This window comes from Vitis riparia, chromosome 6, assembly GCF_004353265.1.
Source record: "Vitis riparia cultivar Riparia Gloire de Montpellier isolate 1030 chromosome 6, EGFV_Vit.rip_1.0, whole genome shotgun sequence".
NCBI lineage: Eukaryota > Viridiplantae > Streptophyta > Magnoliopsida > Vitales > Vitaceae > Vitis > Vitis riparia.
In genome coordinates, this window is record NC_048436.1 from 4,847,967 (window position 1) to 4,959,711 (window position 111,745).

A 111,745-nucleotide genomic window follows, 5' to 3' on the forward strand; every position below is an offset into this window, starting at 1 on the left:
GATTTGGACCCCAGCCTCTAAGGGTTTGGTTAGAGGTTACTAGTACTAGTAGTGTTTGGTTCCTTCCACCAGGAACAATTTGAGGCTAGCCACCCATTTGAAAAGTCTCACCTAATTGGGCATTTGATATTTGATAACCAGAGTAATTAAAATTGAATGGATTTGATTGAATCTTATGTGAAAGTGTTTGAATTTGATATGAAAATGGTTGGTTGAATTTTGAATATATTAGTATTTTTGAAACTCTGATATTTGATGAGAAAAAAAAATGATATCTCCTATTTGAAATGAAAATATTTGATCCATGAATTGCATTAATATTCCTTATTGGGCTGTGAGCTCATTCCCAATTGTTGAAAATTTTTCAGGTACTCTTAGTTCGGGTGAGGAGTGATGGCTAGGCTGATGAATGGTCATCATTAGGATTTGACTTAGGATTTTATGTTGGATTTTGTTTAACTTTAGTTATGTTCATTTGGATCTTTTGGTATTTGGAAGCTATTTGGATATTGATCCTTTAAATTTTATGTTAGTTCAAAGTTGAGTTTTGGAGATTTTGAAGTTTGTTTTAATACTTGAATTGTTTAAGTTTGCAATTTTTTTTTTTTGACAATGGATTTTGGATAGTGGATGTTTTAGTGTTGAAATCGAATTTTCAAGATTTTAGATTTTGTTCCGCTACTCTGAACAAGTACTTGGTAATTGGTAACTTCCAATTACAAGATAATTATTTGGGTCAGGTTACACTATAAGCCTTCGGGTTTGGAGTGTGAAATGACCGTCACGCCCTTAGAGTGGGTCTTGGGGCGTGACAGAGTGGTATTAGAGCACTAGGTTTTGATCTTGATGAGAATTTGAATTGATTTAGATTGGGGATAGATGAGTGACGCATTTGTTTAAGTTTTAGTTTCATTTAGTATAAATTCCAATTCTTTCTTTATTTGGAAATTTTCTAATTGGTTCTTTAGTGACTAATTTAGTTATGCCTTATTATTTTAGGACATCATGCCACCAAGAAGAGCAGCTTCTTCACAAAACAGTCAGGCTAATGATGATGTACCTCCAGTTGAGGGTTTGCCTCCTGTGAGTGCAGAAGGGATCTATAGGTATCTTGGGACACTAGCTGGTTTAGTTGAACGCCAAGCTCGAGCTACTGGGACTAATGTTCAGGGACAGTCTTCATCTTCTAGGGGTAGCTCTTTTGATGACTTCAAGAAATTGGGTCCTCATTACTTTTCTGGTGCTACAAATCCCACAAAGGCAGAGGCTTAGATCCTTAAGATGGAGAAATTCTTTGGTGTAATAGATTGCTCTGAGGAGCAAAAAGCCTCTTATGCAACTTTTATGTTAGATAAAGAGTCAGATCATTGGTGGTGTATGACTAGGAGACTTTTGGAGGATCAAGGACCCATAACATGGAGACAATTTAGGGAGGTTTTCTACAAGAAGTATTTCCTTGACAGTGTTAGACGGCAGAAGGTAAGAGAGTTTATTCGTTTGGAACAAGAGGATATGACTGTGGCTCAGTATGAGGCCAAATTTACAGAGTTATCACGTTTTTCCCCACAGTTGATTGCTACAGAGGAGGAAAAGACATTAAAGTTTCAGGATGGATTGAAGCCTTATTTGAAGAACAAGATATCTATTCTAAAGCTTGGTGTCTATTCAGAGGTTGTTGATAGAGCCCTTATAGCAGAGAAAGATAATGAGGAGCTTCATCAGTATAGGGAACAGCAAAGGAAGCGAAATAGGAGTGATGGTGCTCATGGTAATCAAGCACAGCGAAGGTCTACATCAGGAAGAAATCAGAATAAAGGGAAGGCAGCGCAGAATTTAGATGGGGCTTGTCCTACTTATGGTAAGAAGCATGGGGGTAGGCCATGCTATAGAGAGATTGGAGCTTGCTTTGGTTGTGGGAAGCAAGGACATTTGATGAGAGATTGTCCAGAGAATAGGAAGTTCATCACTGGGAAGCCTAAAGAGGAAAATAAGGAGGATAAACAGAAACCCGAAGCCCAAGGACGGGTGTTTGCTATGACTCATTGAGATGCTCAAGCCACTTTTGATGTGGTGACAGGTACTCTCCGAATCCACACCTTATTTGCTAGAGTCTTGATTGATCCTGGATCAACACACTCTTTTGTTTCAGTATCTTTTGCTGGTTTGTTGGGTTTGCCTGTTGCTAGCATGAACTTTGATTTGATTATTGCTACTCCTGTGGGAGATTCTGTTGTGGCCAATAGAATGCTTAGAAATTGTATTGTGATGATTGGTTATAGGGAAATGACAGTTGACTTAGTACTCCTTGACTTTCAGGATTTTGATGTGATTTTAGGGATGGATTGGTTAGCTTCCTACCATGCCTCTGTTGACTATTTTGAGAAAAGGGTGACGTTTAGTATTCCTGGTCAGCCTAAGTTTAGCTTTGAAGGGAAGCATGTGGACAGACCACTACGTATGATCTCAGCCTTGCGAGCTAGTAGCTTGCTCAAGAAGGGTTGCCAAGGATTTTTGGCTAGTGTGATGAGTAATGAAAGTGATTTGAAGTTGGAAGACATACCCATAGTAAGGGAGTATTCTAATGTCTTTCCAGAGGATTTTCTTGGCTTGCCACCAGAGAGAGAGGTGGAGTTCACCATCGATCTGGTACCAGGAACAGGTCCTATGTCTAAGGCCCCATACAGGATGGCACCTGTGGAGCTTAAGGAGTTGAAAGTTCAGCTTCAGGAGTTATTAGACAAGGGTTTTATCAGGCCCAGTGTTTCACCTTGGGGAGCTCCTGTTCTATTTGTGAAAAAGAAGGATGGCTCAATGAGACTTTGCATTGACTATAGGGAGTTGAATAAGATGACAGTGAGGAACAAGTATCCCCTTCCTCGGATTGATGATTTGTTTGATCAGCTACAAGGTGTTTGTGTGTTCTCTAAGATTGATCTTCGGTCTGGTTATCATCAATTAAGGGTTAGAAGTGAAAATGTACCCAAGACTACTTTTCGAACTAGATACGGGCATTATGAGTTTTTGGTTATGCCTTTTGGTTTGACTAATGCACCTGCTGCTTTTATGGACTTAATGAATAAGGTATTCAAGCCCTATCTAGATCAGTTTGTGGTGGTTTTTATAGATGATATCTTGGTATACTCAAGAAGTAGAGAGGAACATGAGGGTCATTTGAGTATTGTATTACAGACCCTTAGAGATAAGCAGTTGTATGCTAAATTGAAGAAATGTGAGTTTTGGTTAGACCGAATTTCTTTCCTTGGGCATGTGGTAAGCAATAATGGCATCTCAGTTGACCTTGGAAAGGTAGATGTTGTAGCTAATTGGAGAAGACCTAGTACTGTGACTGAGATTCGAAGTTTCTTGGGACTTGCTGGTTACTATAGGCGGTTTATAGAAGGGTTCTCTAAGATTGCCCTACCTTTAACTAAGTTGACACAGAAGGGAGTTAAGTTTGAGTGGTCTGATGATTGTGAATGTAGCTTCCAAGAGTTGAAGAATAGATTAGTGTCAGCTCCTATTTTGACTATCCTTTCAGGTTCAGGAGGATTTGTGGTGTATAGTGATGCCTCTCATCAGGGTTTGGGTTGTGTTCTTATGCAGCATGGGAGAGTTGTAGCTTATGCTTCTAGACAGTTGAAGCCTTATGAAAGGAATTACCCTACTCATGATTTAGAGTTAGCTGCTGTGGTTTTTGCACTTAAGATTTGAAGACATTTTCTTTTTGGTGAAACTTGTGAGATATTCATAGATCATAAGAGTTTGAAGTATCTATTTTCCCAAAAGGAGTTGAACATGAGACAGAAAAGATGGATAGAACTACTTAAGGACTATGATTGTATTATTCAGTATCATCCTGGGAAGGCGAATGTTGTAGTTGATGCCTTGAGTAGGAAGTCAGTTGGTTCTCTAGCAGCTATTAGAGGCTATCAAAGGCAGTTACTTGAATAGTTGAGGAGTTTACAAGTCCACTTTCGAGTTATGGGCTTAGGAACACTTGTAGCAAATTTCAGAGTACAACCAAACTTAGTTGGGAGAATTAAGACCCTACAAAAGAATGATTCCCAATTAGTGCAAGTTATAGAGGAAGTTAAGAGGGGCAGTAAGCCTGATTTTGTTTTGTCAAATGATGAGATCTTGAGATTTGGGACTAGACTTTGTGTCCCAAATGATGAAGACTTAAGGAGGGAGCTTTTAGAGGAAGCTCATTGTTCCAAGTTTGCAATCCACCCAGGAGGGACAAAGATGTACAAGGATTTGAGGCAAAACTATTGGTGGTCAGGTATGAAGCGTGATATTGCACAATTTGTGGCTCGGTGTTTAGTGTGTCAACAGGTGAAGGCTGAGCATCAGCAACCAGCAGGGTCTTTACAGCCACTTGCTATTCCTGAGTGGAAGTGGGAGCATATTACCATGGATTTTGTGATAGGATTGCCAAGAACCTTAGGGAGTAATAATGTTATTTGGGTGATTGTTGATCGGTTGACAAAGTCTGCTCACTTTTTGCCTATGAAAGTCAATTTTTCTTTAGATCGTTTAACTTCTCTTTATGTGAAGGAGATTGTGAGAATGCATGGAGTACCAGTTTCTATAGTGCCTGACAGAGATCCTCGTTTCACTTCTAGATTCTGGCATAGTCTACTAAAAGCTTTGGGCACTAAATTGAGTTTTAGTATTGCTTTCCATCCTTAAACTGATGGCCAATCAGAAAGGGTAATTCAGGTTTTGGAAGACTTGTTGAGAACTTGTATTTTTTACCTGCAAGGTAATTGGGATGATCATTTACCTTTAGTAGAGTTTGCCTATAACAATAGTTTTCAAGCTAGCATTGGGATGACACCTTTTGAGGCATTGTATGGTAGAAAATGTCGATCTCCTATCTGCTGGAATGATGTTGGAGAAAGGAAACTTTTAGGGCCTGAACTTGTGCAGTTGACTGTTGAAAAAGTTGTTTTGATTAAAGAAAGATTAAAAGCAGCTCAAAGTAGACATAAGAGTTATGCTGATAATCGTAGGCGAGATTTGGAGTTTGAGGTGGGTGATCATGTGTTCTTGAAAGTTTCACCTATGAAGTCTGTGATGAGATTTGGGAGAAAAGGAAAACTTAGTCCTCGTTTTGTGGGTCCGTTTGAAATATTAGAAAGAGTAGGCACTTTGGCATATAAAGTAGCCTTGCCCCCAAGTCTATCTAAGATTCATAATGTTTTCCATGTTTCAACCTTGAGGAAGTATATTTATGATCCCTCTCATGTTGTGGAATTGGAGCCTATTCAAATTTCTGAGGACTTGACCTATAAAGAGGTACCCGTTCAAATTGTGGATGTGAGGATAAGATACTGCAACATGCTGTTGTCAAGTTGGTAAAGGTCCAGTGGAGAAATCATAGTATCTGAGAGGCCACTTGGGAGTTAGAAGAAGAGATGAGAGAAAAACATCCTCAGTTATTTCAAGACTCAGGTATGTCAAGTTTAGAGGACTAAACTTTTGTTAAGGAGGGGAGGATGTAACACCCAAGTATTTTTTTTAAGGGTAATTTAGGAAATTACTAATAATAATTAAATTAGTTAATTAATTAATTTAATAAAGTGGAAGAGAGGTAAAAGTGTAATTTTACGAATAAATACCCTAGGTATAAATTAGAAATTCTATTTCTTCCTGTTCTTTTCTTAATAGAGTTCTTATTCGCAGAATTTCAGAGAACGTAGGTTGGAGTCAAATTTCAGGGTTGAAGAACAGATCTCTATAGGTAAGATTTTAACCCCTAGTTTAATATTTTAGATTCATTGATTAATTTCGAACACATTAGATATATTTTTTTTGGAAAACCCCAAATCTAGATTAGGGTTAGATTTTTTTTTTTTTAATTCGTTTTAATATCAAATAGTGAAAATTTAAGATTTTGATTTATTATTGGAATTGGAGAGATCTTAAGTTTTTTTATTAGAAAAAAAAAAAAGATTCCTGTGAAGATTTCGATTTAGATTAGGGTTAGTTTATTATTATTATTATTATTTTATTTCATTTTAATATCAAAATAGTGGAAATTTAAGATTTTGATTTATTGTTGGAAATTGGAAATTCTTAAGCTTTTAGGGAAAAAAAAAAAAAAATTGGAAGACGTGTGTGCACACTGGAATTGGAGAATGAAAATATATATATATATATATATATATATGGGGTGTGGGTGTGTGTACGGATGGAGGGATGGATGGTGTGTAGTTGGAGAATGGCTTAAAAATTAAAAAAAAAAAAAAAAGAGGACGCGTGTGCACACTGGAATTGGAGAATGAAAAAAAAAAAAATATATATATATATATATATATATATATATGGGGTGTGGGTGTGTGTAAGGATGGAGGGATGGATGGTGTGTAGTTAATGTATATATATATATATATATATATATATATATATATATATATATATATATATATATATATATATATATATGTATGTATATATATTATTATATTGACAATAATGGATAAAGTTTATGTTTGAAAAAAAAAAACTAGAGAATAGAAGTTTTAAATAAAAGAAAGTAAAGTTTTTGGTATTATAATTATACTAATGATGAGTATAAGCTAATAAATAGAATAAAATTTAATTAGTAAAATAAATAGTAAATAGTTAAGTTATGAGGCGTTCTTTGACTTAAATTAGAAAAAAAAAATTATAATTAAATAAGGAATAGGGTAATTAAATTATTACTTTGTTAATCAGAAATATTAATCTTAATATTTAGAAATTTTAGGATTATCAGATTTGTATTTTGAGGTAAATAGTAATAGTTGTCTTTTTATTGTGTTAGGTGAGGAGTAGACTTTTCAGGGTTATTTTTCCTTCAAGGTCTTTGCATATTTTGAGGTAAGGGAAGTTAATGCAATATTTATAAAATTAAATTATTTTATATGTTATTTTGAATTGTGAAAAAAAAAATGATATTTTGTTACCATGCATAGATCAAACTGTTTTGCACTAAATATTATGTTGGAATATTTTGTTTATTTATGACACAAAATATGGCGATATTATGTTGTGTAAATTTGAATACTTGAACAAAAACATCACTTTGCTTTATTTGGCCCTTGTCAACGGGATATAATAGTTGACTATTCGGCCCTGTCAACGGGATATAATAGTTGACCTTTACATTTCATGGTAGGAATGTAATTGATTTGGACCCCAGCCTCTAGGGGTTTGGTTAGAGGTTACTAGTACTAATAGTGTTTGGTTCCTTCCACCATGAACAATTTGAGGCTAGCCACCCATTTGAAAAGTCCCACCTAATTGGGCATTTAATATTTGATAACCAAAGTAATTAAAATTGAATGGATTTGATTGAATCTTATGTGAAAGTGTTTGAATTTGATATGAAAATGGTTGGTTGAATTTTGAATATATTAGTATTTTTGAAACTCTGATATTTGATGAGAAAAAAAAATGATATCTCCTATTTGAAATGAAAATATTTGATCCATGAATTGCATTAATATTCCTTATTGGGCTGTGAGCTCATTCCCAATTGTTGAAAATTTTTCAGGTACTCTTAGTTCGGGTGAGGAGTGATGGCTAGGCTGATGAATGGTCATCATTAGGATTTGACTTAGGATTTTATGTTGAATTTTGTTTAACTTTAGTTATGTTCATTTGGATCTTTTGGTATTTGGAAGCTATTTGGATATTGATCCTTTAAATTTTATGTTAGTTCAAAGTTGAGTTTTGGAGATTTTGAAGTTTGTTTTAGTACTTGAATTGTTTAAGTTTGCAATTTTTTTTGGACTGGATTTTGGATAGTGGATGTTTTAGTGTTGAAATCGAATTTTCAGGATTTTAGATTTTGTTCCGCTACTCTGAACAGGTACTTGGTAATTGGTAACTTCCGATTACAAGATAATTGTTTGGATCAAGTCACACTATAAGCCTTCGGGTTTGGAGTGTGAAATGACCGTCACGCCCTTAGAGTGGGTCTTGGGACGTGACAAATAGTCCTCCAAAATCGCCTGTGACCTTGGACTTGAATGAAGATTCAGTATACCAATTTGCTGGAGAAGTTCTAAAGCATTTCAGTGAAATAAACTGTCTGCATATCCAACTTCCTTGTCATGGTGGTGGGCTCAGATCATCAAACAGCGCTGATTCTTTGCTGAAATGGAAAGCTGAGTTTGGGAGGGAGCTTGAGAGCTGTGTGTTACTTGGTGCAACATCTTTCCAAAGAAATGACACAATTTCAAGCATTCATGAGGAGTACTACAAATCATTGACTGCTGATGAGCTGAAACTGAGAGTTATGTGGATGATATCGAGTTTGTTTGCTGCTTCTGCAAGGCATTGCTTGTTGAAACAGTTTGTTGACAACAATGATCATAAGATGCTTTGTAGTGTGGTGATTGTTGATGCAAGTAAACAAGGAAGGCTATGGATAAGACAGGAACTACTTGAGGAGTTGAGAACTTGTGTAAACTCATCAATGGAGAAGACTAGGGTTCCAGCTCTGATGGTGAAGCTGTGGTACGTGTCTATGCTGGAATTACCAGAATCAGGCCGTGTAATGCAAGGAGCGACGCTTGTCATCATCGGATGGCCGGTACCGGTTGATCCATAGATGAAAATGGAGAGTGATAGTGATTTTCTGGCAGGGACGCCGGCTTTTCATGGGGAGGAATAGGAGGAGGCTTTTAATGAAGCAATGAGAGAGATGGTGAAGGACAAGAAGCTATACATTATGGAGATTAATTCATTTTAAGTTTTAGTACTTAGAAATTTTACTTTCTCTTGTACATAAACTTACAATTAATAAATAATTCACTAAATATGCTAAGAAGGCATAAAGATTGACCTAACCGGAAACTCTTTCTTCTTAGGGTGTATCGTGACTTTGTTGAGGGCATGATAATCAATGCATAACCAGAGCAAACCGTCTTACTTCCATTAACTAAAAATGTTATTGGTGGTAGTCACTTTGTTGAACCAAATTGATTGGACCAGTTGCTAGGTTGTTTTTCTTTTCTCCTTGTCCTTGGGGCATGTTAGAGTTTCATTTGTCTTCAATTTTGTGTTACAAAACAAAATTTGAATAATTTTCAATTCACCTCAAATAATAAGTGAATAAACACTCACTCCGTCATGCTTGCTTATTAGTGGATCACCTCAAAAATTGTATTGGGGCTTTAATGACTCAAATCTTCAACCTTAGATCACCAAAAAATAAAAAATAAAATTCTTTAAATAATGCTTTTCAAAGATTGAGAGATGGAGTTCTTCTTAGGCTATAAAGATGGTCGATCCCATGTCCTAACTATTCAATTTTAAAACTTATTATATATATATAACAATTATTATCTTAACTTTACAAAAGAATCTCCAAAAACATGATATACATAATGAACAAGATGAAAATTAGCCAACAAGGTTCAAACGTTCTACATGGAATGTTTGAATATTAAGGAGAATGCTTGAACATTCCTTGATGATGAGTATTTGAAAGTCTTGAAAGATGTTTGGATGCTCTCTTCGATTGTTCGAGTTCTCATCTTCCCAAAATGCTTTTTGACATGCATTTGTCAAACCTAAGTTATATAGTTTTTTTATAGTTATTAATAATGTTTAAACCTTAATAACTCAAATATATACTTAGAAATTAATTTATTAACCTTGAAACCGTTGAAATCAATTTCCCTTGGAAATATGATGCATCGATCCTTCATAGTAGGAAATGGAACAAAATTATCAACCTAAAACTTATACATTAATAAATAGCGTAATAGACAAAGAAAGAAAACTCAATAATAATCTATTTAAAGAAAGAAGAAAAGGTTCTATTTGTTGTGATGACCATAAGAGGAGTTGTAAATGAATATAAAATAGTTCATTTAACTACAGCTCACATTCCTTTCAATTTGTTATTTCGATGAATGCAGGTGTGATAAGCTAGACTCATAATTAGAGCCAAATCTACAAATTGACTTCTTCAACCACTACAATTTTCCTCAATATTATCATTCAATACATGTGAGATTATGAGTGTTTTTCATCCTAACTTCTTAATGGGATAGAGCCCTTAAAGCATGACATGAGTAACAATAAATGGATTTCATTAATATTTATATTATAATTTTGATTTTATTTTCACTATCTCATTTATGCATTGTGATGATGAGCATTCAGGTCTGCATTACTTGCAGTTTAAATGGCTTACGTGTGTTAAGAGTTTCATAGAAGATCCAAGGAATAGGTTTTTTGCGAATTGATGATTCATTCATAGTTAATTCATGGACTTAGGCAAACTATTTAAGGTTGTAATACATTACTTCCTAATTGAAAGGTAACTTGTCATGATTATCAAAATGAGTTTTCCATGATGAGTGCATTAGTGTGTGTGGTTACACATTGGACATGACCTATAGTAAAACATGATATTGGCTATTAGATAGTGATGACTTTACCAAATTACTATATTATATGAACTCTCAATTTCGACAGAAGATTGAACTAGTACTATAGTTTTTAGAGGCTTTGACGTCCTACAAATGAAGCCCTAAATATGTCATATATTTCCAATGAAATGGGTTATTATTGATTAAAGCAGGTGATAATAGATATTCTTAAGATAGATATCATGATTTCTTATGGGTTTGAGATAGTGTCTCTTTGAGTGGAATTTTAAACAAAAAAAATGGGCTCATGACCAATTTTGAGGCCTATAGTGAGTTGTAAGAATAAATTTATATGCATCAACCTAAAGGATTCATTATTACTAAAAATTGAAACAATTTTTTAGATAGTGGTATAAAAGGTTTAATACTTTTATGATTAGTAATGGTTACTATAAGAGTGAGTAAACAATTGTGTTTATCACAAGGAACTGTTTGATAATTCTTTCATTTATATTATTGTTATATATTCATGATATGTTAATTGCCTTCAAGAATATGTTTGAGATCAACAAGTTAAAAACTCAACTTAGGGGAGAGTTTGAAATAAAATACTTTGAAGCTATGAAGAAAATATTAGGTATACATGGAGATTCATAAATATTGAGAAGCATTGAAATTGTACTTACCACAAAAGAAGTACATTGAGAAAGTATTAGAACACTTTAAAATGCAAGGGTCAAAAGCAATACATACTCTTGTAGTAGCTCACTTCAAACTTTCAAGTACTATAAGACCACAAATCGAGGAAAAAGGGAAGTGCATGTCAAATGTTCCTTATGCTAGTATATATAGTTGGGAGCATCATGTATACTATAGTTTGTAATAGGCCAAATATTTCACATGCAGTAGTGTGGTGAGTAGACATATAGCTCACCCTAGAAATATCCATTGGCAAGTAATAAAATGGATGCTTCGATAATTGAAAAGAACATCGCATGTTGTCTTAGTATATGATAAAAGTAGTGATGCGCATCTTGGAAGCAAGTGTTGGTTATGTTGATTCTGACTATGGTGAAGATTTGGATGAAAGAAGATTTCTAACAAAGTATGACTTCATGTGGTAGTGTTATTAGTTGGAAAGTAACCTTACATAGCAACCACAAAAGCAATGAAAAAATTTAATTAGCCTAGGGGTTTGGTTAGCGATTTAGGCTTATAATAAGAGTTGATTGTTGTATATTATGATAGCTAATCAAAGTGTCATACATTTGATTAAAAATTAAATGTCTCATGAGATGACCAAAATTTTTTATGTTAGAATACATTTCATTACTAGTGATGTTATTGCACAAAGTGCTATTGAATATAGTGAAAAAGATCCTTATAGTGGATAATCCAACACATATGATGATTGTTCCTACAATTAAGTTCAAGCCTTGCCTAGGCCTAATCAGTGTTGGTAGTATTTGAAAGCCCCTTAGAGGTGTGGGAGCAAAGCAACAAGGGAGGCTTTTTTAGGTTTGTTTGATATTTGGAATTTAGGTCAAAGTGGAAATTATTATAAAATGTTTCAAATTTTTATTTTGAGTTAATTGGAAAGTCATTGATAATTTCTTACCATGATATATTCATGTAAAGAAGTTTCCTATTATCATAAAGGAAATCTTCTGTGATAAGATATTGTTTTAGGAATAAACATCTTTGACAATTCACTATAAAAGAAAATAGAAAAGTCAATCATGATGCTTTATACAGTTAATTTTCAATATAAAAGCTTCCTATGTGATCAAGAAAATATATTGGAAGAGATAGTATCTTTCTGAGAGTAATTGAGATCCTGGGATCTGAGATTTTTAAGGTTGTAATCTCCTTCAATAATAATGAAAGTTCTTCTTTATCTTCACCCAGAAATATAGACTTTAAATGAAACCACATAAATCATCAAATCATCATGTATGCTTTGTGTGTTTTCTATTTTTCTTCTCTCTTTTTTTCTCCCTATTATTATTCTTCGTCAATTGTTAACGACAAAACAAACTTTTGGTTAATAAAGCACTTAAACCCTTGCTAAACCTTGGTAAAATTGACTTAGGAGAAGGTTTGGGCTGTTTTCAGCTGCTAGAGAAGAGGGAAATGCCCTGGTCCCAACCGCATTAATCATCTGATCAATGACTGGGGTCATGACTCACACCAAGTACATAACCACCATTCTCGCCTACTTTAAATAGAACTGGTAGGTATATATTAACAAATAATAATGGGTAATCCAATGTACATACTTTTCATATGCAGTCGCTCTCATTCATCTCCTGGCCAGTTGGATGAGGCTGCCATGTCAGCAATCCTCTGCAATTTCTTTCTGTTTTTCTTTTTTTTTTTCCATCCGCGGTGTCACCAAACCTGAGAAAGCAAATTCAAAGAAGGACACATAAACCAAAAAAAAAAAAAAGAACACGTGTTGGTTCAAAGTCATTTGCCTGTTAATTTCGGGCCGCGTATCCGCCCGGCAGCTTTCGAGGAACCGCCACAGACAGACGTACAAATATTATATATGGGAAGCACGGGTGAATCCTAGTCCAGAACAAGAGGATCGAAGACCAACTCCCTTTTCATCATCTTTGATAGAAAATAAGGAATGGATGAGGATCAAGGCCCAGATGATCATTTTGATCGCCTCTCAGATGAGCTTGTCACCCTCATCTTCAACAAGGTCCTGGACGCCAAGTCCCTCTGCAGGTGCTCTGCGGTCTCCAAGCGATTCGCTTCCCTTATTCCCCAAACCGACAATGTTTCACTCATAGTTCCTTCCTCAAACAGCTCCAAACCCAACCGTGGTACTTTTTTCATCGTCTTTCTAAAGTATCTGGTCGGCAAATTCATCACCAAACCGCTTCAGTTCCTGTACCAAACAGTCGTCCCAAAACTGTCGGTGAAGTCAGAGGAAGATGAAACATACCAGTTTACCACGGAAGTTCTAAGGAATTTCGTTAACATTAAGAGGCTGAGTATTCAACTTCCTTGCCATGGCGACGAGCTGGGGTCCAAGGGTACTGATTATTTCCTTAGGTGGAAAGCTGAGTTTGGGAGAGAACTCGAGAGCTGTGTGGTACTAGGGGCAACATCTTTCCATAGAAGCAGCTCAACTCCAAGTTCTCACAAAAAGCACAAGCAACTTCGTGAGCCCATGTCGGCAACCGACGAGCTGAAGACGAGAGTTGTGTGGATGATATCATGTTTGATTGCAGCATCCACAAGGCACTGGTTGTTGAAACAGATCATTGCAGACAGCCCCATGAATCCCCAGAGTGTAATGATTTCAGATTCGAGTAAACAAGGAAGGCTGATCATGGGAGAAGAACAGTTCAAGAAGCTGAGAAGAAGCATGAACCCCACAGCGCCAGTGGAGAGAACGATGGTTCCAGCAGTGCGTGTGAAACTGTGGCATGTGCCCGTCCTAGAGTTGCCAGCTTCTGGGCGTGTGATGAATGGGGCAACGCTTATTGTCATCAGACCAGCGGAGAGGACGACGAAAATGGAGAGTGAGGATGAAGGTTTGGGAGATTGTTTTGAGGGGGAAGAGGAAGAAGAGGATTTGAGGGAAGCTGTGAGAGAGATGCTGAAGGAGAAGAAGCCTTACAAGATTGAGATGGATTCATTATAAGTCTTTGCATTACAAAATTTACTTGTAATTAAGATAATGAAGATAGTAATCCATTTTTTAATTCATTTTATTGTTTGATTATTTTTTTAATAAAAATAAATTGGTAATATTTATTATTTTATTATCCAACTTATCTAATTTTCTCTTCATTTTTGTTATGTTCGAAAAGCTTGCATGTGTCCTTTGGATGATACTGATTTTCTTTAAATAAATGTTTTTCCACAAATTTCCATGAATCAATCCATATGTATCCAGGAGGATTCGAGAGAAAAGAAAAGGATAGGGTGGAGGAGAAAGATATACAACAAAATTGAAAATGGCTGATAAACAACAAGCGGTCAATCAAAATTACATTGCAAATATCTAGAGCTGACTAACCAGTTGAAGAATTCTATACACAGACTATGTGACCATAACCCAATTTTTAAGGCCAAACCAGCTCCACAGAGACCCTCATCTCCTCCTTGGGTTCTTGATCAACCATGGTGGAGTACTCTGCTGTCACCCTTTTGGCATTTGAGGAAGAAGAAGAACATGAAGAAGGCAGTGATGTTGCAGCATATGGGTCAGTGGTTTGGGGTTTGAGAAGTTCAGACAAGAGAAGAACAAGAGAAGCCATGAAACTTGATAATGGGGGGGATGGTTTGAGGGTTTTGTGAGTAACCATGTTTGATATATAGAGGGAGAGAAGGGATTGGAAGAAGTTAAAGAGCCAGCTGTTTTGGGTGTGGGTTTTTAATTTTCTCACTGTTTTCATGCCAAAACCATGGACTTGAGTGTCGGCTGGCTGGTGGTTTCAACTTTCCATGTCAAGCCTTTCAGCCTCCCAATGCCCCTTGTATTTCTCAATGTCCTTTCAAGAAAACATCTGCGCCCCTTTTCCTTAAATCATGTGTCCAATTTTCAGCTGGCTGATGTCACTGAATGTGGCCCCACTTTTTTATTTTATTTTTATTTTTTAAATTTAGATGACTCTGCCAGAAGGTACTCTAATAACCTAGTGAATGCGCCCACGCATTTGAATAGAATTAAAAATAATAATTTATCAATATTTTTAATATTATATTATATAATAAATTATTATTTTCAAAGTAGCATTTACGGAGTGTTACTATAGGAATCATTTAAATTAATTCTCTAGGGCTATGTTTGCTTGGGGAAAAGTACCCAGGAAAGAAAAATATTTTCTCATACTTAATTTCATCATGAAAAATATTTAAAAAAAAAAATTCTAGGTGTTCTGAAAAACATTTTGTTTTGAGAATTTGATCTGAAAACAGATGACTTTTTTTTAGAACAAATTCTAGGTGTTCCATTTCATTCTCTGGAGAAACATCAAGCTTTTCTGTAGACTTTCTTTCCTTTGGAATTCTATGAAACATCTCACTGAAATCCATGCCATACATATTTCATGACAAAAGAAGTTCCACCCAACAATCAAGCTTACTATTTAATAGCAAAGGGAGCTTCAACCCTAGGCATACTTTAATATTTATGTGCAAAACACATACCATGAACAGATAGAAATGCTAGTAACTTCATATAGTTTCAGGCTTCTTTTAAAACCAAAAGTAAGGACTATCAGTTACAGTATGTTCTGTACATAAGCATAGAGAAAACAGTGCAGCAAAGATGCATTCTGGTAATATTTGTTTCAAGCTCTATGAATACTTTGATTGTTCTCCAAAGGGAAGTTCTAAAATGAGCACAAGATAAGCAATTGAATTCAAGGATCCAATATGTATAACATGGATGAGAGGTGTTGGGTCAGTTCTTACGAGCAAATGCTGCTGCAATCCCGCCCACCACGACTCCTACAACTGTTGCAGCAATACCTATACCGATTACACCATCTGCATTTTTTAGGGGAAAAAAAATACAATGTCAGTGGTTCCAGAAACTCAGGTCAAAGGACAAATGAAGGGCAAGGATGATACATATCAATTGCTACCTTTCTTAATTCGGTCTTCAATTGTTTTCTTAAGGGTTTGGGCCTGCCTCCAATCAGGTGCAATCTGCAAAAAACACACTCATGTAATATAATGCAATATTGCAAACACAATTATGAGAAGAGTCGACTGCGCTGCCCAAGCCACGTTGTTATGTATGTACTCAATAAGAACATATGCATTATGGAGATCCGATAGTTTGAAAGGATGAAATTAGAGCACAGGCATGATTAGAAAACTCAAAGACAATGTAGAAGAAACATCATTAAGCAATTGTTAATGGAATGAACAAACAGGTTGAAAGCTGTAACATTTGAAGATCAGACCTCCAAACAGCGTTCCACAAGCTGCCTACTCCTTGAATAGTCCCCACTTCTGTAATACCCAACAGCAAGAAGGTACATCTTTTCTCTCTTCTGCAGGGGACTGTTAGTGTCAGCCAATGAAGCTGCCATTGACAAGTTTTTGAGTCATCAGACACTCAAAACATCATTCAGAGAAATTCAACCCCACAGAAAAGAAGCCAAGTGGAACAAGAATTGGGTGGGGAGAGAGAGAGAGAGAGAGATTTTGAATTTGCATATATTTGTTCACACCTTCAAGCATTGCTATACCACGTTGCACATCTTCTGGCCGTCTTGAGTGAACAAGAGCCCATGATAAACGCATGATGCAGTCGCTCTTCAATTCATCAGAAGAACCTTTTCCAGCCTCGGCAACTTCTCTCTCGCAACCCTATGAATGCATAAGAAGTCAAAAACACGATAAGAAACAGAATGAACAAATCATCAAATGAGCATGATGTAGCATGATTCATTAAAATGCAGCAGTGCTTTTATCAACAGTCACAGAGCTCAGCCACCACCAAAGCACTTAACCCACAAATTGCAGGGGAACACAAACCTCCTCCCAACTGACTGAACAAAATTTCCTTCCCTCCTGAGGAATTCTCTAAAGAAAATTCCTCTACAACTTTTTCAATGTCTTTGCCACTAAGAAAGTAAAATGGAAATAAAATACATGGTAAGCTAGAAAGCATGCTTTTGATGAGGTTCATGTCAGCCCTTTTAACAAACATTGTTTTTCCCATCATGCAAGTTCTCTCAAAATCTTTCAATTGCAACCCAAAACTCATCTAGCTTTCAAGGGTAAACCCAACAGAACCACTTCAGAAGAAGATGGAAGCCACTCTATGCTACAACCCCAAAAGTGCCGATATCCAGCCTCCATTCTCTCAGCGTTCACTATCAACTGAGTCTTCTCCAAGTGCATTTTCAAGCTTGAGATCACCTTGAAACACAATGAAACATTAAAACATATAGCTGTTACACTTCCACTTCTACTGAAGCTATAGTATCATCTGTGTGTAACAAGCAATCAGCCTCACCTCGTTCTCCCTACCCTCTACAACTAAAAACTAGAATCATACCCCATCTGTGGCTTGCCCTGGCGTCCTACTCTAAGCCTCAAATCACCAAAATGAACAATAAAGCAGACAACAGATCGCACTGAGAAAGCCCTCCCACTGTTGAAAATCTAGTCAAACTCCTTTTCACCAAAATTGGGAAATACGATTCTATATCTAGCTCCTCAACCTCTCCGTAAAATCCATACTCTCCAGCAGATACATCATGTACCTCGTCTATCTCCCAGCTTGTAGGTCAGTCTCAAGCCCAAGCATTCATTACCACCCAAACTGCCTTCAAAAACCATCTGCCATGTACCAAGGCCCTATGAGTTACTGAAACTACCTTCCCAACAGAACCACCACCAACCGAGCTTGAATCTTTGCCAAAAGTTGATAAACAAACCCAAAACCCACAAACTAAAACCCTAAAAATGTAATAAAAGTCAAATTGATGCCTTCACAGCCTCATACAGAATATTTCTCTTTCAGCTGCCAATTAACATTCCAATATTTCACTTCTTTTCGAGTATTTTTCCCATAAACCAAACGTCCCTTAGCTCGAAAATGTACCCAACTTCGACAAATGTGATTGTCATACAGCAGGGTTCATATTTGAAAACTGAAAATTCCAAATCAACCAAGAACAAAAGCAAAAGAATAAATATAAAAATAAAACGATGTTTCTGGTTGCAAGGAATTGAAATAGGTAACTCGAATTCGGCCAAGAACACAACATCCAGAAAAAAACCAAAAAAAAGAAAAAAAAATCCACAGAAGAAACCAAAATCCAAACGAAACTCAATTCCCAGAAAGAAGAACAAAGAAAGAACAAAATCTGAGACCCAGATGGAATTTAGTGTAGGGAAAGCACTTACAGCGACGATATCACCGTCGCACCATGGGATCTGATCGGCGCCGGTGAAAAAGTTGCCGACGGAATCCAACAATTTTCCTATCTTTGCTTCCATTTTTGGCTCAAGGATCATAAGCAGTCTTGAACCCCACCCCACACGCAGTCTTGAACCCCACCCCACTTGTAGTCCCTGGGGCAAGACCAAGTGACTAACCACCGTCCATTCCAAAATCATTAATTTTAACAATATAATTATAATTATAATTAATTGTATTTTTATATATTTTAAAATTTATTAAATCTTTTTATAAAAAATAAATAAATAAATAAATAAATTTAAAATCATATATAAAAATAATTTATTAACTTTAACTATAAAATATAAGAATTATCAAATTAGGACCTCTCGATTCTTTTTCTCATTATTTTATTTTATAATAATTTCTTTTTCAAAATTACTATATTAAAAAATCATTAACATTTTTTGTTTTACCATAAAATAAATAAATAAATATAATTAAATTAATTATAAATTTATGTATTTTTAAATTTATTAAGTCTTTATATAAAAAAAAATAAAAATAAATTAAAAAATATTTTATTGATTTCAAATCTATTTTTTATTTTTCTTTTCTTTTATATATATATATATATATATATATATATATATTTTCAATAACAAAGATAGATTAGAAGACAAATGGCAGATGAACATCATGATGTTTATTGAGCTACCACCAAATATTCTGCATCATGTGTTTGTTGCAAGGAAATACACCCAGAAAGAATTGAACACAAGAAATTACAACACCAAATTTTAATGGTACAGACACTGCTCGGCTTTCCTCGCTGAAATCTAGGTCTCTAGGTCACTGAGGAACCGATTCTACTTCCCAGTCACCAACTTCTCTATGGCCATAAACACTGTACATATGCACCCTGCAATGTAAGCATCAATTGCCAACCAAGACACTGCACATGGGAATTGTAAATGATGAAATCCCGCCAACTTGCAGGAGCCACAAAATAACCAACCGAACGAGTCTTGATAGCTTCCCATGATTCTGGCATTAACAACATTGAGATTGTTATCATCTCATGTCAGAGTTCTTAGAACTTTCACTTGGATTTCGCCCTGCTCTGGGTTTAAAGGAAGTGGGTGGGCTTTTTTCTGGAGTTTTTGCCCTCTACTAGTAAAGTTCTTGTCTTCTTAAGCAAATTTCATCAGGAGATACTAAATTTTCCTCATCATGCTTTAGCAATTCCCCGTTTCCACTGCAGAGTCGTGCTGACAATGAAGAAGATAGAGGTGGATGATAGATACCTGATTCCAAACAAATATTCATGCAAATAATTCAAGATTGAATATGGGTAAAAGTGAACATCAGAAAGGATGGGAATGCAAAAATTTACCACGCACCTCTAAAGGATGAATCCTCATAGTCTTTGGTCACATTCAATAAGATGGTTCCAGAGAGCACAACAATAAAGCCGCATATTTCTGATATGATGCTTCCTCCACTTTGACCATCCCAATCCTGAAATAACATTTTTCAACTCATGAGCTTGGTAGTCATATTGCAATTAATGATTCGATTAACTCTTGGCTGGTAGAGGAACCAGTTTCATTACAGGGTTGCTCAAAGATAAGCTTGGTGAGTTTTTGGACCAACTGTTTGCTTTGGGAAAGCCAGGTTCATAAAGAAAGATCCATCTGAGAAAAAAGGTGGAAGGTCCACAAAGCCTCGATAACTTAATCCTCCTAAGGTAGGCACCACTCCATTTTTCAGCCTATTAATTGGTGTAGTAAGGAGCACACCCATCAATATTTTCTTCCATCAAGTTCCAACCCTATAGCTCCTTCTCAATCCGAACCCAATCAATTCAAAATAACTTGCACTTTCTGCCACCCTCTCATAGAGTATTCTTGCAAAAGGCATAAATTTCATCAGCGGCCAGAAGGCTATGAGCCGAAACCCAGTTTATAAACCTGAGTTCAAGCCACTGCTTTGGTCAAAGCGTTATGGTCACCTTCAGAATTCATGTCTCAACTCAACAAGATGAAGCTAAGTTTGAGAAGCTGCCTTGTACTTAATAAAGCAAACCTAAAAAGGAAGCTACATTTGCTAAAAAATTATAGGTTGGAGGAAACAGCATCCAGCATAAGATGCCACTGATAAAGAAGACAATACCTTGAACATTATCACACTAGCAAGGATTGTAAGCGATGTGAACATGACATAATATATGGGGGATACAACTGCAGTGTTGAAAGTATCAAGAGCCTGAAACATCAGAAAAATGTTGTGAGAGAAAAAACTATTGATCAGAAAATTTATGTCCAGTAAGCATCAATCCATATTCAAGTGAAACATCCTTTAAGAATAGAATCAGAAGCTGAAGGCTCATGTGGCAAGGATGTCATTACTACTGCAATGGAATCAACTCTTGGTGGATGAATGGTGAGAAAGTATCTGTTAAAGTCTTAAAGAACAATTTGCCAATAAAATTATTCTGAAAGATCAACTCCAATATATTCAATTACAAAGTGGAATGCAGCACAGATGCCCAATTGCTTACTCTCTCAACATCAAACAGAAATGGAGCATTAAGCATCTTCTTCCTGATTTTACACATTGACTGTGTGGCTCTTTCAAGGAGAGGATCTCGCCATCTGGAATCTTGAAACAGATCAAGTGATACTCTTGCACTTACCACGACCACTTGGATTTGTTTTCTTGGCACACATTAAGTTTAATTTAGGGCCTGAACGCATGTTACTAGTGGTATCCAAGCAACAGTTTGCATACAAACAAATCCACCAGTCTCATTCATAGAGAAACAAGAGAGGACCTTGTCAGCTAGGGACTTTTGTAAACACAATGAACATGGAAATATGCTGACATCACATCTGTACAAATGAATTTGTGAAGCCAGACACTTGGTAGTGGAGCTAATGCTCATGATCTCAGCACACTTGAGTGCAGAATACATCCCATGCAGGCTTTTGAGAGACTGGCTGTGGGAAAACAAAATTTAAATTTCTCCTCATAAAAACTAGAGAACTATATGGCCACTTTTCTTGCAAACTTTGCTTTTCCCTTTCTAGAAGTGAAAAAAATTGCACCGTGGAGTGAACTAACAATGGACGAGCAAGAGTGGTTTCCCTTTGGATCAACCTTTGTGAAGGGAGTAAGAATCATTTCTCTTGGCCTTGTCCAATTTATCAAATCCTTTCCTGTTCTTTCCAGCCAAATTTTTATGATCAAAAGCTCCTCCAAAGGTCAAGGCCTTTGCTTGGTTAGTAGAGCATAAAAAGATAAATACCAATAATATGCTACAGTTGAGAAGACCCTATGAGTCTCTTAGTTCTCATTGTTGCATATTATCCATGGAATGTGGAGAATCAATCAACCATCTCTTTCTACATTCCCTATTAACATTGGAACTTTGGCACACGTTTTTCAATATAACCAAGATGGTTTGAGTTCAAGCCTAGGAGTATTTATGATATGAATCATATGATGACTATTTCATATAGAGGTTTGGAGAGCTCCATCAAAGGCAAGACCCTTCGCTTGCCTCACTATACTTTGGATTGTGTGACGAGAGAAATGCTAGGATCTTTGAGGAAAAGTGGAGAACATAAGAAATTTTGTGGGATCTACTTCACTTTAATTCCTACTCGTGGGCCTCTTGTACCGTCACTTTTAAAGGTGTTCCACTGAATGTTATTCAACTCAGTTGGTGTTCGGTTTTTAATTCAAAAGGGGTGGATAACTTTGAGAGATTTTGAGTCCAGTCTTGAGGAGATTTGTATATGCCTATGTGTATAGTCCTCCTTGTATAGCAAAACTATTTAGTTTTTTGTTTTATGTGGGGAGGACTTCACATCCTTCTCTTGTACTTTTTTCATATTTAATATATTTCATGTTTCTTATCAAAAAAAGGAAGTAAGAATCATGGTTGCATGGTAACTTTTGTCATGGAGCACATGCAATGATAAAGGTTGACATATATAAACGAATTGCCAACTTGTCTAGTTAAGGGTTTATGTGGGATCTATTGCATTGCACTATTTTATTTTTTTTGTTAATCGAGGAACCTTCCATGGCCAAGCCCTTAGGACTCTCCATGGGGACCCAAACCTCGAGGTGTTAACCGCCCACAACAACCAGTACCAGGTAAATTCAAGGTATCATCAGTGGCAGGATTCAAACCCAAGACCATGTGCCACTTACTGGGACCACACTTTCCAGTATTCACCCTGACCAACTGGGCTACCCTTGCGTGTCCATTGCATTGCACATTTGAGAGAGACATATGTGTAAATAGAAATAAGAAGAAAATGATGATCAAGATATTAAAGTAGGCATGTCTCTAAAGTTTGCCACCACAATTCATTTTTATTGATCCTTTTTTGGAGATCAAAGGTCTATATCAAGATAAATGCTCCATTCTTGATAGAAGCAACTCTCAAATCCATTGCAAAAGACCAATGAGTCTGACTCCACCAATAGACATCCTAATGACTGTTAAGAAGCTTTCCATCCTGATGAAAGTCCTTAGTAAACAACTTCTCAGTGATTACTAAGGGGATGTTTTAAGCAAGAACTAAAATGTTGACAGTGTTATCAGTGACAATACTGATGTTAATATCAACCTGCAGGAGTCCCACAGCCATTAGCACCCTTTTTGAGATAGAATGAGTGTACAAGTGAAAGTTAATAGTAAAACAGATAAATTTTCAGCATAACTCCAAGAATGGTGAAAGAGGAGATAATTAACAATTTGAATTAAATATTGAAAATGAAAGATAAACATGGAAAATATATGTGTGTTGTGTCATGTGTGTTAAGGGAGTGAGAGAAAGAGAGAAGCACACACAAGTACCCATATAAAAACCGTTTGCTAATAGACCATTCAATACTTGATTCTTACATCTAAAAGACACCATAAAGAAGGTATGATAAATTCACAAACAAGAAAATCTAATAGTGTCACACCAGACTATGAAGTCAAACTATTTTTTTTATCAAATTAAATTAACAAAACTATCTATAGCCATATTTTGTTAAACCCAGATAAGCTATACATACGCTCTTTGATTATAATATATCCTTAAACCTTAGTTTAATAGCAATAGTTTTTATTTCACAACAATTAACTACATTGCCCAAAATTTATGTTTGATAATATTTTATGAAATAGAATTAACCAAACATTTAGAAGCGCATGATCGTCATGATTCATTTATTTATTATTACCCTACTTCAAATACAGTTTTCAAGGAACTTTCGAGCCTATGGCTTGTAGCAGATGAGGCTATGCTGAGTTCTAGTGAGTTCCAAGATATTTGTATGGAATGGTAGAAAAAGAAGCTCAGAAGTACCCATGATGTTGAATTGGTGAGACTTGGGTAGATCCTGTCCATTGTACTTAACTAACAAATGAGGAGGCAGCTCTCCTAAACCATTAGGAAACCTAGTGTAGTAGAGGTTTTGATGAGACAACCACCCATTCTACACCTAAAATTTCGAATGTTTTGATTCAAGGTATAAAAGAAATTTTTAAAACTCCATATTGGTTGCAACCAGGTCCATGATTGGTGTTAGAACAAGAATTTAGAAGTAGGGATGAAAAGTTCATGTATCTGAGGAAGCATGAGACAGAAGTGCCTGGGGAACTTCAGTGAGAAACTCAGACATCACACTGGACACAGTACTGTAAGGACATAGAGGGGCCTTAATATGACAAATGTTTCACCATTATAATTTTTGGGAAGGGAATGTTGATCAAAACATGTCATGCCTGCATCTAAAATCTTCATCACTTAAAAAGAACCTCCTAGATTAATTGAAGTGTACAATGATGAAACCATTTTCCAATGAAGTTCATAAATAACAGCCCCTGAAGGTCAAGCTTATGCAAAAGCGAATACATTGAAAAAGGCAAGTTAGGAAAAAGAAATGCAAATACTCAGCCAGTAACCAGTTCGTCTGGTGATTGAGGTGAAAAATTTTAAACTATTTGGTCATCCTAATTTACAGAATTCTTTTAAACTCACAACAGATGTGCCTGCTTATGCTTTTGAAGCCCAACAAGCAAAAGTTATAACCACAAAGAGGAAAACAAAGCTTGTGCATGACTAATTGAATCATCTAATAAATTAGCAGTAGCACTTCATTACCAACCTTGTTGAGATAATTCATCTGTGTGATGACACAAATAGCCACCACCACCATGAAAAACCAAGTCTCCGGAAAGATTAACTGGTTCTTTCCCTCAAAGGTCAACTTCAGTGAAGTTCCCAGGGCTTTAACACTCATCACCTGCAAATTGACCAAAAACAAAATTCAGAAACCACAGATGAATGAGAATGCAAAAGCCAGTTCTTTCATCCAAATCATCCCACTTCCAGAAGAAATATCTAAACCAACTGGCCTTTGAAAAGGTCAAACAGGTTTTTTGAAAGGTCGAATCCCAGATAAAATAAAGTTTGGTTACTACCGAAAGAGAATTACCCTGTCAAAATCTAAGAATGTTAAAAAGCCAATCATTTCAAAGCTAAAAAAAATAAAGTTAAAAAAATAAGCTACAGACATTGAAATAGCCACAAGTTTGTGGAAGTTTACACAAGTTCAACGCTGAGGTTCAAAGAAAGGCTCAAAGTATCAACTTTGCAATGCTAGGTCAGAAAAATATAATATAATAAACAAAAGTATCACAGTAATTCCATCTCATTTACCGTGAGAGACCCCATCAATGAACAAATGCCGGTGAAAACTAGGACATTCGTGCTTCCACATTGTGGTGCAAAATGGAAGATGAGAATGAAAACCACCACGACCACAGAACCCACATAAAGCAGAAAAGCTGAAATGAAAAATTAAATGTAGTTTGTAATCAAGAGAGATTAATATGAATCCATAAAAATGAATTTCAACAAGGAGCAAAACTAACCTGTTTGTGTTGCCATATTCCATATTTCTTGAACAGATGAGATAGCACGCTCCTGTGGTGCATGGATAACAATTATGACAGAACCAGAAATGCACATAACACAGCCCAAAATCCCTAGTTTGTGCAACCTCTCCTTCAAGATAAAGTGTGCCAACACAGCACTGCAGCAAACCATTCAAAACATCATAAACCAACCAACAAGGTCATTCAAGTGTTAACTCATAAAGAAATTGAATGCACTACTGATTACCTGACAATGATACTTAATGCCCCAAGAGGGGTAACAAGAACAGCTGGGGCAAATGCATATGCCACAAAATTTGCAACCTCTCCCACAATCACTACATCAGAAATCATACATACAACAAGAGATGTTCTGCAAACAGTCAGTGAAGAACGAAAGTCCATGGTGAATCATGTGTCCTCACACTGGTTAAGAGTTGCTAACAGTGGCTACAAAATAACCCATAAAACTACATTCTAACCATTTTCTTTTGGTCGGTTTATTTCACCAATAGAAAGACAGATACAAAGGGAAAGGAAACCTCTTAAGAAAAAGGTCATCCTAAGCATTTTCCTTCCCCCTTCAATCTTTCCCAGAACCAAATACAGAAGTGTGACAGCAAAAAGTAAAAATGAAAACCAAAGAGAGATTAATTTCCATTTTGAAGAATTAATTCCTGATGTTTTAGCAACTACCCAAAGCATCAAAGATCATAAGCAAATCAACAACTACAATTCAAAATAAATCCAAATAGCACATTATGAAACCAAATTAAAATACCCAAACAGTTGAAGTTGTTGACATGATCATAGGGGTCCCAAACCTAAAGTAAACAAGAAAAAACAAAATAACCAAAACCCACAAATTCAAACAAACCCAATAGAAAACACTTACTTGTGATCATGCCCAACCACCATAAAGGCTCCAATAGATAAGCATACCCACCAACTCCTGCAGTATTCAAGCAATCAAACACATACCCAATTGAGAAAACCAAAAACCCATCTCAAAAAGAAAAAAAATCAAACTTGACAAAATTGAAAACACGCAAGAAAACTCACCAGCTCTAACCCCAGAAACAGCAGCTGCTCTTCTAAGGCCTTTCTTCTTGATGATGAAGCTTGCGCCTATGAACCCACTTGATAACAGTGCCAAAACAAAGCCCTTGAAATTGTTTGTTGAGAAACCCCCCATGTTGAATCTCTCTCTCTTTTCCTCCTCCTCTTCATTGAAATATCCCAATCACAGCCACTTCGCACATCATCACCTCATCAATCTTCTCTGTAATTCTGGTTACGCCATATGGGGAGAAAATCCTTTGTCTACAACCACCACACCTATTTCTTTTAAAAACATCAACCCGGCTGCTAAATCAGGACCATCCATCACGACCCCAAAGATCACATTGGGTTTTAAAGTGGGGTAGTATGGGTTGGCAGATGGAGACGCACAAACAGTTGGTCTGTCCGCCACTGCATTGGAATATCCCCCTAAATTCTAAAAACTCCAATCCCAGCACACCAAAACTTCTCAAGATTCTTTGGGTGGTTAAATCAGGACCGTAGATCACGACGTCTAATACTTTTTGTAGGGAATTTCAGTTGAGGTGGGGTTTGTGATGGAAGGTGATAAATGAGTTGGCAGGTGAGGGAATACAAACAGTTTCTGTGTGGGGGAGTGTAGTGGAATATTCCCAGAAAAGAAGGATCCAATGATGTGCTTAGTGGGCCAACAACAAAAGCCACACGTTTTGTGGATATATTTGTTTCTTTATGGGCCTGGGCCCATTTCATCATGATTAAACCCTATCAAAACACAAACTTTCCATCATTGGGGGTTTGAAAAATGTGAGATGTTTTCGGCTTCTTCAATTTTAATTTTGATTTTTAAGATTTTGTAGAGTAGATTATTTAAGCAAAAGTAAAATAATTTTAGAAGTATAATACTAAAAACGTTTTCAAGGATATATATATTATATAAATCTTGAAAAACGAAAACAAATTCAAAATAACATTCATATCAACGACAAGACCATGTTGGTGGCCTTGGAAAAATGAAAACAAAATAAGTCTTAATATGCGAAATAAGATTTAAGTATCCCATTGAAAAATGAAAAAAAAAATTAAAACAACTTCATTAAGGAAAAATGAGCCTTCCAAAAAAACACGAGGAATATTAAATCTTAACCATGTTATAAATTAAGATAAGAGAACCATTAACTAAATTTTTTTGTTTAATTTAATTTTACATCCCAATCCCAAAATTAATGAAAATAAGGCTTAAAGACACAAAAATAAGACTTAAGGACAAATTTAAAATAATATATTAACCCTTAACCATTTTAGAGAACCATTAAATTAACTTTAAGGACATGTGCCCCCCATTGAACAATAAAATAAATTTAAAATAAATGTTATCAAGGAAAATGAGCTCTCGAAAAAACACGAGGAAAATTGAACCTTGATTATTAATTGTTTAATATAATTTGACATCCCAACCCTAAAATTAATCTCCATGCCTAGAATGAAGTTATGACTATCACACTTACTCATGTTATTTCAACATATAAATTAAGTATTTAGTATAAAATTAGTATTAACAATCACCATCTTGATAAAAGAAATCATAACATGCAAGTCCAAGGAATCATTGGAATGAGGGGACATATTTTTAGTATGATGGTTGATATCAAGGTTGAAAGGAAATAAAATAAATAAATAAATTGTTGTCCTTCTAGCAAAGCATGTGAATGAAGCAACTCATATTTGACACATGAGGAGGTTGAGTAGAAGCTTTCAGCCATATGATTAATCAATTTCTTCATGATGTTATGAATTAATGAAAAATCAAAGAAAAAAAATTAAAAATATAAATTAATAGTACATTTTATATAAAATAGAGAAAAATTAACATACTTCATTTAAAATTACTTTTAGAGTTTTTAAATTTTGAGGTAGTAAGGAATGTTTTCATAGCCCAATGTTTTTAAATGGGTTTTAGTAGTATGTTAATAAAAATATTATTTCTAGCAAAAACTTCATTTTAATTTATGTTCATGTTTAATAAAAGCTTTAAAATACCAACGTTATATTTTAAAAATTATGATTTTGACTTATATTTCATTTTTCAGCTAAGCGGAACTTATCTCATTAATTATCATTTAAGAGGTTTAATTTATTTTAAGTTTTTTGGGTTTTATGGCTTGAATTCTCTTAAGTGCTGTGTTGTGTCATGATTTTGGTTTATTGACCAAATTTATATATTTATTGTCATTGATTTTTTATACGTTAAATTAATATTAACTTCATATATTTATTTATCAACACTTTATAACGTTGAATTCAACATTACAAATAAAATCAAAAAACCAATCTAAATCAAGTAAAACCCAAAATCAAAACTAATCGTATTTATTCAGTTTTCGATTACCGTAAAAACTAGTTCGATTTGAGAATTATGAGAATTTATTTTGTCAATCGGGTTTTCGACTTCCTTGTTTCTAAAATGATAAAAACCTAACCAAACAACATTCTAAGATTTATATATAATCATTCAATGCTTTATCAAATTTTTATATTAAACATTATTAAAGTAATTTATTATTCTTAAACTGTAGTTAAATTAATTTTTTTTTTAAATAAACTCAAAGTCTAAATTAACTTCCATCAAATTGATTACAACCAAATGAAATTGACATTAATCAAGTTTGATTTAGTTTGATTTTTTTTATTATTAGAATGTTGGTTCAGTTTTAATTCAAGCATAAATTGATCATATCGGTCTAGCTTATTTTATTTTTTATTTTTATTTTCCATAAACCGACTAAATGACTTCCTATTTTTGTCTTGTTTGAAATTGTTTTTGTTTTTGGCTTTAACTTGAAGTTGTAACTAAAGCCAAAAGTTATCATTTTTAAGCCGTAATATTGGCATTATAAATTTTTTTATTAAATATTAAATATTTATTTTTGGATAAATCAAAATGAAACTTTTGTAAAAAAGTATTATTTTCTTGGCTTTTATATCAACTTTTTCTTCTTCTATGCTCTTTGAACAAAATTGGTCAAACACAAAAACTCTTATTAAATTTAAAAAGAACAAAAAAAATTAAAAATCTTAGAACTCAATCCCGACAAGGTATAGTTTAAGCTTTTAGGTCATAATTCTATACCTTACACATATTTGAAATACCAGTAGATGGTATTTGTTTTTTTTTTACTTAATTCTAAATAATGTTAAGTATTGATAGTTTGTTTTTCTAATATTTTATTTATATTAAGTATTAAAAAATAAAAAATAAAAATTAATATTATTTTTTTATTTTAAAAAATAAAATATTTAACCTTTTTCTATTCAACAAAAAAATTTATAATAAAAAAAAAACAAATGACTTAAAACTTGAAAATAAATTGATTACTTTCAACAAAAAACTAAATAAAAAAAAAAAAAAAAAAAAAAAGTAACAAACACCCTCTTATTCTATTTCCTATTCATGATTAGATTATTTCCATTATGATTTCCACTGCTAATAACAAGAACGAATGCTATGAGAAATTAAGCATAAAACAGAAACAGTAGAAATCGAATTGAAGAATCCCATTAAGCAGTACTCAGAGCTGAAGAGGATTAGAAACCTAGAACTCTTGATTTCCCAGCAAGGTGAGAAGAAATGCCTTGTAATCTCCAGTGGTCTCACTGGATACTGCATCATCAAGAGACCTGCTGTTTCTCTCCAAATACAGCTCCTTCATCTCCTTCAAGTCCTTTTCTGCACGTGTGATGATCACGCGGCTGAGAGTGTCTTCATCTGTTCCCATGTTATTGATCACATTGCACAGTACCTGCTCAATGCAGTTAACTTGAATTAGAATTAATTATTTGATAGTAATTCTACCAAACGCTTTTAATATTTCTAACACTTAAATATTGTTATCAAAAAACACTTCTTAAAATCATATATTGTCAAACAACCGGCCTCTTAGTTTCGGGTTTCTGATTTTTTTTTTTTTCTCTAGAGTGATGATATCTCATACCTTTTGTAAGTACTTTTTCGGGTTCCTGACGCATCGAATGGCAGCACGCAATGCTGCTGAGAATTCGTCAGTTGGGTCACCACGTAAACTCTGTAAATGATTAATCAACCACATATCAATGCAGATCACACTAGAATGTGATACAATTTCAGTTAAATTATTTGTTCTTGACTAAAACTTATTCATAAATCATTGGATGTAACCATCCGCTCCTAGGGGTGTGCATATTGCCTAATTTGGAGGGGACTTCATGGTTTTAAAATAAGTATACAAAATCAAGAGGAGAATAACTTTTTTCCTTAGAATTACGGAGGCCAAACAAACAGACACTCTTCATGGGGCGAAAACAAACCCCTACATCATGGTTAAGGATCAACCCTAATATTATTTATAATGTTTTCATTATGTTTCATAGAATTACGGACCAAATAGAGAAACTGCCCTCACTAGGGCCAAACATACATATTCCTTTCATGAGACCAAACAAACCCAACATCGAGATAGGAATCGATTTTGATACCATTTAAAATTACTCATTCTCAATTGTGTAGATATTGTCTACCTTAAAATCAGAGGACTCACGGTTTTAAAGCACATCTACAAAATTAAGAGAGACTCATATATTTATAGTGACATGAAACATTGTATCTTGATATACCTTGGTGATGGATGTGCCATGAATTTGCTTGTAGTTGTTGAAAGTTGCAATAAGCTGTGCCTTGCTCCTTGTACTCAGTATTCTGATAATCTCCTCACCCTTGAGAGCTCCCCCTTGTATTTCATCCCCAAGAATGTTGGCTTCTGAATGTGCCACTCCCTCATCAATCTCCTCACCCTCATATCTATAAACGCTCACTACTGCAATCAGAAGCTGCACCAAATCCATGATACCAAATGTTGATTTCAGGCTGATAATTAGTACAATAAAAGAGTAGCGGCTAAAACTACATATGCCAGTGTGCTACTTTTCCAGAATTATAATCAGGGTTTGAACTTTGAAGCATACCCTTCGCATGTCACCTGTGGTATGTGAGGCCACATCTTCTTCAAGGGAACGCTTGTAGAGAAACTGGTAAGTACGCTTCACTGCCAAGAGCTCTTCTGGAGATTTCATGTATGCAGTTTCAAGAATTACCCGATAATCAGGTCTTGCCTTCTTCAATGCTTCATTAGCCAGGACAGTATCACGTTCAACAGGGTCCAAAATCCAGTGGCATATAGCCCTCTATCAGATTGATTATAGAATTAGCAACAGAGACATATCGAAGTCATATTGTATAAGTTTAAGTAATGTTGAATACAGACCTCAAAGTCGCCAGAAAGCTCAGATTTAAGTTGTTTGGTGAGATCCTCTAGATAAATCTCTTGATAAGCCAGCCTGATTTGCTTCCTTTGAGCTGCATTTCGGTGACCTAGTATTGATATTATGGCCTTCTCATCTGTACCCCATCCTTAAAAAAAATGTCCAAAACAAGAACAACGAACTTTTAATGTAATTAGCAAATGACTATCAGGAGAAAATGTCACTGTAATGACCTCCTCGCATAGATATTATTCGTTTTAGACCTAATGGATTCTCATGACTTTAAAAATATGCATACACAATAGGGAATAGCTCATACATATACAATGTTAAAAACCTGTTTCTTTTATCTGAAGTAAGAAATCACAATCACTTCTCATGCAGACAGACGTCCTACTTGTATCCCAAGATTACATCAAAGTGGATCGGTTTTGATACCATTTATGATGACCCATGTCCTCCCCGCATAGATATTATGGGTTATAGCAAATAATATATATAGAGGAAACCGGGTGGTCAATACGGCTACTAAGAAAGAAAGTGAAAGAAAATAATGGTGAGATAGTATAGAAAAGTACCTTGACAAGCCCTGTTGATAGCGAGCGCATCTTCACCAGGAGAAAAGTCCTCAGGAGCAACCAGTGTAGCCATTGTTTTGATTCACCACATTTTGCAATTTTCTTTCGATTTTATACTGGCCAAGACGTTGATAATTAATGGAAAAGCTGTTTCAAAATTAATGAACCCATTGGAACGTAAGGAGTTACAAACTTACAATAGAGCATCAGCACTTGGCCACAGGCTGTTACATTTGATGCCAATACGTCGAATAATACTTTTGTAAACACTCCCAAAATTTCTTTTCTTTTCTTCTTTGGGCTCCGGACAAATATTGGGCTAGCTGGATCCTTGGTTTCAGCCCAAATGGCTTTATCTTAGGCTTTTTGTAAATGGTCCTCTTCTGACGTGTAACACGCCATCTGTCACATCGATATCGAATATAATGCATTACAAATACGTGTCCGTTACAGAGCTGGTGGCACGTGCGCAATCACGGGGATCTAACAAAAGTCGATGAATTATGTAGTGGAAGTGGAAGAGGAGGTGGCGTTGGGCTGTCGCCGTCTCTTCACCCGTACAGGTAGGCCACCCCTCATCTTAAGGACAATGGATGGGGTGTAAGGCGGGTCTGCCATCTTCCCTGCACACCCACCCCCATCAACGGCCACTATCTCAAACTCACGCATCACGCTTGCAGCAATCGACTTCATCTGCACATACGCCATCTCCTTCCCCAAACACGCCCTGGGCCCGCAGTGAAACACCGGAAACCGAAACTGATCCGACGGTTGAAATCGTCCATCATCATCCAACCACCTCTCCGGTCTATACTCTCTACAGTCAGGACCCCACACTTGATGCATCCTCCCCATCGCATAAGCTGAGTAATCAGCAAACCACCCTTTACGCACGTGAGTCCCATCTGGGAGAATGTCATCATCTACCGCTAATCTCGAATCAATTGGCACGGGCGGAAACAGACGCAGCGACTCTGATATGGCCGCATGCAGATAATTTAACCCCTTCAGATCGTCATAGCTGAATATCACCGGCGACGTCGCCGGTGCCGGAGATGCCTCTGATAGTTCCGCCAAGATCAAGCCCTCGCATCGAGGGTTTCCGGCCATCAGCCAGAAGAACCACGTCAACGCTGTTGACGTGGAGTCCTTGCCGGCGAGTATGAAGCTTATAACAATGTCCCTCAAGAACTTCCTCTTCTGTTCTTGATCGTCAAACCCTAAGCCGAAATTTGAGCTCGAGGACATGAATCGAGATAGCAAATCCAGGTTTCCACAATCTCCTGAGCCGATCTGATCTTCTTTGGACTTGAGGATCATATTAGCGTATTCGTTGATTATGCCAACCGCTTCCTTCAATCGTTTCTCAGAACCTATATTGAAGAATCTCTTGATCTTCCATATCACATGGATGGGTACCAAGGATCGTGATGCACTGATCTCCACGGCATCATCGAACGCCTGAACAAAAGATAAATTCAACGAATTTTCACCTACTGCTTCAGAGCTCAAACATGTAGGATCGGCACCAAATGCAAGATTACAAATGTTGTCGAACATAGCCTTCCGCAGAACGTCTTGGAGATCGATGACTTGGTTGTTTTCACATGCAGAAGAGAGGAAGGGAATAAGGCGAGTGGAGAGTTCGGACTGGACTGTGTCTGAGATGAAGTGTTTGAGAGACTTGGTGTTGAATTCGTGGCTGGAGATCTTGCGTTGGACAGTCCAGAGGTGGCCATCGACGTTAAAGATTCCATCTCCAAGGAGTTCATGAAAGAAGTCATGGAAGCGGGAGCCTTTGATGTAGTTGGGGAAGTTGGAGACGAGGAGGTGGTTGACGTTGAGTGGGTTGGCAGTGCAGACGCCATGGGAGGCGTTGAGGAAGGTGCTGACTTGGAGAGTGAGGGAAGGGGTTCTAGAAAGCATGTCAGCAACCCAGTCGTGGAAGCGGTGGCGGTTGCGGAGTAAAGCGATAAGGTTTCCGATGATGGGGTATGAGTGTGGACATGAATTTTTGGTGGGAGGAGAACGGAGAGAACGGAAGAAGATGAAGGAGAGGCATAAACAGAAGAAGAGAGCAGCGGCATTGAGATCCATCATTAACAGCTCTTGAGATCCACTGTGGAAAAATGGTGGGAGGGTGTTGAGGAGTATGTCCTTGGTTTATCTTTTAACTTGTGGCTCAAATCAGTAGAAGGAAGATGACAACTTCAAGCATTTTGACCGGTCAATCAGTCGTTCTCAAAAAAATCTTCCATTACTCGGGCATGAACACGTTGTGGGCCAAGGAAGAAAACCACAAAAGGGAAAATAAAGCAAAAAAAAAAGAAGAAATTGGAATAAAGGTTTGATCCTGTCACAAGTATTCACCAATCCTAGATGTTATGTCACTCTTTTTCTCTTGTTCTTTGACTCTTTGTTGTTTTCCACGGAATATTTAATTCTGCCTTGAAAAAAATTCATGATTTATTTGAAAGAAAAAAAAAAATTCTAACAATTTATATGATTAGAGAAATCTTAAATTATGAACCCTCGATGAAAACACTAAAAGTAAAAGTGTCAAATAGTTGCAATAAATCTGCATCACCTCATTTTAACTCCCTTTTTTCTTTTTAGCAAAAGACACTATTAGGATCCGGATGAAAGAAAATTTTGGCAAAGACTCTTAATTACAAATAATTTTCTAAAAACTACTTTCTATATCATGGTGTCAAAATAGGATATGTGGTATAAAAAATGGAGAATTGATTCTCTTTTTCCTAAAAAGAAAAAAGAATTATTGGAGATCCTATGGTGCTTACCTTCAAACTCTTTGTTTAGGTATCATATTCCTACTTTGTTTCTCTATTCATTTTCATATTCCTATTTAATGTAAATAATCCTAAGATTGAAAAATGAAGAATAAATCAATGTTTTCAAAATCGGATCGATCATCACAGTTCACTCAGACATCTGTGACGTCATAAATATATATTTTTATAAATTATTAAAATTTAAAATAATTATAAAAATAAAAATAATAATTTATATATTATTTAAAAATTAAAAACAAAAAAATTAGTTTCAAATTTAAAATTTAAATTAAAAATATAATTTTAATTTAAAATTTTAAAATCAGAAATTTATTTAAAATTGTAATGTTTTTATTAATTTAAATTAAAATCATAAGTTTTAAATATGAAGTAGAAAAATAATAAATAAATAAAATAATAGTGAGATGAGGTATAAATTAAAAAAAAAAAACAAATTCAGGAAAAAGGGAGGAGAGGGTTGGACAAAAGGGGAACAATTTTTCACTTTTTTGCTGTGTCCGTTCCGGTGAGAGAGGGGGATTTTTGCAGTGTGGGGGTTCCAATCGCTGGGAGGAGGGTGGATTTTGCAGTGTGGGGGGTTCCAGTCGCTGGGAGGAGGGGGATTTTGCAGTGTGGGGGTTCCAGTCGTTGGGAGGGGTTCCTGGGGGTCGCGTGGGGTGGGGTTTCTAGCGCGGGGGTGTTTCGGCGGGCAAAAAATTGAAGCTTTTCCAGCAGGGGGTTCCGACGGGGTCATGGGAGGGCGGGGTTTCCAACATGAGGGTGGGTTCTGGCGAGCAAAAACGGGAAGCTTTTCCAGTGCGTGGGTTCCAGCGGGGTCGTGGGAGGGCGGGGTTTCCAACACGAGGGTGGGTTCTGGCAAGCAAAAATGGGAAGCTTTTCCAGTGCGTGGGTTCCAGCGGGGGAGGGGGGTTGTGTTTTCCAGCGCAGGAGGGTGGGGGAGGTTTCCAGCGGGGTTGCGGGGGTCTTGCCGGCGAGAGATGGCGACAGTGGAGGAAAAAAAAAAATTGAATCGGACGGTTCCTTCGCCGGTCGCACCACCTGTTTAACCAGTCCAATTCCGGTCTAACCTCTTTCCAGTCCAATTGACCGGACCGGAACCGTGACGGGTCGACGATCGGACCGATCAGTCCGTTCGATTTTTAAAACCATGGAATAAATACGAAAGAAATTTTCTTTACTTGATTTTTAAATTTTCTTCGAATTTTTTCTATTTTGCACCTTTAACTATGAAAAAGGAAAAAGGGCTCGATAAATTTGAAAGAGAAATAAAATATCAATTCATCAATGGAAACACAAAAAAAATAAAAAAAAAGATTCAAACACTTAAATTACTCATACAACAAATTAGTAATTCATTGCTCGAGTCCACTCAACCATCAATGGAAACCAAAAAAAAAAAAAAGGGTTTGAACACTCATGATTTGTATGAAAATATGAAATTGGATCATGAAATTAAAAACATAATTTTTATCAATTGGACCAACACTTCCAATTGAATAGAAAAGCTGATTTCTAACTGCAAGTAAATATTCAATTTTAAGTTTGTTTGTAAAGGGGAGATTAAAACAAACTAAACAAACTAGCTAGTAAACGATGTTTTCAGTTTACTAGAGACATCGGAATATTATTTTAGTTTGATGGAAATAAAATGTTTTTCCTCTATATTCTCTCACACATACAAAATAAGTCTATCTTTTTTTTTTCTACTCATATTCCAACAAAAAAATAAAAATATTGAAATTGACCACACTATCCAAGACCAAAATATTCGGAGGACTCTTCTGGCCAAACATATTTAAATATCAATTTCTTTTCTTTTATTCAAATCCAAAAAAAAAATCTCCGTTCATGGATTCTGCATTTAATTTTTTTCTTTTTTAACAAAAAGGGCAACGAAATACCTATTTTTCCAATAAATGGTTCAAATCATTTTATCGACATGACTGTTTTATGTCAAAAAAAAATTCAATTATTCAATTTGAAACTACCTCCACATTAATCTGGCGGTAGAAAGAATACCAGACTTCAAATGGTTTATAACTTTAACCATGTCAATGTACCTTATCATTTAATGGTAGAAAGAATCAAATGGCTTATAACTTTAAGCATGTTAATGTACCTTATCATTTAATGATAGAGCATTGTTTTAGAAACCGGATCGGATAAGTCTGTCTATGACCTTTCCGGTTCGGTCCACCCTTTTTGGGTCGATGACCTATTGAACCGGCCTCGAACCATCAGAACCAACAATCGAACCGGTGAACCGAATGGTTTATGTTTTTTTTTTTTTTTTTTACCCCATGAGTGAGAGATAGTGAGATGGTGTAATGGGACGACTGTTGGCTGGCAATCAGGAGTCATGCTCAGGCTGATGAGATGGCCTGCTACGGTCGGCACTGAGATGGCTTACTGCTGCCAGTGGTGAGATGGCCTGCTGCTGCCGGCAATGAGATGGCTTGCTGCTGTCGGCGGTGAAATGGCTGCTGGTGAGGGTAGGCACCGCCGTGCAAGCATGGTGAGAGAGAGAGGGAAAGAAGAAGAGAAAGAGGGAAAAAGGGGAGCGGCTGGTGATGGGAAGAAGAAATGGAGAAGAGAAAGAAGGGGGAAAAAGGGAGCAACTAGTGATGGGAAGAAGAAATGGAGAAGAAAAGGAAGGGGAAAAAAGGGAGCGGTTGGTGAAGAGAAAAGAGGGTTTTTGGGTTTTGTTTTTTTAAATGAACGGTGGAGATTAAGTATGAATTCTCCCCTAGCTTGTTACAAGTTACAACTAAAAGTTTACATTTTCGTATTTGTAGTTATATATATATATATATAAATTATATATTTATGACATCATTGCTTCGACCGCAATTCAACCATCTGTTCGACTGCGATTCAACCATCGGTTCGACCAATGAATCGTGAATTGGTAATTTTTTCGGTTCAATGATCGGTCCGATTCTAAAAATATTGTGATAGAGAATTAAAATATATTTACCAATGAATTACAAAATGTTATGGTAAATATATGCTTTCTTAATTTATTCGGAAGTAATTTGTGGGATCATGTACATTCTTTCCTAGTTATAATGAACAAAAGTGCAGGTAGTCGAATCTAATCTATTTTTGAAATAAACAACTTGCACATGCTCCCTTTCCAAAAAGGATCAATACTCCCAGCACTACACTTAGATTTATTGGATTTGTTACTAAAATATCAGTATTAAACCCGAAATCCCCCCGCAGATGACCAGTGACCCAAAGAAATGAAAGATTCAGTATATTTTTGGAGTTTTTGTGTTAACACCATACATGGACTCCTAAAAATAGTAAACCAGTACAGCATGGCAAAGTTACTGATATAGCAAGAGCAGTTTGGTTGCTTTGATAACAAACCCAAGGACTTCATTGGAACATGGAAACTTGTTGAAATAACAAAGATAGTTCTCACAAATCACAATAACAATGCTCAATGCTAAGCCCATCAAGAAGCAAGGGAAATCTAACCTTGAATCTTAATAGCCATGCCTGGCTGATGGTTCTTGCATACAAAGTCACTGACGCTGCAGTACCATTAAAGAGAAGAATTCAATGCTCAATTTGATTCTCGACAGATATACCCACTTGTCAGATTGTTCGATGGAAACAAAGAGTGTCATAATTGCTGTCAAGAAAAAGGAAAGAAGTAATATAGGACCAGCATAAGAAGCCATAGGTCAATAATCCAAAGTTAATAAATAAAACAATAGTTTCCCATTTTAACACTATGGTAAAGGGCATACCCTCTTCTAGAGCAGGGGGCTCAAGCTCTCAGGACGTCCCTTGTAGAAAGCACCCCAACATAGAAACACAGCGGCATAGCCAGCTTCTGATTATGTCTGCACTTCTATGGAGTCTGAAGTAAGCCCATCCTATACCAGTGGTACATTCAGCACAAGTTGCAGGGCTGTCATGATGTCAATGAGCCTTCCAGGAGCTGGACTTGGTGGCCTAGATCCGCTTTGCTGTAAAGGAAAAATAAGGGCTTTAAGCAAGACATTCATATCTCTCATAAGCTGCAACGAAGGAAAACAAGAAGCAATTTCCAAAATCAGTCCATCTCAAATGCAGTTAGAAAAGACAGGATTTGATCACAGCTCATAAAGCAAACTTAACTTCTCTTCCAAAAGTCTAATTCTGTTTATTCCTCACTTCAAAGTACCTCTTCCAAAAATAAAGTTGGCACATGCCATTAGAAACTTGTCTCTGGTCAAGGGAACAAGCAGATAATGTCCACAACAATGCCAAGGACATTAATTATTCAATCTTTGAAATTTCATATGTACATATCGCAGAAAATGTGACTATGATCAAGCTCCATGATATAGAAGCATAGCCCATGCACCTGTCATAGAATAGACAAATGATTAGAAAATAGTTCCGCCTGATATAAAAACTAATATGATCTCAAGAATATGCCTAGGTAACAGTGATAGACTTCATTTCAAGGGGAATATGAATAACTCCACATATAATTTCAATGTTACCTCTTTTCAGCACTTGTTAAGAGACTTAGAAATCCATCTAAGAAAATAGAAAATATTACATACAAGCATCCATTAAAAAAAGAAAGAGGGGGGGCTGTGTTGGGAGTTGAAGTTTCTACATAATACAACATTCCAGAATGTACATTTAAAAAAATTAAAGGGAAAAATGCTAGTTGTGAAATACTAATAGACCATTTTAACTGCCATTTAATGCATGAATACTTTAAAGGGATAATTTGGTACATTGTTTTGATGATGACTTCTCACTGGATGATCACAATTCAAGGCCAGCAAATGTGTTTCACCTTCTTCACAGAAAATTAAAAATTACCCCAAATAAAATGAGGCATTGGATTTGAAGTCAAACAACCTAAGCACAAGACATCTATGAATGTGAGCTTCACAGATTTTCATAATAAGGAAGCTCATTTCAGAATTCAACAATTCAGAATGAAGTTTATAAGAAATTATTAATTCAGTTTTTAATGAAGTTTATAAGAAATTACTAGTTCAGTTTTTCTTTTCCAGTTCATAGTCCAGAAGATCTGCAATTGTTTATATTTTGATATTTAAGACATACATCATCTAATGTAGTGGAAAAAGACCGAGCTCAACCTTATTCAATAGCCCAAGTAATTAGGGTCTGCCATAGATTTTTTTCTTGATAGGTAAATAAGAGCTTGCCATAGATATGGCAGACCTTCTGTTAAACCACAGATATTATGGTCATTCAAAACCATAATTTGAAACCAAGTAAGGTATAATTAATCTATTATCCATCCTCTAGCCTTTCTCAGGTTCCAAAAATAGTGACCAAGAATAATAGCCTATAGTTGGTCAATGCCTAACCACTGTCCTTCCATTTTTCAATAGTAAACAGACATTTCACTCAAAAATAGAGATGACATAGTGAAGGATGAGCTAGTCTTAAAGCCAAACAGGAAGACTAATACAAACCAGAGAACAAAAAAAACTCCTAATGCCTAATAATTCTACACAAGCCCCGTTTCTATCTTTATGAAACCATATACATCCAATTATGGACTATTAAAATTTAAAAACTCAGAGACACTAGGAAGATGATAAGCCCTGAATTAACTAGAGTACAAGACAATGTAGATTAACTGATATTTTCATTCTTCAGAGCTCACTGTACTTGATCTTGATTTGCAGGATTTAGGAACAACAGAAAAATGCCTTTAAGTTTCCTGCACCACTTCCCTGAAAAATGCCTTCAAGTTTCCTGCACCACTTCCCTTAATCTCATGCCTTACTATGAGACCGTATCATTCACTTGAAATTGCATGAATTGCTAACATTAAGTCAATTGACCTATATGTTGAGTTTGAGACAAGCAAGTTGTATTTCCACTATATATTACTTGTGCAATCGCACCCCTTAATTCCTTTCATATTTAATGGCACCAGAAAAGAAAGACCAACAAAAATGTGGGTCCTCCTCATGGGCTCTTACAGCATCATGCTGCAATTTCATCTCACTGAATTGTGTTATATGAGATGTAAACAAACAACAGTATATTTCAAAAGTAACTCACAAGATTTCAATACAGACCAAACTCAAGCCAACAAAGTCTTATCCTAAGTCCCAAATTCTTATGGCTAGTTAAATAGTTATTTTTTTGACTTATTGCTACCTAAGTGTTTCTAATTAAAATACTTTTGCTCCAATAGGGGCTATAATTTTTATGGGCTACCATGTCTTTTCTCACATCCTCAGCCCACACCCTTTCCAGTCATGTTGTTCTCAATAGCACCTTCAGTAGCACACCCTCAGCCCTTTGGATCTCTAAGACGGAATTGATCCCACAACTTGAACCAAATCTCCCTATAAGTGCATTTATTTCTTGTTGAGCTGTAAATAGAATAGGAGAATTATTTTCCTATTATGTTAGTTTCCTATTTCTGTAAATAGATAGTTTTATTAGTTTCCTATTTCTGTAAATGGATAGCTTTATAATTTAGGAATAAGTTAGTTTCCTATTATGTCTCTTGTTTCCTATTTCTTCTCTTATAATCTCCTATATAAACTGTGTATATAGTCAATCTAATAGATAGAACTTATTATTTTTCATCCCATATTTCGTGTCATGGTATCAGAGTTGTAGGTTTTTAAGACCTGGGCATCATTCTGGCCTTCATCGCCATTTTTTTAACCTTCTTAGTTGGATTTTTTTTTATTCACGTGTTCTTTACGAACCTATTGGAACGTTCAATGGTGAAGAAATGGAGAAGCTGAGAAGCTTGTTGGGATCCCTTGACAAACCTACTGGAACTTGTTCTTTAGCTCTTTCAGGTACACCTTCACTCTCTTTTTGCATAAATGCCTCACACAGGGTTTATGATGACTCTTGGATAATAGACTCTAGTGCCACAGACCATATGACCTCCAAATCTCAACTTTTTCATACCTATACCCCCAGCCCAAGTAACAAGAAAATTGCAGTAGCCAATGGCTCTTTAGCTACCGTTGCAGGTTTCGGAGACATATACATCACACCTACCCTTATTCTTAAAAATGTCCTCCATGTACCAAAATTGTCAGCCAACCTTGTTTCCATTCAAAAGCTTACCTATGATCTTAAATGTTATGCTATTTTTTTTCCCTTCTTATTGTGTTTTTCAGGAACAAGGCTAGGGGAGGAGGATTGGACTTGCTAAGGAAAGGAGCGGTCTTTACCACCTTGAATCATCTCAGAAAACTAGTAATAATTTGTCGTTGTTTTTCTCAATTCCTCAAATAAAGATACCATTTGGTTGTATCACCTACGTCTAGGTCATCCATCTTTTAGGGTTTTAAAGGTCATGTTTTCTCATTTGTTCCAAGGATTAGATATTTCTGATTTTCATTGCGAAACTTGTGAATTGGCAAAACATACTCGTGTATCTTTTCCTATTAGCAATAAAAGAAGTTCTCATCCTTTTCATTTGATTCATAGTGACATATGGGGTCCTTCGACTATACCTAATGTTTCTGGGGCTCGTTGGTTTGTATCCTTAATTGATGACTGCACTCGGGTTACATGGATCTTTCTTCTTAAACAAAAATCTGATGCTAGCATTGTTATACCTAATTTTCACGCAATGGTTCAAAACCAATTTGGGGTTAAAATAAAAAGCTTTAAGACAGACAATGCTAGAGATTACTTCAACCAGATTTTGTCACCCTATTTTTAGTCACAGGGCATTCTCCATGACTCATCATGTGTTAACATACCCTAACAAAATGGGGTAGCCGAGAGGAAAAATGGGCATTTACTCAAACACAACTCAAGCCTTACTCTTTGAAGGGAATGTTTCTAAGTCCTATTGGGGGGAAGCTGTTCTTATTGCCACATACATGATAAATAGAATTCTCTCACGAGCGTTAGACAACAAAAACCCCGTAGAGATACTTAAGAGTTTTTATCCACACTTCAGAACCTCAAATGGGCTCACTCCTAGGGTATTTGGGTGCACGACATTTGTTCATGTCCACAGCCAACATAGAGACAAGCTAGACCCCCGAGCCATAAAATGTGTCTTCCTTGGTTACTCATCCACTCAAAAAGGATACAAGTGTTACAATCCCTCAGCTATAAAATTTTACATCTTCGCAGATGTCACCTTCACAAAAAATCAACCTTTTTTCCCCAAGTCCTCTCTTTAGGGGGAGATTTCAATGATGGAAGATAGTCCTTGTGAGTCCTTTGAACCTCTTGATCTTCCTCATGTCTCAACCCATGGTGATGAAGAACCTGAGTCATCCGAGTCAATCATACCTGAGTCACCCAATTTTACCACTAAACCCGTGTCATCCCATGTTCCAGCCAATGTCACTCGCAATTTTCCACAGTTTCCTAAGGTGTATTAAAGGGAAAATGTCATTCCAGAACAAAAGCAGGTCCAAGAATCCAACTCAGACCCTGGGAATGAAATCACGGTAAGATTAGACCCACCTTTACATACACAACCTGGTGAAACTTCCACTAACTCAACAGACAACCTAGACCCAGACCTTCCCATTGCTGTTAGAAAAGGCACTAGAGAATGCACTAACCGACCACTCTATCCACTATCACACTATGTGTCTCTTAAGCACCTATCACCAGCCCACAAGAATTTTATTATGAGTCTAAACACCACTATCATCCCTAACACTGTTTCTGAGGCATTGACAAAAAATGAATGGAAGGATGCTATGAGAGAGGAAATGAGTGCATTAGAAAAAAATAAAACATGGGAAATTGTTGAAAGACCGATAGGGAAAAACATTGTTGATTGCAAGTGGATTTTCACATTGAAATATAACGCTAATGGATCTCTTGAGAGACATAAAGCAAGATTGGTAGCCAAAGGGTACACTCAAACTTATGGAGTTGATTATCAGGAGACTTTTGCTTCAGTTGCAAAAATGAATACTATAAAAATCTTGTTGTCATTGGCTGACCACTACAATTGGCAACTCCTACAGTATGATGTTAAGAATGCATTTCTTCATGGTGATTTAGATGAAGAGATTTACATGAACATCCCACCGGGATTTGAGGGAAACACAGGTAACAAGGTGTGCAAGCTGAAAAAGGCTCTTTATGGGCTAAAACAATCTCCTAGGGCTTGGTTTGGGAGATTTGCAAAAGTCATGAAAGAGTCTGGGTACAAACAAAGCCAAGGTGACCACACTCTCTTCATTAAGCACTCGGCTCAAGGGGGAGTAACTGCTCTTCTAGTCTATATTGATGACATCATAGTGACTGGAAATGATGAGAGAGAAAAGCATGAAGTGAAGCAAAGATTAGCAACAGAGTTTGAGATAAAGGAACTAGGGAAACTGAAGTACTTCCTCCGTATTGAGGTGGCATATTCCACACAAGGGATCTTCATCTCTCAACAAAAGTATGTGATTGATTTATTGGCAGAAACAGGGAAGATTGGGTATAAATCAGTCTCTACCCCAATGGATCCAAACCACAAGATGGGAGAAGCTAAAGAAGAACCGGTGGTGGATAAAAGAATGTACCAGAGGTTGGTTGGTAGGCTCATATACCTTGCTCACAGTTGGCCAGACATCGCTTACTCAGTGAGCGTGATTAGTCAATTCATGCATGATCCAAGAGAACCTCATCTTCAAGCTACTTACAGGGTGCTGCATTACTTGAAAGGCAACCCCGGGAAAGGAATTTTGTTCAAGAAGAACAATACTCTTGCTCTATAAGCATACACCGACGTTGACCATGTAGGTTCCCTAGTGGATCGAAGATCAACTACAGGGTATTGTACTTTTCTTGGAGGTAATCTGGTAACATGGAGAAGTAAAAAGTAGAATGTAGTAGCAAGGTCGTCTACAGAATCAGAGTTTAGGGTCATTGCTCAAGGGTTGTGTGAACTACTTTGGCTGAAGATTATTCTAGATGATTTGAGAATCAAGTGGAATGGTCCTATGAAGCTCTATTGTGACAACAAGTCAGCTATCAATATTGCTCATAACCCTATACAACACGATAGGACAAAACATATTGAGATTGATAGGCATTTCATCAAAGAAAAATTAGAGGAAGGAGTAATGTGTATGTCCTATGTTCCATCAGAATATCAATTAGCTAATATCCTAACAAAAGGGTTGAACAGTTCAATATTTCACGATCTTGTATTCAAACTGGAAATGGAAGACATCTATTCCTCAACTTGAGGGGGAGTGTTGAGTTGTAAATAGAATAAGAGAATTATTTTCCTATTATGTTAGTTTCCTATTTCTGCAAATAGATAGTTTTATTAGTTTCCTATTTCTGTAAATAAATAATTTTGTGATTTAGGAATAAGTTAGTTTCTTATTATGTCTCTTGTTTCTTATTTCTTATATTGTAATCTCCTATATAAACTGTGTGTATAGTCAATCTAAAAGATAGAACTTATTATTTTTCATCCCATATTTTGTGTCATTTCTCATTGCACTTAACAAAGTAATCCCAACCAAATTTTTGTTTATTTTTTATTCTTTATTCTTTTTTCATAAAGGTTTTTATGTTGATTATCAACCTAACAAAACCCACGTTTCTCTAGGCTAGAGATTTGGAAGCTAAAACTAACATGCACAAATGGAGTTATGAAATACACACGGAAGAAAAAGAAAGTTATATGGACACCAAAAAAAAAAAGAAGGAAACTAACTCATATATTGCAAGAGTTCACTCCTTAACAAAAGTCAAACAAAGCAAAGCCGAATTAAGTATTTCCAAGGTGAATACACGCATATAAATGTTTACCAAGGTTACAAGAACCGTACAGAAAAAACAGAATTTTTTAAAATAAAATTGAGGAATGCCAGAGATTGTACCAATCAATGACTCATTCACGCACATGCATATATAAGAGTTTCAGCATGCCTAGTTGTCCAATGGCAATGGACCAAGGTAAAGGGATTATGTCCACTATTGACCTTTTTCTTTGTTTTTTTTTTTTTTTCTTCATCAGTATTTGAAAATAAATTTTGAATTGTCATACTCCAAAAAAACCCTCCATTGACTTAGTTAGCATGTGAATATAATATACAAACTTGATGTAACACTTGGGAGAGCAATGCTCTCCCAAGATAAGATTTATCCACAGGGCTTGCAGGCAAAAAACCCTGATATTAATATTCTCTTTACCTCAGATCAGAAAAGGACATATCTGTTTAGTAAAAGGGCATTTAGTAATCCAGACCTAAATTTTCAAAATCTCCTTGAAACCACATTTTATAATTTATAATTTTTTTGAAAGCTTAATCTTTCTTTTTTTTATATATCAGAAAGTTTTGAAAGCTTAATCTCACTGCAGGCAATCACAATTAATGTGCAATTCTAAATAAACTAGAGGAACATTTCTCATGAAAGCCATATAATTTACTTTATCACAGACAATAGATTACCTTTTGCTGGAAGAGAAATATCTGTTTCTCATCACAACTGAAGAACCGATTTCATGTCTGGAATATTTACAGACAACTTGTTCAGAATATCATTGCCTTTCATCCCCTGTGTATTAAAATAATTTAACAACCAAGAAATGGCAGAATGGTTGATCCTAATCCCAGTCGAAGAGAAAAGTGTAAAATCCCCTTTCTTGCTATCAAGTTTCTCCAAGAAATTGGCTAAACTGTCAAACAACATTGAGGCATTAGACACAGCCCAAGTTGCCAGAACGGCAGCAGAGAAGTCCTGGAATGCATTATTAGGTAATAACATAATTGCTCCAACAAGCTCCGGTGTGGGCATGCAACTACTGCACAGCATTAGAAGGCCTTCAACTGCAATGGAAGCTGAATTTGGATCTAAAATACCCGAGCAGAAGATTTCCAAAATCAACTTCTCTACTTGAACCTTAGAAACTGCAAGCTCTGATCTAATTAAGCCCCAGACCTTGTGTTGTTCCTCAAAGCCCCAATTAAGGGAGTTCTTGATTAAGTAGAAAATAGTCTCAGTGTTCACCCCAAATATGGAGAACTTTTTCAAGGCTATCTCAAACTGCATAAAAACAATATTAGCATGATCCAACAGGGCCACAAGTAACTTAATGATATCTTCCTCACCAGTGGATAAATCAGAAAGGTGGCAAAAGATGCTGCAGAATGAAAACCTCAACATCTTCTTTTCCCATTTAGAACAAGACCCTAAATCAGAAATCAAGAGCCTAGCTAGAGTCATATCAGCTTCTTTATGTAAACCATTTCTTGAATACATAAGGAAACATCTGTAGGCAGAAAAAGCACCATCAACCAATTTAGCAACTAATTGATGGTCTATCTTAGAAGCAGAAAGGTCAGCTTCAGGAGGATCTTTTCTTCCACCATTGAGAAATGAAAAATACACATCCATGTGAAAGACTAACAATGGCATTCCTAAATCATTTACCTTGACAGAATCGTCAGGGACCATCACATTCCCCAAATAACCTGCCGCATGCGCCTCATAAGCTAGTCTCAATGCATAAGATAACAAGCATTTTCCAACTGGAAATCCATGTTTAGACCAGGATAAAAGCATTTCCTGCAACCTCTCATGCTGAGAAAAGATAAAAGTACGAATAATTAAAGCAGTTGCAGAGTGTACTTCATCATCACAATTGGAATTATTTGGGAAGGATTCCAGGGGAGAAAACAGCTTGTACCCATTCAACTCAAGTTCCTTTGCTATTTTAGAAGATAAAGACTGAGGACTAAGAGCAAAGTCACCTGTTACCTTGTGATCATCAAGATTTGCAAATGAGAGCAGTATCTTCTCCAAAATCCGAATGTCAATTGTGTTTGACTTTCTAACAGTTTCTCCAAGCCTTTGAACCCAATTCTCTATAGCATCATCTAAACTTTCACTAGTTACAACTAATGAACTACAAGACATAACTGGTTCAACTGAAATCGGAACAGAAGCATCAAAAGCTTTGGTGCCAACTCCATCATTTGTGGCACACTTAGATGCTATTAGCTCTCCCATTACAGCCATCTCAGTTTCCGAAGTTGTCAAACTTGGAAGAATAGAGGATGGAACAGAAGGACGAGGAAGATGGGCGGGCTGCACTTCTTTAGAAACTCCAGCTTTCAAAAACCTTCCAAGCCACTCTTTGAGTGAGGGAGAAAGTGCATCACAAGAAGTCAAAACATGAATGGATCCAATCACTCCCCTTCTGACAAGCATATTAAAAGCCGATGCTACACCCCTAACTATAATATCCTTTCTCTCAATGTCATAATTGTCCACAAGAAGCAACAAAAACTCAAGCAGAGTGTGGGTCATGTCCACATATTTTGGTACAGAGTTTACCATCAAAAGCATAGCAGGTTCAATATTCATGATATTGTCAATTCTTTCATCAAAGAAAAGCCAATCATAAAACAGGGCCAGCTTCACATTGGCTTCAACATAACTCTTCCTACAAGATTTCAGTAGCCAACCAATAACAGCCCATCTTGGCATGACATCCGACTGAATAATATCGTTAGATGGGTGGTGTCCACAACATATAAACCGAACAATATCACATATAAGAGTCTCTCTCTCTGACCCACAAAGAAACTTCCTCATAAACCATGCCTGGTGCCTCTTCTGGCTTCCCAATTTCACATGGGTAAGTAAAAACCGCAATTGGCTCTCCATTTCTGGAGTGATCCTAAGTAAAAAATACCGACTTGATGTCCTCTCACGATAAAGTTGTGAAACATCTTCAAACCCTTGAGTCTTAAACTCACCCGGGTTTAACACCAAGTCCTTCCATACAGCCCGAAACTCAGGCACATGAACCAAGTCCTGTAAAAGGCGAATGAGATCCCTCCCAATCTTCAAACACAAATGGAACTGCTCCCTCAATACTCTAATACAAAACTCAATTTCAATTCGCCTCAATGCCTCCAACTTCGAATCACCCGGAAACCTACAATGATCAGCTAATACCCGAAGATATGTATACAATCCACTTCTCAAAACCAATGGTCCTTCCTCTACCAACCAATTCCATTTGCTCAAAAAAAGACTAACCAACTCAAAACACAACCGTAAATTCCCGTCACTAAAATCCCCACCAACGATTTGCCTCAAAAGTGACACCAACACACCATCGATCCCTTCAGCCGAAACATAAATCATCTCCGAAACTAACCAAATCAATTGAATTCTCGCTGATTCAACAAGTTTAAAGTACAATTCATTAACAATTGTGGTAAGTAAACTCACAAAAAGGCAATACCCATCAGTCACAATAGCATGTAAATACTTAATTTGGATTTTTGCAAAATGAGGTTCACATAAAACCCCATAAAGAATGGCCCAATTGAGCTGTAAGTACTCTTCCGGGGTCGGGATTGTTAACGGAAATGGGGGTCTGAGTTGGGGTTCAAGCAACTCAAAGGCTTGCCTGAGAGAGAGTTCAATTTGGCTTTGGGCTTCCAGGGAACCGATTTTGAGAAGCTTCGAGGCCATTCGTGGGGTTCACAGAAGAAAAAAAGGTTGAACAAAGGGAGATTGGAGGGGGTTTTCAGTGTGGGTGTTGGTGGGTTTAGGGTTTTGGAGATTGGCAATTTGAGTTTCTGGCGTTGGAGGGGTTTAGGGTTTTGGGGGTTGAAAATTAAGTGGAAGTTATTCAAAAAGAGACGGCGAAGTAAAGACATAAGACGAGGGGCTCTGTTCAACTTGACGGTTGACCCGACCTACCCAGTCCGGATCATGAATTAGCTTTATTATTTATTTAACGTGTAGTATTCATTTAGTTATGTTTTCTCTAAGTATTTTTAAATTTATTTCTTTGGATAGATAAATAATTTTTTAATATCTTTAAATATATGTAGAAAATAATGTAAAAAAATATAAATATAAAAGGTTGAATCTAAAATTTCATCCTGCTATAATATCATGTTTTGTTTTGTTTTTATTATTTGTAATTTTGTTTATTTTCATTTCAATATATAATAATTTAATCAATCCGATCTCATAGTTCAATTTGAAATTTTTTTTTTAAATAAATTAGACTATTTTTTAAAATGATTTTAAAAAACATTTTCAATATTTTTAATATTTATATTATAAAAAATTTCAAATATTAAAAATATTTCTTAGAATTAATTACTATAAAACGTGCTATTAGTATTTTTAGAAGATAAGGTTGAAATGGAAATTTTAAAATTGAGTTATCATTCAACGAATTGGTTGGGATTTAGGGGGTGAGACGCGGAGCACACTAGAAAATCGGCGACTTTTCGCCGAAAGTAGAGAAATATCGGAAAATCACAAATTTTCCGAAAGTTCGGGGAATCGAAATATCCCCACGCTTTATCGGCAGGGATCACGTAACGGTAAAAATTCGAAAATTTAAATAGGAATCGGTTGGGATTTAGGGTTGGGATAGGAATTCGAAAATTCAAATAGGAATCGGTGGGATTCAGGGTTCCAACCTCCAAAGAGCTCTCTCCGTCAGATTTAGGGTTCCAACGTCTAAAAGTGAGATTTTTCGTCATCTTCTCTCCTTTTTTTTTCCAACTGTTCTTCAATCTCTTTTTCATGATTTAAATAGCTGTCTACTTTGAAGACATTACCTTTTGTATCTTTGGTTGTGTTTGGGAGGAGAGGAACGGGAGATCTTCCACTTTGAAGGAGGGAAGCAGGTGATTCATTTCTGTAAAATCCAGTGTACTTTGTGAGCTGATGGAGTTCTCCCCGTCTCCTTTTCTTCATTCTTGTTACATTTTTAATCTATGAAGGGAAAGGAAAAAAGAGAAGGGAAAAAGAAAAAAGAAAGAAAAAGAAAAAAAAAAGTGGTTCACTTCACATAAAGGCGTGAGCTTGATTGTGGGCAATGGGGAGAGAGGGTTTTTGGAGGATTACTGGCGGCAGATAGCTACCACTATTGTCAAGCATTGACGAGGTGGTTGAGGACTACTTGTCATTTTCATCTTTGAATTGGTATTATGTGCTAATTGGAAGCTAAAGATTGGGAGGTTTGTTCATTGGATTTTCTTGGAGTTGTTTAATTTTATCTAGAATTTGGTTGTTATGGGAGTGAAAAGGGAAGTTGATCATGGAGAAAGTCCAATTTCTCCTCATTCAGCATATTATAGGTATTTGGTGGGATGGCGGATGGTTTGCTTTTATTCGTAGCTAGTTGGAATGTCTTGTTTCATGAAAGGTTGCATCTGGCTGTCCAGTTGACAACATTGGATAGAAACCCTAAAATCTTCCATTTAATGATCTTGATGAAGTGGATGGTTTTTATTTTTGTTTTCTTCTTATTTTATTTTATTTTATTTTTGAGGCTTTGTAATGGAGGTGGACACAAACTCAATCTTAAATCATTATAGCACCTATTCTATTGGATGGCAAAGCTCTTTTATGGTAGTTGCTCTGCCAAATACTAGTACAAAGTTGCCTGTTTTGCTACAGAGTCTGCCATATTCATGCTCATCCTGGATTAAAACCTATGTGTTTTTCTTTTTCTTTTAATTTTTATGATAAGCATGTCTTTTTCCAATATTAAGGCAACCTTCAGCAATTTCCCCTTTTTGTCCATCTGATAATCACATTCAATGAGGATAAGCCATGTCCATTATCCTTCTGTCCAAATATGTACCGATTCCAGTAGAGAGATTCTTAACATGAGAAGAGATTATATCAACTCTCCCTGTTGTTTGGCATTTACAAAAAGAGGTGACCACAAATGACTTATGATGATCTGCCAGCTTCTGCTTTTCCATTTTTGTTTGCCTACCATGAACTCCTTTTAACAGTTTCTGCACTCAACTTCTAGTACTCCTTACACAATTCATTTGGTATCCATTATATATCAATGTATTTATCCTATTAATTCATTTTTATTTTTACTGCACCTAATTGCCCCCAAAAAAAGGTTGAATTAAATCCAGAAAGAAGAAATTGTCATCCAATTCGACATAAAAGGTGTCTTTTTAAGTCTTGATCTAAGAAATATCAAGGCTTGAAGAAGATCTTATTTTCAGTGCTAAATTTGACCGCATTATTGACTTTCCATATCCAAACATTACATAACCATGCTAGAATTGCTTTGAATATTCCCTTTTCTAGATTTTTTTTTCCATTTCTTTGAATTTTCCCTTTTTCCGTATATTCAAATGATTGAATAATCCTAGGGAGCAAGTTCTGAGAAGATTTGAGTACAGGGCTTTAGTTTGTTAAGTTATGTTTATGGTATATTAAAGCTTGATTAACTGTTAAGACTTTTGAGTTTATTTTCAATTATATTATGTGCTGATAATTTATTCTACTGCAAATTTCAGCATCCAATTATATTCTTTTGCTGGAAATTTCGGTGTAGCATCTATAACAAGGGAAGGAAGCAATGACAAGTCAGCTCACTCATGGGCACCTGATCATCCAGAAAGAAAATTTTGGCTTTCAGAGCAAAAGTATCAGCTCCTCATCTTTTCATTATGTTCTTATAACAGAATTACTGAAGAGTAATTGTGGGATTACAGAAAAGTTATGTAGCATGAATGCACAGGGGAAATGATGATGACATGAAAATGGATAGGCTTACACAAAACCCTAATAACAAACATGGTGACAATATGAATTGTGAGCATGCACAAGTGTGTATTATATGCCAAATATAAATCTTGATTTCTGTACATAAATTGTTACACTCACAACATACTACTAAGTGCTAACTATTTATTTTTCTTTGCTGTTTCTTTTTCTCTATTAAAACAAATAGTCCTGCATGACCTCTAGAGCCATGTCTTTAATTGAACTTGATTTAAGTGTCTGGCATATGTCTAGGCATGTCAAATGTTACTCCAACATTGTTTCAAACATGGACTCGGTTCCTCTTTAGAAGTCTCTGTGCTATGGAGTATTCTCTAGGAAAATATTCTGAAAATCTAAGTGGGCCTTTGAGAATCTCTTCTGGAACTGTTCAGCCAAAAATCTTTCATTACTAAAGATTTTTTTTTTCTTCTGTGCAGAGGCTGTGGTTGGTGGAAACTCCAAGAATAGTAAAACAACTGCCAAGAAAGCTGGTGGTTTAGGAAATCGTAAAGCCCTCGACAACATTACAAACAAATCAACCCTTCATCATGAAACATCATTGAAGAAAAAACATTTACCAAAGGAGGAATTCAATATTGCAGAAGAAAGGTTTTTGCATGATCACAAAAAATGCATTGAGGCGCAAAAAGCATTAACTGAACCTTGTTTCTTGGACATAGTTCTTCCAGGGCATGGCAATCATATCAATCTGTCAGGTCAATATTCATCACCTTCTTGTTTTTATTATTATAATTCCTTCATTTGCATTGCATTTGTCTCTAGAATTTGGTGAATATATTATACAACACAAGGTCTTAGATTTCAGGTAAAGGTTCATTTCCTGTCTAAGTTGAAAAATGATCCTAAAAGATCTACTTATATTGTTATCCATCAAAGAAAAGTTCTACATTTATTTTGAACTCAATCCCAAAATTTCTATTAATTTGTTTTAAAAAATATCTGGTCAAGAAGTTAGAAAGAGTTTTCTATAAAAAAAAAATAAAAAAACATGAGGTTCTCTTGAGCTTATAATGACTGTCACATAAACCAAGTGCTTCAAATTTTGTACCATGCCTAGCTTGAAGGTTTTCATATGAAGGATATGAGCAAAAAAAAAGTATGAATGACCAAAAATTATAAAAGAGCATTTTTAATTTGACATTCTATTTTTTTTTGTTGGAATACTACCTTTAAATGTGAATATGGCAGACACCCAAGACGTATTCGTCCATGTCAAATAGAGTATGGGAAATCTGAAATATGGTAGAACATGAAGCAGAAAATGCCGAAGTGTAGAATGGGGATTTGTCTAGGAATAGATTTAAATTGGCCAAAAATGTTGAGATGGTCTGAAATTGGATTAGAGGGTTTTTGAACTTTTGATCCCATTTCCTGTTGTATAGAACTTTCTATTAATCTGTTGGCATCTACAGTTACTTTTGCATGAATGGCATTCATTAATCTTGTAATCATGCTATTTTCCCTCTACAGATTCCATATCTCATGCTGAATATCCCCAAGCTAAGCAGGCAAAGGTGATCCAAGTTCCTGTTCTTCCACTTTTCAAGTTATGGAGTTTAAAAGTAAAAATTATGACAAAACCAACAATAACTTGATAATCTTTGGTTTGATAACATAAAGTTTTGAATGAACTTAATTATTATATTAACCATAAATTTTCATTGAAACAACAATTTTATGATATGGCTGTGCTTTATATGTATAGGATCTATTATAATTTACAGGGCACATAGTAGCTTGATGTATTGGAATTCCATTAAAAGAAACTACTTCAGTAAAACTACTCTTTCTTGTACTATTTTATGCAGCTTCACTTATTCATTTATTTCTCTATGCTTTAGATTTATCTTGATAGCACCTGTGACTCTCTGGAACCTGTTGAATTGCCGATGTCCGAGTTTCTTGACCAGTGGAAATCTCCCCACTCTTCTCCAGTGCATTGGGACTCTCCACCGTCATCACCTTTCACATTGCAATTTGAGCCAGTCGAGTTTCTGCTGAAGCCAGAAAAGAAAATGAAGATCTAATGTGACTGACCATGTTCCTTGATTGCTTCTCTGCGGGTTGATGATTGTCCTAATTTCTGCGTGATGCTCATCACTGGTTTGCACATTGGAGAAAAACCTTATGCTGTACTTGAATATTTTGCTGGTTGAGTAATTAAGGCTGGCCAGTAATTGTGACAAGTCCCAAACTGATAGGGATGCCTTTGGACCCTGGTGCCTCTCACCCAAATCCATTGCTAGCAGGAATACCCTTCTAGATCTTCTTAAGTCATCAAGAAAATTGTATTAGGCTTTTAGCTTAATGTGTATTATCTCTTTGCCTACTTCCTAATATTTTAAGCATTTGGGTAACAGGATGTTTAAAATGATTTTACATCTCTAATTTCTGCAGGTCTCGAGTTTAAGCCGCTGCCACTATACCCGGATGCTTTCTGGGTCCTTGCTATATTTAAGAGAGATTTTATTAATCTTCCTAGAAGCTAGTATTTAGCCAACCAATTCTCTACACATCTCGCTTCCCTCTCATGAAACAATTTATAAGGATTAGGACTAATCACTGACTTAATCAAACAAAAATCTCTTTTGAGGTTTAATTGCACTATTTTGAATAATGGGAGTGTCTTGGGGCTTCTTCGCCACCAACTTTAGCCGAGTAAACTTGTCTTGAAGTGCTCCATGTCTCTACTTTTTGTCAACTTCTATTTACTCAGTCACCACCTCTTGTAGTTTATTACATTTTCTATACCTGTTTCTTTCAGAAGCAATAAACTTTTCTTAGGCCGGTCATTGGGTTGCTCTCATTCTTCTTGTATCTGTACCATTGCTCTTGTTTTACTCTGTACCCCTGGACGGCCACTGCTATTTTCTTCGCCCACCTGAGTAAACCCACTTCAGATTCGATCAGATGATCTTCTTTAACTCCGTTAGCATTTACTGTACTCTCTGGAATATTATTACAACATGGTGGGTCTCCTTCTAACTGCTCTTTTACTGCACTTTCTTCCTCAATTTTCTTGTCTATCTCCTGATGAAGCCTCCTTCAGTCTCTCCTACAATGGAGGGAGGGTAATGACTGAACCAGTGGCTGTCTCTCTTCTATGGTTCGGTACTGGATGGCAAGAGTCTGGTAGAGAAGCTATTCGAAATGCCATAGCTTCTGTAACTGCCTCTGGATACCCAAATGAAGATTCTGAGGTACCCACATTAGGAAACTGGTGGGAGATCATTAGACAGTATAAAGACGGTTCGGGTACTCCTGCAACAGGCAGAGTAGATGTTGGTGCAGAATGCTTCTACACCGGCCCCCAGCTCAACATGACTCAAGACCAGGTACTTGGTATCGGAAGGGCTGTTTTTAATGAGACTGCAGTCAATGGATTTGGTGGGAACCTGAACTGTACTCGGGTTTTTGAAGTGAGCGATAAGAGTATTTATCACATCGTGTTTTCCCACACTGTCATGTTCTTGGATAGAAGGGAGCAGAGGGAACTAATGGATAGGTGCAGTGGGGAGTTGCAGGTAGAGGTGTCTGCAAGCAACATGGTGAAAATGGTATGGGCGAGAGCCCCTCAAAACATCATTGATCAGTGCTCAATGTTTTTCCATGGCAAGTCTTATTTGGGTCCCCCAAATGGGGATGAAAAGATAGATAGCTTGGTAGGACATATGCTGGCCAACATCGCTAAGGAGGTTACCAATGGGGATGGAAAAGGATGGTTCAGTAACGATGGAAGTGGAATGACAGTCAGTACCGCTTGTGCTTTCATGTTCAAACGAGAGGAAGAGGGTCCTCCTCTATTCATGAATGAAGAGAAGACCCTAACTTTTAATGCAGTTGGAGTCAATGGTTATAGATATATGGTGCCATACATTTGGGACCAGAAAATCAGAAACTGTGCCTTGAAACCCTCGGGTATTCAACCTGATTTTCTTGCTATTTCTTCCTTATTTTCCTTCTGTTTTCATGTCATATGTTTCTGATCCTAGAAAGCTTCATTTGCAGAGGTGTGTGGAAGTGATGGTCTGATGTTCAGAAAGCCAAAAGGGCATTTGAATGCAGGAGTGGTGGTAAATCACACAAATGGTTTGCAGCCTTACGCCCCAAATCAGAAGTGTCAATGGAAAATCGAGTTTTCATCTGCAAAGTTCATCAGTTTCACCTTCAACTACCTCCTGGTTGCAGCAGGTAGTGATGATCATATCATGATCTGCCCCTCGGATTCAAAACCCACAAGGTGCACTGTGTTTCAAACAGATGATGAACAGTCACTCACAGACTTCAGGATCGTTGGTTCAAAAGCTTATATCGAGTTTGTGAGTGGCGAACATGTATCGTCAGAGTCGAGAGGATGGGAGCTCAGATATTCTGCAGGTATGCTAAACCCACAGATCCTATACCAAATTTGTGATTCTTATTTTCTTTGTTTTAGGCAAAAAACTGAAAATACACCCAAAAAATTTCTAGGTCTCTGCGATGGAAAGGAAGATGTTTATGATCATAAAGGTGTAATCGGCTACACTTCATCTACTGGCTTTTCCTACGTAGAAGGACTTCGTTGCCAATGGGTTCTTCATGGAAAACCAGGGACTCTTGTATCATTGAACTTTACCCGTATCAACATCTCAAAAGATTTGGATTTCCTTGCTATACGTGATGGCCTGACGCAGCAGATTGCTAACTTCTCTGGGTTTTACTCAGGTTCTAGTCTCCCTCTAATGAACTTGATGGGTGAGATTATGGTTGCATTTTCCATCCAGACAGATGCAGGAGCAGGTTGGTCAGCTGATTTTTACATAGCTTCACCTGCTGATCGGAACAAAAGACCCTTGCTTGTCATTGTTGCTGTTGTCCTGGTGGTTGTTGGAATCGGCTTCTTGCTTGCTTTGGTAGGATTATGGTTACTTAGGAAAAGAAAGCATACAAACAGGGCCGACTCAAATGAGAACCTTATAGTGATAAGAGTAGCGGTTAATGGGCATCAGAATCAAATTGGGGAAGGGCCCTCTGCAACCGTTTACAGAGCAGATTTAGCAGATGGGAGTTCAGTAGCAGTCAAATCTCTAAGAGAGGTGACTTCTCAAACAAAACTAGAAGAGGAGGTTTTGCTCAAATCCTCTTGTCACCCCAACATTATTTCCCTAATTGGGTATGCTGAGGATGGAGTTCAGAGACGATATTTGGTGTTTGAGTTCATGGGGAGGGGAAGTTTGAACTGGAACTTAAGGGAAAGAGGAGAAACACTGCAGTGGGAGAAGAGGCTAACAATAGCCTTACAAATCTCCTCAGCAATCCAAATGCTGCACATATACTTGCAGCCACCTGTATACCATGGAAATATAAAATCTGAAAACATTCTTCTTGACGAGTTCTACAATGCAAAATTAGGAGGGTTCGGCACTGCAAACTATTGCAAAAACGATGGGATAAATCCGGAAAAACCATCAGAAATGGCAGAAGATATTTCGAGTTTCGGACTCATGTTAGCTGAGCTGCTAAGAGGGGAGCCTCTGTTGAATAGACATGCTTCGGAATTTTTCAGGAGTCTCAAAGAATTTAATGAGCTAGATGGGGGCGGCCAAGAGTGCCTTGATCCAAAGTTGGATATTCCCAAGGAAGAATGCAAGATAATGAGTTTGGCCAAGTTGGGTGAAATTGCAAAATGGTGCATTGGTGGAAGCCAGGAAGTTGGAGGAGATCAAGCTACTCCCACTATAGGTGATGTTGTGTTGGGTTTGAAGCAGGTAAAGCAATTGTTTTTCTCAGTCCCAAGCTAAGTAGGGAGAGAAGGAAAACTGGCGCAAAGCAGTGCCTCAATAGATCATAAATATTAAGAGCCTTACGTTTATGTAATATTTACTGTTCTAAGGCGCTTTCTTCTCATATACCTGTATATTTTCTAGTACAGTACCTCTTTTTTTCTTTCCTTTTCAAGTTTTAGACTTCCATTTCGCATCATATTTTGTATCTGGCTAGCCTCTGTTCAGAAGTTGAAACACTCCTACTTGACATCACAACATATATGCATTTCACGGAACCAAATAATCTTTAAGTAAATCTTCTGAGTTTCTGGTCATAAACCATACTACAATACCCTCCTATACTTCATTCATCTTCTGTAGTAGTTGCAGTCCTGCACTATCAAAATACTCCTGTTAATATGAGTAGTTTCATTGACACTTTCCGTTTAGCTTCTTGCAATCCTAGACAAGGTTCAAACTCTCATTTCTACTGACTGATTTCTTAGGCAGTCAATTACATGCTGACTTCTGGACTTCTACGATACCACATTCTTAGGAATTTGATACACGACTTATTATTACTACTATTACTTTTGTTGTAATTATGCCACCAGACAGAATCCTCAAACATCATTCTCGATGTTCTTAATAAAATAACCTGAAGGAGGCAGAAACAATCAGCCTCCTGGAGACCCTTCCAAAGACATTCTCTCAATGCGCTGTCCCAATGTCAATTCTCAGTAAAGCAATCAGCTACCAAGAGATTCCAAAGAGCATGCTTAAATAACTTGAGAAAAAGGCTTGTTCTACCAATCCACAGCATCTCTCAATCTATCAATGAAGTCCAAGAAAGCCAAATACCTGTTTCCAACGCCACTAACAGAAGGAACAAAGGATAAGGTCCTAACTTTCTACTTCCACAACAGAAACCATAATATAAGCATATCCTACACCAACTTGACTCAAAATTAAAGGATTCTCCACCTGCTACACAGATTATACTAATATTCAAGGTTTTGGATAATGGATATACAATCTGCCTTTACTTTTGGAAGCCCAAGCCTTATTCCTGACAATTAGAGCATATCTTTGAACTCAAATTCCAGAAGAAGGTAGCAGCTCATTATGTTGAGCCATGTCCCAAGGACAACCTTAATCGAAATTTTCTCAAAACTGAGCAGATCTAGAAAACACTAATCAATTTTCAGTCTTGCAAATTAGCTTTTACTTGTAAAGACTAGCAATAAGACTAGTTTTTCCTTTTCCTACAACAATGTGAGTACCCAAACATTTGTGCCTGAATAGTCTTTTGTTAATCCAATCTCATCCTTGAATAAATTAAGATGTTAAATTGGTAAAGTTCACCAGTGCTCCTGATGCTTCGGTACAGTTTGAAACTAAATCTAATTTTTCTAAGCATTTTATAAAGGCATTCAGGTAAGATTAGACAAGCATTGTGAAAGCCAATTTACAAGTAGGTCCCCTACCAAAATTGTAAGCTGCCATAAGCAAAGAAAATTTTTGAGTAACCACATATCAACATTTCATGTATTTCAACCAATCCTTTGTTGCAGAGTGAAGAATCAGGACATCATAGCCATTTAAAACATGGGCATATGACAATTAGTGTCTGTTTGATAATGATTCTAAGAAACGCTTTTAGTCTTTTTAAAACTTGAAATTTGTTGTCATTCAAGTGATGGAAAGGTTAAAAACATTTTCTACAATCAATACCAAATGCACTCTTATGCAACTGAGCTCTTCATACATAAGTTGTGAGCTTAGATATCATGTTTCAAATCCTCCATGCTACAACTCACTGGCTGTAAGGAAATACCTTGTACCAACTCACAAGATAGAAGATCTTTGATAGACTAATGGGGAGATAATTTCATTCAGAGTCTAAAAACATGTATTTCTTTAACTAATTGGTTCTTGTAAGGAAAACAAAATTTATTTATTTGGTCAACTGAATAAAGCTTAATAAGACTTCCCACAGTGTATCAGGCTCCCAGCACCCAGGAATAGACCAAAAACAGCAGCACTCCCCAGAGTAGTTTGTCCAATGTACCTGATCTTCAGAAGTCCAGGTACCTGCATTACTCAAAAAGGGAGATGCAAATAAGAAATATAAACAGAAATGAAAACAAGTAAGATTGTGTTAAAGAGGGCAGTTCAAATCAACTCAACTCAACCAGTTCAATTATATCCAGTACTCTGCTACTTCTTCTCCATCACCTTCTTATGCTCATTTCCTATTGGTATTTTCTTAAATAACAATATGAAATTTAAACATACACAAGAATTCCCTATCACATACAAGTTTGGCATGAATTCATAAATGGGAAACCAACCTCCAAACGACAAGGCTGCCAGTAATGTGTACCCCAAAGAGAAATGTACGTTAATCTTTGTAAAAATTTGACAATTTTCCAACAACATTTGCTTTAATCATAGATAAATTATGCTTTATTTTCTTTATCTACTCCAACTGATACATTACACTTAAGCTGACTCATATACAAATTGACACATATCTTATGACCTCATTTTACATTTTTTATTTTCTTTGGGGTGGGAGGGGTGCTTCATAATTCAGGAGCTATTTGCCATTGTGAATGATTCAAAAACCACAAGATAGTTGAAAAAATGACACAAATAATTCTTCAAGATTTTTATTTGTTTTTTTATCTTGCCTTCAGGTTATGGAGCCCGAAGCTGGGAGACTTTGGCCCAAACTGAACAACCCACAAAGAAAGACCCAATCAAACATGGGACCACAAGAATTATAATGAATGTGAGACACAAGTGAGCCGATTAACAGCAGTAATTAACCCAAGTTGAGGTAAATCGCATCTAAATATGCATCAACCAAGGTAATGCTTTTTTTCTTCTTTTTTTTTTTTTTTTTTCTGATAGGTATCAACCAAGGTAATGCTGCATAAAGCTCATGTCATTGTTCTTTCTATAGTCTAAAAGGAGAAGGCTCGCCAGGAGGCAAGAAGCAGCTAAAAAAAAATGAAACAACTCTGGCATTTTAGCTTCAAACTTAAGAAGCTATCCTTTAAAAGATTCCACTTAGTCATACCAAGGAGAAAAAAAAAAGTTCACTCAATGGTTTCATGTCATAGTTTCTTATTTTCTGTCACACATCATTTGATGTCGATGTTGTCATGCCTACTGACAAAGACCTTATGAAAATCATAATGATCATGAAAAGGATTAAGTAAAAACTTTTTAGATCAAAAGTTCATCTGTCTTGAAATTCAAGAAGAGGTTGAGACTGTACCTTATACCTAATAGCCTCATAAGTCCCATATACAGCACCTGGATACAAAAATGTTAAATCAGAAATTGAGTCAAGTAAGAAACATAAACTTCAAATAATACAGTGTTCACTTACACTAAGCTGCCTACAAAGACAGATGATATAAGACCATACAATTTTACCAATTCCAGTAATGCACAGCTACTTTTGTAAGCACTACCACTTAGAGCAGGCAGTATAACTTGTATATGTACCATAAGTCAACCCAAAATTCATAAGGACCCACATGAAAGAACAATAGAGCAAGAGTCAAGACCCCACAACCCAAGCCAAATTTGCTATGTTAACTGCACCAATCCAAAATGCAGCCTAATTAACACCTTAACTGGCACAAACTCCTCGATGAGGATGCAATGCCCAGGCTTAAAACCACACAAACTGCACCAATCGATAATCTCATAGTGGACACAACATGAATCATTCCAGATCCCAGGATTTCAGCATCAGTTAGCAGTTTTTCTTCATTAAAGCTCAGATGTCATAGATTAGTGGAAAAATGATCCATATTACATCTTGAGAGGAGAAAAGCAATAGCATTCCATAGAAAATCCAAAATCCAATTCCAAACCCAGACAGGCTTGGCAATCACTATATATTCCCCCCTTCCAAATAATTCAGAGGCACAAAAAGGACATCCCCCAAATAAATAAATAAAAATACACAATCAAATAACAGAGAATATAAACCAAATTAGCATTCAAAACTAGTTTCATTGCTTTTGCAGACAATATTTTGTACAGATTATAATCTCTCAAAACCCATTGCCTCCAAATTACAAACCGAACGATCATCTACGTTTAAGATTCAGTTCACATATACACATTCAAACCTAACAGTTCATTTGGTGGCGGAAAATTGGAAGAAGTAAGAATAACATTTTTTCCCCCATTCCTAGGGTTTCCCGGAGACCAAACACAGCATTAAAAACTAAAGGAAAAAAATAAAGAGAGACAAAAAAAAAAGTAAGAAAACCCTAGGTAATGGAAAATGGAGATTGGGAAAGGTTTGAAAGAAGATGAAATTACCAACAGCCCCTCCAACGGCGCCGCCAACAGCAACACCGGCGGTGACGCGAGCCAGACAACTGTCCCTCGCCATTACTCTATATCCTGGCAGTCTGTATTGCGAGGGTTTGTATGTGAGTCTGTGACGTGGTTTTTGTTATATAGACTTTCTGCTCATCCTAATTCTTCCATCTTCACCTGAACTCTAATAACACTGCTTTATACTTGTATTTAGTGGTAAATTGGTAATTAACTATTTGTAAAATCAAAAAAGGAAAAAGTAAAAAAAAAATCCTACGTAGCATTTAAAAAAAAAAAAAAACAAATAATTTTGATTTTAGTCCTTAGAGTTTTGCAACAATATTTCACTCTAGGTTTTAACTCCCGAAGTCATCTAAATTCTAATAGATGTTGAATCATATAATGTTTGATTATCAATTTTGTATTTCTACTTTGATAGTTTTTTACAAGGATGTATTTCAAATTTGGTATCTAGAATTTGTTTTTTTCAATCAACTTGGATTGAAATGAAACAAAAATAAAAATTTATTATGATAATTAATTTATTTTTAATTATTTTATTATTTAGTAGATATTATCCGCTCTAAACTCAAAGAAGTACTTACAGCTTTCAATAGTATAAATATTGTTCACTTTAAATACAAAGAAGTCCTCACGACTCCCACTCATGTAAATATTATTCGCTCTAAATACAGAGAAGTCCTTATAGTTTTAAAATACATCTATAAGATTAAGAGAAGTTCATACTTATATAGCGTTAGAAACGTATCAGGAACTTTATCCTTTATTCGATTTAATAGCATTAGGAACTTATCAGGAACTTCTCATTTATCCAAAGAAGTCCTCAAGACTCTCAATCATGTAAATATTATTCGCTCTAAACATAAAGAGGTCCTTACGTTAAAATACATGTATAGGGTTAAGAGAAATTCATACTTATATAGCGTTGGGAACATATTAGAAACTTTATCCTTTATTCGATTTAATGTGAGACATCACAAACACCTCCATGTAAACATAATGAGAGTGAAACAAACAAATACCCCTTGTATATAACCCTTATAAATATCACAAGAGTTCAAAGATGACCTTCATCCTATTTAATTTTTTTAGTTTTTTTTTTAATTTTAATTATTTTAAAATATAAATATAATCTATAAATAAATATTATAAATTTCACAATTGATATGAAATATTTATTTATTTTACAAGTTAAAAAGGGAAGGGAAAAATTAAAATATATATATATATATATATATATATATATATATATATATATATATATATTTGATTATTCTTAACTCGTTTATTAGAGTTGAGTTAAGTAATTAAAATATGCATGACATTAACATCCCTAAGCAAACTATATAATAATGATAATAATAATAATAATAATAGAAATTGAGGGATGGTCAAATGCTACCATTACAATTCGGTTGTTTACGGATTTTTGATAAGAGTACGGACGTAATTTTTGCTAAATAGGAAATAAAAAAATGAAAATCGTTATTTTCTTTTAAAATTATTTATTCAAAAGACAATTTATTTCATTTAAAAAAAAATTATAACAAAACAAATTATCTTTTCAAAGAACAGTTTCTAAAATTTCTTTTTTTAAAAAATTATAAGTTAAAATCATCTCTTGAAGAGACATTTTTTGAAAATAATAATAATAATAAGGGAAAAATCGTCTCTTCAAAAGACGAATTTCTGAAAATAATAATAATAATAATAATAATAATTAGGGAAGAAATCGTTTCTTGTGATGATTTCTCCATTGAAAAAAAAATAGTTAATCATTTCTATTTAAGTGTACTAAATTATTTTTTAAAAAATATTTTATTATTTTTTCAAATTACTTTAGTTCTTTATTATTTATAATTACCAAATAACATATTTTAATATACAAATGATTAGTATTCAATAACATTTTTAATTTCAAACCTTATCTAATAAAATTAATTTAAAAATTAAAACAAAAAAAATTATTTCTTTTGTAAATAATTATCTAATAAGATTAAAAAATACATTAATAATATATAATTTTTTTTATAAACTCAATTTTTACATAATATTGATAATAGTTTTTTTTTTTTAATTTGAAAGTAAAAGAAACAAAAATTAATAGATAAATATTATTTATATTATAAATAAAAAAATATAAAACTAAATTAGTTTTATTAGTTATAATTAATTCAATTAATTTACATATAAAATTAAAGATAAAGAACAAAATATTTTTTAAATCAATATATAATTTAATATAAAATAATATTTTAAAACATAGGATGTTAAACATAATTTATATTTTATAAATATTATTTGTGGATAAATATCTCAATAATTATAATAATTTTTATATATTAAATTTAGTAAATAAAATTAATTAATTTTATAATATATATTTATAATAATTATATTATTGTATAAATATATTATTAGTTCAATTTTTTTTTTAAAAAAAGAGAAAATGGAAAAATGAATTTTTGAAAATCATCTCCTAAAGACTATTTTTCTTTTATTTAATTTTTTTTTTTAAAAAAAAAGCCTTCTTGAAGAGAGACCATTTTCTTCATAAGTTTTTTTTTTTTTTCAATGGAGAAATCGTATCCTCAAGAGACGATTTCTCCCTTTTTCCCTTTTTTTTTTTTTTTTTATAAGAATTCGTCACTTTAAAAATTTATCCCCTGATATTTTTTTCGGTTGTCTACACCCATGGATGCTCAAGGGATACCACAAGTGTATACTTAGACAGGGAGTCTAATTTCATTCTCTAATATTTTAAGGGTTTGATGGTAAAAATCTGAACTATTTTGTACAACATACACAAAGTTTTGGACACATTGGCATGATGATTGGATTATTGTTTCAAAATTAGTTCCACATATTGTTTTATTTATTTTTTATTTTTGTAAATTATATAATTTTCATTCAATTACTTGGTAATTTTTTCCTAGAGTACAAAAAAATGTATTTATTATTTTTAGTCCAATTTAATGACCAAATAAACTATACATGGTCAAAACTTTGTAAAGGTTATAGAGAAAAATAATACTAGGGTGAACAAGTAATCATATTTTAGTCCCATAAATTTAGTTTGTTTTCAAGATATAAATATTTTCTGATCGATGTGAGATAGAATATTCATATCAATAAAAACTTAACACCAAATAAAATTTTATATATCTTATTTTTAAAAAACAGTTTCTATTGGGCCCTTCTTTTGTGTGACCTCTTGGGGTAGTTGCTCCAACTTATCCTCCTTGAATACTCTACAAAAGAGTGTTCGGGCAGACTTCTTCGACAATTAAGTTAATTGAAGCCTTTTCATCTTAGGAAGAAAGAAATGCTAAAAGGCCACTTACTTCCATTCTCATCTTTGATGGATTTAACATTTTAAATCCTATCCCACCATCTAATCTGATCAACCAAACTTAGCCTAAGAATATGAGTCTTAAAAAAAAAAAACAATAATGAATAATTAAAAATAATATATATATATATATATAAACCCAATTTATTTAGATATTAAAATTTGAAAAAAAAATTATACATCTAAACCCATTCGCGGGGATAGCTCAGTTGGGAGAGCGTCAGACTGAAGATCTGAAGGTCGCGTGTTCGATCCACGCTCACCGCATTCATACAATTTCATGTTTTTGGGTCAAACATTATCCCAATTTATGATTTTTAACACACCTACATAACACTATATTCCATGAGTGACAGTCCCTTTTGGAGGCTCCATGAAGTGAAGAAACTACTGAATTGATGTAGGACTGAAGGAGGATGTTTGGTTATGGAAAACTTTAAAAGAAAATGTTAAGGGAAAAAACAAAGAAAGACAGGATGACGAATACCCTAACTCCTTATGACTTAATAGCACCAGATATTGAAACTAGACTCCCTGTATAAACATAAACTTGTGGTGTATCCATATCAGGATCATTGTTGAGAGTCTGTATGCATCTCAGACCATTGGTCTTTGGATTGTAAGCCACCAACTTCTTATAGCGTTCCAGCAATATTTCACCATCTTCCATTAGACCTACCACTTCAATGTATTCATTGATAGGCACTCCATGTGGTGGTTTTATGTCTATTCTATATTCTCTCACCCACTCTTTCTTCTCATAATCTTTCAACTTCCATATCTCAATGTGTGTGCCCAATGAAAAATCAACCATACCCAGATAGCCTCTCAGATCAACCAACTCAAACCACTTGGAAACTTTTGAGGGGAATTCTTGATGAGGGATTGAGTTAAATTCCTCTTCTTTGATGTTAAAAGAAATCACCATGCTCTTCAAATTATCAGGATTGAATTCACAGTTAACCAGCCAATGCAATGCACCACTTGCATATACAGCCCTTTTATAAAGAGGGTAACAAGGAATTTGGCTAATCTCTCTCCATGAGCTTGTGGCTCCCACAGTGTAAACCTCAGCACCCAACCGATATCCTCGCTTGGCCCAATCAAAATCCCGAAAAAATACGTGAACGATCTTATACTTCTTAATCGAAGAATCAAACCCCAATCCATACCTGTCCAAGTGTGGCCAACGGGACATGACTGTGGACTCTGGCAGCATCAGAAGCTCTCCTCTAAGAGGATTAGATACAAGGGCTTCCTCCTCTTTGCCACATTTTACAAAGCAAAGTAAACCGTGGCAGGAATTCTCCAAGTCGTACCTCCCTCTATTGGGAAACTCAACAATGGCCTTGGGAGACCTGTCGTGTTCTTTCATCAACCGCAAGCTGCTTGTTCTATGTCTGACATGAAACCAATGGGCTAGAATCAGAACTTCTTCACGAGTAGTGGCTTGAGCTAAGTGCATGTTGGAAAGACAAGGGTCGTCAATGAAGTTGCACCACTGTTTACATACACACCTTAATTGGAAAAGCCACTTTACGGGTATTCTTGAAAAGATTTCCAAGATAAGCTCTCTTGGAATTTTTTCATTCATGATTCTGACTGTAGGTTCTTCCATGTTTTGATCAGTTAAGCCTTCATATATAGAGAGAGACGTCTACTAGGATCAGGAGACATAGGATTGGATAGTTGCCTTATTTATGGAAGAGTTCTACTTGAAAACGTGTGTAGGGACTTCTATGAATTCCCATTGGACCTGCAATTTATAATGAATTAAGCCTTGATCTAAGAAATCTTAATGTAGAAAGAAAAAAATAAATTGTATCATATATCCGATAAACCATAATACGATTGGATACAAAACGTGGCAGATAAGCTCGAGTGAAAAAAAATTCTTCCTCGTGCAATAATCCACCACCTTGCGTTATATTAATCTTTTAAAACACCTCATCTTCCCATTGAAAAAAAATAAACTTTATTTTTTAATAATAAAACAAAAAGTATTAAAAATATCATTAAAAACTAAATATATCAAAATAAGATATTAATTTCTACCACAAAATATTTTTTTTTTCTTTTTTTAATTTTTTTTTATATTTAAATCTTTATAGTAAATATGAAATTATATATATATCCTTCGGGTAATTAGACAACATCCCTCTTCTAGTATTCCAATGGGAAAGTACTTCATATGATATGTTGAGTTATGAAAATTGATCAAAGTAAATAAAAACAACGAATGAATCATAGAATATAAAAATGATATTTATTTACCAAAAAAATATTTACTTTTAATATAAGTAAAAATTAAAAAATCAAACTAAACAATTTCAATACTAAATTATAAATAATATTGAAGTAAAATCTCGAATTTAATTCAACCTGTTTGATAACAGAAAATTAGAAATTACTTATAATATTACAGTTTCTTAAATTTTTTTTTCCAAATATTATATAAATAATAAAAATATCATATGATATTAATTTAAAAAAAAATAAAAACTCTTATACAAAATATACAAACTTATATTAAAAAAATAAATAAAAAATTATCTTGTATTCTTAAAAACTTTTTTCAGGATTTAAAAAATTATGAAAGAATTTCATCTTTTTAACTTTAGAAACTTAGAATACAAGTGTGGGCTAAGTAAAAAAGTAGACGATCTCGATCCTATTTGAAAATACAAGTGGACACAATCCTGATCCGATTAAAAATACCAACAAAAGTAAAGACCGGGTTATAAATAATACGGATAAAAAACATTAATAATTAGAATAAAATTAAAAGTTCTATTTATAATAATGCTGATAATTTATTCGGCATCAGGACATGCAGAATTTGGTCTCTGATGAAACTTTTTTAGTAAAGGATAGGAATGGTTCAATTATTTCATATATTTTGATATCGAACTCATAAATCTATTCACCATTGAGCTGCCTGCCCTGCTCGGAATGCAATCATTGCAGCTCTTGGGCAGAATGGAAACAAAGAAAAAAACACTTGCCCTCTGTGTTTGGATGCTCTGATCAAGGACGGAACCTGATGAGTTCGCTTATGGCAATGTTTAAAAACCTTATGTAGGTTGGCAAGCTTTGAACTATGGCATGGAGATCCACAACAAGATTATAGAATCCAGGATGGGATTGAACAGTTTTGTTGGAACTGCTCTTGTTGGTAAGCAGATTCATGCTCAAATCATCAAGAAAGAATTGCAATCAGAAGTTTATGATATATCCAGCACTCTAGTCTATTCTGCAACTGGACCCTCAAGATTCCGCTGCTTATGTTCTATCAAATATTTCTGCTAATGCTGGGATGTGAGCCAAGTTACAAAGTTGGGGAAGATGATGAGCTTTAATGGGGTAAAAAAGGAGCCCAGAGGAAGCTGGATTGAGATAAAGAGTGAAGTACATACTCTCCTTGTTGGTGATAAGGTTCACCTAAGAAGCAAAGAGACATATGAGAACCTGGATGTGTCAACCGATGAGATGAAGTGGGCTGGGTATATGCCTGATACTGATTTTTTTCTTAACAATGATGAATTGTGTTGTGCAAATGCCTGATACGAATTTTCTCTTAATGATGGGCATATAGAGTGTGGGAACTCAGTAATCATTCAGAAATTTGAGGTTCCCGAACTATTGAGGATGTGTACCTGTTCAGCAATTGGTAACAGGAGTCATGATTTGTTGTGTGGTATACAAGAAATCACTCTATATGCTTGATAAATTATTTCTGGAGAAAATCCATCAAAATTTCCAGAACACGAAGTATGAAGGAACCAAGACAATGATCCAATGGCCACAGATTGAAAATGAAGAGAGCAGCAGCAGATTAAGATCATCAAACATAAGAAACAACGAAGATTCAAATTTGCTGAAGATTCAATCCTGTGATTGTTGTCAATGAATTGAATAAACACAAGAAAACTTAATAGGTTCAACCCACAAAACACAAAATTTCTAATGCAAAAATGGATTCGTGAGACCCAAGTATGCATTAAAAGCAAGGAAACCAAGATCATGAATCTGATCATATAGAGCTGTATTGAAGAAATAACCAACTTGCAGAAAAGCATATGGATCAAACCATAAAGCCTGTCCCTGGTTGTGATAAAACTAAAGACAAGAAAATAAAATAGAACTTTTAATGTATGCTTTATGTTGATTTCTGTCCAGATGATGAAAAAATCTAAGTTATAAAACTGTAGTTCCTTTACTTTTCCTACATTTTTTTCGGCAACCAAACAAAGCAACTCAAAATGATGATAAACATGAGAGGAAAAAAACCTTGAGTCAGTCTGAAGATCAATCTTTGAGGAAGAGCTCCTAGAGACCGGTGGCATGATATGTAATTACATGTATTTATATAGAAAAAAAATTGAACTCACCAACTCGACTGTTGTCCTAAATAAGGAAGAATTCATAACAAAAACAGTTTCTATTGCTGTGAAAAAACAGAAACTGCAAAACAAACTGAATGATCCAAAAGACCAATCTTCAGCCTAGAGAAAGGACAAAATTAATGCAGGCAGTTCTCAAACTGCGAACCTTGCATTAGGTGTTTCCTTAGATTGATTTCTATGCAGTTAAACTCTCTCTCAGCAATGGTATACTTCTGCAGGAAACTCATTTTCTCAGTTGTCAAATCTTCAAGTTTGAGGTGTGAGCTATCTTCAAGGGTGAAGGGGTAGATCCACTTGTAAACCTTGATTTTCTTAAGGCTAACAACAACCCCAGATTGAGCAAACATGTTTCAGCACTGATGTGATGACTGGCAGATTTCAAGTGGCTGCTCTGAGACAAATATTAGCCAATACACGGGAAAGTTGGCTCCTGGGTTTGGAACCTGACGGGTTGCTCCGAGAAATCCTTTCTTGCCAGGGAGGAAAATAAAAGCAACTAGGACAGTACTTTATCACAGGCGGCTAATTGGCAACTTATGAAAGAGAAGCCCCATTGGGGTGAATGGGAAGGCCCTGAGGTGGAAATGATTAGTAGTCAAGATAAAGTAGCCAAACACTCAGTTAAACTGAGACGAGAGAGAGAGAAACAAGTCCCACTTCACTCTTTTTGCCAGGGATTTTAATGAACTCTTAATAAGGGCAGAGTATAAAGCTATGTTATTTAGCCTGTCATAAGATGGGGTGGTCATAGAGAATGGAGTGGCAGGAATGCTTGACTTTAAAATGTCATTATGTACGACTGAAACAGAGCTCACTGCCTTTCTTTCTTCCTCGAGGAAATTCCCCATAGCAGTGAAACCTACTAGTAGCAGCCCGGCCATGTATCAAGATGGAATTGCAGGACAAGACCAATACCAATCAACATCAACCCAACCCGGTGACTCTTCTTTCTAGTCTATCTCTTACGATGAGCTTTCGACAAAGGTGTGCTAGTGAAAGGGAGGGCTTTGAAGACTTGACAAACATTCAGGCGCAAAGGATGTATTCCCTTCAAGTCAATCATATAATTAACTCACTTCATCCAGAAAAGAAGATTTCATTTACTCAGTGTATCCAAGAGCAACAAACTCATGCTCCCGCCCGATAAAATTTTTTGAAGCTGATTCACTTGCATTCTTCCACAGGCATTCTTTAATTTGTCTATGGTGTCAATTCACAACACTTAAAGAGGAATTTTTCTTCCTCCAAGTTGAATAAAAGCAGCTTGCTGCCTCTTTATAGTGCATTCTGCCTTATTTTTAAAATGACAAGACTTGATATTTCTCCATATGACTTGCAAGAATTGACATACATTCATATATCATATCTGCTTGTGGGTGTGATTTATCTTCAACAACGAAAGGGTGGATCCTCTTTCCAACTTCAATCCAGCTACACCCAGGGTTCTTCTTCAATCCAAGCTCTTTTATCTTTAATCTTACTTTGCGTACTTCATCCCATTTCTTGACAGAAGCATACATGTTTGATAAAATTATGTAAGTTGATGCATCATTGGGATCCTTCTCAATAAGCAATTTTCCAATTTGCTCTCCCAAATCTAATTTCTTATGCAAATGGCAAGCAGAAAAAAGTGTGCTTAACAACCCAACATCTTCTCTGATGTCTGGCGTTCTTTGTAGTATTTCATAAGCTTCTCTCAATCTCCCAACACGTCCAAGCAGATCTATCAAGCATGAGTAGTGTTCAACCACAGGTTTGAAACCATATTCAGTGATCATTTGATTGAAATAATAACACCCTTCATCAACCAGTCCAGCATGGCTACATGCAGACAAAATTGCAAGGAAGGTAACTTTGTCTGGTTTTGCATCTGATTGCTGCATCTTCTCAAAAAGCTTCAAAGCTTCAAAAGCTTGGCCATGAGACCCATAGGCTGCGATCATAGAAGTCCATGAAACAAAGTCTCTCTCTGGTAATTGATTAAAAATATATAGAGCTTCATCCACTGCACCACATTTAGCATACATATCAAGTAGAGCCCCCATGACTACTTCATTGATTTCTAACTTACTTTCAATGATGAAGTTATGGATCTCCTTGCCCTTCTCTAAGACTGCCAGTTGGGAACAAGCTGGTAAAACACTAGTAAATGTAACAGCATCTGGTTTTACACCAGCCTTTCTCATGTCAGTGAAGATGACAAGAGCCTCAAGATAAGAGCCTACTTTCACATATCCAGAAATCATTACGTTCCAAGAAACCACATTTGTTTTGGGCATGTTTTGAAAGACATTTTCAGCTGACCCAATGTTGCCACATTTGAAGTATAGATCAATAAGGGAGCTGTTAACGAAGATATCAGCTTCTACTCTGTTTCTTATTATATGTCCATGGATAAATTTTCCGAGTTGCAGGTTCACTGATCTAGAACAAGCCATCAATATGCTACTTAAAGTAGTCAAAGTTGGTCTAATTCCTTCCTCATTCATCCTCCTAAAAAGCTCAATGCAGGATTTGCTGTCACCTTTCAAACTATATCCTGCAATCATGGAGTTCCAAGAAACCACATTTTTTCTTTGGATTTGCTCGAAAACCTCTTTAGCCATCTCCAAACAACCACATTTTCCATACATGTCCACAAGAGCAGAGCTAACAAAACCATCCAACGCAAACCCACTTCTCACCAACTCCATATGAATCTCCTTCCCTCTTTCCAGATCCAAAAGCCTCGCACAGGACGAGATCACAGTCGTCAGCGTCACAGAATCAGGCTTAAACCCAGAAACCTTCATTTCTTCAAACAATTCCAATGCTTTCTCAGGCTGCCCGTCCTGATAATAACAAGAAATCACATTGTTCCAGGAAGCCACATCTCTTTCAGGCATTTCATCAAACAACTTAATGGCATCCTCAAACACATTGCACTTTGCATACATCCCCACCGCAGAACTCATAACAACAACATCCATCGCAAACCCACTTTTGATCACATGGGTATGCACCATTTTACCATACCCAACTCTCCCTAACCCGCTACAAGCTTTTAGAACACTTGGGTAGGTGAAAGCATCCGGTTTGAGATACGGGAAATGCAGCAACCTATGAAAGAGCTCAAGACCTTCAATGAAGATGAAATTCTTGGTGCAAGCAGCCATGAGGCCATTCCACAATGTAATGTCTAATGGGTTCTCAATAGTTTGGAAAACAAGCTTTGCAGATTGAAATAAATGGCAAGAGAAGTAGAGGTTGATGAGGCTCTTGCACAAGGTAATGTTGTTTTGTAAGCCTAGAGAGACTATTTTCTGGTGAATGAGTTTGCCCTGCTTCAAATATTTGGAATCAATGCATGTTTTCAAGAGAGATAGCAGCTTTGTGGTGTCCATCCAAACTTCCAAACACAGTGTTCACTCACACCAAGTTCCCTACAAAAACAGATGATATAAGAACATATAATTTTACCAATTCCAGTTTTGCACAACTACTTTTGTAAGCACCACCAATTAGAAGAGGCGGTATAACTTGTATAAGTACCACAAATCAACACAATGTTCTTAAGAAGACAGACATCAAAGCAAGACCCCACAACCAAAATGTCAGCTCATCAACACCTTAACTAGCATAAACTCCTGGATGAGGCAATACCTGGACTTAAGACCTCACAAACTACACCAATCGATAATCTCACAGAGGACACAGCAGGATTTCATCATCACTTAGCAATATTTCTTCATTTATTAAAGCTCAGATGTCATATTTTACTGAAAAATGCTCCACATTACATCTTGTCAGTGACTTTAAGAGGAGAAAACTAGCAGCATTCCTTGGAAAGTCCAAATTAGCCTCCAAAACTAGTTTCATTGCTTTTGAAGACAATTTTGCATAGATTTTAATCTCTCAAAACCCATAAAAAAAGGTTGAAAAAATAAAAAAAGGCTCCCCATGACCAACCGAACGATCATCTACGTTTTCGTTCAGTTCACATATACATATTTAAACCTAACCGTTTGTTTGGTTGCTGACAACGGTTGAGGAAAAGAAACGAAAACTTGGAAGAGGAAAAAATAACACTTTTTCCCCATTCCTAAGATTTCCCGGAGACCAAACACAGCATTAAAAAAAATTACAATAGAGAAAACAGTGGAGATTATGAAAGGTTTGAAAGAAGTTGAAATTACCAACAGTTCCTCCAACGCGCTGCCGGCCGTCACACGAGCCAGACAACGGTTCCTCGCCAATACTCTATACCAGTAGACCTTCTCCCCTCTGTATCCAATTTGAATTTGAATTTGAATTTGGGATAACAGATTAAAAGGGACAAAACTCAGAATTGCAAAAGTAACATTTCACTTTTAATATCCTAAAAAATGTTCCATTCCGGACAAAAATACCCCTGCAATTCTCCCAAATTTTTACTGATTTTCCCTAAATATTTTATTTTGTAATGCTCATTTTATTAGGGAAATAATTTTGAAGACTTACACCTTACAGGTTTACCAGTCGCACACAGGTTTACTATTTTATTTTCTTTGGTTATTCTGATTTTTCTCTGCATTTCTTCAAATTTTCAACGTAGATTCTCTTCAAATTTCTTCAACAAAGTACTTAAAGTCGAGATTGTTTTTCAGAATTGTTAAAAATGAACGTTTTTAACAATTTTAACCTATTTTACTTTTTAAATCAATATGTTAGTTTGCTAAAAAACAATATTATTAAGATTTCTTAAAAACAAAAATCAAATTTAAATGATTTATAAGAAATATATTAGTTGAAATTAAACGTCTATAAATATTTTTGTTTTGTTAATTTATAAGAAATATAAACCTGAAGTTCATTGATGGGTATTTTTATTCAACCAAGAAAATCACAGAGGAAGAGACAGTGGTTGAGTTCATTGTCGATGAACTCAAGTTCATTGATGATAGAATGCAAATCCAGTTTGAGGAGGGACATCTCGGTGATAATGGCGTCCAGTTCTTCAAGTTTGGATCTCATGATGCCGCCATCACCCTCAAGGGCCTCAATCATGGCTTCTACACGAACCAGCATGACGTTGAGTCGAGTGGTGATCCTGCTTAGCAGTTTGTCCACCTTCTTTTTCATTGCCTTCACTTGGGCTTTCACGTCGTCAGAAGTTATGGTGGCAGCCGGCTGAGATGTTGACGAGGCTGAAGGAGAAGTGGGTGGCAGAAGTGGAGGCGGCAGCCTGGCTGACGGAGAAAGCGGAGCTGGTACTGGTGGAAAAGAAAAGGCAGGATCAATTAATATTGAGCTATGAATGCTTATATTGTAGTAGTAGGGAGAGAAAGGAGAGTATAGGATAGTACCGAGAGCTTCTCCATGAGCGGTGGTGGCAGCAACGGCGGAGGTTAGAGGAGGGGAAGAGCTTTTCAAGGCCATGAGTCATGAGTATGTTCCGGCCGGCCCTTGAGCTACTCAGGCCTCATAGTATATATATAGACACATTATTAATTAATCACCAAAGCTTTCTTCATCTTCAGACCCTGTCCTTTCAAGTCCCCCATGCTCAATTCCTTTTCCTTTTTGGGGAAGTGGAGTAATCAGTCTTGAAAATGAAAGGTAACTGATTTTTATTGCTGCTCTTGAGCACCCCCTTTTTGGTTTTTTCACAGAAGCTAAAACTTAGAAGAAACTTTTGTGGTGGAAAAATGGCCAGAGAAAAAAAGGAAAAAGATTTCCGTTGCCGGGAATCGAACCCGGGTCTCCTGGGTGAAAGCCAGATATCCTAACCGCTGGACGACAACGGATTGATGTTTGTTGTAGCACACAAAATTACTTATATATAATAAAAAGGTTCTTAGTATGAAAATAATTTTTTTTTTTTTTTTTTTAATTTTCTTGCTTTTTGTTATCCATTTTAAAATTTGAATAAGTTTATATTTGGTTTACTGTATTGAGCGTCCAACTGAATATATGCTACAAGCCTTGAGAATCCTGGTGCAAGCAGACCCTGGCCCATGAGCCCATTCCACAAAGAAATGTGTCATTTGGAAAGCAAACTTTGCAGATTGAAATAAATGGGATTCTGGTGAAAATGAGTTTGCCCTGCTTCAAAGATTTGGAAATTAATGCATGTTTTTAATAGAGACAACAACTTTGTGATGTCCATTTTCTTAATGGTGTGTTTGGTAGTGTTCTACTTGAGGTGTTTTTAGTAGAAAATATGATTTTTTTTTAAAAATTTTAAAAATATTTTCTAAAATGTGTTAAACACTTCAAAAACACTTTTTTAGATAAAAAACGTTTTTTAAAATCATTATCAAACAAACTATTAGTCAATTTCAAGAATAAAATTACAAAAATTTATAACGAAATTAAAAAAAAAAACTATTTTATATTCTAAGGGGGGAAAAACTATTTTTATCCAAATAGCCCAGTTTTTCCTTCCACCCCTAAACGTAAACATATTCATTATTTTTTAATAACAGTAAAAAAAAACCAGAAGGGAATTAATAAGAAGACAGAAAAATAAAAAAGGGAGATGCATTCAGAAAGAATTTACAAGACAACTGCTTTCAACAACCCTGACTGGATTTATATTAGGCCAAGAGAAAAAGAAAATCTCAAGATGCAATCGATTATGCATTTACATGGAAGCTGCTTTCAACATATGAGCCAGCAACCTAAGAAGAATTTACATTTCTCACCCTCAAGCCCCCCCACACCAAAGGCACATTTAGGCAAAAAAAAGAAGTAAACTCAAGTTTAAATTTTCCTTTTTTTTTTTTAAGATGAAAAAGAAAAATGAAAAAAGAAAAAAACACAATCAAAGCCTCTAAATCACCCTCTTATACCAACCCCTTTGCTTCCCTCAGCCCTTGCTTAGATGGAAAGCCAAATCTAATTGATTAATATGACCTTTTTCCGTGGTTGAAGCTACATTCTCAAAAAGAACATTTCATTTACAGATATAACTGTTTCACTTGTCAATGAGCTAAGTCCTCACTCCCAACCCCAACGCTTGACTTGTCAATCATTCGCACGTTGTACTGTTCATATACTCTTGCTCGGTTCTCCGCCCACCATTGTTCTGCTTGTTTCTCACTAAACCGCTTCCGGCTGCATTCATTAGTTCATTGAAAATTTTAGGCTGCTTCTAAACTTAATAGACTCTGGTTAAGGTGTAAAGTTAACTCGTTTATCAGGTCATTGATAAGTGGAGAAACAAAGAGAAAAGGTATGGAAACAGAATTCTCCCCTTTTCCTTTTATGAAATCCTACTCCATAACTCACTCTTTCTCTTCTATAAACTTCAGTCCCTCGTTTACATACTCAAATTGATTGGACACCAATTCAGATTAAAACTTTTACTTGTCAGCAATACGCCTACCATACTTGTTATTATGCATCGCTAGTTCAGAATTTCAAGAACAGGTTAAGGGATTTAGTTAAACCAGTTCACATTCAGTTGCATACTATCGTAATTGGTATTTACCCCAGAAAAAAAAGAAGTTATGTTTGCTTCAGATTACTAAGATGTCACATCTAGAAAGAAAATGGGATGGAGTTATAAATACCTGAAGCGAACTCGTTTAAGATCCTTAACACCTCCAGGTAAAGAGGTAAGTGTAATATAGACACCAGGCTCATCTTGCTCAACCCATTCATTATCATTACGATGCTCAGATTCTTTCGTTCTGCTCCCGTTTCTTATTGTTGCTTCCAAGTGTCCTAGTCTGTTATGACCTGAACTACGATTGTTGGTGGTGCTCGATCCATTAGAAAGCAACTGACCATTTGATCCATTCAAGTCTGGTTCTTGGCTTGTTATTTGACCGTTAATTCGGTCAATAGACAGACTGGACAAGTCACTGGAAGCAGGATTGGAGCCAAGGGAAGTGAAGGATGGTGACTTGGTGTTTCGAGCTGCCCCCACAGGCAGCCTCTCAGCCATGTCCTTCAACTATTTAGCATACAAGCAACAAAAATGTATCATCAGGAAGGAGCTCCCATATGAAAGCAAAACAAATAAAGTTAATATAAGCTGCCCGACCATTTAAACCATATTGGATTCTAGTATATCAAGCATTTCCTACCGTGAATGGACACTACATAATAAAATCAATTTTACTGCTAACTAAAGTGGAATATCATCAGGGCTCTTGAACAAACTGGTTCAACCTCATCAACCAAAAATGGTTCATACCTTGAGAATGCATGCATCATCGAATTGCAGCTCAACATATTTCAGATATGTGTACAGTATAACTAGGAAAGAAAAGGCAGTGCTTGAGTGTGCAGTTTATGAAGTTATTATAGAACAAATAAGGCCAAAGCTGCCAATATTTACTGTCTTAACTTTTGTATTTTTCAAAGATGGATAAAGGTCCTGTAACATGGGACACATTCTTTATATAGTCAAAAAGTCATAATTATTTTGAAATTGTAAGGGGCTTCAGACCTCATACAAAAACAATGTGACTTGTTCTTTCCCACAGCATTTGATGGAAGGATCTTGTCATCACCAAAAATGACGGTAGAAAATGTCTGTAGTTTCATCTCTTGAAGTTTCAAAAAGATCCTAGTATGCTATGAACACGTTTCAGATGCCAGGGAAAACAAATTAGATCTAATCTCCATTGCTATGCAGAAGCAATGGGCTGATTTAATTCCCACAGGGCATCCAAATGAGCACATGGCCTATTTTAAACAAGGTCAACAAACATAAAGATTCATCTTACTTGTGCAGTGAGTGATTTGATCACTTCCTTCGCTGCTTTGCATCTTGCAGTTTCTTCCCCAGCAATTGCTATTGCCTCCTTCAACTGTTTAGTTGTCCTTTCAAGCTCAACTTCTTGAAGTTGGGCTTTACGAGTAAGATTTTCCACCTGAGAGACAGAGATTGGTCAGACAAAATAGTGCACAAATACATAACCTACCAGAGTCACAAATTCTTGTTGGTTATGATGTTAGCTCTTGTGCTTAGTATCTTTGTTTCATGAACACTTCAAAGTATGGGAAGCATCCATCCATTTTGTTTATGACATGATGAGGGTTTGGGTGTGAGATATGTGTCTGATGTACCTATTGCTAAGATATATAACCAAAAGGTATGTCCAACAAAGAAAATAGAAAAAATTCCTAATTTATTGCCAGTAAACTTTGACTCATGTTGGAGATTCTATCTTGGTCATACACTTAATTGACCCAAGGCACAGGTAAGAGTAAAGGGAAATTAGATTATTTAGCCATATCCTAAGATTGAGGAACTAAACATATCTAACACTTGGATAGACACAAGAACTGACCACTTGTACCCAAGTCCACGTAACATAGCTTAAGATGAAACTCAACAAAAGATCATCTAAACAAATTCTTTTTTCTTTTTTCTTTTTCTTTTTCTTTTTTCTTTTGATAAGAGATCACCTAAACAAATTCTTATACAGCTTATGACCAAAAAGTATTTACTTTTAATTCCTAGGACTTGAATCACTTGCTCCAAAGAAACGGCTTATTAAAAATCAGAGATCAAGGTTCAAGCAGTAAGTGGCAAGCAGTTGGACTGGAGATGTGTGAGGTTCCAGGTTAAGTCCTAACAAAGGTTCCAGCTGAAGTCCTGAAAGAGACTACAAAAAATAAAATAAATGAAGAGAAGGAATATTAGCAATCAAAAAGAAAAAGAATCTGAGATAGAGGTGAATTGAATTTGTCGAGAATGTTAGTCATTAATACCACACACTTCAAATAAATTTTACACCTTAAAATTTTTGTATCATGTGAGCTATTGGGATTAAGGTTCCCTTGACCTATGTGAAAGTTTGATATGAGGCTGCCAAGGCTGCCAGCCCTTTTTTTAATCAGAAACAAACTATTCATTGATATGAATTTTAAGTAGAAGTGAAGGCTGCCGACCTAAACCTGCTAAGGTTAAGCAGCTTTGCATTCTCCTCCAGGAGCCTTTCAAACAATTATAAAATATTTACAGAAAATACTTATAGTTTGCAGTTCAAATATTTGCAAATTTAATCCAAAATTACTGTAAAACAACAAAATTCAACAAACTCTGTTAATGTTGATATTTGCCTGATACATATTTATATGTTCTGACATGGCAAATTGGTTAAAAGAGTTGCCCTTTTTAAATACCTAAACAACTATTGTTATTGCAATGTAAAAATTTCTTGAATCATTTCACCAGGTTTTCATGTGTTTATTTCTAATTGAGAAATGAAGATTTAATGAAGACTTGACTTTGTTCCCACTCCATGAACCGCACAGACCAAGTTTACTAAGTTACTACTCAAACAAGATGAATACTTTTCCCAACCGTTCCCTTAGTTCAAAAACAAAAAGGAAAGGGCGATATTTATAAGAAAATGTATGTAATTGTTAATTCTCGAAGCAGTTTTTCCTTCAAGCTTGCAACATGTCAATACTCTTCAGGTTGTATTGATCATAATTTAACACATTGGAAAATGAGATTGATAATTCAAGTAGAAGAGGAAATTGAAGTAGATGATTTACAAGAAGGGAAAACTATATACCTGTACTCTTAATTTGATAACCTCTTGGCTGAGGCTATCATTGGTCCTCTTAGCATCATCCACAACAATTTTAGGTGAGGTAAGTCCCTCAAGAGTTGGGGTTGGAGTTGCGGCACGAGGTGGGCTGGGCCGCCTTGATATTGGCGAGGTTGTTCGAGAAACTATTCTTGATCCTGGAACAGAAGCTGAGAAGAACTTCTTGGATGATCCAAACACTGGATTTAAAGATTTAAGTGCTCCTCCCCATTGGGAACCTCCATTTGGAATCGGTGAGACGCGACTACTATTAAATTCCAGTTTCTTGTTTCTCTTGGACGTTCGGCTTTCAGCCTGCTTTAAGGATTCCATTGAAGAAAATCTAGCAAGTTGTACACGAGATCTGGAATCGAACTTCTCATCTTTATCAATTAGCTCATTTAGCCCCTGATTTGTAACTCCTCTTCTACTCACAGAGGACTGAGATGAAGCGTCAGTTTCAATGGCCTTTCTTAATTTACTAAAGCAATTATCACAGACACGATAAGGCTTATTGGGATTTGGTGCCATGGAGGCCTTTAGAGACTTCTTACTGCTGCATGAATGACAAAATACAAGTCCACAATTATAACAATTGTGACGTTTTCTTTTGAAATTAAATGGCAGACGGCATCCAGAACACATAGATTGATCCACACCAGAGACCCACTTATGAAGGCAGATAGTTGCAGTAAAATTAGTACCACAAGCAATACTTTTGACTTGCTTGTCTTTCAAAGCTTCTACTAATGTGGGGGAATTTCTATCATCCGTATCCCCATGTCCTAATCGACCATTTGCTCCTTTGCCCCAAGTGTAAACTTCAGTTCTTGAAGTTAAAACTGCAACATGATAAGCACCACAAGCTATCTCCTCCACAAAACTCTTTGCAAGTTTTCCTTCAACACGGGTTGGGAGTTTCCCATCAGCTTGGGGATTTCCTAGCTGCCCATAAACAGGACTTCCCATTGTGTAAACATGGCCTGAGGTAGTAAGAGCAACTGTCAGACTATGCCCACAGGCAACTCGACAAAAGTTGGGATCAACAAGAGCAGCAACACAGGTAGGCACAAGTTTTGCCTCCTTGTCACCATGGCCAAGTCGACCTTTATCACCATCTCCCCATGTAAACAACTTTCCTGATGAGCAGTTGCTAGAACTAGGATTCCCAACCATGATTTCTACAACTGCAGCAGTATGCCAAACACCACAAGCTGATATCACAGTGCGGTGGCCCTTGAGGGACTCCACTTCCCTGGGTTTTGAAACACTTTTTGTATCTCCATGGCCCAGAACACCAAATGTTCCATCACCAAAAGTGAACAACTGACCAGATGAGGTTACAACAGCTGTGTGCCAGGGTCCACAAGAGATAGATGACACATGTATACCCTCCAATGGCCCATTCACTCTTTTTGGGACCCAGTGACTCACTTCATTTCCATGCCCGAGAAGACCAAAATTGTAAGTTCCATCACCCCATGTGTACAGATCACCAGACAAGGTTACAGCACAAGTATGGTACTCCCCACATGCTACAAGCTCAATGTTGGTATTGCTGAGGGAATCAATAAGCTTTGGATGCAAAACATCAGAATCTACACCATGGCCAAGCCTGCCGCCCGACTCTTCTCCCCAGGAGAAGATCTCTCCTTGCTTGGTCACTAAAGCTGCATGTCGTCCACCACAAGCTATGTTTTGAACATCAAGTACTACTGCAGATTCTAAAGCTTTAGGCAACAAAGAATCCATTTTCATGCCAAAACAGCTTCCAACTCTATGACTTCCACCACCCAGAACACCATCACCTGTGCCTTCTCCCCAAATGAAAACATCCCCTAAGGCATCACCATCATCATGACCAGAACCTTGGCTTGATGAGCTAACAGCACTTGATAAACTTACTCTAAAAGCATCCATTGTCATTGCCTTCATGTGTCCATGTACACTGTCTGAGCCTCCTGATGACAATGAATGAACAGAACCACTGGCAGAATCTGAAGGGAAGAAACCCTTAGGAGGAACAGCATATAATATTACATCTGAAAATGCCTTCTCCATGACACTCTTAGGGGGGCTTTCATATGGACTATGAAGGCGAAGGTGATCTCCACCATCCTGAAACAACCATTAACAGATTCATCCACTTAATATTCTCAACTTAGGAAAGAAAACCAAAAGGTAAACAAATATACCTTTTGCAAGCTATCAGCACTACCAAATGGAGAATTCAGAGGAGAACTTCTTCGAGTATATGTTCTAGGACTATTTGCTTCAGATGGAATTCCATCACTCCTTGATTCTGTTCTCCATTTTCGATGATGGCCGCCACGTGAAATTAATGCTTTTAGACCGCTAAACCATACCTCAGCTTCATCTTTATCCTTGCAAATCTGGTACACGAGGATCGGATAGTTGAGTTAAATTTATCGAGCACAAAATATAAATACTATTCTTGACAGTTAAGGGAGAAAACAAATGATAGAAGGGCCATACAAACAATCAATTGCACTGAAGAAAGTTTAAGGGAAGAGCATAGCTACTCCAATGAGAATTCTTACCAAATCCAATGACCTGTCATTGTATATTAGAGAGAATGACTGGTACTCCTTCTCAGGCCGTGGATACCTTTGAAAAATCGGCTGGAAGATAATGGAGTTGAGTTAGTACATTAACAAAAAAACCTAAAAGTTCAATAAGAAGCCATCACAAAATCCAAAGGCAATACAAGAAATCTGGAGACAAATACACAAGTACCAACACTTATTAGCATTCAGAACAATCTTTGAGAAACAGATTCTTCTACACTAACAACAGTCATCATTTGAAAATGCCAGCATTACAATTCCAGAACCTCGATTAGTGTAGTTTCAACAAGCAATTCATTATGGCTAATATATAACTCATAAGACTGAATTAATAGCCTTAAGCTGAAAGATTCAAGAAACCAATGACCACTGCATGGACACAAGATTCAGGTGATAACATCACTTAATTAATGATGACAATGTTCCTCAGTGAATGGACAAGATTTGAAAGCACAGAAAAACCTTTTTCATGTATAGAAACTGAAAGCTCAAATTTTTACTTAAGGCTACACTTTGTCCAACTGAAGAGTCCAAAAAATTATTTTTTTTCTGGAAAACTATTTTGGTGGGTTCAAATGCCAGGCATCACACAATATATTTCTGTGAGGATAAGAGTGGCTTATGAATCTGCACTATATATTTCTGTGAGCATAAGTGTGGCTTATGAATGCAGTATAGAAAATAAGGAACAAGGTTTTGATTTTGCCAGGTCACAAGAACCCCCCTCCCCCCATTTCCTCTACCTCCCCATTTCATTCGTTGATGGACTGATGAGGGATGGAAATGGTAGAACATTTGACCTTTTAATTGGGGAAATGGAATGCTCAAATCTATCATTTAAAATAGAGGGAAAGAGTGCTTCTAAGTGCAATTTGCTTGCTTCCATCAAGCAGAGGGATTGGTGGTCATTACAACTGTAACTTGGACTGAGCTAGAATGATACCCGCTTCATCTGCCCAAAATTTATTTGGATTGTACCCTGATTGAGTTTGGAGTGAGCTGAATTTGGTCAGTATTTGTATCCAAAATTAAGCTCAACATATGATCAACTCAGCCTGATGCCAAACTAAAATACCACTTTGATAAATTTCCTCCGTCTGTATATAAAATTCTTCTCATTTCTTATTAAAAAAAATATTAATAATAATTTTCCTCCATAAATTCATTGTGTTCATACTATGTGCTTGTGGGGTGGGGAGGAAGGGGGGTATTGAGAGAGGTTGGTTGGGATGGGAATTGACTGCCCCCTCTCTCGCCTTTTCTCTCCCAAACACCTTTCTTGTTCTCTCTTCACATGGCACCACTATTTTCACAGGCGTACCCATCTCAACCAAACATGGGTTTAGACCATGCGTTGGAAAATCTGCCAGCTCGTGTGGCAAATTATTGAAGATTTTTTCCAGCTTATATGAGCTGTAGCAATTGTAAGTCCTAGGATTCTTTCCTTTCCTTTGCTAGCATTCTTCACTTATTTTATTTATCTTTGATAGCATAACCATAGGCATTACTTCCTAGACAGTTTTTAGACAATTATTCTATACATATTCATGTGTATTCCTATGCAATAAACATAGCAGAAGGTATTCTCACAAATGCTTCTAGATCTGAATGAAAACATGATATCAAAGCTAGAATTTTCTTTGTCCTAATCACTTGCATTCTTAGTGTTCTGTGCCTTCATTGCTAGGAATTTTTTTTTATAACATATTCCATTAGTTTCTGAACTTTTAGAAACTGCCACTTCAACTTAGGCCTTCATTGCCTCTATCTTTTTCTTGATCTTCATACCCTTTCTTCCACTCATAATGTCAAACACCTCAAAGGTTGATTCCTCAATATTGAGCCAAGCCACAATCCAACAGTCAACACCACCAGCTGAATTCCAGAATATAGCAAGATCCTTCAGACTCAATGGAGAAATTATCTAGAGTGGTCGCAGTTAGTAAAGATGTATATTAAGGGCAAAGGGAAGTTGAGCTATCTGATTAGACCCATGGTGAGCAAGGGTGATCCAAGGTTTGTTGTGTGGGACTCAAATCATGTCATGGCTTTGAAATTTTATGCAGCTAGAGATAAGCTGCACATGCATGTTCCTCTCAACAGCCAAGGAAATCTGGGTGTCCATGTGTCATACCTATTCTAAGGTAAATGATGCAACCCAAATCTTTGAACCAAAGACAAGGATTCACAACACCAAACAAGGTACACTTTCTATAACTGAGTACTACAATGTTATTAGAAGTCTTTGACTTGAACTTGATCAATATCAAAATTTAAGAATCAAGTGCACCATAGATGCAACAATACATTAAGAGTTCATTGAACGAGAGAGATTGTATGATTTCTCAACTAGTTTGAATATGGAATTGGATCCAAGTAAAGGTCTAAATTCTTGGGAAAGAGCCATTCCCATCTCTAAACAAAGCCTTTGCAATCTTTAAAGGAGAAATTTAATGTTAGAAAAGGGAAGCACTAGAAACGGATCTGCTTTAGCCATCTCAAAACCAAATGGAAATTAAGGAAGCGCTACTGCTAATGTTGCACTCTAGTAGAAACAAAGGTAAGAAAACAAGTGAGAAAGACTCTTTATAGTGCAACTATTGCAAGAAAAATAGGCACACAAGAGAGACATGTTGGAAGCTCCATGGCAAGCCCATAAATTTCTTCAACGGGAATGAGGGTACCGGGGGGAGGGAGGGGGGAGAAGGAATTTTGGCTACAAATCACTCGCAAATCTTGTTGAAAATGGAGGAAAACAGCAATAAGAAAGCTCTGGCTGAGAAATGGAGCTCAACAAGGAGGAAATTAAGAAACTTAAATAGTTCATTTCTAAGCTGGAAAAACCTATGGGGCATAGTCATTTTGCTAAAACAAGTAAATATTCCCTTGCCTTGAGTGCCTCTAAAAATCAGTTTTCCAACCCTTGGATCATTGATTCAAGGGCTTCGGACTATATGACCAATTCTTCAAAAGTCTTTTCTAGTTACATTCCATGCCCAGAAAATCAAAAGATAAAAAATGTTGATGCTATCTTAGTAATTATGGCTGGTCAAGGAGATGTCTTCCTAACATCTTCTTTAACCTTAAGAAATATCTTACATGTTCCAAAACTATCAATAAATTTGTTGTTTACTCCTCAAATTACTAAGGACCCAAATTGCTCAATAAAGTTTACACAAACTGAATGTTTTTTCAGGACATTCTTATGGGGAAAGTGATTGGACATACTAGAAAAGAAGGGGGACTGTATCTCTTTGAAGCTAAAAGTGGCACAAGATGTCCTACTCCTCATACCTATTTATCAGAACATCCTACTCCAACCAAGGACCAAGTTCGGTTATCCCATTTTTTGTCTTGGTCATCCACCTTTTTTATTGTTGAAAATTTTCCCAATATGTTTGAAAAACTAAATGTTTAAAACTTCCATTGTGATGTTTGTGAGTATGCTAAACATCACCATGTGTCTTTTCCTTAAATAATAAGAAAAGATGAGAAAGTCTTGCAAGCGTCATGGTCTCGTATGAAGTTCACGGATTAAGCTCTAGTGGAGGAGGCAAATAGGTTTCCTAACTCTCCTAGCTTGGGGATTTTGGATTCTGGGAGGCAACTTCAGATGTTACAGCAAGATGGCTGTTTGTTGGAGGCTGCGGGAAGCAATTCAAAGAACTCTTTGGATTAGGAGTTGGCAGTTAGGGATGAGGAGTTGGGATCCTCTAGGGCCCTGGAGCATGTCAACAATTTAGAGGGAGAGGATCTTGTTTGCCTTCCCAGTAAGTTTGTTCAATTCAGCAACTTTGTGGGGATGCTAGTTGCGAGGTTCAAGAAGGAGATTAGTTCGTTTCTGAAGAATTTGGAGGAAAGAAAAGGGTGATGGGTTAAGATCTCAGGCGGAAAGAAGATTTCGGCTTCCCGTCTCGAGAGGGAATTATGGAAGCTTGAGTGCGCTGTTAGTTACAATAGCTCTTCGTGCTCCTTCAAAGGAAAGTGGAGAATTAACGGGGTTCCACAATTGTCTTGTGAGGGAATTGTTTTGTTTCTTTTGTTATATGAGGTTTCCGAGGGGGTTGGTTTCAGGGGGCTGGCTTTATTGTGTAGGGTGGTAGGTTTTCTGTTCCCCTCTTGCTTGCCTTGTGACCTGTCCTTGTATACTTCGTGTGTACTCCAATGCGTCGTTTTGCAAGCGCTTTTAATATATTTTTTTCAATGTTTTCAGAACCGGACCGGTCATCGAACTGGAAAAGTTACCGGTTCACGGTTCACTGGTTGGACCGGTGGTCGAACCGCGGTCGAACCAGTGACGTCATAAATATGTAATTTATATATTATTAAAATTAAAAATAATTATAAAAATTTTAAAATATATATGAATAAATTAAAATCAATAATATTATTTATATCTTTGATATTATCAAATTAAATCATATTAATATTTTAAATTTTATTAAATGAAATATGTATAATATTTAAATGTGAATATATTAAAAATGAAAATTTAAACTAATTTTATAATTTTAAAAAATATTATATTATTTTTATTTAATATTATAAAAAATGTTAAAATCTAATATATATTGTTTTGTTTGGCATGTTAGATAACAAAATGCATGTAGCCGAGTGGTGTCCTATTCTGATGGTACAACCTGAGGTGCAAGGTTCAAGCCCTCTTGGTGGAGAGGCTTGTTATATTTTTTTCATTGATAAGTTAGCAATCCCACATCGGATTGTGAGAGGAAACAGGCTGCAAAGGATGCCTATAAAAGCCATCCTCACCTAAGGCAAAGTCATCACTTGGGCTCAAGACTCAGCCCATAAAATTGTGGGGATGGGTGTGGGCCTTGTCATAATAAGACAAGGCCCAGCATGGGCTTTAGCCCAAAACATTTAGACCTAATGGAACCCCCCTTCCATGTTTGCAAAATCAGGGGTTAACTTGAACTGTTCGGTTCGTTTAGAACCGTCCGGTTCCACCGGGTCATCGGTCCGACCGTTGGTTTAAGCGGTTCGATACCGGTCCAATCCCTCAACGGTCTAATAGAGCAAATCGAACCGAAAGTGCGACCGGTTGACGGTTGAACCGGCCAGTCCGGTCCGGTTTTTAAAACATTGAATTTTTTTACCTATCAAAAAACAATAAGAAAATTTTTGTTCCATTTAGTTTGATCCATATGGATGTTAGGGGACCTACTAAAGTTAATAGTGTTTATGGTGGTAAGTTGGTTTGTTTTGTTTGTTGATAACTGCACTCGGTTTACTTGGGTATATCTCATGAAACAAAAGTTTAGGTTAGCACAATCTTTCCCATTTTTCATAACAAGCAAAAAAAATCAATTTGATGCCAAGGTCCTAACAATAAGGTCAGACAATGGAAGAGAGTACTTCAATTAATACCTTAACCTTATGTCTAAAAGAAAGGAATCATTCATTATCCCTCCTATACCCTTTACAAAATAGGATAGCTAAGCTTAAAAATGGGTCTATTGAAGATCATTAGGGCTTTGATTTTTCAAATGAATGTTTCAAAGTGATTTTGGGAAGAGGCTGTCATATCTACTACATACCTCATAAATAAGCTACCCTCTCGTATTCTTAACAATGTTAGCTCTATTGAAACGATTTCTAGATTTTTTCCAAAATTTGATGGTTTCAATTGGCTTTCCCCAAGGATCTTTGGGTGTGTAGCCTTTGTACATATCTATGCCCACTAAAGAAGTAAACCTGACCCAAGAACCCTTAAATGAATCTTTGTTTGTTATTCTCCTACAAAAAAGGGTTATTAGTGCTATCACCCAACTTCTAAATGGTTTTTTGCCACTATGGATGTATCATTTAGTGAAAAACAACCTTTTTTTCCCTAATCCTTATCTTTGATGGGAGCCTTTTGTAGAAGATAAAGAATTCTTTTCTAGCCTACCTACTCTTCCAATCATAGATAACTCCACCAAAACTGTCCAAGCTGAGGAATCAGATTGGATTCATGGGATCCATCAAATATTCTTCTTTGCTTGAGACTTTTGGGGAAGATACAGCCAATCAACTCATGAGATGGGATTGGATTCATGTCAATAGGTACTGGTGGCACAAATAAAGGGAGGAGATGGGCCAAGCATATTTTCTTCAAAGTGTGTGCACTCACAATTTCTAGTCTTTGTATTTTTCCATGTTTAGGTTGGCTTGGCTACTCCCTCATTCAGTCAAGGATATGTGGCAAGGTTGGCCTGGTAGCTTGGTGGGTAAGGGTAATAAAAAGGCATGGAAGATGGTTCCCCTCTTTGCTTGTTTTGATGAGTCTAAAAAGAGCAAAACTGGAGGAATTTTTATGGCTTAAGTGCAAACTTAATTAGCATTAAGAGAGCTACAAAAATCCATGTTCATGAGTCTAAAAGTCCAAATGGCTACAAGAGATGTGAATTAATACACACACACACACACACACACACACACACACTTCATTGATAGCTTAGGGAGTGGCCATGCTGATTTTGCCTCTAGTTTTCCTTTTTTATCACTTTCCTGACATAACTAGCATACTCTGTGTGTGCATGGGTTTTGACCTGTTTTATGATTTGTGCCTTTTTAATAATCCCTAATTTTCCCACCATGAAAGGTGTTGGAATGGAGGACCTTCAATTTATCACTAAAAATTTGGTAACTAAGAACCCTCAATTTATCATTTATAATGTGAATGTCAAATTAAGATAAAGAAAATAGGCATCCTTACATAACCAGTGCATATCTGATCCATGTTGTCAGTGACCAAAACCAAAAAATTATTATTATTATTATCATTTTTTATCAGAAATAACAAATGTATTATGTGATAAAGAAATACAAAAGAAGAATGAGGAATCCTCCCAAAAATACAACAGACTAATCAGAAGAGGTGATATTATGAAGAGGTGATACAACAAACGATATGCAAACTCCGCTTGTACTGCAGCTTTTAGAGGAGTTCCTCTTAGTGTTTTACAACTCAATTGGACTGCAATTTGTGATTCAAAATTTTGAGATGGTTGGGGATTTTTTTGTATATTGTTTTCTATAGAGGGGTACATTCTTCTTTGATCAGATTCTGTATTTTGAGGGAAGGACCTCTCATCCTTCTCTTACTACTATAGAGGCTTCTTTTGTATATATACTACTATTAATACATATTTCTTCGTTTCTGATAATATATATATATATATATATATATATTATGAAGATCATTAGCTAGAATATTCGAGGATTGGTATTTAGGAAAAAAAAAAAAAAAAATTGCATTACAGAGTCCCTAGATATTATGATGCTTCAGGAAACAAAGAGGAAGATATGTGATAGGAGGTTTGTAGGTAGTGTGTGGACACCTAGGAATAAGGATTGGGCTTCTCTTCCAGCTTGCAGGGTTTTGAGTGGGGTTTTGATTATATGAGATTCAAAAAAGTTTAGCTGTGAAAAGGTGGAATTAGGATCCTTTTCAAAATCAAAAAATTATTTTATCACACCATATTTGTTCTAAATGCATCAAACGGGTTGTAAAGAATGTTATAGGAGTACCATGCTGGACAATTCCTGAAATAGACATGGTTCACCACCAGAATTACAAAGGTAATCTTATTTCAGCTATAAAAGCAATTAAAAAAATTATTTGGATAATGCTAATAATTTTAAAGTAAGACATAAGAGATATGCATAAAAATAAAATAAATGCAGTAAAAAAATCATGTGGAAGTTATAACAACCAATCTTCATCTGAGTGATTCTCAAATTTTGCAGACAAGTATTTGACATCCTCCCAAAGTGAAAAATTCAAGGAAATTTGGCCGTGTAAAAAAATGCAAGATTTATAGGAAGGAACTTACAGTGCGTTGCCCAGATATAATCCTGGACACATGACTTAGTTTTAGGAGTTTTTCCTCTTTCCCTGAGAACCATATCAAAACAGACTCATCCTGAAACGTGTAAACATCCAGATAAGCACTATTTCAAATTTCTGCACTAGAATCAGCTGCACAAAGAAGAGACCAACTGTTCTGAAAATACAACACACTAATAGCCATGGCTACACCTTGAGCACAAAAATTATACCAAAATTACAAAATTGCAGTGGAAGAATTTAGTGTATTATAACACACTGTACCATAGATAGTAGTAAAATAGCAATGATTTGGGTTCAGTTAAATTAGAATATTAGAATTATTTGCTGAAACTTCAAATGGCAACATTCTATCTTGATTTATTTTCAAACTATTTTTAAACCTGATTCAGGTTAGTGCTAAATGCTAATACAACCCAGTCTTGCATCTTGCCTTTCTAGGCATATCAATCAACAATTCTGAGATAGTGTCCACTAAATGCATTCCTTCAGTAAGATAATATGTGGTTCAGCAGATACTAGAATTTTTTTTTTTTTATCTACATTTTTTTTTTTTTTTTGATAGGTAAATTTTTGTGTTTTGTATTTTACTAAATTGTTTCCCTTGAATGGTTTTTGAATTTTCAAGTTATGTATTGGTTTGATTAGCCACTGGAAAAATGATCTAGCTCTTACCACTAAAGATATAGGGTTTCATGTTGGCTAGAAAATCTGCCTAGTGATTTGAAAATATATTCCACATCCACCTCTCTAGAACAATCCAAAATCATCTACATCAAATGAGGATATCTCCAACAACAATATCCCCTGCACTGTAATCCACATGATCACAACAGAAGAACCTTTATTTTTCTCTAAATCGGAAACATGAAAAGTATAAAGATAGGGGAAAGAAATACATGGAAAGATAGGATATGAAACTGAAAGAACACCTCTCTCACACACAATGTTTGCTTAAATTAGTAAAAATAAAGGACTAATCAAAATGAAAATTAGAAGGGCAGGAGATGAAAAAGAAATAAAAATGAAAAAATAAAAATAAAACAAAGAGAAAATTAACTAATAGATTTTTCGGTGACAGCCCAAAAATGATCGGGCCATTACCACCCAGCTAAATAAGGCCTAACTCACCCACATTGTGGTTAAAAGGCACACAGTTACTTTTAGTTTTTCTTTTCATTTTGTTTTTTTTTTTCCTATTTTGGTAAGGAGTGTTACAAATGTTAAACATGTGAGCTCACAGTACTTATTGTGATGGAAGAATTATTTTATTAAGATTAAGTGAAATCATTATAGCAAACTACGAGTAGTTTTAACCAAACCAATTTCAGTAGAAGTGTAATGATAAAGGACAATATGAAAAACTGCAAAGAAATGTGAAGGTCCATGGGGAAAACTTATATTTTTTTGGTATTAGAATAGTTTTGATTCGATTGAGTTAGCTAAAATAGATTTGGATTAGCAAATTCTCCAACATCAACCCTGAATGGTTTAGGAAAAAAAATTACACAATGCAGATAAATACACAGAAGCTGAAGCAAACATAAAGATGGCATTTAGCTCATGTTAAAAAGGATCACACACATATAAATGACATATCAACTCCGCCTCTTGATGAGTAATGACTATGATCAGATTAGAGCAAATACAGACAAAGGGAAAAGAACTACAATAGGAACAAAATGTTCACACATGTACACAATGGTGGTGCATATCTAGAAACATTAAACAACTTACATTGGACAATCGAAAGGGACAAAACTTGGGCTTGCCCCTTCTTCCATACTTGAGTAAATATGCCCCTTTCTTAAGAGCAGTAAGGGCCTGTTGTAAGATTAGCCAAGAACCTAAATTAAAACATATTCAGCACATTTGCAGGTGAAATAGAAAATAATCTAGCTTCAACATTCAAAATTTAGAAAAACAATTGTGTTTGAGAAATTCTAAAGAGGACAACAAATTTGTATATCTGAAAGACTAAGATGAACACAAAGGGGATCATAGTAGTGGCAGGAACATAAGGAATTTCAAATATTAACTTTCTAGGATTGATGGAACAATAACTTTAAGCAACAGGAAAAATGTGCTGAGGACTAATATTTAACATTAGGTAAGATTCCGGGAAAATAATGCAGCAGTGAAATCCCATTGAAGAGGGTCATTCCTGCTCCTTTCTCTTTTCTTGATGGAACAATAACTTTAAGCAACAGGACAAATGTGCTGAGGACTAATATTTAACATTAGGTAAGATTCTGGGAAAATAATGCAGCAGTGAAATCCCATTGAAGAGGATCATTCCTGCTCCTTTCTCTTTTCTTGATGGAACAATAACTTTAAGCAACAGGACAAATGTGCTGAGGACTAATATTTAACATTAGGTAAGATTCCGGGAAAATAATGCGGCAGTGAAATCCCATTGAAGAGGGTCATTCCTGCTCCTTTCTCTTTTCTTGATGGAACAATAACTTTAAGCAACAGGACAAATGTGCTGAGGACTAATATTTAACATTAGGTAAGATTCTGGGAAAATAATGCGGCAGTGAAATCCCATTGAAGAGGGTCATTCCTGCTCCTTTCTCTTTTCTCGATGAATTAGTAATGGCAACAAATTACTTGCAGTTACCATTAACATAACTAATATGGCTCTGATACTTCAAAGAATCACGAAGATTCTACCATTATGGATGTAGATTACCTCCATGAATCATCTTTTACAATATAAAGATTATTTTTACTATCAAATATATTCTAAATAAAACAATTATAAAACACAACAGTTTTTATTATTTTTATTTTTATTTGAATAAATAAATTTTAAAAATAAATATATTTTTTAATACTTCTATACATTAATTTTCAATTTTTATATTAGTATTTATAAGCTATTTATTTCATATAAACATAAATATTTATTATTCATTTTATAAAATCCCAATTATCCATTTAAATACACATGTTGTCAAATAACCCAAATACCTATCACCATTTTTAAACCCACATACTTAGGCAAACATCCGTTTCATTTCCCTACACATTGTGCACAATACCCATTTCTCTGCAATATACCAATTTCACCTCTCAACTAACAACTTCTTACATCTCTTAAGTTTGAAGGCTTTAAACTAAAGAGAAATCAGTCATACAAGGACGCAAAAGCTCAAGTCTGAAGGATGAAGATGCAAACCAAGGCTCCAAAATCTCCTTCCAAAGTTCTTCATTTTCATGGCTTTTTTTTTTTATCTTTTCCACCGTTTTTCTCCCCATCATTGTCTTCTCCATCACCCATCACCCAAATAAATATTAGCATAATTTTGGAATCATCTCAGAGTTGTTATGCAATTTGCATCGAGACTATTGATTAATCTCCAATTCAGCAGAGTCGATTCACGAGTCAGCAAAACACTAACTCGATTATCAGTCCAATACCAGGCATGATCGAGACGGATACAACCCGTCTCTGTCATACCCGTCTTGGCCAAGATTTTGAACCTCGATTGCCCCATTAATTGCCTATATGCTCATAATTAAGATAATCAAATATAGGAAGTGTTCAGTACAAGGGAACAAAAGGTATATGAAGATGGTCCTGTTTCCTGCATAGAACCTCATTTCCATACCTCATCATAGCTTGGTGCAAAAACCTAGGACTCCTTATCAAGATATTTGCTTGACTTGGAAAATGACACCAGAAAGTACTTAATAGGCATAAGGTGGGCCAACCACAATGCAAATATGGCAGTATCCATGTTCAAATCCAATTATTATATTGAAACTCCAACTTCAAATCCAAATTTGACAGAGCATAAATAAGTCACTTAATCCTGAATAAGATATTACACTTCCTGATCTATGTTAAAAAATTATCAAATTATTGCCATAATATATATATATTGATAGACATAGTATTGAAAAGCGCAAAAAAAGGGGTGCACCAAAGTACACACGATGTATACAATAACCGCCAAAAAAGGGACAAAAAAACAAAAAATACTCCCTCCCTCAAGCTGAACCCATCTAATCAATGAAATCAAATAAAGACAGTAATCTTTCTGATATAAACAACTTAGACAACGAAAACAAGCTGCACAAAAACAAGACTCTCAATCTATGATCAGAGAGCTCCACATTCTCAAACAATCTTGTGTTTCTCTCCTTCCAAATTATCCAAAAAAGGCATAAAGGAGCAACTCTCCAAACCTCTTTCCTTTTCCTCCCAACAAAAGTGTCATGCCAACCTAAAAGAGTCTCTCTAACAAAGGAATGAATCACCATGAAATACCAAAAAGAGAGAACAAAAGTTGCCACAACACCCTCGTCTTGCTACAATGCAAAAGATGTGGTCAATTGACTCCTCGTGAGTGTGACACAGGAAACATCTATTGGCAGAAGACCAACCTCTCCGTTGTAACTGATCAAGAGTCAGTTTTTCCTCAAGTCGCCTCTCAAGTGAAAAAGCTTACCTTAGGTGGAACCCAAGCATTCCACACAATACCTGAGGGGAACAACTTTGATCTCCTCACCTCCAGGTTAGAGTAAAGAGACCCAATACAAAAAGTTCCACTCTTTGTCCCCAACCAAAGGTGGAATGACTCTTATCTCCCCACCTTGTCCATATATATGTATATATGATATAATGATATACATCAAAACTATTATATATAACAGTAATAAGATTAACTTCTACTTAGATCAAATATACCTAACTCCAAGCCTAGATCTAATCAATTATCAATCAAGTCAAATTTGACTCAACCCATTAAGAGCTAGGTTTCATAATCCATCCTCATCAACCTAGCACTGTCCCTAAATCTTGTACACCAACCCATTAGCCTTCTTACATAGAGCTTTGGCAATAGCTTCACTCTATTTGCTTTAAGATATTTACTCACTAGGTCCATTCATGTTCTTCCTGCCCATATATTTTATCATTTTACAACCTTCCAGCCAATGCAGACCCTTACAGTGTCTATAAGCAGGAAACAGTAGGCTAGGGCTTGCATTTTTAGGTGTTAAGAGGAGAAGATAAAATTACAATTTATTGATGAGAAAGGCTTAAATTAGCCAAATAAAGTACCCTAGGGGTGAAAATCAAAAGGAAAAGCTTTTGGCAGGAGGGGATCATAGGAACCTACTAGTCTTTGGTTGCCACATGAATCCTCTCAGAAGGCCTAAAAAAGGAACCTAGAATGGGGCTTTCTAAACTTTTGAAAAAGAAAGATTTCACAATTATCCTACACTAGGAATTGGGCAGGAAAGACAAGATCATTGGTTGCATATTGTGGACCTTTCCAAAGCTATGGGTTACTCTTTCACACAAAACCTTAGGCCCTATTTGGGAAAGTTTTCAACAAAAGTTATTTGATGTTTTCTAGAACAAAAGTCCATTTGGGAACTTGGAATGTTTTCAACCTATCTTCTATATTCCCAAATATTTCTTAAAAATGAATTTTACTAATAGGGTTTTATTTTCAATAATTCCTCATATTTCAACAATTATTTTTTTTAAACAATTCTTTAAAAACAAGTGAAAACAATTAAAATATGTTCTCGAAAAACATTGCTTTCAGAACATGTTCTCAAAAAACTATTTTTGTCAAAAAATTACCAAACGTGTTTTCCGATTTTGAAAACAGTTCAAAAAAATAATTTTTTAGAACAATTTTTTAAAAACAATTTTATGATGTTTTCTAGAACAAAAGTTTGTTTGAAAACTTGGAGTCTTCTTAACTTATTTTCTATATTTTCAAATATTTTTAAAATAAATTTTACCTGTACTACTTTATTTTCACTCATTCTCCATATTTGTACAATTATTTTCTAAACAATTTCTAGAAAACAAGTAAAAACAATTAAAATGTCATAAAAAAAAAAAAAAAACAAGTTCTCAAGAAACTTATTTCTGTCAAGAAATTACCAAACTTGATTTTGAGTTTAAAAACAATTTTCCTTTTTTAAGAGTTAAAAAATATCTTTAAAACAGTTCCCAAATAGGTTCTTACTTGCTGTGGATTTTTTTGGTAATTCCACCCTATTCTTTAAATTTGTGTAGAGGGTTTTCTATTTGTTGGATGAGGCAGTATTTTGTGGGTGATTCTGAGAAGCATAGATGAAGTTATCAATGGGTTTAAACCATGATAAATGAGTACCTTATGATGGACAATAAAAAGGCAAGAAAACGACATAATTATTTATTCATGAGAAGTTACTGGTAGAAAAAATTGATGGAAGAGGAGATATTTGAATAAGGTGGTTTGAGCCTGTGTGACTTGGAGGGATGACTAATTGGAAGTAGTAACTTTGTTGATGTAAAAGTCAGTACAATTACAGGAATGCAAGGAAGGCCAACAAAGAACACAGGTTAATGCAGCGAGGAAAGACATGGTAGCTTCTGAGTTAATAGAAGATACGGCCTTTTCTAAGCTCAATAATAAAAAATAAATAAGAAAACATTAATCTGCATGACCTTAGCTGAGTATATATTTCAGAGTTGCAAGTAGCAAGCAAATTAGCTATAGCAAATGGCCTACACAAAGAACGAAATGGAAAGAGCTTAAGTAGAAAAAGTTTCATAAACAATTGGATCTTCGTATGTATTTTTCAAAGAATACAAGTTGTGCAGCTAGATTACAAAATTTTAATAGTAAATTTCAAGAAATCATATCATTTTTAAGCTAAGAGCAGCCAATTTTATCGTGTAGTGCAAAACTTAGACTTCTATCTCTTCCATTTATCCGCCCATGCCTCAAAAACTGGATTGCAAAAGGATTGGGAGAGAAATCGATATCCCCAAACTTGCCAATTGAATAAAGCCCAAAGAAACCATGGTTTACCAAGTGATGGAGGAATAAGGTCCAACTGACCCAGAATAAAAGACAAATGATTTCCAGAGTCACTAGTGACCAACCATCCTATAGCCCATTGAAGTAAGAACTGGGAATCTATTCATGGCTACTTTAATCAGTCCGCTCAAAAGGTCTTGTAATTGCCCAGAAAACCCATCACTTCCAATCCAATTCTAAATATAATCCCAATATTATCAAACAAAATGTCACTTTCTTACACTGAAAAGCTACCAAGACATAATCCAAGTTACAGAACAAACACATATATTTGCAGTTACTGATCCAACAAAGTGCCCCACCAACATCCCACACTCGACTAACAACCTTTACACTACTTTCTACACAGTTATTCGCAAAAGACCCCAACCTAAATTTTCTGAATTTGCCACTTATCATTAAAAAATTCCGAAATAAATTGAAGTTCCAAAAAGCAACAATGAAGCATTACCTGCTCTGTGTCCCTTTCGGCCGCGCCAGTCCTGCTAAGATCCGAAGCCATCCTGTCTGTCCTCGACATTAAAAAACGAATGAAAACCCTAATCTAAACACCAATTTTCGCATCGCCCATTCTCAAAACCAAATCTTTCCATTCATCAACACATCCAACATCACCACACCCCTCCTAAACCCCAACACCGCACTCAATTTCACGCTCTTCGACCTCAAATCCACACCAGAACCCGAATCAACCACCATGATCGCACGCTTGAACTCCAATTCCTTCACCTTCACTTCCCTCCTCAACTGCACAAAACAGTTCTCCACAGTTCAGGCAATCCAGTACAGTCAGTGCAGTGAAGAACCCCAAGTGATTGAAGCGAAGCGAAGAAGAACAAACACTGAAGGAAGTGGGTTTTGTTGTGATATTTTTAGGTTTTCGAAAAGAAATGATGCTGATTTGGCTGGTTGGGAGCTGGGCGAAGTCGAGCACTCGAGGGCAGTGCCGGAGAGAGAAAATCGGAGACCAGAAAACCAGCGAGAACTTGTGGGAAAATCAAGGAAAATGTTGATCTGATTTTTTCCTTTTCAGTTGAAGAAAAGAAGAGGGAAGAGAGAGAAAACTAGAGAGAGAAATGGAGAGAGCTTTAACTGGTTGATCCAGAGCCATGAGGCCATGAGGGATGAGAGGAGAAAGATAAAAAAAAAATTAAATTAAATTAAATTAAAATTTTCAAAAATTAAAATTAAAATTAAAACAAATTAAATTACTCAAAAATAAAAAAGTGGAGGGATTTATAATTTAGCCATGTTTTTGTCCTTATTTTCAATCTTGACACTTCACTACAATAATTTTTCTCCTCCTTAAAAAAACAAAAATGATAATTTTTTTTTTTTCATTTTTCCAAAGCTTTGGCTTATTTTATTTTTGGAAATAAAATTTGACTTATTGTATTGACTTCAAAATGTTTTTATCGTGGTGTTGGAAATTAGTTGAGTTTTTATTTAGTCAAATGGGAAAGTACAATTTTGCCTAAATCCCATAATTTTTTATTTTTTTATATTTTTAATAAATAAAAATTGATTCCAAATTAAGTATAGGTCTTCACATCAAGTAAAATTATTTAATAAATAAATAATATTCCAAATATTATTATAATATTTTTAAAATGGCTGACCCATTACTTAATAAAATTGTAGAAAAATGGTACAAAAGTCAACTATTTCACTTTATTTATTTCCACATTAGTGGGAGAATAAGATTGAAACTAGAATTTGACCTTTCCTCTTTCCATTGGGGAAGAAAGAAAATTCAAAAAAGGAAAAATAATAAAATAAAATTGTGGGTTATCCTCCAATAATAGGAAAATAGGATTTGAGTCAAATTTGGCTATTTCTCTTCATTGGACATGAAAAAATTTATAAGAAAGGCAAAAAAAATTGGTGGGTTTTTCAACTATAATAGGAAAATAAGCCTAAAAATCAAACTTATGTATTATTCCACACTAAAGGAAAATAACACTAGGATCAAATTTGACCCTTCCTCTCAATTGGGTAGGAAGAAAAAATCACAAAAATACAATAAAAAATAAAAATCAAATTTGACCATTGCTCTCAATTGGGTATAAAATGAAAATCCCAAAAAAAAAAGTAAAAAAAAAAAAGAGTGGGTTAAGAACCATGTGCCCTAAATGGTGTTCACATCTAAGGGGAAAGGTCAAAAATGGCCTTAGGAAGGTCCTAAGTCTTTCCAACGCATTGATAGGGACCAACACCACCATGTTAGTGAACTTTTTGAAAAAGTGGGATAGCCACACACAAGTCACAATTGGGGACCCTATTTTGAGCAAGTGGTCCTACTTTTTCATATCTTGTAGTGGGATTGTATGCTTATCAACCACTACCACACACCAAAAGACCCCCAACCCATCATGCCCCACAAACCAAACCAAACCATCCATTCAAAACAATGACCATTCAACCATGACCATACCCCTCAAGCTCAAACAAAACCTAACCTTGAAAACTAATGTTCCATTCTATGCTAATATGCTAATATTAGGGTGAACAACCCATTTTCTCACTCCAATGTGCATATTGCTTTTTTCCTTTTGAGCTTTGTTAACCGATGGGTCGATTGTTAAGATGGTCCTACGAGAGAAGGGGTCCTTTATTTATTTCTTTCTTTTCTCTTTCAATGTTATCGAGCAAATTTTTCAAATTATTGAATATGACAAGCTGGTCTAGGTTCATAAATGATCGAATTGAAAGGTGGATCGTACAACACTCTTAAAATAGGGTATTAGGAAATTTTTTTATCTTATTTGGTCTTAGTTAGACTATAATTTAATCGAAAAACATATCATTAGAAAAAAAATAATCAAGTTAGAATATTTTAAGTCGATAAAATTGAATTATTTAAAATCGAGCAAAGTGTATATTTTTTTTTAAAAATAATATATATATAATCTAAAGTTGGAATGAAGCACAAAATCTTTTAGTTTTACTTGTTACCATATTTTCTTGTTTTTATTTGAACCATAATGTAAAATAATTAAGAAAAAAAGAAAAAAAAATTGGGGAAAGGGGAGTGGCAGTTTGGTAGTTAATGAGAAAGGGAAGTCCATTTTTCTAAAAAGTGATGGCAAACCAAACAAGGTGTTGTCAATCCGTTATGATTCCACAGCCGAAATTTTGATACTCGCTTTATTGATAATAGAAGAGGACCACACAACACAACCGACACGTATGCCAACAGTCTCCACCGCACGTGCCTCCACGTCTTAGTCTTTCATTTTCAATTGGACAAATTTGGCATTTACAATTGGGACGGTTATAATATGAGTCTTATATTTTGACTTCCCAAGACAATTTAATACGAATTTATTGAAGTGATTCTATTGGCGGCCCTTCTTTAATATTTAAATAACGTTTTCGATTTTTTTTTTCTTTTTTCTTTTCTTTTTGTTGTTGACTTAGACGTTGGATTTTAAGGCATGTTTGAAATTACTTTTTATGACATAATTGCCAATAAAAAATTATTTTTTATTTTATTATTTAAAAAAAAAAAAAAAAAAAGGTTATTTTCGGATAATATCTTTTAATTCTTTTTTATTTTTTATTTATTTTCTGAAAATTATTTTAAGAAATAATTATACAAAATATAATAATTAAAAATAAAATACTATATATAAATTATTTTTTAAAACTATTATAAACGGTTAAAAATATTTGAAGTTTTCAAATAGATTTTTATTTTACAAAAATTTAATAATAGTTTTAAAAAATTATTATAAAAAACTATTTTTTTTAGAATTGTTTTTGAAATCAGTCACTAATAAAGCGTAAATTTTTTTTTTTAACTTTCACAAGAAACTTTAATTAAAAATATTTTATTAAAAAAAATGATGATTTAAAAATAGAGTATATTTTGTTTAGATTAGCTTTTTACAAGTCAAAAGTTATAGTTTTAAGTGTGATAAAAAAATATTTTTATTGACTAATTATATATTTTTTTTTAGATTTTAATATAAAAGTTAGAATAATGTTATATATAGTACAAGTTGCATCTTGACTTATATAATAAATTATTATTATTATTATTTGAAAAAATTAAGGGTTTATTAACTTTATTTGGTAATTTTTTTTAAGAATATTTTTTTATTATTTAGAAGAAAAAAAAAGAAAAACATTATATTTGATAATTAGAAAAAAAAATCGATTTTACAACATGATGTTTTTAGAACATTTTTTAGTTATTTTTTAAGAATTGTTTAAAAAAATAATTATATAAACATATAAAATGATTAAGAATAAAATATTATATATAAAAATTATTTTGAAAACATATTTAAAAATGTGTTAAAGATATTTGAGATTCCCAACCAAACTTTTGTTGTACCAACATTAAAAAATATTTTTTAAAGTTATTCTCAAAAATAGTTGACTTGTTTGATAATAGTTTTTTTTCTTAAATTGAAAAATAGTTTTAAAATATTTTTCTTTGATGTTCTCTAAAATAAAAGTCTGAAGTTGAAACATTCTTAACATGTTTTTAATATTTTTAAATATATTTTTATAACTAACATTTTATTTTTAATTATTCTACATGTTTGTATAATCATTTTTTTTTAAACAACTCTTAAAAAACAAGCTAAAACAATTAAAAATATATTATTTAAAAACATATTATCTTCTATTTTTCAAGAATAAAATAGAAACCTATTTTCCGGTTATCAACATATTTTCTTATTTTTATTTCCAAAAATAGAAAACTATTCTCGAAAATAATTGTCAAACATATATTTATCAACATAGGAAATGATCCTGGATTATATTGAAGCAATCAAGTTTTAGACTCCCTTCCTTATTAATTAGTGACTTTTATAGATTAATTTCACAATTCTCTTATGAGATCGTGGGTACACCATCTTGTTCATGGGTTTGTGGATCGTATCTCATGGGCTTGTTTCGAATGGACAATGGGCCAAGTGAGGAGTCATGCTTAAGTTGTCGGATTAGAACTCCTACAACATTATGTTTTGCTAATAATCCACGTCATGACGTTTACCAACAGTTTTGAATTTATTATTATTATTTTTATTTTTATTATAAATAATTTTAAATTTATTAAAATTAGAGGTCATGCATGCACGTGTTGAATAATTAAATCAAATCAATTATTTTAATATTTGCAAAAGATTTAAATTAAGGTTTTTTTTTTTTTGTCTGAATTCTGTCTTGGGTTTTAGACGATTGGAGGCTAACTCAAACTCTTTTAATATTATAATTTATATTATAAATATATACGCGTATTATTCCATTTTACAAGAAAAATATATAAATTTTATTTACTTTTTTATTAGTATCCTAAAATGTTGTCTTATATATTATTACTTTGATAAAAATATATTTAAAAAAATTAAAAAATAATAATAATAAATAAGTTCGTTTGGACCCAACATTAGCCAACTTAATTTAGAACCATATAACTTGATCGAGATAAGTGTAGCTTATTTAACTTTAACCTACCCTGAATTTGAAAAATGAGCTTATTGGATTTGAGTTAAGTACATTGCATTAAGTTTAACTTAGGTTTAATGTGTCTCATAGGTTTACGAGGCTAAACAAATAGACACTCTTCACGAGACTAAACAAACTCTCACACCAAGGTTAAGTAACGATTATGACCTAATTTGTAACAATTCGTACTTAACTATGTAAATATTGCTTTAAACCCAAAAAGTCCTTCACGACTTTAAAACATGTTTATAAGGTTAAAAAGAGTCATATTTATATAACGTTAAGAACTTCTCACCTATCCAGTGTAAAATATCACATATCTAAGAAAATGTTATTTTTGAAATGATTAATTATATAATTAGTGGGGAATTGGATGATAATTAATATTTTTAATTATATTTGGTTTCTAAGAAAATGTTAGAAATCTTTTAAGTTAACAATTCTCTTTATGTGATATATATTCAAATTTATAGATTTGTAATTAAAATATGTTTTCCATTGATGAGATAATCCATTAAATTTTGGATTGTTAGTTTGGAAAAGAGTATTAAATCTTAACTTTCTATTATTCAAAATTAATCGTTTTTTTTTTCAAGTTTAGTGTTCTAATTAAAAAAAAAATCATTGAAATTGATGACTTTTAGTTTGTTTAGGTTTTGTTGTAGGGTGAGAAGTTGAATTTTGAAAATTTATGATAAATTAATTTTAATATAAATTTTATAAAAATTTATGGAATTTAAATTTTTTGAGAATTGGATGAATCATGAGGTGAAAATAGTGAGGAGATGTGGTAGAATTTTAGTATTGATTTTGAAATTTTGTAGATTTATTTAAGATTAATTTCTTATTCAAATCGAACAATCTTCATGTTAGTTTCAGTTTTTGAGTAACAACTCATGAAAGAAAATCTTAGATTTAAATTTTCTCGAGAAACATAAGGAAAATGGATTAAAAAAATAATTTTAATTATATTTTTATGACAAATTTACTATTTTATACTAAATTTATTTCTCACTTAAATTGGATAAAATTAAAGTAGTTTAACTAATTTTTAAAATAAGATTTTTGTTTTCAAAATTTTCAAAAAATTAGTTTGATTTTATTTGATGTAAGAAATTAGATTAAAACATTATAGCAAAGTTAAAGAAGGTTGAAAGAGAAGGAAGATAAAAGAGGATAAAGTGACTTTTTAAGTAAAAAATAAATTCCATTAAGATAAGTTTTTCTCATAAAATCAATAAATTTAAAAACTAACAACTCTAAAATATGTTTTAAATTTTAAAGCAATTGTTTTAAGACTTATTAAAAAACAGACAAACCCTTAGTTTTTGTGCAATTAAGAAGATCTTTTTTATGAGTAAAAATGACTTACTATGCATTTAATTATATGTTGATACACAATAAAACAAATATATATATATATATATAATTAAGGGCTATTTAGGAGCTGTTTATTTATAACAGTATTTTATTCTCCAAAACAAAAAACACATAAAATACATTTGACAATCAAAAATCATTTTCTGTTTTTTGTTCTTAAGAATAAAAAACATGATGTTTTCAAAGAATATTTTTAATTTTTTTTTATTGTTTTCACTTGTTTTCTAGATATTGTTTTAAGAAATAACTATAAAAACATGTAAAATAATTAAAAATAAAACACTAGATATAAAAATTATCTTTAAAACATATTTAGAAATATTAAAAACATATTAAAAACATTTTAGGTTTTCAAACAAACTTTTATTTTATAAAAATCAGATAACAGTTTTTAAAAACTATTTTTCAAAATTGTTTTTGAAAATAATTACGAAATAGGCCATAAAATTCTTCGTTTTGTAAATTTTAAAGTGGACACATTTTAAAGGAGCTTTTAAGAGGAAAGAAATTTTGAAATAAAATTTTCATAAATATAGATAGATAGATGAGAGAAAGAGAAATTTGGACCACGATTTTACAAAAGTAATTTCTATATTTTTAAAAATTATAAATACAACAAATTGATAAAAATACCTTTCACATTATTTTATAAAAAATGTTTTGATGTGGTATAAACAAGTTTAATGGAGGGTATTTTATCCAAAAAAGTTGATTCTTCTTGTTTTGAAAAGTGACTCATTTTTCTAAAATAGAGATCTTTTGTAACTTTGTAATCCAATATCCTATAATTTTACCTAAATTAGGGTTTACCATACAAATTGGATTGGGAGGACATGAGTTAAGCTTCAAATCACAAGTGTGTCCCAAAAGACATGGGTGAGCCCCATTTTTAAAGATCAAAGGTAGTACAACATTTTAAGATGACATTTGGCCACACAACCATCAATCAAGTCCTATCATTGTCACAACTCATTAAATGCGAATTGACCTCCATTATTAGTGAGATGATGTACCCCTATCGTATCATCTATGTGCGCTTCCTCATAACAAAATGGATGAATTGTCACATACTAAATTCTTAAACTAATGACCCCCTCAACAGTAATGAAATAGTCAAACTTAATAAGTCATAATGAAAACCCTTCTCATGTGTAACAAACGTTTCTTTTAAGTGACATTATAATCGATTCATTGATGGACAATATAAGTAATGATGAGATTAACTCTCCCAAGGTCTATAAAGGGATTGAAGTTGTCCATTGAGAAGTAAGCAAATTTAAATATTCATTATCTATTAGTTTCTATGTAAAACCATGACTAATTTGATCATTGGAGAGAGGTAAACCTAATTGGCCCATCCCTATTCTAACTTTATGATTGCAAGGAATGAACAAAGATCAGTTAAGGATGACTTCTGAGTCAACAAAGGATGAAATAGATTGGCATCATTTGTGGGAACAAAAGAAAAGCAATTTGTTAGCAATGGTGTAAACTTGGAGCAATAGCAAATGTCCATAAGATGCTCCTCATATATATCAAGAATCCAAAACATGTAGAAGAAGGAAAGAAAGAAAGTGTCATGGGAAACAAATGAGATGCTCTGGTGTATGGAAGAGTTAGAACAAAAAAATGAGCATCTTGCCTAAGAAAATGCACAACTAAGAGAAGAATTAAATAGAGCCAATCAACACTCTAGTCCACCCAACTCACAACTATTGTGATGAAGTACAACAATAAAATTATCAACAATGAAGCAACAAGAAAACAATAGTCTACTAACTTCAATTGAATGCAACGTAGTCCCACACAACTATATGACCAAAAAAATGTCAATACAACCAATGATTATTGATTCAACCCAACCACATTAAATAATTGAAGCATTATAAGCCATATGAGGAATCACTTCCATCATTTACCAATACCATTATACAAAAAGAAGCCTTTAATGGGTTTGTCATTCCTAAATTCAACATGTTCAATGAGATGATGACTCACTAGAACATCTCCTACAAAAATAAAAAATGATGATTTTGACACAAAATAATGATATACTACTATGTAAGGTTTTCCATTCAACTTGCAAGAACCAACACTAATGTGGTTTCACCAACTTCCCCACAAGTTGATCTCTAATTTTGAAGAACCAAGCAACTTTCACAACCCAATATATACACTCTATCTACCAACTAAAGGGGTTCGAAGCATGATTCCATCTAGTTGGGTGACTTCAACTGTTGCATGGCTAACACTGCTACTATGTTCATATTCAATTATGAAGTTAATTATTCTTTTCAAATTTTTCTCCATTATGATTTTCAATTAGTTTATCTCATCTATCAAGGATGCAATGCAAATGAGAAATTCTAGTTGTAAAATTTTGCTTGTCTCATTTTTGATAGTTTAGTCTCTATATCTTTTAAGCCTATAGTATGTGACCTTGAGCTAGTAGACTCCTTATTAGGTGATAATGGTGGATCGGTTAGTAGTTCTTCACCCTCTTGTCCATGTGATAGTATTTTTGGGTTCCATGACTTTCTTTGAATTGTCTTTGACTCTCCTAAGTGCAAAGCTTAATGCTAGTTTGGAAAACTTAATAGTAGTTCCATCATGTAAGCCAAAAATTGGATGTAGTAAGATCTCTTACCTTTCAATAAAGACTACCACTTAGTCTAAGTGGATGTATCGGTCTAATATATGGGTATCCCAAAGCAATTTAATGCTCAATACCATTAGTCTAGTCCTATTTGAGGAGCCCATCACCATTTCCAAATATTATAATTCCTCTTGACAAAATATAGTGTGCCTAAGATAATACACTTGTATCTTCCTTCCTCAAGTGATTGTACGCATATGTTAGGGCCCTTTTTGCACATTAGGTCATATTCTATGCCTGAATTCAAGACTTTTTAATCACTAAACTTGCACTAGACCCCTCTCCAATTATTATTATTATTAGTGGGTATTTGATAAAACTTAATACTTATTGCTTAGTAACTTAAGTTAATTTTAAGTTAAATTATTTTTAAGTTGTTAATTTAAACTTATGATTTATTTTCTACTTTAAGTATTAAGGTTGTTTGATACAATTAAATTAAAATTTATTCTAAATCATAAAATTGACACATTTACTCTCATTAATTTTAACTAATATTTCTTCTTATTCATTTTAATTTATATTCATTGTTATTAATTTTAAGCAATAAATTTATTTATAAAACATCTATATATAAAGATGGTAGATATATAAGATAACTATAAAATATTTATTATAAAAAATGAGTTATGGATATAGAATCATAATTTTAAATACTCTCAATAATGTGGGGAAATGAGGTAAAAAGGATTTAAGTTGTAATATTAGAATAAGTTAACTATTTTAAGTTAATACTTGGAGTTGAAAATAATTTTAAGTTGTAAACTTAATATGTTTAATCTACTTAATGATTTAAATTAATTTATGAAGTCATATTAAGTCAATAAGTTGATTTACCAAACATCCATTAAGTTTCATTTATTTCTAAATGGAGTAAAAGGGATTGGTTAAAATGTAATAAAGGATTTATATTAATTCAATAAGAACATTACAATAAGGATGTTAAATAACATGAATCAAACCATATTACACGAGACATTTCTCCTAAGGGCCATTATCCCGACTACATTCTCCTCACTGTCAAACTTCATGGTAGCCTTTGAAGCTTGATCACTATGATATTGATCAATTTATACTTTATAGGTAATGAATGTATGACTTGTTTTATGGTTTACTAGCTGTTAACTCAAGGGTTTCCCTAATCGGATTTTGATGATTACAAAACAAGGTTAAAGTTACCAATGGTAAAAATCATGTTAAGTTTTTTAGGTTTACTTGTAAAAATTCAAAGAAAGCTCAAGCAACAATGAAAGAAAATCAATACAATGAAGACTTAGGTTTCTTGAAGACTTGAAATGACCTAGGATTCAATGAAAGACAGTATTTGTTGGTGCATTTAAGTCTAAATTGTTTTCATGCATTAAAAATTTTATTTTCATCACTCCTTAAACTTAAAATGTTTTTTTTTTTTAAATCAGATAAATAAATGAATTTTGTTTTAAATTAAAACCTTGAGCTAATTTTTTTCTAAACTTATCTTAAAAGGTTTTAAGAATGTGTACACAAGTTAATGGAGGTTCTAAACCTCAAATTGGGTCATTTTAAGCACTTTGCAGTGTAATCAATTGAGCCAAATGGACTTGACCGATTGATGGTGCATTTTTTTCTTTTCTCTCTTCCATTATTATATGTGTGTCAGTTGAGGTAAGAGCCTCAATTGGTTGAGGACCAGTTGAGAGTCCATTGAGTCGGTTGCCTAAACAGTTGAATACTTAAACCCCAAAAGTCACCTCAAGAGCATTAAATACACAACGACTAATGAACCAATCAAACTAGTTACTTGACCGGTTGAGGTCTTCTTGTGACTTTTAGGGTCCCTAAACTAGAGAAAACCTATACATTGAAGAGTATTAGAACATTTATGGATAAGACAACAACTACATTCAATTGCAAAACATTCTTTCTTCTTATTTAAAATTTTTCTACAAGTACATGGATTTCTAGACACGCAAATCTTTTTGTGCATCTTCAAAGTCATCCTAATTTTTTCATATATTAAGAGCTTAACTTGCTACTAGATTCGGAATCCTCAAATTCTTTCTTATCTACTCTTTGTGAGAGATCTATTCAAGTAGGGTGACTACTCAAAGAAGTTGTGAAGGTTCATTGGAACCTTGGAATCCAAATGTAGAAGTTTGAAAACTTTGACTATAAAAGTCTTTAAAATAATGAAAACCCCACTTTATTTGGAGTTTGAGGAAAGTGGATGTAGGCGACTTGCAGAACCATTATAAAAAAGTCTGCATTTCTCTTCTCTCAACTTCTTTATATTATTTTTGCATTGTTCCTCATTTCTCACATGATATATTTCTAGTCTATTGAATTGTATATGGTATTTATGTTATTATCATACATTGGACACTCTTATATATATATTCCCATTTCTTTATTTTCACATCGGCTTCCATGTTTTAATCATCTTGTCACATGGCTCCATTTTCATAAAGGGTAATCTGATTAAAAGGGTCATTGAAAACCTAATTTAAAAATCTAACCTTTCATCATTTTTTAGTCTCATTTTGATAAAAAATACTCTTAGTTTTTTTTGTAAAATAATCATTTCTTTTGAAACAATACTTAAAATAATTAAGGATATTTATGTCAAAAAATGAGTTATTCTTCAAACAAAAACATGAAAATAGTTAAATTCACAAATATATGAATTATTTCATCCCTTTTAACCCATTAATTCTTTTATAAACTTAACACCGAACCACGTTTGTAGTTGAATTTACAAATGATGAATTGTCTCATATAATTGCTCATAATTGTCTTAATTATAGCCATTTGACATTAAATAGAGTCCTCATGCTATTTAATCATCCAACTCTAATCTCTCATTAATTGCCTTTTTTTAATACAAATTACATGGCACCATCCCTAAGCCCCAACATGACCCAATGAATTTTAAAAATTAATAAAATAATTAATATAAATATTGAAGGAATATTAATACCAGTGTTATATGAGCTATAATTATTTTTTATTCTTTTAAAAAAATAAAAATAAAAATTATTATTTTAGAAAACTCCCCAAAAAAGGGAAAAACATCAATACAAAGTTTTCATATTTTGAAAAAAAAAAGTAAAAATTATTTTCTAAAAAAATAAATAAATGGATATATAAATTTACTTAAAATACCTTGTGGGATCCATAATATTTTTAAATATGTTTTAAAAATAATTTTTATGTATAATAGTTTATTTTTAATCATTTTACATATTTGTATAATTATTTTTTAAAATAATCCTTAGAAAATAAGTGAAAATAATAAAAAACAATTAATAGATGTTCTCTAAAAATATCTTATTTTCTATTTTTTAAAAATAGTTTTTTATTATCAAACATGTTTTTGCTAATTTTTTTATTATGAAGAACATAAATTTGTTCCTAAAAATAGTTTCTAAACAAATCCAAAGTGATTTTTCAAAATTTTAAAAATATTTCCTAAATTTTATTAAACATCTCTTTTTTTTTCAAAATACTTTCTACGTAAAAAAAAATGCTTCCTAAAATCATTGTCAAACAAATTTTAATTCAATTTAGATTTTTTCTTATTTTTTATTGGAAATAATTCATTTTTTATGGTTTAATATATAAATAAATAATTAATTCCTTTTAATTTTAATCAAGCTAACTTTTTATTAAACATTTATTAAGATAAAAAATAGATGATATCCAATTTCATTATTTTTATTATTTTTCATTTGAATCAAATTTAAATAATTTTATTATTTTTTGTTTTTAAAAAATAAATTTTAAAACATATTTTGAGAAAAAGAAAAATAGAAAATATATATATTTTTTAAATGTATATCTATGTGTAAAAATAGATTCCAGATCCTTCCACCCCATTTCCAATTCACAAACTTACCTCTTTTAACACGTTTACGAGAAGGAAAAGGAAAAAGAGAAAATTAAAAAGAAAAAAGAAAAAAGAAAAAGAGAGTCAACAGTCAAACACACTTCGCCGCCTCCCGATCCTGACCATTCAAGTCATACCTACAAGTCAAATCAACGCGATTTCAATCATACCAACGGCCAGGATTTACATCCGTGGGTCCCATGCCGAGTTGCACCCTTCCTGTGAATC

The 111,745-nt window shown here is 34.7% G+C and overlaps 14 protein-coding genes and 2 non-coding genes across 23 annotated transcripts; 5 read left to right on the top strand and 11 right to left on the bottom strand.

Annotated features, from left to right (window-relative positions):
- Positions 1–7,944: 7,944 nt before the first annotated feature.
- Positions 7,945–8,605, top strand: LOC117916322 (F-box protein At1g30200-like). Its single transcript, XM_034832277.1, has 2 exons — positions 7,945–7,964; positions 8,122–8,605. The coding sequence occupies exons 1-2, from the start codon at positions 7,945–7,947 to the stop codon at positions 8,603–8,605; spliced, it is 504 nt and encodes a 167-aa protein (XP_034688168.1).
- A 4,406-nt stretch (positions 8,606–13,011) lies between these two features.
- Positions 13,012–14,037, top strand: LOC117916323 (F-box protein At5g46170-like). Its single transcript, XM_034832278.1, has one exon. It carries the CDS (start codon positions 13,012–13,014, stop codon positions 14,035–14,037), a length of 1,026 nt encoding a protein of 341 aa, XP_034688169.1.
- Positions 14,038–15,491: 1,454 nt separating this feature from the next.
- LOC117916484 (mitochondrial fission 1 protein A-like) lies at positions 15,492–18,405 on the bottom strand. The gene is made up of 5 exons (XM_034832545.1): positions 18,270–18,405; positions 16,583–16,721; positions 16,313–16,434; positions 15,989–16,052; positions 15,492–15,890 (listed from the first exon to the last, which is right to left on the bottom strand). Exons 1-5 carry the CDS (start codon positions 18,378–18,380, stop codon positions 15,805–15,807), a joined length of 522 nt encoding a protein of 173 aa, XP_034688436.1. The 5' UTR covers positions 18,381–18,405; the 3' UTR covers positions 15,492–15,804.
- A 543-nt stretch (positions 18,406–18,948) lies between these two features.
- Positions 18,949–26,625, bottom strand: LOC117916389 (probable magnesium transporter NIPA6). Of its 2 annotated transcripts, none has more exons than XM_034832356.1 (9): positions 26,276–26,625; positions 26,109–26,165; positions 25,461–25,551; positions 25,211–25,371; positions 24,996–25,123; positions 24,442–24,579; positions 20,440–20,532; positions 19,668–19,785; positions 18,949–19,571 (listed from the first exon to the last, which is right to left on the bottom strand). In XM_034832356.1, exons 1-9 carry the CDS (start codon positions 26,406–26,408, stop codon positions 19,438–19,440), a joined length of 1,053 nt encoding a protein of 350 aa, XP_034688247.1. In that variant the 5' UTR covers positions 26,409–26,625; the 3' UTR covers positions 18,949–19,437. The 2 variants fall into 2 exon arrangements, with proteins under 2 accessions (XP_034688247.1, XP_034688248.1); XM_034832357.1 differs by having other exon boundaries at positions 25,461–25,586; positions 26,276–26,367.
- A 3,048-nt stretch (positions 26,626–29,673) lies between these two features.
- Positions 29,674–32,416, bottom strand: LOC117916369 (annexin D8). The gene is made up of 7 exons (XM_034832330.1): positions 32,325–32,416; positions 32,128–32,243; positions 31,552–31,697; positions 31,253–31,471; positions 30,905–31,117; positions 30,247–30,336; positions 29,674–30,054 (listed from the first exon to the last, which is right to left on the bottom strand). The coding sequence occupies exons 2-7, from the start codon at positions 32,198–32,200 to the stop codon at positions 29,848–29,850; spliced, it is 948 nt and encodes a 315-aa protein (XP_034688221.1). The 5' UTR covers positions 32,201–32,243; positions 32,325–32,416; the 3' UTR covers positions 29,674–29,847.
- On the bottom strand, positions 32,256–34,495 carry LOC117916368 (cytochrome P450 94A1-like). The gene has a single exon (XM_034832329.1). The coding sequence runs from the start codon at positions 34,225–34,227 to the stop codon at positions 32,629–32,631; it is 1,599 nt and encodes a 532-aa protein (XP_034688220.1). The 5' UTR covers positions 34,228–34,495; the 3' UTR covers positions 32,256–32,628.
- Positions 34,496–38,184: 3,689 nt separating this feature from the next.
- LOC117916700 (integrator complex subunit 3 homolog) lies at positions 38,185–49,546 on the bottom strand. Of its 2 annotated transcripts, none has more exons than XM_034832847.1 (4): positions 46,349–49,546; positions 39,121–39,303; positions 38,702–38,923; positions 38,185–38,583 (listed from the first exon to the last, which is right to left on the bottom strand). In XM_034832847.1, the coding sequence occupies exon 1, from the start codon at positions 49,386–49,388 to the stop codon at positions 46,380–46,382; it is 3,009 nt and encodes a 1,002-aa protein (XP_034688738.1). In that variant the 5' UTR covers positions 49,389–49,546; the 3' UTR covers positions 38,185–38,583; positions 38,702–38,923; positions 39,121–39,303; positions 46,349–46,379. The 2 variants fall into 2 exon arrangements, with proteins under 2 accessions (XP_034688738.1, XP_034688737.1); XM_034832846.1 differs by having other exon boundaries at positions 38,702–38,974.
- Positions 49,547–50,291: 745 nt separating this feature from the next.
- On the top strand, positions 50,292–54,838 carry LOC117916427 (protein PATRONUS 2-like). 4 transcript variants are annotated; one of them, XM_034832434.1, is made up of 6 exons: positions 50,292–50,402; positions 50,531–50,566; positions 52,211–52,339; positions 52,898–53,176; positions 53,952–53,995; positions 54,323–54,838. In XM_034832434.1, exons 3-6 carry the CDS (start codon positions 52,273–52,275, stop codon positions 54,506–54,508), a joined length of 576 nt encoding a protein of 191 aa, XP_034688325.1. In that variant the 5' UTR covers positions 50,292–50,402; positions 50,531–50,566; positions 52,211–52,272; the 3' UTR covers positions 54,509–54,838. The 4 variants fall into 4 exon arrangements, with proteins under 4 accessions (XP_034688325.1, XP_034688322.1, XP_034688323.1 ...); XM_034832431.1 differs by lacking the exon at positions 50,531–50,566 and having other exon boundaries at positions 50,293–50,402; XM_034832432.1 differs by lacking the exon at positions 50,292–50,402 and having other exon boundaries at positions 50,428–50,566.
- An 83-nt stretch (positions 54,839–54,921) lies between these two features.
- LOC117916426 lies at positions 54,922–58,418 on the top strand. Of its 2 annotated transcripts, XM_034832430.1 has the most exons (3): positions 54,922–56,399; positions 56,490–56,858; positions 56,952–58,418. In XM_034832430.1, exons 1-3 carry the CDS (start codon positions 55,448–55,450, stop codon positions 58,259–58,261), a joined length of 2,631 nt encoding a protein of 876 aa, XP_034688321.1. In that variant the 5' UTR covers positions 54,922–55,447; the 3' UTR covers positions 58,262–58,418. The 2 variants fall into 2 exon arrangements, with proteins under 2 accessions (XP_034688321.1, XP_034688319.1); XM_034832428.1 differs by having other exon boundaries at positions 56,490–58,418.
- Positions 58,419–59,970: 1,552 nt separating this feature from the next.
- Positions 59,971–62,736, bottom strand: LOC117916428 (reactive oxygen species modulator 1). The gene is made up of 3 exons (XM_034832435.1): positions 62,579–62,736; positions 61,515–61,552; positions 59,971–60,319 (listed from the first exon to the last, which is right to left on the bottom strand). The coding sequence occupies exons 1-3, from the start codon at positions 62,649–62,651 to the stop codon at positions 60,206–60,208; spliced, it is 225 nt and encodes a 74-aa protein (XP_034688326.1). The 5' UTR covers positions 62,652–62,736; the 3' UTR covers positions 59,971–60,205.
- A 3,409-nt stretch (positions 62,737–66,145) lies between these two features.
- On the top strand, positions 66,146–66,218 carry TRNAF-GAA. Its single transcript has one exon. It is a non-coding gene; the product is annotated as a tRNA-Phe (tRNA).
- A 229-nt stretch (positions 66,219–66,447) lies between these two features.
- Positions 66,448–67,416, bottom strand: LOC117916325 (F-box protein At3g07870-like). Its single transcript, XM_034832279.1, has one exon. The coding sequence runs from the start codon at positions 67,414–67,416 to the stop codon at positions 66,448–66,450; it is 969 nt and encodes a 322-aa protein (XP_034688170.1).
- Positions 67,417–70,293: 2,877 nt separating this feature from the next.
- On the bottom strand, positions 70,294–74,628 carry LOC117915889 (pentatricopeptide repeat-containing protein At5g27110). Its single transcript, XM_034831630.1, has 2 exons — positions 74,533–74,628; positions 70,294–73,779 (listed from the first exon to the last, which is right to left on the bottom strand). The coding sequence occupies exon 2, from the start codon at positions 73,738–73,740 to the stop codon at positions 71,656–71,658; it is 2,085 nt and encodes a 694-aa protein (XP_034687521.1). The 5' UTR covers positions 73,741–73,779; positions 74,533–74,628; the 3' UTR covers positions 70,294–71,655.
- A 545-nt stretch (positions 74,629–75,173) lies between these two features.
- On the bottom strand, positions 75,174–75,768 carry LOC117915767. Its single transcript, XM_034831445.1, has 2 exons — positions 75,682–75,768; positions 75,174–75,588 (listed from the first exon to the last, which is right to left on the bottom strand). The coding sequence occupies exons 1-2, from the start codon at positions 75,752–75,754 to the stop codon at positions 75,206–75,208; spliced, it is 456 nt and encodes a 151-aa protein (XP_034687336.1). The 5' UTR covers positions 75,755–75,768; the 3' UTR covers positions 75,174–75,205.
- Positions 75,769–76,050: 282 nt separating this feature from the next.
- Positions 76,051–76,122, bottom strand: TRNAE-UUC. The gene has a single exon. It is a non-coding gene; the product is annotated as a tRNA-Glu (tRNA).
- A 722-nt stretch (positions 76,123–76,844) lies between these two features.
- On the bottom strand, positions 76,845–99,243 carry LOC117916121 (PH, RCC1 and FYVE domains-containing protein 1). Of its 2 annotated transcripts, XM_034831979.1 has the most exons (9): positions 98,605–99,241; positions 93,052–93,138; positions 91,301–91,390; positions 83,436–83,516; positions 83,070–83,267; positions 80,860–82,992; positions 79,057–79,203; positions 77,893–78,278; positions 76,845–77,434 (listed from the first exon to the last, which is right to left on the bottom strand). In XM_034831979.1, exons 1-9 carry the CDS (start codon positions 98,671–98,673, stop codon positions 77,302–77,304), a joined length of 3,324 nt encoding a protein of 1,107 aa, XP_034687870.1. In that variant the 5' UTR covers positions 98,674–99,241; the 3' UTR covers positions 76,845–77,301. The 2 variants fall into 2 exon arrangements, with proteins under 2 accessions (XP_034687870.1, XP_034687871.1); XM_034831980.1 differs by lacking the exons at positions 76,845–77,434; positions 77,893–78,278; positions 79,057–79,203 and adding an exon at positions 79,210–79,941 and having other exon boundaries at positions 98,605–99,243.
- Between the last annotated feature and the right edge of the window lie 12,502 nt (positions 99,244–111,745).

Bases quoted from the DNA above. Each gene is read 5' to 3' on its own strand.
- LOC117916322 (XM_034832277.1), top strand. From the start codon at position 7,945: ATGACCGTCACGCCCTTAGA. The intron at 7,965-8,121 runs GTGGGTCTTGGG...TGGTGGGCTCAG, and splicing joins ATGACCGTCACGCCCTTAGA to ATCATCAAACAGCGCTGATT.
- LOC117916323 (XM_034832278.1), top strand. From the start codon at position 13,012: ATGGATGAGGATCAAGGCCCAGATGATCATTTTGATCGCCTCTCAGAT.
- LOC117916484 (XM_034832545.1), bottom strand. From the start codon at position 18,380: ATGATCCTTGAGCCAAAAATGGAAGCAAAGATAGGAAAATTGTTGGAT. The intron at 16,722-18,269 runs GTAAGTGCTTTC...ATGCATTCATAG, and splicing joins GCGACGGTGATATCGTCGCT to GGTTGCGAGAGAGAAGTTGC. The intron at 16,053-16,312 runs GTCTGATCTTCA...TGTTTTTTGCAG, and splicing joins TTGTGGAACGCTGTTTGGAG to ATTGCACCTGATTGGAGGCA.
- LOC117916389 (XM_034832356.1), bottom strand. From the start codon at position 26,408: ATGGGGGGTTTCTCAACAAACAATTTCAAGGGCTTTGTTTTGGCACTG. The intron at 25,372-25,460 runs GTAATCAGTAGT...GGTTTGCTGCAG, and splicing joins GCATTAAGTATCATTGTCAG to TGCTGTGTTGGCACACTTTA. The intron at 24,580-24,995 runs GTAAATGAGATG...GTCAATTTGCAG, and splicing joins CATTGATGGGGTCTCTCACG to GTGATGAGTGTTAAAGCCCT.
- LOC117916369 (XM_034832330.1), bottom strand. From the start codon at position 32,200: ATGGCTACACTGGTTGCTCCTGAGGACTTTTCTCCTGGTGAAGATGCG. The intron at 31,698-32,127 runs GTACTTTTCTAT...ATTTTTTTTAAG, and splicing joins TATCAACAGGGCTTGTCAAG to GATGGGGTACAGATGAGAAG. The intron at 30,337-30,904 runs GTATATCAAGAT...AATCATTTACAG, and splicing joins ATGGCACATCCATCACCAAG to AGTTTACGTGGTGACCCAAC.
- LOC117916368 (XM_034832329.1), bottom strand. From the start codon at position 34,227: ATGATGGATCTCAATGCCGCTGCTCTCTTCTTCTGTTTATGCCTCTCC.
- LOC117916700 (XM_034832847.1), bottom strand. From the start codon at position 49,388: ATGGCCTCGAAGCTTCTCAAAATCGGTTCCCTGGAAGCCCAAAGCCAA.
- LOC117916427 (XM_034832434.1), top strand. From the start codon at position 52,273: ATGACAAGTCAGCTCACTCATGGGCACCTGATCATCCAGAAAGAAAAT. The intron at 53,177-53,951 runs GTCAATATTCAT...TTCCCTCTACAG, and splicing joins CAATCATATCAATCTGTCAG to ATTCCATATCTCATGCTGAA. The intron at 53,996-54,322 runs GTGATCCAAGTT...TCTATGCTTTAG, and splicing joins CCCAAGCTAAGCAGGCAAAG to ATTTATCTTGATAGCACCTG.
- LOC117916426 (XM_034832428.1), top strand. From the start codon at position 55,448: ATGGTGGGTCTCCTTCTAACTGCTCTTTTACTGCACTTTCTTCCTCAA. The intron at 56,400-56,489 runs GTATTCAACCTG...CTTCATTTGCAG, and splicing joins CTGTGCCTTGAAACCCTCGG to AGGTGTGTGGAAGTGATGGT.
- LOC117916428 (XM_034832435.1), bottom strand. From the start codon at position 62,651: ATGGCGAGGGACAGTTGTCTGGCTCGCGTCACCGCCGGTGTTGCTGTT. The intron at 61,553-62,578 runs GTAATTTCATCT...TTTTGTATCCAG, and splicing joins CGCCGTTGGAGGGGCTGTTG to GTGCTGTATATGGGACTTAT. The intron at 60,320-61,514 runs GTACAGTCTCAA...TGAGTAATGCAG, and splicing joins ATGAGGCTATTAGGTATAAG to GTACCTGGACTTCTGAAGAT.
- LOC117916325 (XM_034832279.1), bottom strand. From the start codon at position 67,416: ATGCACTTAGCTCAAGCCACTACTCGTGAAGAAGTTCTGATTCTAGCC.
- LOC117915889 (XM_034831630.1), bottom strand. From the start codon at position 73,740: ATGGACACCACAAAGCTGCTATCTCTCTTGAAAACATGCATTGATTCC.
- LOC117915767 (XM_034831445.1), bottom strand. From the start codon at position 75,754: ATGGCCTTGAAAAGCTCTTCCCCTCCTCTAACCTCCGCCGTTGCTGCC. The intron at 75,589-75,681 runs GTACTATCCTAT...CTTTTCCACCAG, and splicing joins CGCTCATGGAGAAGCTCTCG to TACCAGCTCCGCTTTCTCCG.
- LOC117916121 (XM_034831979.1), bottom strand. From the start codon at position 98,673: ATGTCGAGGACAGACAGGATGGCTTCGGATCTTAGCAGGACTGGCGCG. The intron at 82,993-83,069 runs GTATATTTGTTT...TGGTTGTTTCAG, and splicing joins GTGCTGATAGCTTGCAAAAG to GATGGTGGAGATCACCTTCG. The intron at 79,204-80,859 runs GTATATAGTTTT...TCTGTCTCTCAG, and splicing joins TTATCAAATTAAGAGTACAG to GTGGAAAATCTTACTCGTAA.